This window comes from Oenanthe melanoleuca, chromosome 5 (assembly GCF_029582105.1).
Source record: "Oenanthe melanoleuca isolate GR-GAL-2019-014 chromosome 5, OMel1.0, whole genome shotgun sequence".
In the NCBI taxonomy this organism is placed as follows: Eukaryota; Metazoa; Chordata; class Aves; order Passeriformes; family Muscicapidae; genus Oenanthe; species Oenanthe melanoleuca.
The window spans coordinates 19302635-19409826 of NC_079339.1; the positions used below are offsets into that span (position 1 = coordinate 19302635).

A 107192-nucleotide genomic window follows, 5' to 3' on the forward strand; every position below is an offset into this window, starting at 1 on the left:
ATCAGTTTTCTCACAGCTGTTTTTTTACCATGATTTCATGTCTGTATCACCCAGGGGGACTCAGCTGTGAGTTCTGAGCCTGCAGATGAGTCACAGCACTGTGTGCAAGAATTGGGTTTGATCTCATGAACTAAATTGTCCAGTCATTGAATCTGAAAATTAAACCCTGCCTCTGGGCTGGTGAATTTGCCTGCACCCAGACCTGGGTGATACATACAGCTGGAGTACTGACTGATGTGACTCTCTCTTGGTTGAGCCAGCCTAGAGTATCTCCCTAAAGTAATGCAGGTATTTTTTTCCCCTTGAGAAGTAAAAAAGGCAATAATAAATTTAGTTTTCTACAATACCTGGAGAACTGTAATATTTTATACTCCAGGGAAAGAACAAACAGTTCTAGCTAATTTTGTCCATTCAAGGGTCCCTGGGACAGAAGTTCTTGGGAATTAAGGATTTGATGGGAAGAATTATTAGTTTTTTTCCCCACAGCACAGCCTGTATTCACTGGAGCACGTGTTGCAGAGGAGTGGTCTCTTCCTAAAGGGCTTCCAGCTGCAAGGCAAGGCTCTGGTCTGTAACTGCTCCCTTCTGGGTGTGTGCAATTTTAGTAAGTTTAGTAAGTTTCCTATCCTTTCCCAGATTAGAAATGCAGGACTTAGCTCTAAGGGAATGCAGTAGAGAGGTGACATCAAGTGTGTTCATGGATGTAAACTGTATGAGAGAGGAAAGCTCTGTGCCCCAGCCAGTCTCTGGCTAAGACCTGCAGAACTTCACAGAACAGGATTTCCAAACAGTCACCTGTAATTAGTATTTTGACACAAAATACTTTTTGCTGCAATTTGGGAGTAGTGATTGGTCTGTGTTATTGGGGAAAGTTTCTGAACTGATCACTGGATTTGATGGGTAATCCTTGCTTTAACAGACTTAGGCAAGTCAGGTTCTTTGCATCTTCCAGTTTTGTACATTTATTTCTGTTGGTGAAACCAATAATTCTGTGATAGTGAGAACAGGGTAGAAGCACTGGGGATACACTATGGGATGACTAGCAGTGCTGGCCTGGCTCTGCACCCTGCTCATTGCCAGTCTGTTGTCTCTTGCAGTGACCTAACAAAGTGCATGTAATGTAGAATCAACACCTTTCCTATTTGGCACCATCTCTACTTGCTAAGGACCTGTCATCATTTTGTTGTTAGGGTTTTTTAAGAAATGGAGCCAAACCATGTGGTTATCACTCGGCTTTGTACTCTTCCGTGTCAGTTTTCAACCACCTTTCAGATGACAGTATTCCTTCCTCCCTGGCCTCTCAGCTGAAGCAGCTGAACTGCCTTTTCAGTTTGGATTGCTGATACTTGAGACTCTTCAAATGGGACTGCAAATTAGAGGGTAAGGCCACTGCTGACAGATGTGATCCATAAGGCCCGTGCCAACAGATACTCTGTGTGCTCTGTAAGTCTGTGGACAGTTGCCTGCATTACAGCTGGAAAGTGAGCAGCCTCACACTGCTGTAAATCTGGGTTAAAACTGGAAAGTGAGTGGCCTAGCACTTGGAAAGAAGGCATTGCACATTAGCAGCTCATCTAGGGCAATTTTCTCTGCCTTCTGCTGCAAAACAATCCCTATAAAATTTGATAGGCAGCTCAAACTGTTCATGAGATTATGAATGTGTTGTTGGGACAAAAAGAGGCTTTTTCAGTGTTTCCCAGCCAAGAGCATTTGGCCTAAGCATCATACCAAGCTTTTACCATTGTCTTTATTAAAGGTCTCATTAAGATGTAACGACCATTCATTGATGCTCACAAAACTCCTTGGAGAAAATTCTGTGTAAGAATCAATGGAACTGCATCTGGTTTTATTAAGCAAATAAAAGCATGCAACAAAACATTTTCCATGAGGTATTTGCAGCCCCAATGGCATAACAGAGTCAGTTCTGACAAGAAAGGAGGAGCAAGCCAGCACAGACAAAAGCAAGACATTTAATAGCTCTTATAAATGCAAAAAAGTAAACAAGCCTTTCCTCCCCACTCTCCTTTTGAATGTCAGTCCCTTAGCATGGTGTGGTCATGCTGAAGCTGAACAAGGAGGCAGAGGCCAGCACCAGCATGGGCTCCCAGCTCTCCCTTTGGGCTGCTGGAGGTGACCCCCCCTCTGCAAGTGACTGTGCAAGCACGGAGGGGAAGGCAGCAAGGGAAAACTCACACGTGCTGGAGCTCATTGGTAAACTGCAGCTGCCAGAAATGTGTCCTGTGAGACAAGGTATGTGAAACAGCAACCTCAAATGTGCCTGCTTCAGTGCCATGGCTGCTTTCGTCCAGCAGAGGAAGCCACCTTCAGCAGCAAGTAGTTGTTGAGATCTATAACTGGGAGCCACTGCTGGCAGGAGAGCAGTTTCTGCACATCTGTGGGGCCTCAGGCCATCCTGGTGACTTCTGGCAGTTTAGCCTTGTAAGGAAAATTAATCCACAAAGACCAGAGGTTTATGTCCAAAGAGGAGACAGAGGAGTCCTTTTTGCTTTATTCGAATAAAGGGAGAGGCCATGGGTGACTTCTGGCAGTTTAGCCTTTAGAGTGAAATATCAAGGGCCAGCTCTGAACTGCAGTGATGCCAAGTACCAACAAAGCAGCTGTAGCACATTTCATCAGTTTAATGCTCTGTACTCATCACAAAGTCTCTCTACACCCCAGGCTATTGCATCTGCAATGTTGCTGTGACACAACCTATAAACTCTGCCTAACCATTCTCAGCCTGCTATGTTTTCTTGTTTCCCTTCCACAGCCTAAATCCCACTTGAGCACTGTCCTCTGCACTGCCTGCCTTTAACCACTGGGTGCCAGGGGCCTCCCAGCAGGAAGCCACTCTCACACTGGATCATTCTCCTGCCTCAGGAGGAGAACCACCAGCCTTGAACCACTTCAACCAGCTGTGCATGGGCTCAGTTTACATTTGTGGTGAGGGCAGGTGTGTGAAACAGCCAGTGGCAGATCAAGGCAGCCTCAGGCACCTGGGGACTTCAAGGAATTGCATTGTTCTCTGCTCCTGGAGTTCAGGATGCCTGCAGAGAGTGAGGTAAGGAGAGCTGTAAGGTCACTGCTGTGACCCAAAACTGCAGCAAAGCCCCATCAGCTCGTTTCATATGAGAATAGCTCACAGAAACAGAACAGTCACCATTAGTTTAAGTTACATCTCAATAAGGCAAAAGGATTCATATCCCATTATCAAGGAAATACTGGAGTCATTCAGGCTCCTTTTGTTGAGATTGCTGCCTTTTATTGGTTTGAAATGACACTTTTGGAGGGCTTATTTCTGCCTTACTGGCCATGATTGTCTTTTCATTCTGTGTTAATATGCTGCCTAGTTCAAAGAATTCCAGATTTAGGTGCTAAGAAATAGCAATAAAATAAAAAAGCCACAGTTTATTTCAACTATGCCTTGATCACACATGTAATTGCAACAGAAAACAGTTTCAACAGCAGTTTTCAACAAAAAGTAGTTTCTTTCTCTATTTTATATGGCTTAAAACTCAGAAAAGAGGAGGTACAACACAAACACTCAGAAAAGCCTCTATTAATGTCTCAAAACAGAAGAGCAGAACTGTAAAAACTAACAAACTGGAATAGAAATGATTTCTCTTTCTCTAGAGAGGTAGAGCTTTAGCTCTACCTCTCCACAACCATATGCTTAAATTACCAAGGCATCATAAGGGTAAATATCAAGATAAATGCTTTGAAAATGTCCTTCCCTGTATTATTAACATCACTGTGGACTATTAAAATTAAAAGGCTCTTTAAAACGTAATTGACTTTTTCATTATTTATCTGCTGCTGCTGCTGCTGTTCACTTCCACACGTGTAAGCAGTAAATCCCCAGAGGGTTGTTTCATATCTGTATAAATATATATTAAATGCTTTGCCTCTGGCATTTTAGAACTAGCACAAATGCAGCTGTGTTTGTGCATCTGTAATTTCAGGAGCCAGCCTCTCAAAGAAGTTTCCACTTGGCAGCTTATATTGTCTTCTCTGGAGTTTTACAAAATATCCGGTGTTAGTAACAAGGGTGTGTGAGGCAGCGTCAGAAGAGCTGAAATTATCTAATTACATTAAGACTTCAGACTGTGTTTATGTGAAACATTATGCCACAAGTAAATTGAATCCAACTAGCTGTCTGCTGGGCTCTTACCAATAGGATAAGAGTGATATGCAAAATAGTACAAACTAATTACTTTCTTTTAAAGGAAGCTCTTTAAGCAGATTATGTGAAAGACACCAAAACAGACTTCATCCCCAATGCCTATCATCTGTTGCATATTAAATGCAGCACATGTGACAGAAATTAATACTTTCTCTAGAAAAAAAACCTTTAACCATTTTGTGTGCATTCATTGTGACTCAGACAGGGTGAAGCATGGGACAGGTGCTGTTTGGAGGTGAAAACAAACAAAACATTGCAGTTCTGTGGGTCATGCAGTCATGCTGTGCTGTGGCCAGCAGCTCTGTGTCTCCAGGGGATGCAGAGCAGCAGTTGTGACCCTGAGAGCACAGGAGGTGCAAACCAAGCTGTGCTGTGGCAGGAGGGAGCTGTCTGTGGTGTGATTCTCAGGCTCAGCATGAGAGCTTTGGCAGGTCTGGTCTGTCATAGATGAGAGCAGAAAGTTCTGGTGTTTACATAGTGCATGTCCTGTTGGCTGTTACTAATTTAATGAGGGTTTTTCCTTAATTCAGAACATTTTATGGCTGTTTTATGTTTTTCTCCCCTCAGTAAACTGCACAGTAGAGCTTGCAAAACCTCCAGCCCCTTAGGACATGCTGTATTTAATCCTGGAATCCCAAAGTATGTAGTTCAATGAATTAGCTCAGTCTTTTACTGTGCTGAAAAGAGCACCTAAGCATTGCTGTGCTTGTTGTTCTGTTTCCTCCTGACTGATAGATCCTGCAAACAATCCAACTTCATTCCTTGTCCCCACAATGACTGCATTGTACACAGATCAACTGATGTGTGATGCACGGTGCCTCATCGTACCAGAGACTGAATCAAAGGGCTACTGAAGAGTGCCACAGCTTCAAAAAAATGATGTAGCTGAACCTAGAATCTGTTTTGTTTTGATAGATGTTGTTTAAACCAGGCTTCTCAGTGTATTTTCTGTTTAAAACCTCTTTTGATATGGCTATAAAATTACCTTAGTTGAAGAGTAAACCAAAGGATCATGACTCTAATATTAACCTTGGGAAGTAATGCCCTGGCTAATAGCCACTGATGTTGCTCTGTCACTGGGGTGCTTAGTTGTTTTTACCCAAGCTGTGCAACCCCATTCTGACAGGTTGTATCAGCAGAAGAGGCACTGCCTGGGGAACCAGAGCTGCAGGCATAGTTTGACTGGTTGAGTGTTCCTGTGACAACAATATATTTGCTGAGGGTTTGTGTCAGCTCAGGAAGAGAATCTGTGCATGCAACAGAGAGGCTGGACATTGATAGCTGACTTTATAGTTTCAGCTTGTCCACATACAATACAAACCTGTGGTTATAAAAGGCATATAATATATAAAATGTAAATAGAGTGGTGAAAATCAGGCCTTAAAGGTTTCTCCACTCTCTCCTGTAACTCTGTGCCAGTGCTACACAGGAGCACTGCTGCCTGAATCCTCCTGTTGCAGCATCTTGCCAACATACAGTGATGTAATGTTATGCAACTTCATTATGCAGTGACACAAATACCATGGAGCTGAAGCACTACTTTCAAGAAAAATTTCTTCCAGCAGTAAAAGCAATGTTTAAATCAACATAAACACAGGGTTTTGATAGTGAGGCAGTTTTGGGTCATCAACTGTTCTGAATCAGCATGTCTTGAAATGAAGCAGAATGAATTCTCATACCTTCAGCTACAAACTGTCAGAGTTCAGAGAAGTATAGATGCTTTACACCTCAGGAAATGTGCCCAAAAGTAGGAGCAATGTGGAAACAGCAGAACCATGTGTCAGAGCCTGTTGTGCCTTTTCTCTGCATTGTGGCTGTAGTGTGCAGTGAAGTGACAAAAGTGTGGGACAGAACTCAGCCATTGCAGCAGTCCTGCCAGCAATGCTTGTGATGTGGCTCCACTGGTGCTTTAGTTTGGATCAGTGTAGGTGTAGAAGAAGGGATTACAAGCAGCCTTTCACTTTTTATCAGCGCTGATTTTGAGTGCAGGGGTTAGATTCTGTTGAGTGAAATTAAACTGAAAAATGTTGTCTAGAAGTGTCCAACATGCTCAGATCTCATTAGGCATCCACTCCAGGGGATCCAAATGAAGGTGATTTCAATTGAAAAAAAAAACCTGGAATATGCACAGTGTGCATGTCAGATCCTCAGCAGCAGCTGTTAGTGTAGAGCATCTGTTCTACAGATTCTTGGTCTGCTTGACCTTACCATGCAGATGTAACTTGATCTAATTTTTAAGAGGAGATGAGAGAACCTACTGAAAATCAGGCTCCTAATTTTTAATTTCATTTTCCCCATAAATGAAATTGACCATATGAAATTCTTACTTCTCCATAGACTACAATCATTAGTGAATTAGTGCTTACATAATTTCACTGAAAGCATTTTGTCATTTCTGTAAATGTGCTGGTAATGGCAAGGAAAATTGCTAGTTTATTCTATAATATTCTAAAATATTTCACAATTTATACAAGTGGTAAATATCTCAATTGTTGCTGAAAATGGACTCCCTCCAAGAGTGGAATGTTCCAGCTGAATCAGCACACAAAATTACAACTATAGAAAGATGGGGGGTAAAATGGGAAATTGCATAAAGAATCCCGTGTCCTAGGTAAAAATCAGGATATTGCAATCTAACTTGGATTTGGATTAGCATTTCCCTCTGCTTTTATTATAAAAGTGGATGTGATTTTTAAGTAGTCAGGATCCTCCCAGCTACATTTCATTGGGAAATAGTCTGGAAATGCTCTAATTCCATAAACTGAGGCAGAAGTCCTAGAGAAAACATGTTTTCTACAGTAGAACATAAAGAGTCACAACACTCTTGAGAATGTTCCTGTCTGCATTTCTAAAAGGAAAGGCATTTAAGATACTGTTTAATGTAAGGACTTCAATCGATAAGTAAATGTTAAACAGTGTTTGGAGAAAGTTGGATGTTAATTAATTACAGCTGCATTTTCAACAGTTCTTACTAGAACTTTTTCTTAAGCAGATGCAAACAGGAAGCATAACTCTTTCAGTATCACCACTGATTCAGATTTGATTCAACTAGGAAAGAAAAGTCTGTAGTAACAAAAATTTTAAAACCCTATTTCCTTCCTGGAACAGGAAGTGTAAAAATAGGAATAGTCTACTTCCAAATCCTGCAAAAAGAGGTGAAAATATCTCACTTATTTCCAAAAAAAAATAAAAAATAAAGCACTTTACATTGTTTTTGAAAAAACAAGTACAGTGACCTTACCAGCTTCATCTATGAATATGCAGCATATTAAAAGAACTGACAGAAAGCACACAAGCACACAGAAATCCTAGCTACCTGATCCATAGAGCCTAGACAATGGAATACTTGCAGATTTCTGACTGTTGGAAGAGAGCAGTATCATTATTCCACTCAAAATCCCAGTCAAACTGGCTGTGATTATGTGTAATTTAATTTTTTTTTTTTTAAATCACAACATTTTATTAATTAGATGTCAGGTGCTTTCTTTATTGAGCAAATTGACAAACACTAGTAGTATGTATAATTCTCTGAGACTCCCACTTTCGTGGTTTTTTTTTTTTTTTTTTCACCCCTTAAATACCATTTGGCTTGTTAATTACAAAAGTTTGAGGAAACAGTTTTTCTACCACCCAGGTTTGGGCTTGGATATTAATTCTCATCTAGAAACTTCCTGTCCCAATTCTCTCTTTGTCTTGGTCAGCTTAAAACCACAGTAAGCCTCAAATACTACACAGTTCCAGACCTAGTCATCTTGAAGCAGGAGCCTCAGAGTCTAAAAATCTCCTTCTGCTGGAGTCATGGAGTCACTGTTTGAACAACCATTCCCATTTCTCAAGATAAGGAGGCAGCAGAGGAGGTTTAATATTTCTGAGGTCTGATGCACAGTCAGCTACTTCACTAAAGAAGCAGTTGTGTTTGGGGGCACTTGAACAGACAAACCTCTCTCAAAATGCTGAGGCCAACTCTCCTCCCATCTTAGAGCAGGGAGGTTTCTTCCAGAATACTTTCTTGGGAGCATCCAGCCTTCTGCAAATACGATTTACATGATTAGCTGGAAGCGAGTCAACACCCCCAGACCAGGGCACAGGATACAGGAGGATTTCAGTATGAGCTGGGTTTCCTGGAGGGAAGTCCAGCTAAAGAGGAGTCTTGCATTCTCCCCAGTCTATTGTTCAGTCTGACTTGGACCCTGGCCTTTTCTGTTTATTTGCTCAGACAGCCCATCTCCCTGCATACCAATCTGTGTGTGTACAGTAAACACTGGAAGCTCATTGTAGTGGTAATAATGCATTGCAGTTACAAGAATCCAAACCTTCCTGGGTCAGCTGCTGACCTTGCTTCTTTCTGCCCTCTTGTCCCTGCTGGCAGCTCGTGCAAGAAGGTAGGTGCAGGCAGTGTGTATCCTGTGCATATCCTGAGCACTGCACTTTCATCACATGAGAAAAATACCTGTATGTCAGCAAAATATCTTTTTCAAGGTCCCTGGAGGCAACAGAAATTTTGTTGCTTAGAATTCTCTATTCATAAGAGAGGAAAGCTTTTATTTGGTTAATTTTGTGACCACTGTGAGTAGAGAAGGGGGCAATATGGCATCACATTTGAATTGACTAGTTTGAATTGACTTCATTACCTTTGCAGTTCAGGCTGTGGCTGTGTGTTTGGCAGTAACTTAACTCCTGTTAACACTGTTCTTTCTCTTTACCTCCTATCAGGAACAGATGCCATGGAGTTTGCTCCAGCAAGACATCTGTCCTTCACAGACTTTGGAAAACACAGACATGAAAATAAATTCAAAGGTACCTGCATTGTAGAGGAAAACTGTTTGAACTGCAGGGAGTACCTCATGCTAGCTTCAGCTTAGCTAATACAGGTTAGAATAGTGGTGGAGATGACTGAGAGAAGTAGTCTTTCCATATGCTTTTCCTGTTCCTGTGGTCCACCTAAGGCAGCTATGTTTGGCTGCTGTCAGAGACACAAATCTGAGCTGAAGGGACCCATTCTGGCCCTCAATATGTTACATTGCCTAGTAACCAAATGCAAGCTGGCTGGGATTCCTGCTAGCCTACCTGAGCCAGACTTAGGCAATCAGACACATTTCCTATTTCCAGTTGCTTGTAACAATTGTATAATCAGACTAAGAAAGCCTCTCTTAGAGCTAAAACTACTTGTTTTTAAACAGGCTGATAATTCCTGGTGGTAATGGATCTGTCAGACAACGTGTAGGTGCCCTTGCTTTTGCAGCTCCCTTCCCAATTCCCCTGCCTAGTCCTGAACATCACCTCTGCCTCCCTGAGCAGCCCTCTGTGCTGGGTGCAGCCTAATGCAGAGTCCCTTAATGAAGCACATTCCCCAGCTGCAGGAGAACACCACAGTGTCACTGTCGCTCTGTGCCTTTGTACCTTGCTGGGCAGAGCTCCTGGCCAGGGGTGGGACACAGTGCCAGCCAGGCTCTGCTGCACTGGGCTGCCACCAGAGCTGCTTGTCTCCACTGCTCAGGACTGTGCCTTTCCTTAGCCATGGCCAGGCAGGTGCACTTTCTGTAGCAAGGCAAGGATGGGAGAGAGGCTGCCTGCTCAGGGCATGGTGTGCATAGATCCAGTGAATAATAATCCAGAGTAAATTACTGTTTCCTTGGAATGCTTTTGCCATTTTGATTTCATGTTTCAGCAAGGTGTGAAAATAGTGGGAAAGGAAGGGAAGGGGGGAGGGAGAGAGCAAGTCAAGGAGAAGAGGCAAGCTGGTTTATTTGCTGAGTTTTATTGGTTGCAAAGCCCATGTGTTGTCCCTGTGTCTGTTCTAGTGAGTTGGCACCACACACACAAAAATCTCATATTTCCTTTAAATGGTTGAAATTCCAGTCTGGCCTGGCAGAAGGGTAAATTCCACATAAAGAGCAGTCTCCATGGAGAGTTTTTGAAAATAAATCAAAAACCTGAGAGACTGAGAAAAATTCTGAAAACTGGCAATGTGTCAAACTGATTTACCCAGCTTCATATTGGCACAGTTGGGGTATGACTGCCCCCACAAAAACACAGAGCCTTAGACACAGATTCCACAGCTGGTGTTCCAAAACCTGTGTTAGCTCACTGGAGAAGTGTGTCTACACACAGCCATGTGGCCACCATAAAGTGTAGCTCATATCCATATGAACATGTGCATATGGGATTCTTGAGTTAAATGCATTTATTCTGGCAATCACGAGCTGAATTCCACAGGTGCACAGACCCTTCTGGCTTGCAAAGACTCATCCTGTGGAGAAGGTCAATGGACAGTCTGCATCTTCCTTTATGCAGTGCTTTTAGCATCTTGGATCCTTCCTCCTGCTTTATGGTATGGTCTGGTACAAAGGCTCTCTGTGATAACCATAGATAATTTGGGATCAGAAGCATCTGATAACATGGAGGAATTCTATGAAGCTCTCCTTCACTTTACCATCCAGGTATCTCCCACAAGCTGTGCATATTATAGATATTTGAATCTTGCTCTGTATATTGAAATGCAGTTGACATTTCAAATGCCTCTACTTGTCCACCAAGGATTCTCATCCTCCCTAGATTAATCCTACACTGTATCCATCACTTCCATGCCAGAAGTCACTGACACTCCTCTGTGAGACAAGTGTTTAGTCAAGAAAGAGGCATGTAGTTACTGAGCTGTGACTCACTCATTCTGCCAGTACTTCTCTGTGCAGATAAACTCAGAATGGCCAAAGGTTCTCTTCTCCCCCACACAGCCTCCAGCCATCTTCCCCACAGCACAGCCCCATTCCTGGGCAGACAAAATGAGATCTTTTAGCCAGTAAAGGCATCTTCCAGTGTGGTCAGCTGGCTATGTCTGGAAAAGATGACCTGGTGATCACAGTGGAAGTCAAGAGCAGATGAGTAAATAAGCACCAAGCTGTAAACATGTACGTTCTGTCCATGGCATTCTGTCATTCCTCCATCTATCAAGAAGGCAGGGTCACCTTGGGGAGGTGAGGAAAAGTTGTCAGCAGCTGTGCCAAACCAGCAACATAAGCCACAAAATAACAAGTAAGAATCTTGCTCCTAGAGGACAAGGCATGTCTGCCCATCATCCCACCAACTGTGGGATGGCTGAGGGTTCAAGTCTTTCACATTCTCTCTGAATATAAATACAGGCAGAGCTACTCTGATCCCTTTTGGTACATCACATGATTTCCCTATGGCCCCTGACCAAAATGATTCTTGTGCCAGTCAGCTCAGGAGGTGAACATGTCCTTCTGCCATGTGCACACAGATTTGTTTTCAGCTGGCTCTGGGAGCTACATCAAAATGACAGTGCCTAATGCATTTAGGGATTTTAAGGAGGAAAGCCTGGTTTTTTTCCTCATTAAGAGAAGTCTACCCCCAGCAGTGACTTTCACTGCATTGGGGTCTGCTTCTGCCCTGCAGAGCAGAGCATGGTCTACAAATGAGGTGTAGAAAGTGAAAAAAAGACAAACTGAAAACCAAGAGATGAATCACACCAAGTCAAGGATGAGTATAGGAAGACACCTTAGAAACCTCCTGTAATCAGAACAGAATCATTTGGCATCCATTCACCAGCATTCACTCATTTCACCCTAAGAACCATGTCAAAAACATTATAACCCAAAGCTGGTGCCAGCAGACAGCTGATACATGAAATATCAAACTCTCTGCAGCTGGTAACTGAGCCGTTGGCCAGCTTGCCAAAATTACCCAAATTACCCCCTGTGGTGAGCTCTTTACTGGCACAGCCTACAGATGCACAGGGCTGGCTCACAGCAGGCAGCACACATGGCAGAGAAGCTTGCAGCTCTGCTTCCAGGCCTGTCCTTGCACTAAGGGAGCACAGTGAGGTTCTCCTGCACTCTTAGGCTGGTGTGTTGGTGGGACTCACACAACACTGGATCCAGGTGTCTCTTTCAGATGCCAGCACCAGCACAGTGTCAGGCCAAGCTCCCTGTGAGCAGTGAGGGCAGTGTCATCTCTGTAACCCAGCTCATCCTCCTGGTCCAATTCACTGTGCAGTCACAGAGATACTGATGGCACGAGGGAGGGGCAGTGCTGGGCAGAGCTAACAGCCAAAGACAGATTGCTTTTTTCAGTGGCAATCACAGCTGACTTTGGTGAAACTAAGATATAAGAAAATGCAGTAACATGCAGACAGGAGAGGAACTGTGGTGATAAGCAGAGAAGGACAAGCCAAGAGAGGGAAGGAAAGTAAAAGGTACTCTTTCAACGTGAGAGGTGAGTGCAATGACATTTGTAGCACTGTTCTGCATAAATATGAGTGAAGATTATAGTTTTGAAAGCTGGAGGAAAAGATATCACAGTAATTTTGATATGAAGTGACTGAAGTAAGGCTGAGATATATTGCTCTGTGGGTAAAAAAGGACTTTATTTGAAAGAAGACACCCAGAAAATATCTGGAAAATTTAGACATTGCCTTAAAATGAGAACGTAGAGAAAGAATAGTCTGACTTAAAAACAATGCCTAAATAAATGTGTGTATGTGTATTTAAAGTTAGTATAGTAAGCTCAAAAAGGAAGAGAAGGGACTGAGGTAGAGAAGGCAACCATGCACTGGTAATTTAATTGTGAAATTAAAGTCAAGATGAATAGAAGTGACCAAAAGAAAAAAGTCCTCCTGGAGGAAGCCAAAGGATAACACACTGATGAAGCAATTAAGGAGGAAAAGGAAATTGTAAGATGGAAAATGAAAGGGAAAAGGACTGCCATGTGTTTCAAAGATTGCTGACATGTCAGAGAAGATGGGAACTGCTCTGAGGATTCACTGAAACATGGTAGTTAGAAACTGTGACACACCACTCTGATGTGGGAGGTACAGAAACCAGATTAGAGAGGGTTTAGGTGGATGTATAGGATTCCAAGTAATGAATTTAAAGATTCAGTTTACTGATCTCAGGGATGAAAGGCAAGAGGGAGATGGAGTAGATGGAGATGCTGGAGAGACAAATGAAGTCAGGAGCAGGATGGAAAGACTTAAAGCAGGAGGATAGAAAGAATGGTTTGTTATTCTTGCTTGTGACCTTTGGAAATTTATATTATGATTTCTAGCAGGGGTCAGTGTAAGGAATACTGGTTGCCACTGCCTTTGTCTGGCTCTGATTTGTGATGTGACTGTAAAGCATCAAACACAAACACACTTGAGTTATTTAGATCCCTGCCCGTGGGCTATTTTGTTTGTCTTCCCCTCGAAGTTTGTCACTGGCATGACAAACAGGGCTCTGCTGAGGAGAAAGCTTTAGAAACACAGAAATTAAAGATGGAAAATTCCTCTGTAAAAGATCAACTAGCCCACTGTGCTTGGTAGGCCAAGGGATAAACACTGTGTTGTGCTTATTAAAAATACCACAAGAATCTCCCACAGCAACTGCTCCACCAGGCAGTGGATCTTACAGCCAAGCCATTGTGACAGTACTCATCCTAATCTTTTTGCTTTGTTTCATCCTAGTTTTTCCCTCCTCACAATAATAAGCTCTCACTTCTGTAAACCAAAATAATTGTTCTCCCACAGCTGCATCTATTTTTTTGTAGCATTGTGTCCTACACACCGTGCACAGCTGTATTTAGTTCTCTCAACTCACATGACAGGGTCTCTAAATCAATCCTTATCACTTCTGCTTTTTAAAAAAAATAATTCACTTGTGTTTACTGATGTCTTTTTGATGAGAAGATAGTCAGGACTGAATGCAGTATTCCAAAGAGTTTCTACTACACTTCCAGTAACAGAGGCTTTTGTTACAGTTTCTGTTTATGAACTCTAGTATCCCATTGTTTTCTTGTTTCTGTTTTTTTTTCCCCTCCCATCATCTCAAATTATGGGTCTGTCTAATTTACTGTCTGCTCTCCTGCTATTTTAGGTCTCTCTCAGCATTACAGCTTCTGAGAATTTGTCTTCTCAGTGAATAGCTGTGACTTGAATTTTTTTTTGACAGATGTAGTAGTACAGCTGCATGTTTCCCTGTGGAACTACATTTTGTTTCCTGAATATAATTTGTGCCAGAACTTTGATTTGTAAAATTAATAGAATAGTGTACCCTCAACCCCACAGCTTAGAGCTCTTCCCTTCCCCTTCCATCCCCAAGCTTGAAATCATAAAAATGAACATTAAATGGCAGCTTATAGAAAAATATTTTTTATTCTATTTGAAAGAGTTGTTTAAGCTTCATGGCATCACTGATACATGAAATTCTCTCACTACAGTCCCAAGAGAAAGATTAATTGCTCTGTTAAACAATTTCCAGTGTCATTGAGGATTACCAGACATGTCCTCCTTGCTGATATGTGATAGAAGGTTGCTGCTCCCAGCTTATCCCCATTTGTCTGCCACATACTCCTTGCCAGAATCTGCAAGGCAACTTCAAATGTAACTATTGCCTAATCCTTTGTTTCCAAAATCATCCTCTTTAGTTGAAGTAGTTTTTTTTTTGCTGGCCCCTCCTCCCCACCACACATTGGACAGATGCAGTAACTACCTGCTATTCTTGTAGATGGAAAGGGCAAGAGATGCTCGTGGATAGGATAAGAATAAAATGTAGATTGGTGACTTAGCCTGTTTTAGCTGCCAGAATTGGTAATGCTCCTCAGAAATGATGACTCCTCATAGCCTGCACTGTGTGTCTTTCCCCAGGACTCGTTTCTGGGAAGAACACGGTGCTGCAGACCTGCTGGATCACACAGCCAAAGCAAAGGTGATACACTGCAGCCTCATCCCACCATCAAGTGCATTATAAGCAAACCAATGAAAGGTCACATCTGTTAGTCACAACTCCTGTGGTTAGGCTCTTATTGAGCAGCAGGCTGTGTGAGAGCAGGGCGTGTGTGTGCTCAGTCTCGCTATAGAGCGTGCTAGAGAGGATGTGTGGTGTTAAGGCAGAGTGGCAAAAACAAAATTAAGGCTGTAGCTATTTTTCTCATAGCTGTTCACGATAGAAATGTCCGTGGCAACATTGTTGATGCTGTCAGTTTGGCTGCTTTTCAGTTCTCTGAGAGGCCATAGAAGAGCCTGCTCCTCTCACAGAAAGCACACAGCAGTGCATTTGCACCACACATTGTCTTTGGGGCAGAGAGCAGACACCTGTGAATTAGCACTTGTCTGTGTAAGGCAAGGAGCTTTCTTCAAAAATTGTATTCTTGTCTTCTTGCTCAAACCACAGCTAAAAGGGGAAAAGGAGAAACTCAATGTAATTTTTATCATCTGTCAACCTGAACACAAGCTTTTCTCTTCAGATCCCTTTTACTGCTACTTTATTCTACCTGGGCAAGCTGTAGGGCAGGATTTACCTTATGTAACTTTTAAAGCTAGGTGTGTTTTGCATAGACTCAGGTAAAATTAATCCTACCTAAGTTTTTTATCTCTTTCTGCTGGGCTAATATTTCTAGTTGTCGTGTCTGCCCTTGCCATATATTGAAGTCTTCCCAGTACCTGTGCTCCTGCATAACATAACAGGGGCCCTCACTCTCAGAGACAAAGACTATTTTCTTTCCACAGAATCCTCACTTCTTCCTAATGAGGAAATTAAAGAGGACCTCCCCTTTCCTTCTGGTGTGTTGGCAGGGGTCTTTTCAGATCTTTCCTTCCTCTTCTCTCACAAATTAGAGTCCAGCCATACATCAGGATGGTCATAGTTAAGTCTGTGTTTGTGACAGTGATGTCTCTCAGTGGCAGTCCTGAAGCTAGAACCACATGGGTATGGAAACCAGCTTTTCCTTCATAAACCTTATGCAGGAATATGTTCCACACCTGAAATGTATTGTCAAATTTTGATTCATAATCATGTGAGTTAAAATTTAGGGGAAGATGCTAGCTTGTGGGATGGTGTTTTGGTTTGTTTAGACAACCTGGGAATTTCTCTTAAATGGAGCATACCACCTGAACAAATATGTCAGGTCACCAGACTCTTCACATGAAAATTCCTTAGGATTTTTGCTGGCCCATGAAGTACAGTAAGTCACATCCTTGCTTTGCAATTGATCTACCCACAGTGATGGTCACTTCCCAGCTATACCATGAGTTGAGATCACCAACCAAACTCCACTTCAGCAGTGCTGTCTCCAAAAACTAAGTGACTGTTGTCTTGAAAAGCAGGTGCAGAATGAATGACAATATGCACTTTTAATTACTAGTAGACTAACCTATTTTATGTTCTGGGTAGGTATCAACTGTCATCATATGACACACGACTCTGGGGCAGAAAATATGTTTTTGTATGTGTTCATACAGCTTGCAGTAGTCTTGTCTGCAATCCTTAGGTAATGATTTTGTGTTCATAACAGTAAATCCTAAAATAGACAGCAGGTAAGGTTCACACTACCTCAGTGAGTCTTTGCTTTAAACATCTGGAGATAGAAAAAAAAGAGACATGAGAATACAAACACATATGACAGCTGTTCTTATCTAAGCTAGCTATGGATATCGACACAACTTAAAAGTGTTAAAGTTTAACCGTTTTAACTGTTAAAGTGTTAAAGGATTCCAGCGTGAACTAATGGAGTATCACTAGCTTTTTTCATTCTGAGATCAGATACAACGCAGTTTTAAAGTTATGATTTGAATTCTCTTGACAATGAGTGCATCAGGTTACCAAGCTTCACCATGTACGGTGCATGATTCACGAAAGGCTCTAAAACAGTTAGGAAAATCACACATTTTACCAATCTGGTCTGTCTCCTTTAAGCACTTAAAGTCTCAAGTGTTTTCAATTAATGAGTAGCTCTCAAAAGTCAGTACAACTATTTGACTTACATGTTCCATGCGATTGCTCCCTGATTGCAACTAATTGCAGCTTTTAATCTCTTTAAGGACCCCGAATTACAAGTGGTTTATTTCAGCAGTTTCCTGTCTGATATCTGCTATAGGCTGTGACAACAGGACAGAGCAAGCTGCAGGGCGCTGCAGCTCGCACCACGAGATCAGAATAACACAAGCCCTGACTCTGAGGGGCGCATCCCCTCCGGAGCCCCGGGACCCGCGGCTGTGGCCGCCCCGCCAGGCCAGCGGGGAGCCGGCGGAGCTCCAGCATCTCCGGGAGCGCCCCGGCACGGGCCTCCCGAGCTCCTCCATCCCTTCCACCGCCTTTCTGCTTAAGGTCGGGAGAATTCTCGCTTCCTGGCTCGGCGGGCAGGGAGGGGAGCCGGGGAAGGCAGGGGAGGCAGGCGCGGTGCCCCGCTCCGCCCGGCCCGGCCCGGCCGCCGCTCGTCTCGGCGGGGAGGAGCCAGCCCGGGGCAGGCTGCAGCAGCCGGGGCTGGCCGGCCGCCAGCAAGAGTAAAACCCTGGCCGGTGGGTGGCAAATTTCGCCAGATCGCGGCGAGGAGGCAGCGCGTCCGTCCGTCCGTGTGTCCGTGCGTGCGGCGGGCGCGGAGCCGCAGTACAGCCCGGCCCGGGTGAGTGCTAAGCTCGGGCTCGGGCAGCTCGGGCGGCTCGGGCAGCTCGGCCGGGGCTCGGGCGGCTCGGGCAGGGGCCGGCCGTGCCGCTGGCGGGGATGGTGCCGGGAGCCGCGGACCGGAGCGGGCCGGGCCGGCTCCCCGCGCCTCCGGAGCGCAGCGCGGGCATGAGACCGGGGTAAGTTCTCCATTTAAAAATATTAAAAATAGACCCTCCGGCTCCATAGCGCTGCCGAGTGAGTCATTTCCAAAGCAAATGTCTCAGTCTAACCCTTCCCCCCAGGAGATGCAATAATTCTGAAACCGGGACGGAGGGAAAGAGATCCTTCTCCCGTCCTTCTCTAAATAAATTGAATTAGGACGTAGAGGAGACAAAAGCCATAAGAGTAGCTGGCCACCTGTTTAACAAAGTGAAGCGCAGCTCCATCCCTTTCTCTCTTCCCTTGTACCTCTCCCATGCCGATGCCACCCATCTTTCACTCGGAACCTCTCTGCCCTAGGAATATTGACAGTGCTTTCGTGGTCACGATCTATTTTCCAGTTCCTTCCACTGCCAAACACATTCAGTGCCACTGTCTTCTCCACGGGACATCAGCCACAGCCACGCATCATTCCAGCAGTGACCCCAGTCAATGCAGCTCCTGGCTGTCTATGCTGACAAGAGCAGTCCAAAACACAGCTATTTTTTCCTGCCTTTTCCAGTCATATGACGATTTGTTCATGTAAGTGAGCTGTCTTGACTGGAGGGATATTTCGTTTGTCAAAAACAAGTGCTGAGCGTATTTATAGGCACTGCTGCAATTTTGTGGTGTGAAAGATCTCGGTTATGCAGAGCTCGTCGGTACCTGGATCAGCGTGCAAGACCTGTTTGCATCTCACATATAGTGCTGTGTGTGTGCATATTTAATGTATATAGCCACAGATCATATTTCATGGTGAGGTAGCATGCACAGAACACAGGAGCCGATGAGCAGGTTATTTCTTTGTCTTAAACAGATGCCACACTCCAGCTGTGCAGCATAGCTCTAAATCAGAGGAGATAAGATACTGTGGTCTACTACTGAACTGACTTTCCTGAAAACCCCCTAGCTGCAAGTAAAATCCTATCCTCTTACCTCTGTGAAGAACTTTGTTAGCATTTTGACAAAAAAATTACTTACAGTTGAAAATCTGTGAAGCAAATTATGTCAGCTGTTCTACATCCATGACAAGGATGTTAGGTTTGAGAACATGATCTGTGGTAGCAACCCAAAATTTAATGGCCTGTCTGTGTAGGTAAGTGGAGAATTGTGATGTAAAAGCACTTACATTCTTTTTTTGCTGCTCAGATTAAACCTCTCCTATTAAAGCTGTTTATACCTTTTACAGCCAAGAGAGACCATTGTGATTGATTGACCTGTCACGTAGGGTGAAGAGTGCTAAGAAATTCCTGCACAAGGCATGCAACTTTTCTCTTAGCTGTAACATAGAAGAGATTCATGAACTTAGGGGTGCTACCAAAACACAAGAAAAAGTAGAGTTCAGATCCCAAGTAAATGCAAATTTCACAGTAATCTAGGATGAGGTATGCTCTTGATGCACAATTCATTGGCATTCAGAAAGGCATTCTTGCTACGATACAACATCTGAGGGAGCAAAGTTCTTGGGTTTGGGTAAAAAAACCATGCATTTTGATGATTTCCTAGCTTGGAAGAAACTTTTCCAGGGATGGATTATTCTTGATTTTCCGTGAGGGAGGTGTTCTCTGTCTGAAGTAGCTGTCATATCAGGTACAGTGTGTTGCACTGGGTTCTGCAGGGATGGCACTGGCAAGCTGGCAGTGACAAGGATGGGCAGGGAAGTACAAGAGCTCTCAAGCCCTTTTTGGGAGTCTTTTTTGATAGGTCAGCTTAATAGTAATATTTCATTTTGGCAGTTTTACAGCACAGTTAAGGTGACAGTTTCACATTTGTCTTTCGCCTTCAAGATAAAATTCTTTGTAATAATTGCATGCAGTGTGTTTATGGGTTGTCTGATATCACCTGAAACTCTGATAAGACTTTCAACGTTCACTTTCAAAGTTCAGCTGGAACACAGGTAGTGTTTACTGAGTCCTTGCTCCCTTTTGGAAGAATTTCAATTCCTTAAACTTCCAGCAACCAAAGACAGAATAGGTGAGATATTTAACCTTTTCTTTGATGTAGCTTCTGTTGGAGGAATGGGACTTGCATGTATCTACAGGGATTTAAAAGTAGCAGACACATAAGTACTAGAATTTTATCCTTTTTGTAACTCATATTCAGTGAGTTCAGTTTTCATGTGACTTTTTTAGGCGCCTGTAGTGTTTGTGGATTTTTTTGCCCATAATGTATGGCCTTTTGTACTCATTGTTTCAGCTGATGTGAGTTCAAGCATAAATATACACTGACTAAATATGTGCTGGGTTCCAGGGCCTATTCAGTAGGGCATAACAACCTGTTTTTACTGCACAAGATGAGTTTAAGTGCAGCTCAGAAGATGGGCTGAGGATTTTAGCAAAACCCCAGTTACACTACAGCTGGCTGAGGATGGGCTGTGATGTATAAGCAGCTATTTAACTGCCACGTTTTAAGCCTCAGGGTTAAAAAAAGTGTGGCATACTTAGGTTTTTAATAATAATAACAGGAAAGTGAAAACAAAAACTAACAAAAAGGAATAAGAATGAAATGCAAGAAAGCACAAAGATAATAGATTGTCATTCTAGTTGCAGTAAAGTTCTTAAATAATTTTGGTTGCTGACTTACTATTTGATTTTTGGTTAAGTGTATCTTGCATGCTTTCTGATTAACATTCCTAGAAGATTAAGCATGTCATTTCATTTAGACTGATAATGACCTTTTTGCTTCTGAAATTACATTTTTCTCTCAGTCCATGCTTTTTCCTGGCATACAATCATAGAAACATAGAATGTTTTGGGTGAGAAGGGACCTTAAAGATCATCTAGTTCCAAGCCCCAGGTATGGGCAAGGACACCTTCCACTGGACCAGGTTGCTCAGAGCCCTCTGCAACCTGGCCTTGAACAATTCCAGCTCCTTTAGGCAACCTGTTCAGTGTTTCATCACCCTCACAGTACAAAGTTTCTTCCTAATGCCTAATCTAAACCTATTTTCTTTAAAGCCATCCATCCCCCTTCACCTATCACTGCATGCCCTTGAGCACAGTTCCTCTCCAGCTCTCTTGTAAGGCCCCCTTCAGGTACTGGAAGCTGCTCTAAGGTCTCCCTGGAGCCATGTCTTCCCAGGCTGGGCACCCCCAACTCTCTCACCCTGTCCATGTAGGAATGGTACTGCACTCCTCTGATCACCTTCATGGCCCTCCTCTGGGCTCCTTCCAACAGGTCCATGTCCTCGTTGTGCTGGGGGCTCCAGAGCTGGATGCAGCACTCCAGGTGGGGTCTCAGGAGAGCAGAGTAGAGGGAGAATCAGCCCTTTTAACCTGCTGGCCATGCTGCTTTGGGTGCAGCCCAGGATGATTGTCTTTCTGCACATTGCTGGGTTCACCAGCACCCCCAAATCCCTCTCCTCAGGGCTGCTCTCAATCCATTCTTGGCCCAGCCTGTATTTGTACCTGGGATTGCCTTGACCCAGGTACAGAACTGTGCAGTTTGCCTTGTTCAACTTCATGTTCAGGTTTGTCCTCAAACCTGTCCCATTCCCTGGATGGCATCCCTTCCCTCCTGTGTGTCTATTGCACCACACATCAGTGAACCTGCTGGGGATGTCACTGCTCAGTGCCACTGTCCTTGTCACTGACAGTGGTGTTAAATGAGCCTATCCCAGAACTGACCACTGCTTTCCACATGGATAAGGAGCCATTCACTGCAACTCCTTGAGTGTGACCTTTAAGAAAGCATCCTTTGGCTTGTCTGTTCCTCTCTTGTGAGTTCCCTTAGGAATTTGTTTGTGAATTTCACCACATTTGACCAAGGAGGGAATGGTCTAAAAGGTCAAATGGTCTAAATGGTCAAAGTTTCTCTGAGATTTGTTAAAATATTTTTAGAGCCCATGCTGAAGGAATGGCTCTTTGTGGATGTTATCGCTTCCCACGTAGGTGAAATTCAGAAGGGAGAGCAGTTAGTAGTAAGTTAGTTTCTGGGTTTGAAAACATATTTGTCAGTTCAGTCTAAAGGCTAGGTGAAATTCAGAAGGGAGAGCAGTTAGTAGTAAGTTAGTTTCTGGGTTTGAAAACATATTTGTCAGTTCAGTCTAAAGGCCTTTTGTACAGAAAGGGTTTGATAGCTTACTCATACTTGTGTCATTCAAGTGACACATTCCTGGGCTGTTTTTCTCCAGAAGGGGTGCATTTACTAGGGCATCTGTTGAATGCAGGAATACTGCCAGTGGAAGGAAATAACAGTGTGTATTTCCTCTTCCTTGTTTTCATATGTGTTCCCATTTAGCTGTATTTCTTGAAAATCACCTGCTAATTAAGTGAGTTTAAGACTGGTAGGTCTGGGAGCAACATGAGCTACTGAACTGGGGGCCTGAGATCCTTGGAATACTGCTTTGCTATTAAATCTGGTTTCTGGAGTGTTAAAAGCTTTGCTGTAGAATTGGAGACAAAGCAGTGGTGATTTTACATCTGCTGTGTGTTGGTGGGTGGAACTCAAAAGACAGATGCAGGTAAGTTTGGTGTTTAAAAGAATCTGCTGGCTGCTATGGACTAGGACAGCACTGCAGTGATCATTTTTGAAAGGATGGTTGCTCCAGCTGTTATGGATGCAATTTTATGGAATGCCTAAAATAGCCTAAAGCTTTCACTTGGTCAGAAAATGATGATAGATCTTATCTTTCCCCCTTCTTATCCATTCCTTCTCCCTATTGGATTGATTTCTTATTGTACCAAAGAGGTAAGTGTATTTTTTTGTTCTCAAACCACTCCATCAGTTTTATTTTTCTGGGCCTGCATGACACTTTTGCTTCTTGCCTTTCTAGCTAGTTTTTGGTGTTGTAATTGCTTTTGAGGGGATAGTGTATTTCAACCAGATTAAATCATCTGTTTGTGCATCTAATTCAAATTTGTCTCTACCTTCATTCTGGTCAGCTAAGTGATTCTAATGAGCTGTTCTCCTCTTATTCTCCTCAAGCATGTCAGAGTGTTTTGCAAACATATCATGCCTTTTAATAGCCATTAAAGTTTTCTTCATTTTTTTTAAGTATGCGAGTCGTACGAATTAAAAATTTGTTTTGAATAACATAGGACATCTGTGGTAGAAAACAAAATAACTTTGTTATTAGATGCTACTCCTATATAAGAGGATATTAATTTTTCTGTGTGTTCTTTACTGTGAGCTCATCTCTGTAGTTCACATTGAACTAGCTTGCTCTGGGTTATTATTGATTTCTTGCATTTTTTAATGAGTAGTTGTGCTATCTTCTATGTGGATGTGAAGTTGCAGTCTTACTTTGAACTGACTGTAAACTCCAACGGGGCTGCAGGGGTCTCTCAACTTCAGAGAAGGTCCTCAGGCCACGGTGGGATATACACAAAGGTTTTTTCCCCTCCTCATATATTTCCTCTCACTCTTAAGCAGAGTTTCACTTTGAGTTTCAGGTTTGATTTAACCTCAGAAACTCAGAGCACAACTGAGTGGATACCACTGAATTTCTTTATAAATGGTTCTGTTATCACAGCCAAGTTAGATCTGTTGGTGAAGTTGTTTGAGATGTATGGAATAAAGGCATGGTGTGGGTCAGATTGGAAAAGGGAATATGCAAAAGATGGGGATGGAAAACACGGATACTGCTGTGTGTGTTGTGGAGATGGGTGTGTGCTGGGAAAAGGGAGGTGAGATCTTGTTTTGGGTAGCAGTGTTCTGTGGCAGTAAAACGATTGATTATATGATTGCATACCAGAGTGTGAACTTTGTATCAAGAGAGCTGTTTTCTCTTATTCTGTTGATGTCACTTTGATAACATATTTAAGCTCAGTAGTAAAAATCCGGACATTTTAATTACAGATATGTGAGGCTAGTAGAACACCTCTGGGCTACTTGTGGAACATCAAGTTGCTGCCTTTGTGGTGGTGAAGCCAGGAAAAAAACCAGAGACACCTTTTGGTATTCAGTCAGCTTAGGGAGAGGTAAGGAGAGGTAGATCAGATCCATCCTTTTCTCTCCAACACCATCAAATAATTTGGAAGGTTCATTAAAGCAGCTTAGAGGGATATTTTTGTTTGGGGAGTAGGATCCTGGCTTGCAAGGTTGAAGACCAGGCTAAGTTACTTCACTGGCTTAGCAACTTTTATTTCCTCAGCCAGAAAATTGAGCTAATTATTTTTACTCTTATTAGTATGCCTCCAAGAGCTCTTGATGAAAGGAGTGATTTGCAGGACTGAGTGTGCCATCTGCCTGGGGCTGAGCCTCCCTGGGATCCCTCAGGGCTTTCCCATGGTGCAGGGAGGGCTGGCAGGCTGCAGATGTGGGCAGGCAGACAGGCAGCCCTGGCAGCAGCTGGCAGTGCCCAGGCTGGGTGTGATGGGGTTGCAGGTAATGTGCGTTGGCTGCCTGGAGGTCCTGCATTTCCCAGCTGGCATGAACCTGCACACACAGCTTGAGCAATCACCATGGTACAGCATTCTTTTGGCTGTGCCCAGTGGGAATGGAGCATTGTCCTTGTGAGGAGTAGGGCATAGCTCCTGAGCCTGCTATGGCCTGTGATCCCTCATCATAACCTCACTACAGTTTCCCCTTGCCAAATTTCTGAGACGATTTTTGGGATTTCAGAGACAAGTACCATTAATTTATGGGTGGAAGAAACTGTCTTTTAAAGTTTGCAACTTGAGAGTCAATCCTGTTGACAAGACTGAAAGACCTGAAGGCTGGACTTGCACTCCTCCACCTGCCTTCCTGAGCTGGGAATGTCTCCTAGCATGGGCTGTGCTCCTGGTGCTAGCATGAGCACACCTGCAGATGCACCTTTCCTTATGTCAGGAGCTGCTCACTAGACAGTGTCACCACTTTTCCATGCTGCTTCAGGACTCAATTCAAACCTTAGTAAGATCAATAGTTAGATTCCTGTAGTTTTTGTGGGCTGTGGATTAAGCACTAAACTTTTCATGGGTCAGATAGACAGAGGTGTGAAGGTGGGAAAGGGTGAGGGTGTAGGAAGGACCATGCCTTGAATTGGACCCTAGACTGCTCCAACATTTTTGACACTCTTGCTTTTGATAGCTTCTGAGGTGTATCTAAGACACAGCTTCTGATTATTGTTGACCAGAAATAACTTCTGTTAGTTATTGAGTGAATCTCAATTTGATCAGCTTCTCTCCTGAAAAGTAGGAGAGATGATGATCAAACCTTGTTTAATTTTAAGAAAATGAGCAATTGGAAGCTATAAGATGAGCTGAATGTGCTGTTAATTTAGCAGTGGCAAGTACTCTGTTAGAATATAAATGAAGTTCATGCGTGTGCCATGTGTAATTATGATGACCTACAAGACTCCAAGTTACAGGCTGTGGGCTGCTTTTCCACTTCTGATGGCTGCATAGCAGGTAAATGAGGGATTTTTGTCAAAAGTAGCATCTTCAGATCTTGCCAGTTGAACTCATATCAAGGGTTTTGCCAATAACATACTTCCTTAAAGATTTATTGGGCTGGAAGAAGAACCAGCTAACAAGAATCTGGTTAGAGCTCTGCATACTTTTTGTGTCTGAGGCAGGATGGGACTGCTCATTAAGCATTGTAGGCTTAGTACAGTGGGACATTTTTCTAAAGATTATGCTGCTTCTGATTACAGCATATTGAGGTGCATGTTGCAGTGTCCAATTTGTGTGTTTTATGATCATAGGTCATTAATGTCACAATTGCATGAAGCATATAAAAAAGAAATATAAGCAGGTTTGTATTTTTCTTTATGAAGGGGCTATTTTTAACACTAAAAATAATTATATGGTACAACATCAGTCATGTCAGGATAATCCATCATTCTATATTGCTCTGCTTCATTCTCCACTATTTCTCTCCCTCCTCTTTTAAAGTTACTTTTGGACTTGTGGCTTTTTGGTGTGAATTTGTTGTGAAGTAATGTTGGTGAAAGTTTTCTTCTCAGAAGCAAAAACTGTTGTAGATTTTTCTGACATGTCACTTCCATTAGCAGCTGTTGCTCTGAGTTTTGCAGAGAAGACATCAGAGGAATTTTAAAAGGTCTGTTCTGTTAAATCTCAGTTGCCATGGGTCTTTTGTTTGTTTGGCCCGAGATTATAATGAAGATTCATAATTTGGAGAAATTGCTGCCAATTTTTAATTTGAGTTATTCTTTCTTTAGTAGAGAGAGATATTGAAGTAGGGGTAGCTCTTGATCTTGCTTTTCCTCCAGACAGTCAGATGTATTATGGTCTGTTGGGAGGGAGAGGTCGATTCATGAAATCATTTTATAATGATTTCTCTGTTGTTTTTCATGCCTAACAGCAAACAAATAATAAAAATTTCCTAGCTTCATGACTGTAATGTTTTTATAAATGTCTGTATCTATGTGTGTTGGAAAAGGATTTGTCTCTTGATGCTCAATTCTTTTCTTTGAAGATTGAGATTAATCCTCAAAGTGTTTACTCAGATGTGATGAATTACAAGTGGATGAAATTACATTGTTGTCAGATTGACTCATTGTCCTGCTGTGCTGCCTCAGTTGGGAACACTGACTTTCATCTCTGCAGAGTTAGCTCCCTTGAAGATCTGAGTTTTACACAGATGACATGTCTGCCCTGTTAGAGGTCTGGAGGGTTTTGGTAGCTGGACTTTGAGATGATAATCAAGGACAAGGAAAACAAAAGGACCAGGGTGGGGGGGTGGGTAGGACATCTGGAAGGGAAGGAAGAACAATACCTATCTCTCTGACTTAGTCATGACAAATGTCTTGCCTAAAAGGTGTGCAGGGTCTAAGCAAGATGAGAGTGGGGAATGTTTTAGGGGATATCAGCTGGCAAACAGTTTGAAATCCCCTGATGCCATGGAATGCTCCATCCCAGCTGCTGAAGCACGTGTCAGTGAAAGATTATCTGGTGTGGCTGTATGTCTTATGCAGTCACTGCACTTCAGTCTCTGACTCTTAATGTCTTTTAGAATTGATGGAGGGAGAGAATGTTGCTTGGTGCCTGGAACATGTTGCATCCTGGTGTCTCCCATCATTCTGTGTAAAAGGGGAAAAGTAATTGCTTCTCTGTAAAGCTTTTTCTAGCTCTGTGGTTGCTGATAGGACTGTGATTATTAGAAGTTAAGGTTTATTTTGTAGCCTTCTAAACCACTTTAATCCTAGCAAGAAGAAAATGCAGATGTGAAGGGGCTTATACTGAAAACCTCTAGGAGAACAGTGTCTGTTTCTGAACATTTCTGCATAATTCTGTGAGAGTTTTCACAGCAAAATGAAAAGGAAGATTGTTCCTTGCTCAGCATTTTGCTAAATGCTGTTCATTCCCAATAGCTCAAATAACCTGAATACCATGAGGACTTCTTACTAACCTATAACTATGTTAATGCCTTTCTTGCCACAGGGGTAGTTTCTCCCAGTAAAAAACCAAAAAATTGCACACTGCAGAATGCACACCACAGATACCGCCAAGAAACTGCTGCTGCAACCTCCCTGTGAAAATGAAGCATTATTTACAAGGCTTCCTTGCTTTGGGGGAAACTTTCAGTGGAAGCTGGTTGCTTAGGAAAATCTGGTGTGATGGAAGTGTTTGACTGGTTCAGGTATTTTGTTGTACTTCAGGTAGGATCTGCAGAGTACATGTGACAAAAGTCAGTTTTTAGTAAATGCTCTGATCCTTTGGGCTTTATGGAACTCTGGAAACAGTTTAAATGGGCTGTGGGTGTGGGGGGAGAATGGTTCTTCTCACAGACTGGCATTTCCAGTTCTGGTAACATGAGGGTCAGTTGTGTTTGGATACCATTTAGGCTTAGTCTACCTTCAGAGTAAGAGTTTGGTGTGCCTGCCATTTAATAGTTACTGGGTTTAGATAAGATAGGAGAGATATGTGTCTTTGAGTCCTGAAGAAATAAAAATAAGACTCTGACTCAAGTCCTAAAGCTGAAGATCTTGCTTGAAATTCCTAATGAGATTCTAAAGTGAGGTTGACTTGACAGTAACATACATTTCAGGCTGGGTTGGGGGAGGAAGAGGGGTGTCTTATCTGCTTTTTGCAGGCAAGAGCTTGTTTTTATCTGACCCTGCTGACTTTTAACAGAGATTAAGGAAAACAACATGTATGTTTCAATGAGCTTGAGCACATTCCCTAGGTAAGAAGTGCTCAGGAAGTTAATCATGGTGCCTAGTGTAATGCCATGGTTTTGCTGTGTGGAATCAATCTTGTAAATCCACAGCCCAGTCTCAGAAGAGACCTTCCTGATTGTGGTTGTTTGGGCCAAAGAATTTCCTACCCAAACTTAAATTTATATATGTTAAGGCACAGAGGTTGTTATATTGTTTTACATTTCTGAATTTAAGCTTTCCTCTTGCAAATTAATGTAATTCAAATGAATATAAATGCATCCTATAAATGATTTCATTGTTGGGGAGAAAGGTGCTTGCATGCCTTTGTGGCACCTGGAAGAGTGGTGAGAGAAGGCTTGTGGGTTAGCACATCTTAACCACTGCTTTCTCTAGCCCTGTTAGATGGCTGCTAGAAATAATGCTTATATTGCATTTTGTACTTCTGAAAGTGAAAGATGTCTCTGTCTGTGGCAGGGGGGTTGGAACCAGATGGTCTCTAAGGTCTCTTCCAACCCAAATCATTTTGTGTTTCTATGTGTAAAGATTGTTAAGTGAGAAGTTTTACAGTGCTGCTGGGAGGAGTGAGCTGTCACTCATTCAGCTCCTCATGCTGTTAGAACTTGATGACAAACATTGGCAGAGCTCTTGTTTTGCAGCAGAAACAGCTGCTGTACTTGGGCTTTGCCTCGTGGCCACCCTTTGGTCTGCTATGAGGAGAACCTGCCTCGGCTCTCCAAGGTGCTGTAGCTTTTTCCTCTGGTGATTTCTGATGTGGTTACAGTTGTCAATGGAGAAATTGCTGGCAGACTGAAAATGTGTGGGCAATGTCAAATGAACTGTTGTTGCAAAGTGCAGACAAAAGATCCTGCTGATGTGATTGTACTAGTTTGCATTTAGTCTTGATGCCTAAAAGTTATGACTTTTTTTTTATTTTAATTGTAACAGAGCAGCCAAAGAATCAACAGATTGCTGCCCTTTCAAGCAACAACAGTTAAGGCTAAGCTTATGTCACAAAAGACTGTCTGGGCTTTGTCATCTCTGCAGACAGCCAGGAGTTGTCTAAAGGCAGGAAAAAGTTGCACTTACAGCCATGTTCCAGTTCCACAGAGGTCTCTGCAAACTGTGTTTAGTTTGGGAGGGTATAATAACCATATTTATTTCTCAGATAGCACCAAGAATGATAGAACTGTGTGTTTTAGTGCCTGAAAGATGGAGTGTTTTCTCCATTAGCTTCCTTGTTGGCAGGGCATGTGGTGTCTGTGGCACAGCAAGGCTGCAAAGGCTTCATGGTGATTGATCAGGACCTGCCAAGGCTGTGCAGAACTGGGGTGAGCTCAGTGTACAATGGTGATGGCCAGGTGGTAAGAAAGCTGTTTTCTTACATCTAAGAGTTAATTATAGTTTGGGAAGTGGAAAGATTTCCTGGAGCTGAACACTAGTCAAATTAGTGCAAATACATAGCATTTTTTGTCTGACCATATCTTGTTTCACCTCGTGCTGAAGATGTAGTAGAAAAGAGATTGTGCTTTACATCTTTCATGTGCAGTTGTTACACAACTTTTGTTTGTTTCTTTTCCCCTCTGCTCTCCTGTGTCCCTCATCTCATTCTCTAAACTGCCAACTACATCTATTGCTTGTATTCATCTGAAGTGGGAGGATTTCAAAGTAGAGAAGCTTTGCCAAAGTTTTTTTGTGGCTTTTATTCAAGCTCACTTCTTCTATTTCTGTGGTTTACTTGGGGCTACATAGTCATCTACATGGAGATGATGATCAGAGTGGAAAATACGGGCATTTCGTAACTGGCCTAGCAATTACTTCTCGTGCTGTAGAAAAACCAGAAACATAAAAGCCCTGCTTATGATCAAAATATCTGGATGTCAGAACTCTTTTGAAGAAGCTCCTTATTATATCCTTTTTGTAGTGAACTGATAGCAAGTGGGTTTATTCTCTTGCACAACACTTCTCAAAAAAAAAAAAAAAAAAGCACCGTGTAAGTCTATTCGTATTTTTTTCCATTGTTCATCTTTTGTAGCTCTCTAGTGAAATAGTTTTCTCTTCCCCAGTTGCTACTATTTTATGTACAGGCTACGGGGCTAACTGTATTTAAAGGCATTTATAAAGTGCCTCTGGCAGACGAGTTGAGGCATCTCTGTTCTTGCATCTCTGCTAATTAAAGTCAAAAGGGACCCGTGCTTGCATTTCTGACTCGCTCTGTTGGGTCGTTGTTTATGGGGCAAGATGGGAAATGGGGCTGTTGAAGAACTCTGGAATCCAGAGTCTTCCCAAAGCTCTGTTGATGGCACAGGATATTTTCATCCCTCCCTTCCCTGCCTTACTCGTTTCTTGTCTCTTTGCATTGCAGGAGTGCTTCAGCTCCTCCGTCATGCAGCGCGTGTCACAGCCCGACACGGTGTGGGACTGCTAGCCCAGGGCTGCCTCTGCTCTGGCTGAGTCCTTGGGCTTGAAGACTCCTGGGCATTGCTGAGAGTGGAGAGAGGAGCCTTTCTGATGGTGCTGCCCTGCTGCAGCTGACCCTATGAAAGGAGGGCTCACCGCAGCCGTGTCCTTGGCGCTGCAGCTGCACAGGATGGGCTCGTTCAGGCGGCCTCGCCCTCGCTTCATGAGCTCCCCTGTGCTCAGCGACCTGCCTCGCTTCCAGGCAGCCCGGCAGGCCATGCAGCTCAGCTCCAACTCTGCCTGGAACAGGTCAGCAGGACCCCCTGGCCCAGCTCTGGCCCCGCAGCAGCTCCTCGGAGAGGGGCGTGTGTGCCTTACCTTGTGCTTCACGCCGTTCATGGCTAAGCTCATCTGTTTATAAGCATGCACGGATTTTTGGCATGTCCAGGCTTTGCTGGCATTGAAAGCATCTGTGGAATTGAAAAATTTAGACCTGCTAGTGCTCACTTGGTTTTGGGCAATGTTGTTCAGCCATACTGTCTCGAAGTAAAGCAGAATTGCTTTTCGTTAACAGTTCCATCTTTTAAATACCATTTAGGAAAACACATTCCTAGTACTGTAATAAATGTTTATTAATTAACAAAGGCATGTATTTGCACATTATGAAGCTTTTATCACAGTCAAGTTCCTCTGACAACTAGTAAGCTTGTGGCTTCAATCAGCATTTCCTATTGATAGCTAAATCCTGTCTGCTGTGCCTGACATGCAGCAATGGCACTGGAAAAACAATGTGAAAGGTGAAGAGTGAGATGTGCTCTGTTTTGGTCTGATGTAATGGTCTGCTGCTGCCAGAAGTGGGTATTCCCACCTTCCCTTCTGACACCTGGCACCAGCTCTGTGCTCTGCAGACTGTTCTTGCTTGCTGACCTATCTCAGTTTACCAATGTCACACGAAAGCAGCCTGGTAAAAACATTGCAGTTTTGTGCCATGCTAGGGAGTGAGGTCTGGGAAGCATGCAGATGCCTTAACTGCCCACAGAAGGGAATGCCTGTTAAGGGAATGACACATGCCCTTGTTAGCCATGGCAAGCTTTAGACCTGCTAAACCTTCTTGTCTGCTGGTCATAAAGTGACTTCCTCTGTGCTGGTGAGAGAATTAGAAGATACTCCAGTAGCATCTTACAAGCATTAGCAGGGCTTAAACTCTGATCTGATGAGGTGGTTCTGGCTGCAGAACATCTTCCAGCATGGCCAGATGCTGCAGAATAGGTGATTCCTGGTAGGATCACTGGATAATACAATGTGATGTGTTTGGCAGATGTTACCAAAAATCTCTGTGTCCTCATACCAAGGAGCCTGCAAAGGTCCCCCAAACAGTTGTGTTCAAGAAATACCTAGAAATGAGTAGTGTCCCTATGACAGCTTTCCCTTGCTTACCCTAAGCAGAACTTGAGGCTGGTTTTGCTCTGTCTCCCAGGGAAGATGTAGGTAATTAGAGTAACAATTTCAAGGTGAGAAAGAGTGGAAGTGTTTGAGGGTAATCAACTTCACCTGGTTGTAATCTCTGCTTTTGGTGCCTTGCTCACACTGTTACTCATGGATGTTGTCCTGTCTCATTTCTTTTTTTTGGCAGTGTGCAAACAGCAGTGATAAATGTGTTCAAAGGGGGAGGCTTGCAGAACAATGAACTTTACACCCTCAATGAAAATATCAGGTAGGTTGCTGAAATGCAGAAATGGATTTTTGTTGCTGCTTGTTTGGTGTTTGCTGGGGTCTGTTGCCTTCAGAACCACAGTTAGAAGATATTGGTGGGAGAAGAAGGGAAGAAAGCAAACCTAAGCACAGCTTTGGGGTTTCTGGCTAACTTCTTTCTTGCTATTGAGTGACATGAATGGCACGGGGTATTTGGATAATTTTTCTCCAGCTTGTGTGGATACATAGTTTTGATAAGGACAGGTTGTGTGTTGACTTGGATTGTAAGGCCTTTTTTTCTTCCTAGGAGCTATGCCTCTTTTGGATATGTTTTATACTTAATCATATTGGCATCTCTTTTCTGAAACCAAACTTCTCAGAACTGTGGAGCAGTTAAAGCAAACCACAAAGTTTAATTTAAAAGCTTAATATTCACATGATAATTGCAGAGCAAAACCTGAAAATATGAACCATAAAGATTAAAAAAACCCTGAAAGCCTAGCTATCATTTTTTGTCACTGATACTAGTGATGGTTAAAAATAACATTTTCTTTTAAAAGCAAGTTTCATGATTATCTGTGGTTTCATTCTGATTAGTTGGAAAGTTTGATTAGATAGGACTGTAGAGTAGATAAAGAACTATTTTTTCTTGCCTTGGTTCCAAGTGCTTCTGAGAGGAGTATTGTCAGGGCTCATGGATGTAGGTTCCTCCTTCTCTTTTTACCACTGTATCTTTATTTATTTTTCAAGAGTGCTGTCATACCATGTCTCTACTTCTTCTTTTATATGCCCTCTCCTCATTCCTATTGCATTATTTTGAGCTCCAAAAGATTCAAATGGCAATTTGAGCTAAGTATGTACTAAACAGCAGTTTAAACTACCCCTTTCCCCACTTTCAAAATAAAGGCAGCTATCAGGGCAGGGGACTCTATCCAATTTGGTCTAGTCCCAAACCCAAAAAGTTTAATAAAATTCCTTTTGAGAGTTGAGCAAGGGCAGCATCTTTTGCTTTAATGATATTTTAGTGTGTTCAGGTCAGAAGTCTTCAAGTTAGGTTTAAGTACTTGGAGCAGTCTAAATTCTCCGTGGGATGAGTATTTGTGGATATGAAAATAAAAACAGATGTCATAAGGCTTGGGAAATACCTAAAGCCCCAGCCTGTTAGGAGACTTGGGGAGTGGCTTTGGGCTTTGTGACTCGCCTCTTGCCTGTGGCAGCATCCTGCTTTTCCCCTGAAGAGCAAGCAGGTGCTCCTGCCACCCTTCCAGGGAGGCAGCACACTGGGCAGCACTGCTGGGAGGTCTGGGCTTGGCCTCAGTGGCTGGACCGTGCTCTCTTCATGCTGAAAACCAGGCAAAGAGCAGGACTTTCCCTATGGGCTGTGAGTGCTTTGAGAGCAGTGCTGATGGTGGGAGGGGAAATGCCCTTTTCCACAGATATGCACTGCCAGCCTGCACTGGAAGCACTCACCTTGAATTACATGATTAATGCTCCTGCAGGTGCCCTGAGCATTGGTTACATCTCCAAATGTCACTCTTTAAATAGACCATTCCCCATCCCACTGGCTCATCAATGCCCATCTAAGGACAAAGGACAGGCCTCTGCAGGTGTGTGTGTGTATGAGCACCTGCAGCCTCACACCTGTGGCTGTTGTGGAGCTCCCAGCCTGGGGTGAGCTCTGTGCACAAGGTGGATCTCCAGCTTGGCACTGCAGAAAAGCCAGAGCCCTGAGACTGACAGCTCTTTTGTGCCATCAAGTCAAGCTGGTGCATTTTCCTTGCCCATAGTTCTCCACTCAGCTCCTGGATTGTGGTTTGCAAATGCAGTAAGGGGCTCTCAGGTTCTGCACAATGCTTTGTTATTTGGCAGAGGGAAATGGGACAGTTTTAAAGGAGGGTGGTAATGGCAGGACCAGAAGATGAGCAGGTGGTAACATTTGGTTCTGCATTGCTTCCACCAAGTTTTTATCTTGCTGTGATTTGATACCATCTCACTAGCTAATTTTTTTTTTTAACTGCTCTGAAAGCCAGTTATCACAGCAAGAGGAAATGTAAGAAATGCCTTCTATAAATGGAATTTCTGTAAGTGGGAGGTGGCCAGGCCATGCTTAGGATGAGACCTCTCCCTTGATTTTTTTAAGGTGCAAGCCTCTGGTTGCTGGTCTTACCTGCATGAAGCCAAATCCTGCTGGGCTTGTCAGGTGGAGAGCCTGCTGGATTGGGCTGCAGCCAGTGGAAAAGCTTCTGAATAATGGGCCCCCAAAGACTTACCTGATTTATTGATCTCATAGACATGTGCTTTGATTTGGGTGGGTGAATATTAAGCACTCAGAGAGAGAAAAAGTAAAGGCATATTGGCATGCAAGTAAATGTAGAGGCATTGTAAAACTGCTAGAGAGGAAGGCTGTCAAATTTAACTTTGAGCAGAGAGGAGGTGGTGACATAGTTTGTTGGTAAAAACCTAGCCTAAGGACTGGATGGTTGCTGATTCAAATGTTTTCAAGCACTCTTGACTATACTTCACACTGGTAAAAAGCAAAACTCTTAGAACAGAAAAAAAATGCAGTGTTTGGCATTGGGCAACATTTAAATTATAGGCAGAATTTACTGCTACAGAATTTATTCTCAATCACTGGAAGCTTAAAGTACAAATTCACTCAACTTGCTGAAAACAAAGTTGTTTTTTCAATGCTGCCTCTGATGTAAAACAATCCTGATTTTAATGTATTTTTTTTAAAATACAAATCTGTATTAGAATTTGAAACTTTTATCACAGCCTGATTTAAAAGCCAACAATTTTAATTAGAAATGCTTCTTTAGAGTGGCTTTTGCCTGTATATATTTAAAACACTTTTTGTTAAATGTCTAGAATTTCTTCCTTGGAAAATATGCCTTCTTTTTTATTGTTTGAAATGTGGTAGTTAAAATGTGGCTGCAGCTTCTGCTTTGTTTCTCCTCTCCTTATCCTCACCTTCTTCTTCCAAGAGAAAAGGAAGTACAACATTAGGGAGATATGCTATCTTCAGTGACATGAAAGGCATCTTTGTTTGAACAAAAAAGAAGAAAAAAATTATGAGTTTAAATAACTCCAAATTTTCTCCCCAGATTTCTGTTCATTCAGGGGGGTAATTTGGTTTTTGCTTGTTTTGGATGTATGGTTTATAATTAGAAGACTTTAGAGAAACTGTTTAATTCCTTTATAATTTGAGAATAGCCTTTATAAATATATACAGCCTTTGTATATATACTTATATAACTGTAAGAGAAATGTAAGTGTGGCCAAAAGGACCCTTCCCATGCATTCCTGTATCTTTGGTGTGGGTGGTGTAGCTGTAAGAAATGACCAGCAGTGGCTGCTACTTCATGGCTCCATTCCTTCTGTCTGCAGACGGCTGCTGAAGAGTGAACTCGGATCCTTCATCACAGATTACTTTCAGGTATTGAAATTTGACTTGCTTGCTTTATTTTGAGGTTTGCTCCCTTCAGCTTTTAAGCCTGTGAAAAAATTCCATTTTACATGCATGTAACCTACAAGTTTTGTTTTTGTTTTGCTGAGGAAGATGGTGGAGGTACTGGACTTTTTAAATGGGGGCCATATAGCCCTGGGAGTAATTATTTTTAATCATGTGAGTGCAGAATTAAGGATAATCTTCCTTTGCACTTAAGAAAGGCTGCTAGTAGCCTGCCAAGATCAACAAGGAATTCACTTGAAGTTTTTGAAGAAGATGGGATGCCTTTTCTTGAGTGTAGAGAATTCCAAAGTAGGTTTTCTGCAACAGGGGCCAGTAAAGGGAAAGAGGAGAGACAATGACAACTGCCTGGGGGCAAAGAGAAGGAAGTTTCTGTCAGCAGGAAATCAACCTAGGCTGTTGCCTTCTAGTCCTACAAATATAAATGTAGCTTCTGAAAAAGGAAAATGTGGAAGATGATGGAAGACTTGAACAATTACAAATGTGAATAAGTGTTGCTGCATTTTATTGGTACTGGCCAGATAGAGGTTCACATGTTCACAAGAAAGCCTGCTGGATGATTTTTATAAGGCACTGATGGCTTTCAGTGTTTTAATTTGTTCAGTGTAGTGTTGATTAAAGAAAAAAAAAGACTGCTGGAAACAAGAGGGTTTTCTTCCCTCTGAGTAAGAGAGAGAGAAAAGTTCTGTACTTTCTGAAGCAGCTGGTGCTGCTGTGTGCGTGCTAACAGCTTGAAAGAGAAAAAAATAAGACTAGTGTTGTTTCCTATCAGATTATGTGATTTATTAGATTACATGACTTTAAAAAATCCCCCTGCTGTGCTATCAAGTGAGAAGAAAACTCCTGCCCCAGGGGTAGTTACATTTCACTTCCTCAGCCCCTCTCTGCACAAGTTGTTTACTGCAGAGGCAGCTGCTGGCACATGGCAGGATGTTTCCTAGACCCTGAGTGGGGTGGCAGCCACCAGCACTCATTTAATTTCTGGGGTATTTTTGCTCAGTGTCAAAAGGAATCACTTGGCATCTGTCAAACTTTGCCTGAGGAAAAACTCTTGGTGCTGGCAAGCTGTGAGACAAACTGTGAGATAAAGGCTATTGTTGGAAATGAGATTTTTTTTCCCTCTGTGAGCTAAGATGCAGACTTATTTCTGATTCTAGACTAACAGCATATGGCCATGATAAAAGTTACCACTCCCTCCTGAATGTCTTTCCTCAAAATCCTTGGGCCATGGAGTGGGGAAAGACTGTTCACATGCTAAAGAAGGGCTGACAACATTATTTCATTTGTCTGTGGGTTCTGTTTCACTGCTGATGTTGGCTGATTTATGGCAGTACTGCTGCCATCAAGATGAGCAGAGTTGAATCAAGCTGCTGATTTGGCTGAAAAATAACCTTGGAAGAAAAAAACCTGAAGTTTCCAAGTACTTCCTTTGACGTGTTTTGGTCATCACCTCTGACATGGGGGAGGTGCTGGGAGTGGGTCACCAGGATGCAGAGTGGAGTGGAAGTGCATCTTTTGGCAGTGACTTCCTCTGACATCTGTTAAAGCCCACTGAAAGCTGTCCCAAGAACCAAGTTTTCTGTCCCCTTGCATTGAAGTGGCCCCTGAAGAATACACTCTCTGTGTAGCCACGCAGTTTTAAATATCCTAGCAGCAATTAGAGCAACTAACTGGATAATGTAATATTTAAATGTGATAAACTGACTTAAATGCTTTCCATTTCTTATGCCATGGCACGTATAAGTGGAGCCACTAAGAGGAACTTTTAAATCACATTTGTTTTAAGAGTTTGGGATTTTACATTATGTAAATTTTATACACTCACCCATGCACATTTTTTATAACCACTGAATAATCAAGACTAAAATGGAACAGAGCTTTTATAGTGAGACAAAGCTACCTTTGTGATCAACTTGACTTGATTACTCACAAGTCCTTTTCATCAGCACTCATGCAAATTAACAGTTTTTAGCTCCTGAAATTGCTAAAGGAATGTTTAGGAAATGGTTTATGCGGTCTTTTTCTGCTACCAAGCCATCATCATACCAGGCTTAATGAGTCTGTTTTGTCTTTGAAAGAGAAATATAATTCCTGTAAGAGCTGCAGTGCAAACTCAGATGTTTCATTCTGGAGGAAAGTTGTGTTTATAAATCTGCTGCTTTAGCAATCCTACTGTATATACAACCCCTCTCCTTGGATTGAAGCCTGAGTGTAGATGCCAGATAGTTGGGACTTGTATTTACTGCAGATCTGCCTCAAAGCACTGCTTCATGCTCCAGGTTTTCAGTACTGACTTTGCCCATGAACTGATTTGAGAAGGGGCTCTTTGTACCTGCCTCTCTGCTCAAGAGCCCAGCAGGGCACTGTTTGCTGTCACTGCTGGGTTAGTTTGCTGGGGGTCAGCTGAACTGCAATAGGTGGAAATCCTATGACCATGGAAGGTAAGAGGATTTGGAGGAACAGCAGTCGGTGGTTGTGACTTCTCTGGTGTAGCTGTGTGGTTTTTCAGATGGGCAACCTTCATTTTACTACTGTCTGGCCCCCATGTTGATGGAAAAGAATTTTAAATATAAAATTAGCAAGTGTTGATAAATTGATGCAGTATCTGCCTGATTCTGCAAACAGCCTGAAACAAAACCTTTGGAAGGGGTGAACTGTGTCTTTTCACTCTGTGTGGGCTTGTTAATCTTGAAACTCATGGGGGGCAAAATGGAAATGCATTTATGTGTATTAACTCCAAACTGTCTCCTCCCAAGGCAGAGACCTGGTCCCTTCCCAGGCAGTGTAACCTCTCCCAGAACCCCTAGGCTGCAAATGCAGAAAGTCAAATGCCCAGAGCTGATGCCTGATGTCCACTCCCCGCACTGGCAGAGCTGGTAGGTGAGGAATGGCAATGGGCTGTGTTTCCTCATCTCATCCAGTGGGAGCTTTGATGTCCTAGAACCCGAGCAGGCTGTTACATAATTTCCAGCCTGCTGCAGTGGAGAGGTGGCAGGTCCTGGCTCGGGTTAGACCGAGCTGTCTGTGTGCAAAGCTGCGGAGCTGCAGCGAGCAGGAGCACACGGTGCTGAGGTGTCAAAGCAAAGTCCAAGCAGCAGGATGATAATAAATAGCTCAAAAGTGAGCGGTGTCAGCAGTGAGGCAAGCCTGGATGCAAACCACGACTGATTTTATCTTCTGCCTTTAGAGCAGTCAGAGGTGGTGCTGGTGAACCTTCCTGTGGTCAGTCCCTCTCGCTGTAGCTCCCCAGCTGTGCAAGGTGCCTGCAGTGATAGGGCAAACCTGCACTCCTGTGGCTCCATAAAGCTTCTGTTTAGGTCCCCCTGGTGTTTTCCTGGAATCCAGCCTGGGGAGATGACCCCAGCATCTCTCATGATGCTTGCTCGCTCCTTTGAAAGGCTGCTTTGTAAAACCTAGCTAACACTGAAAAACCATGTGGCTGCTTAGCCAAAGAGAAAAACACAGGGTGTGTGATGCATCCTTCTGTGATGCCAGGTTTCTGTGTCTACCTGTTTCACAGCAAGGCAAGAAAATAATTGTGTAGACTCTTGGATTGATGGTTACTGCTGGATACAGGCAGCAGTAGCTTTTCTCTGGCCAAGTGCTGTCTTGTACCTGCTGCACAGGGAGCAGAATTCACACTTGTGTGACTGCAGAGCTCAGCTCTGTCTCTGCAATACTCTTGTGGGTCAAGCTGGTCTTTATTATTGCATGTGTCTCTTTGTTGGCTGGGAACCTCTGTTCATGCAGTCTGCTAATTGTTCCTGCTTCATCTGGTACTTCCTAGAGCAGCTTTTATGGAGCAGCTCCAGAGACTCCATAGCAGCTGCCCAGGTTCCATATCATGGATGGAGTCCCCTGGCAGCTCAGCGCTGCTGTCAAGCAGAGAACCTGGTCCTGGTGGGTACACCTCCTTTCATGGACCACAGATGTGTGGGAATCCTTCCAAAGGGAGCCTGGCTGCTCCCCCTCAAGGTGTGCTATGGGCTGGCTGAGCAGGGTCCCACCTGGAGCAGTGACTAACCAGGCAAAGCCAGGGACCCTGGCTGTGGGATTTTCCCTGGCTGGTTGTGGTCTGGGTCAGAGCACTGCTGCCTGCTTGGTCTGCTCTCCCTCTTACTCTCCCTGCCTCACTTCCATCTCTTCAAGTGGGCTTTCTCATTCATCTGTGAACAAACCTGGCTCTAGGAAGAGTCATTTTAGGATGTGATTTCATGTTTCTCTTCCAGTTTCTCCTCTCTGTAGGATCGAAGTGATCTCTCTGCTTCTGTCAGTATTTCCCCTCTTGTTAGAGAAAAAAGGATGGGGGTGGGAGGGTGCTCTAGGTATGAGATGCTGCAGCTCACACAAATTTGTGTTTTTTAAAAAGCTGCCAAGAATTAGGTAGGTGTTTGTGTGCAGCTGGCAATAACTTTGTAGAAAATACTTGCCAAGTAAGTTCAGGTGATGCTTTTTTTCTCAAATTAACATCAGATTATCCACAAAGCAGTGGCTGTAGAGCCTGTAAAAGTGTGGTTTAGCACTAGAACACAAAGCCTCAGCTGCCTATAAAAGGGGGCTGCATTTAAGAAACACTGTAGTGATCTGTAGAAAATTTGATTTTTTTTTTTATCCAGCAAAATGAGGTCAATTATTTTGAGTATGTTCTGGATCAGTTTACTTCTGTTTCAAGCTTATGTTGTTTGATGAACTAATATTAATTTGTTTATTTGAAGGTGGCTTTTAAAAGGCATTCCTGGCCACATTTGGCTTGGAGACATGAAGGGAAAGCAGAATTTATCCATAATTAAATGGGTGTTCGTGTAAACATTTTCCCTCCGTGATAATGATTTATTTGTTATTAACAGAATTCTTTTACCTTGCTGTACTGCAGACATGGCTTTCAGACAAGATGTGAAGTTACCTGTGATGGCTTGAGCCTCCTTGGTGTTTTCTGTGGAGCTCCTGCCAAAGCTGTTTGGGTGTTTTTCACCCTTCTGCTTGCATGTAGCACCCGGAGCAGAGCAAGCTGTGCTGGTGGCATGGCTGTCACCCCAAAATCCTTCCTGTTGGCTCTGTCTGGAGGCTGGCACCACACCCATGCTGCTGGCTGAGTGCTGCTGGCAGGCAGCATCTGATTTTCCTCAGGCACAGTCCCAGGGGTACCATTTTGCCCAGGGCACAGGAGGGACCCCCATTGGGAATGCCCAGCTCCTGCACTGGCAGGGAGAAGGTGCTGGCACTGCAGGCACTGCTGCTTTGAGAGAGAGGAGCTCCAGCTGTTGTGCCTGGGACAGCTTTCATCTTCTGGAAAGATGGTGGGACTGGAATTACTCCATTGGGCACGAATGGAGAAACTTGCCTCAATTTCTCTAACAGGGAAGGGAAAGAGGAAAATATCTGTGCCAGAAAAAAGGAAGGAATTATCAGGGAAGTGTGTATGTGTTTCATAAGATGGTGTCTGACTGCCTTCAAATTTTTTTTTACTCCCAGTGATTTGAGCATGACTTATTTTAAAGAGTAGCAAACACAGACATGTTGTGGGAGGATCTTCACTGATGAACAAATGAAAAGTGATTATTTTTGCTTTGAATCCTGTCTTTAAAAACTTAGGGCATTTAAAAATTTTACTTGAGAGTTTTCTCTTAGCTGCCCTTCTTAGTGGTGTATCTGAGTCAGCTGTATTGGTTTTCTGCACTGAGAAAAGGGGTCAGCCTGTGGGATTTCACAAGGTCACTTCTCTCTCTGCAAAACATCTCCAGATTTCTCAACTGCATGTATGTGTGCTGAAGTGGGGACTTTGTTTCTCTGCACAGCAAAGCAAAGAGTAAAGGCAGGTTTGCACCCCTCACAATGATCATGGTGTCCCAGCAACAGGGTGAGGAAAACACCCTGGGGTACCAGGAAAGGCTCGTTGGGGGAAGGAAGGGAATTGCTGCTCCCCCAAACTCCCAGTTCAGCTGAAACTGCAAAGAGGTGGAAGGTGGTGGCTGAACTTTTTCTAATAAATGTACCCTTCAAGCTTACTTGGTGTGAGTCTATCTGGTCTTGCTTTAAATAGAAGATTTATTTTTCCTCTTAGCTCTGTGCTTCTGGCAAGCAGGGATGCAGCAGCAAAATGAGGCTTGTGAAGGTCTGATCCAGACCTCCACTGCAGCTGCACTGAGTAGCTTGTAGTGATTTGTCAGCAGACCTGTAGGGTTGGTTAATGACAATTTACCTGTCTGCCTTGCTCTGAGGGATTAATGTTTGGATTGAATCAATTCCTAAGCCTGTGGCTTCTTGCAGGAAAGAAGAGGAGGTAACACTTCCAAATATTTTTAGGATGGGGAGAAGGGAAATTAAGTGTGGTTGATTTTATTTAAAGTCCCTTCCACAGGAAAAGGGAAAATCTGAGAGGATAAGTGAAAAGTCTGCAGTAACTGCATAACTACTATATGGACCTAATTTCTTTTTTAAGGAAACCTTTACAGTGAGATTATGCAATCTCTTTAGCACATGGAATAGCTATAAAACATTCATAGGAGCATTATCAATTTGTTACCACAGAGTAATGATTACTATATCTATTTTGCAATAGATAGAGCTGTGCTGCCCATTAGCATGCACAAATGTGTTCTTTGGTTGCTGACATAGCTGCAAAAGGAAAAAAAGAAAATCCCTGGAAGTAAAAAAATCAATAAAACTAACTTTTAGTTAATTGTCTCCAGAGTGGGAAACATACGTAAAATGAAATGTGTCTATGGCAGATAGAGAAAGAATTCCTATTTCTTGAGACAAACATAACAAAATAAACATCACACACATGTGTGTATATATATATGTACTTTTTTATTACTAAGTAGTTTAAAATAACACAGTTTTAAAGACCATCTGTAAATTTTCCCTGTAGTATATGAGAAATAATTGCCTTGAGCTACAGGTTGAAAAATAAAAAAATTAAGAACTTTTATTAATAAACTGAAGGCATTTGAAGAATTAAAGTGCCATATCACTCCAACATTATCTGTTGTTCAAGCAGGAAAATATTTATAGTGTAAGTGGGTTTCACTTTTTTCCCCTTATGGTTTTTAGAGATTTCTTTCTCCCTCCTTTTTCACACTGTTGGGTTTTTCCTGGAAAGTTTTGTTGTTGTCCAGAGCATGGTATATGTAGTCATTTATTTCTGTTGAACAAATCTAAAATTTGAATGGACATTCTAGCAATTTAATATTTCCCTCCAAAGCCCATATTTCTGCTACAGGCTCTTCATAAAGCACTCACTTTCCACTTGTTGCTGATATTGGGAAATGTAGGTTTTTTGCCATTTTGTGAACATATTTATCCAGCTTGCTAATTCCTGTTGTCGTTGCCCGGGTGAAAATTATCTCCCAGCTTGAGAATGTCACAGAGCAATGTTTCTTCCTTTTTCTACCCAGCTTTGTGTCAGCTTCTTGCTGAAGGGAGGATGCAGAGGTGTGCTGCTCTCTTGGCTTGGAGTGCTTCCACAGTTCCTGTGTCTGTGTCAGGCCTGAGCCAGGCTGGTGTGGGGTTCCAGGGGACAGGTTGAGGATCCAGGGCAGGATGCTCTATGGCAGCTCATCAGGAGGTGGTGTCCAGGCAGTGGGGTAACAGCAGTGTCCTCTGGGAGTGGAAAGAGATGTGCCTTTGCTCCTTGGCTGATGGAAGGTTCTGAAGTGCAACCTTGACCTGGTTCCCCATGAAAAACAAAAACTGTGTGATGAACAGTGGAGGAGTCATCTCTGGCTATTGTGGGCTACCCTGATACTGAATCTTTTCAGAGAAGCAGAAGCCCTTTTCTCTATCAGTATGATCTCTGTACCTTTTTTAGGATGCAGAAATAGTGTATGTGGTGATTGCAGTGCCTTTCTCTGGAATTCTCAACACTTCTCAGAATAACTGTGCTGTCTGGAGAGCAAAAAGATAGGTGTTGTTTTTGCACCATTCTTCCTTTGGGGAAGTGGGAACAAAAAGCTTATCAGGTATTTGAATGTCCTGAACTTCAGAAGCATCTGTCTGGTCCATGATCTGTCTGGTCCATGAGAATTAAGTTTGTCTAGAAAGACCAGGTCCTGCCAGTTCTTCTGCAGCTTGACACTGCATACTGAGATGATCCAGCTTCTCAATACAAAAAGAATGGCCTCATGGAAAGACAATAGGTAGGAAGAGAGAAGTAGATGTTAGGGAGCTGAACTTGACCTACTGTGCAGACAAGCAATGAGCAAGTGGGACATTTTCCTAGTATTTGACTCTTTGATTGCCTCCATCATGTAATTGAGTTATAGCATATGTGGGTGCACCATTATGGTAAGAACCATTTTATTTTATTGACTCCCTCCTTGTGATCCTTCCCATTTCTTGGAGATGTTTCAACTACTGTGTCTGTTGCATTCTCATGTCTAGCTAGGAATGTCTAGCACTCACACTGAGACCAGTGCTGGAAGAAGGTACTACAACATGACTAATCTTAAGATAAATGCATGCAAAGTGGATAGCATCTGACAAAAATGTATTCTTCATGTTCATTATAAATAAATAAAAGTCAAATGCATGTCTCTCTTTTCTCTTGGCAGAACCAGCTCCTTGCAAAAGGTTTGCTGTTTCTGGAGGAGAAGGTCAAGCTGTGTGAAGGTAAGTATAGTAGGAAACCTATTTTGGAAGGGAGTTATGCTTTGATGTTTGGCCAGACAAGATGATTTTCATGTCTGGAAAGCATACAGCCCTTTCTGGTGCTATCCTGGGGTGTCACACAACCCCTTGGGAGCCCTTGTGAGGCTGAAGAGAGGATGGGCTGTTCAAAAAGCCACAGAGCCATGGTGCTCCCACCAGCCTAAACTGCATCACAAGAGCAGGAATGGGGGTCTTGTGTGGCAGCTGAACCTGGGCTCATAGCAGTTCTGGTCTGGACATAGATCCTGTTGCAAAACTGCTTGGAACTGCCTTTAATTTCTCAGTGTGATTTGCAGCTTGATGTAAGCACAATTTTGATTTCTCTGTCATGCTTTTGAGAGCTGAGCTATCAAGCTTTGCGTAAATTGAAAGAAAAGAACAGTCTTTTGGGTGAGAATGAAATCCTTCAGGAAAGAAGTTGATTCCAGCTGGAGTTGTGTTCAGAGTGCTGCTGCAGAGCCTGTGGGCCAGGGCAGGTGTGGTGTGGCCACTGAGTGCTGCACATGTGGGGAGCTGGTCACGTTCAGTAACTGCTTGCCCAAGCAAAGCCAGCACGTTTTTATTCAAAACCAAGCTGCTCTTTGGTTTGACCCAGTTTTCTGGGCTGCAGGGAAGATCTCTTGCTAATCACCAGTGCCTTGTATGTGGGTCATTAAATGCCAATAGACGCTTTATAATCTCACTTCATTGCTGGTCCTGGATTCCTGTGCTCCACTCTTCACCAAGTGACTTCACCCAGCTGGCAGGCTGTAGGATTTGGGCCCCAGAGGAGTTAAGGGGTTTGCCAGCCTCCTGCTTGGGCTGTGCTTCTTCAGCATTGGCTCTGTGAGGGAGGAGAAAAAGGAGACTCCTGCATTTTCCAACATATACGTCCCTTGTCACTGCCAGCTCATCAGAATGGATGCTGCACAGCTTGCCAGAGACTTGGGTTTCTGTATTCACATCAAACTATTCCAGTATCTGCTTCAGCATTATGAAAATTTGGTTTGTAGCAAGCTGAGAGCTGCCCAAGAGTGTTTTGCAGATACTCAGGTAGTTTGGGTCAGATGAAGTTTCCCAGGCAGACAGCAAAACACCTTCTGTGCCTCATTTTTCTGTCCCAGGCTCGAAGTGACACTGGAGCCACTTTGCTGTGCAGGCTGGCATCGCTGCAGGAGATGATTCACGGGCACCTTTCTTTTATAATGTGTGGGCTTGTTGCAGGTCTTGTGGTCACAGCAATGAAGATTTCTTGTACATGCTTCTTGGTTAGTTCTGTCTTCCTGGAAAACTTGTACTGCCCCTGCACCCAGACAGAGTGGCTGCAGGGCATGGCAATGTTTTATCTCTGTCTATTTTTCAATCACAACCTCTTTAACATTATTTTTCTTTTTACAATCTCTCAGAATCTCTTCCAGTGCCTGCACGATTTATGGTTTCTTGAAGAAACAAACCATTCCTGCTTCCCTTTCAAAAGGAGAAGTGATCTCTGACATTTCATTCTGTCTCCAGACAGCAAAGCATTGCAGTCCTGGGTAGGAGGCAGAGGAGGGAAAAATTTGAACATTCAATTAATGCTTCCTGTTGTCTTTTTTACTTACACTTGGCTGTTTGTGGGGGTGCTGGGTAGTTTTTTGTCTGCCTGCTGTTCCAGTTTTGAAGCCAGAGTCATACCTGACACAGTGAAGCATCTCTTTGAACCTTTCTGTGGTTGTTAGTGGGCTGGCTCTCTGCTCAAAGGGAAATGTCTGCAGGATCTAGTCCTGCTGGCTCTCTGCTCTCTGCCTGTGTCCTAAGCAGCACAACCCCTGGGCAAGCACAGGGCAAGTCTGTGTGGAAGTCTGCAGATGAGGAAAGCACTCCAGTACTGAGTGATAAGGCTCCTTTCAGCTGCAATTTTAATATTTTCCAGTTCTTCTTGTAGGGCCTTTAGTGACCTTGAGGCTGAGCCTTCAAACCTGTCTTGAGTGACCATCTTCCATTACTGCTCCTTGAGTCTAGACTGCTGCTGAGCTCCAGCTGAGGCTTTGTGGGAGCTATTCTGGAAAATTCTTTTGTCAGAAACTTGTGGTTTTAAACCTGAGTCTGTATTTGCACCTGAGATTTCCAGGGATGTATCTAAAACATGAAATAAACCTTTAGCTTGCAAACCTTTAGCTGAAAAACTTAGAGGCTTTGGGCCCAGATGCTGAGGAGTGCACAGCTCTGAAGTCAAGTCTAGGAGCATAACTTGATCACAATTGTATTTCTGTTATGGGAATCCCAAGATACATAGCTTAGTCTGTGTTCACTTTAAGTACCCAGTTCCATTTGAGGGTGTTTATTTGAATTAGAGTCATATAAGGGTTGGCCACAAGTAGGTTTTGTTTGGGAACTTTCACAAGTGCCTCATTTGCCATTAGTGCCTTTGTTGGGAATCCTGACAGGTGCCTGAGTGCTGCTTGGTACTGGGGGGTGCTGGAAGGGGCTCAGTCTTCTGATTCTCTCCCTGACTCAGTTACAAGATGGTGTTGGATGATCAGCTGATGTTGACTGTGACCTGCTGGTTCTCAGATTCAGCTGGTTTTTTGTGGTCTCTCAGCTGCTGTGAGCTGTGCAATTGCACAATCCTGTGCTGTGGACTTAAAGCCTCTGGGTGAAGAGGGGCTTCACTCTTTTGTTGGAATTGGTCCCATGTTTTTCACAGAACAAACGATGGTCACAGCCTTGTGTCTCTGTCAGTTAAGGGTGATGGGTGGTGATGGGATGATGTCCAGTTTTGGGCAGAAACTGCAGCAGTGAAGTCTCTCTTACTTGGGGAATTAGAGAGTACTTGGAAAATCTAACTTGCTTTTATTGTTGCTGTCTGTAAAGCTCTTGCTCCCAATCTCTGTTTTCATAGGTGAGGATCGCATTGATGTCCTGTCTGAAATCTGGGATCACTATTTTACAGAGACTCTTCCTACACTCCAGGCAATATTCTACCCAGTCCAGGTAATCCTAATTACAGTTCACTCAGCTGAAGCAATGTAACTGCAATGCCTGCTAATGGCAAGTGATAATTTCTCTGCCAGCAGCACTGTTTGGCCAGTGGCTAAATACATGTCAAAACCTTTAAACTCAATCTTGGAGGAAGTAGAGTTTATCCAATTATTAACTGTAAGAAGGACTGCTAAAATCTACTGGACAAGCATGGTGTTTTGGGCTGAATTTATTCCCAATTGTCTATTCTCTGGGCTATTTGTATTTAGAGTTCCTTCTCTTTTAAGTAGCTGGGACTGTCGGTGCAGTGACAACACTGGCAATTTGTCTTAGAGGTATAAATCTGAAGACTAGATCAGAAGAAAATGTGTTTAACTCACCCTAATGGTTTCTGAAGGGCTTAGGTCCCATTTGTGCTTTTGGAAAATCTCAGTTGGGTGATAAAGGGACATGTGAGTCTATGGGTAGAGGAAGAATGAACACTATGTAAAACCTTTTTATAATGGGTATTTTGAAAGCTTAGTATCCCATCAGAAGTGTTAAGCTGTATCATTTTTTTTTTACATGTAGTTTTAGTCAGGGTTTCCATATGAGGAGTCTAATTGCCTCCCCAGCCTATTTTGAACTTTTCTGCCATCAGAGGAAAAGAAAAATGTACCTCATGTGGAGAATGACGTTCTTGGAAATGCTAGCCTCCTCCCCTTGACTTTTGCCTCTTCTGGAAGACATTATTTCCAGAGCCTTTTAAAATTATTTTTCCCTTGTATTGTTTGAAAGGCAGCAGGTAAAGCTCAAAGCTTGCCCTTTTCCTCTAATCCTATTAAAGCTGGCATTTCCTAAAAGAGAAAGGCCTTGTGCAAAGACAGACACTAACCTTTCTACTGTGTTTATTTTTGTTCTTTCCTTGCTGCAGATGCTTGAAGGTAGGTGTTTGACAGGTAAAACTGTGCAACTATAATACCCTCCCTTTCTCTCCTTTTGCAGCTAACTCTCAGTGAGGGAGTGACCTATTTAAGCAGGGTTTGTCTGCCCTGCAGCTACCTGTGTAATGTGAAGACAGTTGAGCTGTATCATACCCAGTAATGCTAATAATTCTGACACTTAACAGAAAAATCAACTGCCCTGCTATTACATGTCTCTGATGAGAAATGGGACAGAAGTTACAACACTCTGGGTGCAGCTTTTGGAAGTTACTTGGTCATAGGGGTGAAAGGATGACTATGGGATGTTGAGATTCTTTGAAAGCATATTTTTTTTGCTGTAGTTGTGTTGTCACACTATCTGAGTCACTCCAAATATATCAGCAAAGCTGTAAAGTTTGGGAAGTATTTCCACTTTCTGGATGAGGAAGTGAAAGATAAACAGACAGGCTATTTAAAGCTTTGTAGGCACCTAAATACTACATAAATATATGGATTAAGCTGCCTAAATGCATCCAAGAATTTAACTCAAAGTAAGCTGCACTAGACCACCACAGAGAGAGTTGCTGGTGCAGCAAGAAATAGAAATTGCTCTTCTGCCAGGCTGGTGTCCTAATAATAAGATTGGGTTTTTCCTAGAAATAGGGAACTGTGTGTAACCATTGATACAGTGTGTCACAACATGTGAGGAGAGCTCATCCAGCCAGTGCCTTCCATCAAGCTGCAGTTCTTTGTACACTGCTCTGGTAGATGGGAAAGTCAGTTTGTTTGTGATTCCCCATCCTTTCCTGCAAATACCAGCAGGATTATTTAGTTGTGCTGTTATGTGATCCCAGCAATTGCCCATTCAGAATGAAACTGAGTCAGCCACATGTGAGTGTATGTTACCTAAGGTAGAACTCACACCAGCCTCATATCTCAGCCAAGTTTAACCCCAAGGCTCACAGCTTGTGCAGAAATATGACCTTTAAGCAGACAAGTTGGTTAAATTGCTGTACAGAGGGAAACTATGTAAACAGGTCACTGGCTTTCCTATAGCTGCAGCTGTTGATGTGACTATTGGTGTGGAAAAAAGAATAGCAAGTCTTGTTTTGCTTGGCACGGAAACATATTTGCATTTTGAAATGGGGTATGAAGTTAATGGGACTAAACTGCATAATATAAATAAAAAGTTTGCAGCTGCTGAAATATAGTTTCAAGATAGCCACTGGTCTTTCCTGCATGTTTTTTCCCTACAAAGTGATGGTTTAAAACCCCAAACTGCTTTTATTATGGCCAAACTGCCCTCCATACTATTGGTTTTAATTCATTTTTATATATTGATAATGCTGTTAGTTATGACACGCAAGCTGTTATGAATTAATGATTAACTGTTGTTAATTTCTTCCAGCTAAATATTTGCTATGTTGAGTATATTATGGAGATCATAAAATGATTCCCAAGCAGACCATGGGGCAGGGATTAGCATACTGAGAAGAACAAGGCAAACTTTTCAGGCTGAAAAATGCTGGGCAGGGCTGGGGGGAAAATTTCTGTTATTGAGTTGCAGTGGGGCAAGAGAAAGTCATACAGATATTGAACATAGGAGAGGGAAAGGTGATAATACCAGAATGCAAATGGAGTTAGACTGTGTTTAAATATGCTGAGAAATATTATATCATCTGTTAAGCCTGCTCACTTGTGTTGATGTAAAATAGGAATGCCTTGCAGAGGATACTAAAGCTGTTGTTTTTTGAAAATATGTTTGGTTCAAGCAGTCTTGCTAGCTTTGCTCCAGCCTAAATTGTAAAATCTGTAATGGACTAACTTGTAGTCCTTGTCATATCAGCAAAGGTCTAAGGTGCAGATGTTGAGCAAAAAGAGGGTACAATGTAGGTCAGAGATAGGTTTAATTAAGAAATATTCTGAAAACAACGTCATTCCCTACCAAACCTTCTCTGCTTTCTCAGCTCCAAGTACCAGAAGCATAAGCTACATCCAGCCTGGGCATTTTTTGTGAACAAATTGGATGGCAAGTGGGTTTTATGAATACATACATAGTCATTTGGTGAACTACAGGCTCATTTCTGGCTTCACTCCAAACCTAGTGGTGCCACAGATAAGGTGATACCTGCTTCAGAATTTGTGTGAGATTGAGAGGGAAGAAATTAAAGAGTATCATGAGTCCTCAACACAAATGGCTGGGGGGGTGTTTTGCCACAGCAGCCATGGGCAGAATAGACTCTCCTGTCTGTGTGCCCATGTACTGGTACAATGCTCACACATCCTTTATCTACACTTGGATTTTGCCTTCTTTGTTTTACAGGGTCAGGAGTTGACTATCCGTCAGATTGCTCTTCTTGGCTTCAGAGACTTGGTCTTGCTAAAAGTAAAGTTGGAAGAAATTCTTCCCCTGGTCCAGACAAGGGTTCCAGCTTCCATTGTCCAGATGCTGTTAATTCTGCAGGTGGGGAGCACTTCTTCATCTGACTCACTTGGGTATCTTGACCTCCTTGAAATCATACAAACACTGGTGGAAAAGAGGGGAGAGTAGAGTGTGATGAAGGGGGTGTGATATGTGCTTGTTTGGAAGTGGTCAGTGTTAAAATGAGAGCTGAATTTGGATGCCCTGAGCTTTCCTGGGGACATGGAAAGATACTGCCTTGAAAGAGATGGATTTTTGAATTTTTTATTTTTTTTTGGTACCTCTCTTCCTCATCTAGGCACAGTGTCAGGACTATTTTTTCACACAAATTTTCATCTTCTAGCTTGTCTGAATATCTCTTTGTGCCCTAGTTTTCCTGAGTTCTCAGCTTTGTAAGGAAGGGGCAAGTCACAGCAGATAATGGAATTTGTATGAGCTCTGGAATCTGAGTGTGGCTCTGGCTGCTTGACACCAGCTCCTTGGCTGGCTGGGATGCTGAGTAGTGCCCATTAGAGGAGAAATACCTTTTGGCAACAGGCAAAATGAAAGGCCATCTTTCAAAGGCCTCTCCCAAGAGATCTAGAGCATCTGTGATAGCTATCCTCTTTATCCAGATCTCAACAGAATACTTTCCAAACATGCCAAATGCAGCCAGTTTTGTTTTTCCTCATACTGCCCAGCCTGACAGTCCTGAAAAATGCCATCTTACATGTTTGAGTTGATAGAGTCATAGAGTGGTTTTTGTTGGAGGGGATCCTAAAGATCATCTACTTCCAACCTCCCTGCCATGAGCAGGGACATATTCCACTAGACCAGGCTGTTCAGAGCCCCATCCAGCCTTCCTCTGAACTGCGTGCAGGACTTTTCATTTGATCTTGTTGATTATCATGAGCTTTGCACAGGCCCAGCTCTCGAGCCTTTCAAAGTCCCTCTGGGTGCATCCCTTTCTTCCAACACACCACACAGCCTGGTGGCTTTTATTTCTTCTCCTACATAATGAGTATCTGAGAATGACACTTTATGAACCAAAATTGTAAAGTGGCTAAGCTGGTACTTCTGTATGAGTTCTCACTGTTCTGATGTCCCAGTGACCCAGACTGGAATAGCAAGTGATATTAAAGTGCTACTTCAATTTCCCTGAAATGTTTTTTTAATATAAGAACCTTGAGAGCAAAGAGCATCTCAAAGGAACACACTTGAGGAAAAAAGCTTGTTGAGGCTTTGCAGGAAGTTAAGTCTGAACGGTTTCTGAAATTACTGTTAAATTGGTTGGTGTTATCTACCATCTTCACAGCTGTAAGCTGAACCACAGAGGGTGCTTTGCCTGCAGTCCTGCCTAGGAGAAGAGCAGTGCTTTGCCCAAGGCGTGTTAAGGCTTTTCTACAAAGAGGTGTTTTCTGGTGGAACCACCCTGGCATAATTACATTGCTGTGGTACACTGTGCACATCCTCAGTGTGAGCACACCTTGTACCTTCCTGTCACTTGCTCTATAAAAAGAACTCTCTGCTCAATGTCCATAGGGTGTGACTGTAACTTGAATATGGAAATTGGCCTGAAAACACCCAAACCTCCATCAGCCCCAAAAGCTTTACTCACACAGTTGGGGTATTCCAGTACAGAGGGAATTGACAAACCCCAGGCTTTATTAAAAAATCTTTTAAGGGTAATGTTGACTTTTTGTGTTTGATTTTCAGAGTGTCCATGAACCTACTGGCCCCACTGAGGGCTACCTACAGCTGGAAGAACTGGTCAAGCAGGTGGTGTCACCATTCTTGGGTTTGTGTGAGGATCACAGCTCCTCTGGTAGCACCTGCTTGCTTGGTAAGACATGCACATTGTACTGAAGCTATTATTGGGGTTCACAGGTTGGGTAATGGGAGGCATTTGTGCTGGAAAAGGAAACAGTGCATGACCCCATGAGAGACAGAAAACAAAGGCTAAAACACCCTTGAGAAGGCCCTGATTATTGTTTCTGAATAGTGAACTATTAGTGCCCCATCAACGCAACACAAAGTCTCCCTCTCTCTGGACATGGTGTGGCTTTTAAAACCCCTTTGTCCATGCCTGGTGTACTGCTTTCACAGCAGTGAGAGTTTCTACCTGGTCCTTTGCTGCCTGCTCTCTGTCCCTGCTTGCTAGCCTGCTTCAGCTGCTGCATCAACCAGTGATTGCAAACAGCAGAACTGTTGCATATTAATTTTGCATATTAATTCTGAGGGATATCAGGGATTTTGCATGAAGTCTTCCTTCCATCTGAGGATTCTGGTTTTTTAAAAAAACCCTCAAAATAAAATTCTGTGTTCAAAGTATGGATAAACATGTCTAGGTGAGAGAAGAGGCACCTCACTTGAGGAAGAGCGTTCTTATTCTGAGAAACTTCTTCACATGATGCAGGAGCTCTGCTTACACGTGTGGCCAGCCAGAAGAGATTGGCTAGCTAGTGGGCATAGTGTTACTGATTTGATAGTCAAGAAGATTTAAATGGAACAAGTGAAGACAGCTCCAGTCTCCCTCTGTTTTTACTAGCTTTAGCTTTTGCTTCCATGCAGAATTGTAGCAAGCTGGAGACCCACAGCCTGCCTTGTACTACACTTTAGCAGCATATGGGAAAAGATGATCTTGTGGTAGGAGAACTTATCAGAACTCAGACAATCTGTGCCTGTAATAATCTCATGGCATTGCTTTAGGAAAACTGGCTCAGGATTTTTGTTTTTGTGGTTGCTGGGCAATCAGATATCTTCTTGCAAGTGAATGTGGTTGTGCAGTTCAGTGTGGATTTGCAGATCTGATCCTAAGGGTCAATCTAGACCAAAATCTCCTGTAAAAGTTGGACTTTGAGAAATTTGATTGCTTTGCTGTTTAGGGATGCTGCTGGGATAGTTTGAAAGGTAGCTGCCTGACCTGTACTGAAGTTTCTAACCATCCTGGATTTCTGCCAGCTGAACAAGGCATTTGTGCCATTAAAAAAAAAGAGAACCTACACAAGCTGGACTTGTAAAGTTTACATGCCTTAAGATAATTGAACATACTTTGATTTTTAGCTGTCATTTATTTGTGTGTATTTCCAAGGTGGCCTTTTACCCTTGCTCCACCCTGTGCTGAGCATGAGGAAAGAAGGAACTTGTGTTTACAGCACAAGACAGGGACTGCAAAACAGCACTTTTCTACAAATAATCTTGGTATTTTCAAAGTGCTGCTGTGGAGGTGGCTTCTTTTCCTTAACTTTCACTTGTAATCAGGCTTCTTTCTTTTCCTCTCTCCCTCTTTCAGTCACCTTTTTGCTTTCTCAGAACCAGTTTCTTCTCTCACTGGGCAGCCTGTAATGGTGGTGATGCCCAGCAGATTCCCCATGGTAGCTTTTGGGAAGGGTGCTGTTGGGCTTTGGGTGTGCTTGCATTCTACACAGCAGCTCTGGAGGCCAGACTGCCCTCTGGACTGGAGCCTTCAGGGTAGATGAGTGTTGGGAAACGGGACTGAAGGTGTCTGCTCCCAGCTGTGAGTATACATAAGGCTTCAGCCTGCAAGGCTGCTGTACATCAAACTGATTTAAAGTCAGAGGGGTGTGAAAGGAGACAGGACTGCTCAGAGGGGAATTGTAGATGGCAGCATTCCCACCTGCTCTCTGTTAGCACCCTTTCTGCTTTGCCTGTGTAAATCAGCCATAACCTGTGTAGTAAGGATGGAGTGTGCCAAAGGGATCCAGCTGGCTAAGAAACAGGGTTTATATTGGGGATAGCAGAGAAGATAAAACAGCCACACATCACTGCTGATCTGAGGTTGCTTGCACAAAAGTCCCAGAAAAACTCCTCCCAGTTTATATTCCTGGTCATAAGGTACCAAAATAAAAATAAAATTCCTAGTTAAGCTATGCATGACAACTCCCTTAAGAGACTGTCTTTTGTGGCCAAGAAAGTGAAGGGGGAAAAGTAAAGCAATAAATGCATGTTCAGAGTTTAGCCTAATTTAACATTATTTTTTTCTCAAGAGTCATATCCCAGTGCCCTTTAACACCACAGCTTGCTGTGGCTTGAGCTGCCATAAAGAGTGTGTTTGCTGTAACAGCCTCAGAAGTGATTGTTGCACACTCTTAAGCCTGAAATGAACCATTTTGAATTGATGCATTACTGGCAGTAGCAGGGTGGAGTGCTGGCTGCTCACCTGCAACAGTTTATTTGCTACTTTTCTTCCTAATACAAACTTCCAAAAACCCTTATAACCTTCAGTGAGGAGTGCTTTGCTTTGCATTTTGTTACTGTTATGCTCTGCAGTCTTGGTTGGAAGCCTTTCATATGGCTTATAGGCTTCTGACTTTATGAAATGAGGCACTGCACTGCAGTGAAGTTTGTGAGAAACACAGAGACATATATATGGAGAATGGCTCCATCAGCAGGGATAGACCCCCAGGAGGTGTCCAAGATCACCTGGAACATTGCAGAGGGGTGGAAGCCAGCAGGTGAACAGTAACAGAGTCTGATTCAACCTGCTGGAGTGGGATTATAGTGACCCCTGCCTTCGTTCAAGCTTTCAGTGTCAGAATTGAAATGTGCTCCATGATACTGCACTGGGGACTGTCTTGGGTCTGTGCTTCAGACCGGGCATTGTTCCTCCTTAATGTCTCTGCTGAGCAGACTGTACAGCCCACTCCCATCCGTGCTTGTCACTGCCTTTCCTCTGCAGCACCAATGCTCCTTTCCCCTGTGCCCCTTGGCCCCAGCTGTGCACTGTTCCTGTGCACTGCTGGGTGCTTTCTGTGTCCAGCCTCCAAACCAGACGTGTTGCAGAGTGGATGAAATGTCCTTTTCATGGCATGACCTTTAAAAAATATGGTGGGATAATGCCAACAGAGTGGCCTGTTCCTAGGCAGATGGAGAGACAGTGCAATGTAAGCATCAGGGATTTCACATTGATAACAGCTAATGGCACTTCCCGAGAGAAATTTTTCAGAGAAGGGGATGGCAATTCAGATCCCCACTAAATGTTTCTTTTGGGGACTTGTGCTGCTTTAATGTCACTTCTTTTCGTGAACCTGCATGTGAGAGTACCTACTTGGTCTTCACCCTTGATGCAGGTGAGGACTCTCAGGATGCTAAGGAGAGCCCACCGGTGCCATTTCGGCTGACACCCCTCGCGGGCAGCAGCAGGATGGGAGGTGCCTCCTCTCCGGGCACTGTAGCTGCACACGAGTTCTCTCCGAGGCCAGCCTGGCGGTGTGGGCAGCTCTGTGTGCTGCTGGCCATCGCTGCTCCCCCTTTGTCTTGCAGAGAGGCGCTACTCCAGAGCCCGAGCCAAGGCGCTGACGCCGCTGACGGAGCAGGAGGGCGAGGCCTACCTGGAGAAGTGCGGCAGCGTCCGCCGGCACACGGTGGCCAACGCCCACTCGGACATCCAGCTGCTGGCCATGGCCTCCATGATGCACACAGCCATGGTGGTGGAGGAGGCAGACACTGCTGACAAGTGCCTGCTGCTGCAGCCCAGCTGCTTCGGCCACAGGCAGTGCTCCAGCGAGCCCAGCATCGCCGACGGCCCCGAGGCGGAGGCCGGCAGGCAGGACCCTGCCCAGCTCAGCTGCACCTCTGTCAGCTAGGGAGCCTGCCTGAGCCTGCACAGCTGCTTGCCCTCAGCTGCACAAAGGGCTGTGCCATCCCTGCCTGGGACAAGGAGAAAAATACCAGTTTAGCTCATGTCATTGAAATGGGCTCGTGGGTTCTTCTGGTTGAGAATGCTCTCTGGATGGGTTCTGGTGGCTGAGAATGCTCTCTGGATGGGTTCCTCTGCCTGAGAATGCTCTCTGGATGGGTTCCTCTGCCTGAGAATGCTCTCTGGATGGGCTCCTCTGGCTGAGAATGCTCTCTGGATGGGCTCCTCTGGCTGAGAATGCTCTCTGGATGGGCTCCTCTGGCTGAGAATGCTCTCTGGATGGGCTCCTCTGGCTGAGAATGCTCTCTGGATGGGCTCCTCTGGCTGAGAACGCTCTCTGGATGGGTTCTTGTGCCTGAGAACGATCTCTGGATGGGTTCCTGTGGCTGAGAGTGCTCTCTGGATGGGTTCCTGTGCCTGAGAATGCTCTCTGGATGGGATCCTGTGCCTGAGAATGCTCTCTGGATGGGTTCCTCTGCCAGTCTGGCATCATTGTTGATGGAGGTACCAGGCTGCTCCCAAATGACCACTGAGGGCTGCAAAGGTTTTGCTGTTGAACAGCACATTCTGCCTTCTGTAAGCTTTCTCCCTCTACTAGTATAAATCTTTTGGCATCAGGTTTCCTTCTTTTTCTTTGGTATGATACAAAATGAGTTCTTTCTGCTTTTCTCCATCTTTCCCAGTTGTGCTGCTTTATTCTTTGTCCCTGCAATGGAGGCCTCTGTGCTCAGTGTTCTCTTTGCTTCTGGTGCTAGCATGGTGAATGCTGAGCACTTCATTTCTCTTCTAAAGTTGAACTCAGGTATGAAATCATTTGCATCCTGCAGAAATATCTGCTGAGCTGGATTGTGAGAGAAGATCCTTCACTTTGCTTCCTATGGGCATGGATGAAAAGTCCAAATCAGAATTAAATCAGACTTATTTTTCCCAGGCCCAGAGAGAACCAAGTATATGTGGAGTCTGAGCTGAGTACTTCATATGTATTTTATTTGATTCCAGTCATATCTTGGGGGTTCTGGTGTAAATTGGGTGCAAAGTATACTGAGCATCCTGGCATTTGGCATCAATTTGCTCTCAGAATTTCAGTGGTGATACGGCTGTGATAAAGAGAAAATCAAATGGGAAGGAGATGCTGCACTTGTGTGGGAGATGCAAAGGTGCTTCTCAGCACTGAGCCGTCGTGACTGCAGATCAGGAGGTGATGATCAGGATCTCATCCTGGGTCTACCCCGGTGCTTTTAGCACTTGTGGATTTCATGAGACCAAGAATAATCAGCAGGGTGTGGAAAGAGCCTGTCTCAGTGTATTCATGAAGTGCTCCTGACCTCCAGTGGTGTCTGACTCAGTGCAGTATTGCTTTTAAGATGAAGTGAGAGCTCTTTGCAATCTTTGGGTGTGTTTTGTTGTGAAGGTGAGGAGTGGTCCAGTCTGCAGGTGTCTGTGTCAGGCACTGCAGTCTGCAGTGTCTGCTTTGTAGCATCACTTGGTACTCCAATGCTGCTTCTGTGGGACAGATTCAATTTGTTTGAGCTGTCCCCAGGATACTCTACTGAGGTCTTGCTAAGCAGATTTGCAAGTGTAATTACAGGCTTAGAGGTGAGCTGCAGTGCTGCCTTAAATGTCAAATCCCATTAAAAATATGGACACAGCACAACTACCACTTGAATCTACTCCAAGTGGTACTGTAAATAAGTGTGTCTTGACAAGGAAACAGAGGATTAGGGTGAGCCTTCGGGATGTTTTTTTGCATGCTATGACATTAACTGCAGAATTTGCCCTGCTTCTGTTGGGCCTTAAACATCTGCTCCACTGGCTGCACTGGAAGTACAGCTCTGACCTGCCAGGATTTGGCATTAGTAGCACGTGCAGCAAAAGGAGAGCAGGTTATTATTTGGCAACAAAGCACCAGAAATACCAGCTATGAGCACAAGCCATGCTGCCTTGATAAATGAGGGTGTTGCTTTGTCTACTGTGGTTTGCAGTGTTGGGAGAGATACTTAGAGCCTCCTTTTCCCTCCTGTCACCAGAGCCCTTGGCCTTTGGGGAAAGCTGAGTGTTTGGGTCCCCAGCTGTGCATTGCATGCCAGGAAAAGATGTTCAGTTGTGCTGGCTGCCTCCTCCTCAGGGCACCCCCAGTCCAGCAGAGGCCAGGAAGATGTGCCTTTAAGCAGTGTTCCCTTCAGATGGATTATAGGATAAGTTGCTCTCCTGCTCATAAATTGGACTGACCAGGCCAGGCTACTGTCACCTGCCCCCACGGACAGCCATGGATTGTGGTGGAGTGAAGAATCTCTGTAGTGTCAGCCAAGCCATGCTGGTGTCAGCCTGGCACAGATGATGGTGTCCTGCTCACAGTTGATTCCTTTGGCCCCTTGCTCATTTAAAGCCTTCTCTTAGCCACACTGAGGTGTGTGCAGCATTTCAGTTCACTTTTATGAATGCTTTTCTTCTTTCTGCTTCTCCTGTAACCCATTTGCCTTCTGTAAATACCCAAACCATTTTGATTAGAGAGCAGCACCCTCTTTTATTGTGAAAATTAGAATGATTTATTTATTTCCTGACTTATTCTTGGATCATCTCTAGGACTAAGAGAAGTTAGTCCTGGTTTTAACTTGAATTTCTTTTATTTTACACATATGTATGATTTTAATTATTTTGGTTTTTTGTATCTGTTACTTTGCAAAAATTTGCACCGAGCCCTCTGAATCATGCACTTGCCCCATTGTTTTGTTTTTACAGAGAATTAAAGCTGGTGGCTTTACTTTGTAAACGGAAGTAAACACGAGTGTTCTGTAAACCACACCGAGTGTATGGTCGTGACCACCGCACTCACAGCCACGTGAGGCTGCACAAAGCCTCTCAAGTGCTTTTCTTGTACAGGCTGGGAGTGGCTGGAAATCTGTGCTGTGGTGGCAGTGTGTTGCTGACCATGTCACACAGCTGTGACAGGGTCACAGGGTGGGTCCTTTCTTCCCTCGTGGTCACCGACTTGAGAAAACCTCCTGGAGGAGCTGTCAAAATGGGAAGAAGGAATTTCTCTCACCAACTCCTGAAGTCTGTTACCTTCTACTTCGATAATGACCTAGACTGGGTCACTTTTCATCACACTGAATCTGTTTTCCCTTTTCACTCTGTCTCCTTCTTAAGGTAAGTGATTTATTCTGTGTCCATGCAATTCTGTCATAAACTTATTGATGGGGCTATTCTTAGTACCACTGGCCTTTTTCCTGATATTCCCCATAGCCAAGCATGTATTTTTATTGGCAGAAAGCAGAGCTGCTTCTGACCCTAGCCTTGTTGACAACAACTTTTTTTTTTTCCTTTTTTTTTTTTTTTTCAGTCAGAAGACATGCAGTGTATATATATTTCTCTCTCTATATATATAATCTTGCTGCTGGCACTGATGACAGTAGGATGAACGCTGCAGGGTTTGGATTGCCTTTTCCTTTAAGCCCAAATGGCAATGGGTTCACCTGAAAGGCCTTTTGGCACTTGCCACTGAGTCAGCAGATGGGAAATGCTTGGCTCTTAGAGGCAGCCTGTGTCCCCCAGAAAGGAGAAACTGCAGGTCTAGTGAGGGACAAACTGTGGTATTTATGGTGTGCTTACTTATGTGAACTTCTTAATTTTGCTGTAGTCTCAGAGTAGCAAACTTCCCTAACTGGATTCCCTGTTCCTTCCCCATCTGGCTCCTTCCCCATGCCAGCACCAGGACTCCTGGGCCTGGCAGAGTGCACCTCCCTTGCCCTGAAGGAAAGTTTTGTGTTAGAAAAAGCCACCAAATGGTATCTGAGCTCCTGTCCCTGGCTGCCCCTTCCTCCCTGGGACAGGTCTGCACAGAGCCAGCACCACTTCCCACTCAGGGAAGCAGGTGAGAAAGCAAGACCCACCCTGGCATGGATTCCCCACAGGGCCCAGGGAGTTTCCCAGGGTACCTGAGCTGGAAATTCAGCCCACAATCAACATTCTCTGAAGAAAAGTCACTGCAAATTTTCCTGTTAATTAGAAGTGTGAAGAGCAGGGTATTTGGTATTTCCCTGAGCAAAGAGGAGGTAATTAGTCATCCTATTCATATTTCAAATATGGAAGGTGAATCTGACAGGACAGCAGTAGGTTAAATGGGATATTCTTGCTTGTCCACACGTTTAGAGAGTGCTTTCTCTTCCCCCTGCTATCCCAACAGCTCCAGGTAAGGGTACCAAGCATTCAGCTACATAAACAAAAGCTTTAAAACAGAGTTAGCAGCTTTGCTGCAAAGGTGCAGCTCATTCTCATCAATGTGGTGCCCAAAACTGCATGCTGTAAAATAACTGCCACTTGCCACCTGAGAATTGGCTGCCTTTTATTCATTACTTGCATCTGAAGGATAGCTGGAGTACCCTTGTTAGTTATTTCCACCTGGGAGAATAAGTGCTATATAATCAATTGTTGTGCCAGTTTACATCTCTCCTCTGTGTAAGTTCATCCCTTCCAGGGGGCTGATCCTGTCCCAAGCACTTCTTCAGCTCTTGTGAAAGTGTCCTAAGTCCACAAGGAGTGGCACCTCAGACGTTTGAGTAGTTTGGGTGCATTTCTGTTAATCAAGTGATGAAAAGAAGTGACAACTGCAGTGCATAAGTAAGTGAACTGAAAATTGTAATTATTTATCAACAGCTGTGCATGGCAAACACACTCCTGGGGCCACAAATATTGGCTTGTGTGTAGGTGAGCCACCTGTATGGGAGAGAGCAGTAGAGAAGAGGTATATGCAGGTAAAGGAAATAGCTGACTAGATTAATCTTCTCTAGATTAATCTTCACCTGAACAATTGGTATAACAGAAGGTAGAGGCTTCATTATAGTTTGGTTACCAAGCTTTGCAGTGAGAAAAAGAAAAGCAAACTCCTTAAACAAAAAGACAATGGCTTGAAGGGTCCCACCTACCCTAAACTCCTGCCATAGCACAGAGCAGACTTGCAGTAGCTATGGATTGCAAGAGTATTCATGAAGTTGCTGTTTGAAGTGTCTCTCATTTGGCTTCAAAGCTAATTCCCACTTATGCCAAGAGCTAGTTGATAATTCTTGTGGCATAATTATTATAGACAGTGCAGGAACAACCTCTGTTACATTGGAAAATAGATTGGAGCCAGAATATCATTCTTTCTGACCTTAAAATTTATGAAGACAGCTGTATTGGCTCACACAGGACTTATTGTGGTTGTTGGGTTTTGGTTGGGGTTTTTTTCTGTTTTTTTTTTTTTATTTATTTTTACTTTTACTTTCTTTTTTTAGACTTTTTTTTTTTTTTAACCTGAAAGAGTGAATTCTGTTAGAATTGCTTGGTCTTCTCAAAGACAGGCTAATTACAAGATGCTCAGTCTTCAAGTCAGTACTGCAACAGGACTACCTAGAAGGTGACAGAATTTATTCATATTAAATGTCAGTAAGAAACCTAAGACTCTGTGCCATGAATCATCTGCCCTGCAGACCTCTGAAACCGATTTACACCTGTCACTGGTAAGCCAGCCCTGTTTTTCACAGGGGGATTTTAATCCCCTTCACACTAAAGGCTTATTGACTAACATGTCAGTGGTTCTTGAACTTATTCACCCTTGTCCCCTGTATTTCTGTCTCATGGCTTCTCTATGACAAGTGCTAAACTTGTCTTTCTTCAGGCACATCTCAGGGCAATGGATTGTGATTTGCTGTGTGGTTGGATATAAGAGATGAGAGGGTGGGAGAGGCTGTTCTGCAGGAGGGAACTGACAGTATGTGTGAAAAGTGCCTCTGAAGTGATATATCCACTGCATCTACAAAAAAACCTCTAATATTTGGGTTTTTTTGGTGGGAATGGGAGAGAAGTTTTGATGTGCATTCAGAACTTTGAACCTCAGAGAAGTTTGAGAGAATGCAGAGGAATTCTTGTGATTTTTTCCCCCATCCTGTTGTTTTTTTCAGAAGACAGTGGTGGATGGTGATTACAGGCTGAGTTTCATAGTGCAGATGGAGCTCCTCTGGGCTGCTCCATTCAGCCTGTCACTGAATGTCATCAGCCTCTCTTCCCTGAAAGCCCTGCAGCAGACTGGAGGGATGCTGCCCACTGGATGCACAGTCCTGGTGAAATTCAGTGGCCCATCCTCGACAGCACAGTGTTAAGGAACCTTTCCTGTGTGACCTTCCAGGAGCTGCTCTGGCAGTCACACTGCCACCCCCTGAGCTGTGGGAAGCCCAGAGCTGAGCTGGTAAGGAAACCTTTTCTCTGGCTGTGGGTGTGGGGTGTGCAGGGAGCCAAGAGGGACACCCATGGGGTCACCAGAGCCACCCACTGGGAAGGGGCTTTGTGCAGCAGTGACAGGCTGGAGTGGTGGGAGTGTGACTGCCAGAGTGACTCCTGAATGGCCACACAGGAAAGTTTCCTTAACAGCTTCAGGGAAAAGGGGCTGTCACCATCTAGTCATTCCCCCCTGTCAGTGGCCTGTAGTCTTTGAAAAATCCTGCTCTTTGAAATCAAAGTAAATGAGACCTGAGAGCATTTGCCATGAGCCTCCTGCTCGCTTAGTGAAATGTATGAGCTGGTGTGAACAAGGCACCCACGCTTGTCAGGCAAACAAAAAAGCTCATTTTGAAAAGCTTATTCCTATGGCTTATTTCTTACCCAATGCTTAATCTAATCCACTGCTTGTTTGCATCAACATAGCTGTGTTCCTTTGCCTGGGATTTACAGTGTGGAGAGGAAGTTGTTCAGGATGTGGACCTCTCTCGTCTTTTTTCTTTTTTTCCCCTGACTAATTGTCGTGGTTAACTGATTGACTCACAGAGCCAGTGATGCCTTCAGAGGGCAGCAGCAGCCTCTCTGCACTCCTCCTCTGGCTTGGCAGTGCTTACAGAGGCTCAGCTCAGTATGAAATACAGTGAGGGTCTGTTCAGCAGCAGACACTGCTGTTTGGAGGGACTGTGGAGAGACCAGCGGAGCAGAGCTTGGCCTTTGAGGGAGTGACTATTTGCTTTGCAGATGTGTTCTTCATACATTGCCTGTTTGGGATTGCTCATATTGTGGAAGCTTCTAATAGGCTTTTGAGAGTCTTAGAGGAAAGCCAGTCTGTCCCTGTGTCTTACCCTCCAAGCCTGCTCCCCTTGCCCACTGCCTGGGACAGTGGCACTCCTTGGCTCCATCCCTGCTGTGTGCACTGGGTGCTCTGGGGCCTCTGGCTCAGGTGTTACTGCAGAAAATGTGGGTTTGGGAGGAGGAGGAGAGCAGAACCCATGGGCCAAGCCCTGAAAGTCTTTCTTGCAGTGAGGGGTCCAAAACTGAGCACAGGATTAGAGATATGGCTCAAAGGAACTATGAGTAAGAACGATTCCATGGGAGAAAGGGTAAAAGCATGGGTAAACCTTTCTCATTTTGGGAAGGACACCTGATGGTGTTGGATGCACAGTTCTGGCTCAAAAAACTGGGGACATTTGGACTGGACTGGGGCAATTTTTGTTAGAATTAATTTTCCTTATCTTTATATAGATACATTATTATGTATTATACATTATTTACAATATACATTTGTATATATTTAATACAGTACAGCAATATAATACTACATTTAATAATTTAAAACACATCTTTTTATGTATATAATATACTTTTTAATTTTTGTATTGGGCTTTTTATCTTTATACTAACTTTATTTATCTGAGACTATTACAACTGGACTTAGAATATACAGGAACCAGAAATAGGCAGAGGTTAAGATATGGCTCCTTGGCATCCACATCTTGGGTTTCCACTGCAGTTTGGAAGCAGCCAAGGAGCCAAGAAGTCCAGTGTGGCTGTTCATTGCTGTACTGGGTGTTTGGTGGTCTGACCTCCCTTTTCCCAACATTGCTGACTTGCCTTTCAGGATAATTGTTTCTACCCTATAAAGTCTAAATCCCTTCCATTCCCAGAGGATCCAAAGCACACACTGTACAGATCACCGAGATGGACTTAAAATATTCAGTCCCTGCATTTTATCTAGAAGGATGAGTACAGGCACATGCCTGTATAAAGGACTTCTGGATGAAGAAACTCAAGTTCAGGGAGTTGTTTCTAGAAGGTGAATCACACTGGAGGCACTTGCTTAGGCAAGTCTAAACTCCACACCGTGAATTTTATCACATCTGGGTGTGATACTGAAACTAGGAACACTTGCATGTGTCACTTTTCCCTGGCAGTACCTTCTCTCCTTAACACTCTGTTAACAAAGGCCAAGGTCATACCTGGCTGAAACTATTCCTTTATTAAAGGCAGCAACAGAAACAAAGTTCAATCTTGGAGAAAAACAAGTCCATGCAGGCAGGAATACCAGAATGGAAATACAAATGCTAACTCAAGCATACTGTTGTAGGATTTAACAGGCCAAACTCCTGGAATTCACACCTTCACCTGACACCTGCTGTGTGAGCACACTGCTGAAGGCAGAAGGAAAACCCAGCAAGTTACTAATACTGGTCTGTAGCAGGAGTCAGGACTCTGCACATCAGGTGAGACACGGAAAGGTTTGTGTTGTTGCCTTTTTTTTTTTTCCCCTGTCTGGGTGTCAGTCATCAGCTGAGTTCCATGGAAATGAGGTTCTGTCTGGGAGGGCTAAGAAATGAATCCATTCTGCCCCAGGCCAACACTTGTCAAGTCTAGCCAAGTCAAGTCAAACCTGCTGGTACCTCAGTGACAAACTCAGCTGGAATCTCCAGGACCAGGGGTAGACCAGGGCTTTTCCCTGCTCCATCAGTGGGTGACTGGCTGCAGTAACCATCCCCCCTGGCATTGCAGAGCAGCTCCTGGAGCCAATAGAGCTGACTGTGCCAAAGGAGCAGCATGAAACCACTGAACTTGGGCTGCATGGCCTCAGAGATCAGTCAGAGCACAAACCAAAAGGAAGAGAAGGCTCACTGGTTGAGGCTGGGACTGCAGCTAATAAAGAGATTATTTTCCTGTTGCACAATCTCCTCCTTGCACACAAAGTTTCCTATTCCATTGGAGAGGAAAACCCACAGCCAAAATGCAACTTTCAGAGCTGTGAAATGCAAGTGCTTGTTTCAGTGGAACAGCCATGTTCAAAGAGCATGATCACCAGAAGATGACAGTGAAGCAGAGCCCCAGCACTTGAGTAGAAAGATTATCTTCATGATGCTGTAGCTCAGTCTTTATTTGCTCTGCATTCAGCATGCACTAGCAAGGTAAATTATTTTTTAGGTTTTTGTGTTTTTTGTTTTTTTTTTTTAAACAGGAATAATTGGTCTTTTAGAAGGGTTGAGAAGTGGTGGCAACAGGTCCATGAGTGAGGAGAGATTCAAGATATGACTACTACTTCAGAATCTTTCTGCTTCTGTGCTGACAAGAAGAAATGAAAAAAAAGAGAGGACAGGAGGAACAAAGGTAGTTCTGGCTGGGGGTTGGCTTTTTTTAATGCTGTTGTGAACTGGAAAGGACTGCTGAACAAGCATGAACTCTTCATCCATTCTGAGCCCTGACAAGCTTAAAATAACTTAAAACATGTATCTGCTTGTGTGCTCAGAGACATATTTATCAAGGTGTTTAGGTTTAATTGTAAAAACTTAAAACCAACAAAGGAAAAAGACCTGAAGGCCACAGCTCCTGACATTTGGAATTTCAAGGTCACCAAGACTGTCAGGTCCTGTGAGGGTGTGATGGCACAAAGGTTGACTCAGTCAAGCTCTCCCAGACTGGACCAAGGCTCAGTGGTGGCAAATTATGAGTGTGAGACTGGTGCCAGGGAAGTGTTTCCTTTGGTAAGTTTTTGTGCTAGCTCAAAAATTTCCTATTTGACTGGTATGAGATTCTTTGGGTTTTGGTTTGGTTTTTTTTAATCCAAGATGAGTAACAGGCAGAATTCATCAGCCCTCTTACTCATTTCCTCCAGGCAGGCCTTAGATTCCCTCCTCACCATTTTTGGTCCATTAACCTCCCCCTGTATTGCCTTGTATTTGCTGCATATACCAATACCACACTTGACCCTTTTCAGGGCTAATTCAGGAAGTTTTGCTGACTTCTGTAAATGCTGTCTTGGAACAGGCTAAATAGTCTCAGCTCCTAAATGACAGACAGCACAGAAGAGCTGAAGTTTAGCACAGTGTAGTAAGGAATGGCACAGGGAGTTTCTCTTTCCAGCCAGAACAGCTAGAGTGTTGGGCTCGTGCTTTTTGGGGATGAGGAAGGCAGCAAAGCAACTGGTTTGGTACCAGTTAAAGATTTTAGCTAAAACAAACCACATTCTTCTTGTGAAGTCACTGCAATAAACTGGTATTTGTTCAGGAAAATAGCCAGAGTATCCTGGTCCATACCCTTTTTTTCCAGAAATGTACAGGTACATTTACATTTGTATTTACTCAGGTGTGAACATGTTCCTATATTGCTGCTCTTCTGTTTCTGTATGTGGACTTTCCATTCCTGGGGGGCAGCTGCAAATGCCAGCTTTTCCTGCTTAAAAAAAGGTCATTATTACTCCATCTCATCAAAAGAAGATTTTAGTGCACTTAAAATACAGAACACTAGAAATGGATTAACACAACAGATAACCAATGTCTGAGCAGGCTTTCCTATCCATTACTCATGGAAGCTATTAGGACCAACCTGGATGAAAGACAGTCATAATTAACTTGACATTAACAGCACATTACTGCAATACCTCTAACTTTACTCAGAAGAATCTTAAGGTTTTGAATATCCCTTCCTGCACATCCAATTAAAAACAGATCCAGGCTGAGATAAATCAGAGATTGCAATAAAGTACTTCTCTTACTGACAGAGCAACTCCCTCTGGTTTCTGATCTCAGTCTCCTGCAACAAAGTTTCATCCCATAGTTGCTTTTATGACAAATAAGCAAGCAGATGTGGCCAGAGAGGTGATAGTGTGCAGCTTTTTTGAGAGTTACATCTTGAATTACAGGATTATTGTGAGAACACTTAGTTTATTATCTATTATATGAGCTGTATCTTCTAGTAATGAATAAAACTATCAACACCCTTTATAAATGCTAGAGGGTTTTTATCTTGAAATATATTCTTTGCCTTCTTGGTCCTGTATGATGCCAGCCACCTCTGAAACCCACAAGACAAACTAGCACAGCAGTCCTGTATCAGTTAATATTTTAGAATAGCCATATGAATAAAGAGGCAACATGCAGTGCACAGTTTAATTAGTTTATTTTTTGAAGTTCTGTCAGAAACATAGCTGTGCATTAATTACAAAATATATTAAACTATCAATCAATTCACCCAAGGGAACAGGAATACTTTCATTTGTTCCAATGCAAACCAATACAAACCTTTAACATTGAGACAGAATAAACTTTTGCATCCATCAGCAATGTATTTGGTCTGCTGCCATCTCTAAATAAGAATAGAAAGGTCACCCTGATTTCACTTCATAAGCAAGTTTAATCCCTTGATAGCAAACATGACCAGACATAGCATGAGACCGCTTAAAAAACAACTCTATACATCTCACATTATCTGAGCTCCCACATATACATTACATACCAACATTTTTAGCAAAATAATTTTCCCTGCCCTGCAGGGGAAGACATTCAGAGGCAAAGAGATAACATGTTCATAATATATTATAATTGGGAAATTTGTGCCATAGCAGCTTTGCAAATACACATACAAAGAGAACAGAAATTTGGAAGATAAAAGAAGCTAAGCCACTTTTTAAACCACCTTGAGATCTAGTAATGCTGCAAAGCAGAGTTACAGAATGAAACCCCATTGGTGAACAAGTTACACAGGACGTGGATTAATTAAAATATTTCTCTGATTTAGAGACAACTCAATGCTGCAGACCTTTCTTCTTCCATTTAAATAGTTCTAGCAATTATACCTCAATCCACCATGGTAAAACAAGTTCTCAAAAGAAGAGATTTGAAGAAAGGGGAAAGAGGAAAATGGAACAAGTACATGAATAAATATTTTGTTAACATTTATAATCGTTTTATGACTGTAAGATTTAACTGATACCTAGATTTTAGCTCTGACAGTCTCTCATGTGATACTCTGACATTACAGTAATTTGACATCACACAGAGTTCTAGTTGCCAATATAAAAATACAAAACCAGTAGAATAGCAGCAATGAATAAAGCATCCATATTACTGTGGCCAATACAGAATTATACATGCAGTAGCCTTCTATTCCCTATTGGCTTGTGCTATTGTACAATTTTAACCTGAATCATTTAAACCCTGCCACCACAGGGAGTTTCCTCCTCAGAGGCAGAAGTACATCATATCTAGCAGACAAGGCTCAAAGCAAAAATTCCATTCAGAATGCAAATCTTCAAAAGCAAAGAAAGTGTTAATGCATTTAGTGGGTCTTGAGCATAAATGATTTGAACAGAGAATAAGGACATTTTTTTTATTGCTAGGCTTGAGGAACAACCTGGAACAGGAAGAAGCTCTCAAATGACAAGTGTTTTATCTGACTGCCTCCCCCTCCTTCCCCTCCTGCTCCCCAAAAAACAAGAAGGGGAACAAAAGAGAATGGCAGTTTTTGAGCATATTGAGAAAACATGAATAGGTAACACAGCCTGAAAATGGAGAACTCCTGTACAGTGCCTTCTGTGCAGATGGCTCTGTGCAATGCCATGGACATTGACAGCTCTTGGTTAAGAATGGCTTCACTGGGAATGCTCCATCTGAAGACATTCCAGAACAATTCAGCTGATAGGATGAGGCTATTCATTATGAAATCTATTTTTGGTTTTAAAGCTGAGATCTTTCCCTATTTTCAGAAACATATGCTCACCTATCCCCTAATGACAGAGAATATACTAAAGTCACCAACAACTAACTGCATTTACCATTAACCAGGAAGTTCATGTTTCAGTAGTGACAATACTCCACTGAACACAGTCCCTCCTCTTCCATCTGATAGGTTCTACTTGCAGAAGAAATTTTACTAATCTGGCTATGTTGAACAAAGTGGAAGGTTGGGTCCTGGATCTTTTTACCTCTCATGCAGGCAAGCAGAGTCCCTCTCAAACCACTAAAGCATTTCTTTAGTCTTGTTTATATTAAGCAATGTGCCCTTTCCCCACTGGTATTGCTTTGATGAGGCCAAATAGTTGGAACACTCTTCACTATCTCATAAGCTGCAGTGTCTCTAGTCTTTAGGTTGTTTCACTAGCTTGCATAAATGATACACATAAGCCCATGCACTGTTTAGTTTTCTTCAGTATCTGAACATGTACTTAGGTTATGGGGTGAACAAAACTTTTTTCTTCCCTCCTAAAGACAAGATTCAGAATTTTATCAGCACCATGAAAGATAAAAATTTTAGCACCAGTGAACTTGAACTATTCAGCTTTGACTGGTCAAAACTAACATGGCATACAATCAGTCAGTACAGAAAACAGCAATACACACATCATTAGGAACCTCATGAATCTTTGACACAGTGAATCTAGTGTTTGATAAATGAGTAACAATGGCAGCCAGATTTTGTTCCTAAAAGCAAACAGGATTACAATTTTTCCTCACACTGCTGAATTAATAGGCTTTCCTTACCATCCAAATTGCTGAGTTGGCCCAGTTCCTACTGTATAAAAGGACAGGAAATACCCCAAGCAGCTGGATGCTGGTATGGCCAGCTGCCATGGAGAATTCACAGGGGATGACTTGGTACATCACCCACAACACCAAGAGATCACTTGAACAGATGCAGGTCACAAGTTCAGCTTTGGCACAAATTCGGGTTTCAACAGCAGTTAAACAAGTTCTGCATCACCCTCTCTGTTTAGTACATCCCTTTGCTCATGTGTGCACTCAGAACCTGAAACGTGTCCAGCACTAGCAGATCCCACCAGCACAAAGGGATTTCATTCAAATGCTGAACTTTTATATCTCTTGATGATTGTGGTTGACATTCTGGGCCTAGACCACACACTTACAGAAAAGATTTTTTAAAATAAAGAGAATTAGGGAGGCACCTTCAGACCACATTACAAATTCTGCTCAGAGTCATTTAGCCTTCTCCACAACACTACCTCATACCTTTTGGAAACACCAACATCAACTCTGCATCAACATACAACTTCCTGAAGAAGGAAAGGGTCAAAGCATGCCTGAACCCTTGGTGACCTGAACAAAGTCTTAACCCTGACTTCAAACTTCAAGAGACACATAGCCAATGCAAAATTCTAGATAAGTTAATACAGAAATTCTCTCAACTTTCCCAAGCTCTGTGAAAAAACAAATGAAAAAAATCCCTCATCTTTATTAATTTTGCTCCTTCCTTGCAACAGCATCTATTCCAAGGCACTGAGGTGAAAAGACTTACTGGTCTCCTCGACATGACTGAAGTTTTACCAATCTGAGATGCACAGGTTCTGCAATAGGACTTTCTTGTAGGCAGTAAAGTTTTGATTAACACTTCATTTAGTTAGCCTGCTACAGAAGTAGCTTATTTTCAGAGAGAACCTTACCAAATATTTAAACATATGAGCTCATATAGGAGAAAAAACATACCAGCAACAACAGAGTTCCGTTCAGGTGAAGATCACCAACTGTGGTCCTTTACAGTCACAGCACCTGTGATGCTCAGACATGAGAAAGGCCCTGTGCTGTGGGAGGATGGCAGGCTACACGGCTCCGTCGGTGCTGCGGGGCTGGAACCCCTCTCTGCGGGCGCTGTTCAGGTCCAGGCGCGTCAGCACCTCGCAGCGCACCAGCAGCGTGTCGTCCTTGACGAAGGCTCTCTGCTTCAAGCTCTGCAGGTGCATGAAAGTCACGTAACCAAAACCTTTGGGATTGCGGTGGATTGTCGGTCTCTGGAAGGCCAGCAGCTCTGGCTTGGCTTCCATCACCTCTTCGTGGTTCTGCCTTTCTGGGCCTTCTGATTGATCCAAAATAGAAAGTCGTATGGTGCCTTGGAAAGGCCAGGGCAGGTGGCTGTCATACTCCCCTTGCATAGTGTGGACAAACAGAGAGATAAAATTAGCGCAGCGCTGAGCGTTTGGTAACTGGATATGCAGGCGCAAGCACAGCTTGTAGCCAGGCCTCCCTGTATAGAAGCCAGGACTGTGCATCACCACGGGTCTCTCTTCTTCCTGGGCTCTCTGCAGCCCGCTGAAGTTCTCAATCTTCCAGATATAAATACCATTGCATTGCTGCGCCTCCATTTCGGTAATCTTTCCCTCCAAGCTTCGGATGGTACGCTTGAGTTCTGCCATGTGAGTGTTCTGAGTCTCCATTTTAGCAATGAGTTCCCTGATTTGGTGATCTTGTCTTACCAGACGACCTTCCAACTGCTGAATGGTTTCCTTGAAGTTTTCAACTTCTGGATTGCAGTCATATGCAGCATGTGACACGTGTGAGAAGAGAGCAGGCTCAAAAGGTAGGCCATTGATGAAGGGTACAGGATTTGCAGCAGTAACACTGATATTCTGGAAACTCTGAGCCATCATCCTCATGTGAACCTGAGTGAACTCCTGCATGTGTCGTGCCAGTTCATTCCTTTGCATCTAGGATTTAAGAGATACGGCATTAGGAGCACATCAAACATCTGCAATCACATTTTAAATGTGACTCTGTTACATAAGAAAAACTGCAGTGTGAATCAAGGACAAAGGTGTGACAAAATAGCACTTTACCAATGGAGAGCTCCACATTTAAGATCACTGTTAGGAAAAATTGAAAAAGAAGTTCAAATACCAGTGGGCAAACCGCAGAATCATTTAGGTTGGAAAAGACTTTTAAGATCTTTGTGTCTTTGCCCTGATGTTGATACAGCTGGGGTTCAACAAAAGTGTAGATATGGGGTGATTTTAGCATTGAATTGTTAACCTGGGAACTTAAGACAGAACTGACACAAATGACTGCAATATAAATCAGATATGTGCATTATTGTTTTTGTTGGCTTGGGACTTTGGGATGTCACAGACATGTTCCTGTTAGTATATTTATCATTAGTAATAGCATATTGTATAGTTGCATAATTCTATATAACAATTAATAAGGGAATCTTTGATTGTATTTTTACAGAAGCTGCAGCATCTCCAGGAAAACAATAAAATTTAATTCTCCAGAAAATGCTGGGAACAACTTTTTCCTAAAGGCCAAGACCCACACTTCAAATGAAGGCAATTTTGAGTAAAAGAAATGAAGTATTTCAGTAGTACATGCAGTGAGAAATAGGAACAGTATATTTCAAACTGTGCACCTGAAAGTAAAAGCAAGATATGTAGAAGTACGGAGTATTTTATACTGAAAACATTCTTGTCAAATATGCCAAAGGCAAGCACTGTGTATTCAGGGTCACCTTCTTGTAAATGAGCATTCATGATAAAAAAAAATCAGGTTTTGAAACCATCGTTAATTACAGTGTACACTTTCAGTAACACTGTTCAACTCAAGACAAAGATGTGGTGAAGCTGTTCACGATAAATATATTTAGAATTTTTCTGTGTTCTAAATCAGCACTGTACTTCCTTCATTGATTTGCTAAAATGCTCCATAATATCAAATGGTATATGAAAACAAATGTGGAAATGAAAGAGAAAGACCCATTTTTACTAAGTGGTATTAAAAACCACTAGTATCTAGGTTAATAATTTTAGAATTTAATAAAATCAATTTTCTTCATGGAACTCCAGGAGTCATAAGCATATTAAGCCACAACTTTGGAAGAATGCTAGAAGCTACTTTACTGACACGAAAGCTGAAAAAACATGAAATAATAAAAGTAAGGTCATCAAGAAAATTGTTCCCAGGACTTTTTAAATTTGAGAAAGCAACTTTGAAATGAAATGTATCAACATGCACTGTTTCATAATTAAGATACCTCAAAACAAAAAACCCACAACCACAAATCACTGAGGATTTTGGGCTGGTGAATGAGACAAAAATAGGAAAATACATTACAAAAGCAAGAGACAAAATCATGCAGAAGGTCTGCAATTCAGAAGGTACTGATAAAAGGCTTACCTTTTCAGGACACCCAAAGGCACTGTAAAAACATGGCACTGGGGCAGTAGGACAATCATTGTCATAATGGTTAGGCATCTAAAACAAATCAGATTCGATATTACTTCTCCATCAAGAGTATTCTCTTATCCAGAAAGGATACAGCTGGGTGGATTTTGAACAGGTAGCTAAGTCAGATCAGTTTCTTAAGGGACTACAGAAGTTTTGAACAAAAATGTTAGCTGATGATAAAAATTATATATCCCACTAGTATGTAGTCTAACAATTAATTGACTTTGTTCTTACATTCGGCCTCAGAAAACATTCAGGTTTCCTTGCTAGACCAAACACCTTTTGTTTCTAGCCTATTCTCCAGCCAGATCATGTTCAATTCCTTCCCTTCTGAAGGACTAATTGCACATACTTATTGTGTCTCTCTTTATTATCATCTTCCTCAAAAGGTTCAAGTTACTTCAATTTTTTCGGTGGTGCATGTTTTCCAGATCCAGATCAGTCATCTCACTGCTCTGGATCCTCCCTCTGCACCCTCCCTCAAAAGCACAAGTTCAGCTGATGCCTTATGAGCCCTAAACAGAGCAAAGGATAATTCAGTGCTTCACAGGCAGAATCCCTGTTTATATAACCCCAAGTGTTTGCCTTGTTTAAATATCACAGTGAAGCACAAGGCTAATAAATGTCAGCTATTACTATGAATGCTTAGCGTTTTCTGTTTCCCACTTCTGCAGTTCATTATTCTACCTAACAACAGACTTTTTCCTGTCATTACTAAGCTCAATTTTGTTTTTCAGAGTATTTGTGCAATTTTACAAGATCATTCTTTATTTCAATCCAGGCCATCAACATAGTTGCCGTCTCAAATTAGACAAATCAATATTTATGATTTTCCTGCCAATGAAGTTATTATAGAACAGAAGAAATACTAATGGCTATTACAACAGTAATGGACAAGCAAAATTCCAACCAGCATCCCAGTTTGACAGAGAATTTACTTATAGCTACTTTCCAACAGTGGCTTTCCAAGTACAAAAACTCTCTCTCTCTGCCCAAATCAAAACCTCCTCTTGTAATGTCAGCCATAACCACTGGCAGTTGTTGGTATTTTTTCAACTCCATTCAAGATCAAGGCAACATGGCCCCTGTCAAGAACAGTACAGCTGAACAATGTGATGTGCAGCCAAATTCTACAGAGGTTTGCCAGACTGCAACTACAAGCTGGAGCAGCATTTAAGGGAGTATCACACCTGCACTGGACATTTCCAGAGAGGCAGGTAGTGATTTAGCAGCTAGTAACAAACTGTATCTCTGAGTTTAATTTCAGGTTAAAGAAGTGATGTAAATATGAAACATCTGACTTGACATAAACAGAGAAGAAGGGAGTCTCTTACCTGCTCTCTGATGAGCACTGTGTTGCAATATTCACAATATACATTGGCAAGTGGGCAGGTTTGGTCATGAAGCTTAAGTGATCAAAGAGAAAAAAGAAAGGGGAGAAAGCATCAGTAAAGTTACCCAATATAAGACAGGGCTAATCACCCTTGATCAGATTAGATATTTATTTTTATATCTAATTTTGCATTTAGCTGTATGCAACAGTGAAATAAAGACAATCCCTTTACCCTGAACAGTATAGTTTCTATTACTGGACTTATACAAGACATTTTCCTGGACTTATATAAGAGATTCATAAAGTTGCAGAGATTTTATTTCCTAAAGCTGTTATGCTCCAAATAAATCTGATTTTAACCATAAGTTTCTAAAATTCACATTCAATTGTAGTGGAACTATTTGAAAGCACTTTCTGTGTTTGTTTTTTATTTGTATTTTTGGACTATGTGAGGTATGTTTGATTGACAATTCACAATATTAATATCCAAGGACATTTAATAGCATTGAGATAAAACACATCCATATAGAGATAAAGAAATGGTAACAGCAAAAGGAAAGTATTATCTTCAGAATCACCTGAGTGAAAAATGCAGAGCCAGGAGAAGAATTCAGAAATTATCTTGGTCTTGTGTGGTAGCAGATATCCTCAAAAGGATTTATCTCCTGATACATCCTCTCTCCCAGGCACAAAAACTGCATATGTAAATTCTACTTTTTGTATTCTATGGGCAATAGATACTGGCCTGTCTGATGATAAGGTCAGAAATCAGTGGTTCTTACACAAGTCCACAAGTCTCTTCACACCACATGATTCCAAATAAATTTACATTTAAGGACAATCTCTCCCTAACTTTTGCTTGGTCCAGGCTCATGTCCTGAGTTTGTAGTTTCTCAGCTGTGCAGCAGCACAAAGAGCTCTTCAAGATCAAAACCTTTCAGTTGTGGGCTTTTTTTGTTTTTAACTGCTGTTCCCCTTCCAAGCAAACCCATGTGAATGCAGGTTGACAAACTTGAGATTCCTGCTAAGTACCTCTTTATCTTCATAGGCCATAGATGTGGCACAGTTTGGGCAACACACTTGACGCCTTGGACACTCTTGGGTCATGTGCTCCTTCAGATGGTTCTTTGGGAAAGCTCCTTGGCACTGAGGGCATTCCACAGTGGAAAAATCACACTGCAGCTGGTGGTCCTGCAGAAAGGCAGAAGAGGGATTTGGTACCTCAAACAAGAACTGTCATCCATTTTCAAGAGAAAGCACAGTGCAAGAAAAATGAATCACAATCTTTCCTTCATGAAAGGAAATATTTATACACTTATGCTGACTACCAAAAGCCTGTTATTGTCCCATTACTAAGGTCAGGGTTTCATTCAGAGCTTTAAGAAAGCTCTCAGTAAAAAATTTAGTTTTATATTTATCCTTTTAACTGCATATATTATTTTCCATAACAAATAATGGTTTATTGTTTAAACTAATATATGTAGCTACTTTGAGAGACTATTAAACTGACTTTAAGAAACTTGTGTGAAGCATGGACATAGTGATCAAAAGACAAACATGAATGATCCTCAGCAGAAAGCTGCATTAGTACAATTGTCATGCCCTGTGATGTTCACTTGAGAATCACTTAACTACAATTAAATACTCATTAAAAACTAGTATGTGTAGCTATAGTCTTGAAAGAAAAATGCACTGAGTCAACATAAATAAGTACCAGGTATGACCATCTATTTGAGTTATTCTGAATTTTTACTTGCCTATGAAAACAAGGTTCTGTATTTTCAAAACTACTTCTCACCTCTAAGTGCCTGAGCTCCATCTTCATGCTGCAGCCCTTGTTGGGACACTTGACCATTAATGAAAGGATTTCCCGTTTGGCAAAGTTGTCAGGAAAAAGTTGATTTTCAAGAAGAATTTCATTGTCTACAGGACATTTGTGACCTGCATCTCTACAATGCAGAAAAGCAAGGAAAGATATCCCAATATTACCAAGAGATTTCCAAGCACTTAATTTAAAATATTTTTACACCAGCAAGACATTAGTGGCCAAATAATTACACCGTAAGATCTTTGAAAACAATAGTATTTATGTAGCAATGACCGGAAAATATGAAATGTATTTCAGAAAAATTGAAAACACACAGTTTCACTGGAGGTGGCATGACTAGGGTTGCAGCACTTTTCAAGCTCAAACACATTTTATTTGTACAAATGCCATGTTGAGTACTCTGGAAACAAACTTGAGGAATATGTAAAGACACTAAGGACTTACAGTCCTGTTTCTGTAAGTACTTCACATAGCTCAAACATCAAAGAATATTTCACATACTACTTCCAAACAATTACTTAAGCTTTCTTAGACCTCCTCTGATTTCTTTCTCATTTTATAAACACCCAAGGTGATCACAGCTAAGAAAAAATGCAGAATTGTCTTTTTTTCCCTGATTGATTTCATCTGTTTGGCATTACATTACACACTGCTCAGTTTGCTGGTTTTGTTTTACAACCATGTGTTCAGTTGGCCATCCTTTAATTTCATTACACATCAAGCAGTGTGAAAATCTCCAGATACAAAAATTATTAGTAACTATGAAAACTACACTGGATTTGGAACCAGGTGTTGTATCTGAGGCCATTTTAACAGCAAACAGACTGGAAGTCAGTGTTAACTGGTGAAGGTTTGGAATCTGATGAAACATGCAACCTGCACAAGGTAACTAACAGCCAATTCATCAGGTTCTGACTACCTGCATGTATATACAAAAACCATTAGAAAGGGAGTAGAAAAGGGGATCACCTCTACCAAATTTTCCAGCTCATTCTGAAAGCAGTAGACCAACATATTGATTCACAATTAAGTAATGCAGTTAAAGAGGCATGAGGGATCAAAGCTCCTGTGTGCTAATGGAAACAGCAATAAAATGGAAAAATACATGGGGTGGAAAAATGTCAGACAGCACTTGTGGTGCAAGGATCAAAGGCCAGATCATTGTCACTGCCTGCAAGCACGAGGGGAAGTAGAACCTAGTGGGCTGTGGAGACTGGGAAGGAATTTATGTTCTTTGCTGGAAAAGGAAATAATTGCTCAGCAACTCCATCAGCAATGCTGCTAGAGGAAGTGGAGGTAAAGCTGCCACTTCAAAGAGGCAATGAACTTCCTTTCACAAGTTTTGCTTGCAGAGCAAGCTCACCACATGCCTGAGAATCATACTGCTAAACAAGTGGAAGAAAGAAAACACCTAGCTTGTCTTGTTTCAGAGCTATGACTAGTGTGGTCTTTGTCAGAAGCCAGAAATGTTTCCTCACTTCACAAGCTACAGGAAATCAGTTTTCACAGGTGTAACTTGGTTACAAACACTGTTTAGTGGAGTCTAAAGATAGCTCAATAGACCTACTGATAAGACAGCAGCTTCATTTCTACAAAGGAAAGCTAATCATGAATAAAAGCAACCAACAACAGAATAATTTGAAATAATGATTACTAAATCATAAAAATTAAATAACTAGCAAATAAAGAGCAAAATAAGAATGATATACAATTTTTCCACAGTAGGAAGTGTAGTAAGGAAAAACCAGTAGGATATTAAACAGGCTTCAAATACTATTTACAAGGATCAGGATTGTGTTTGAAACACTGCTAAGATCCATCTACAAAGATGTTGCTATACATTTCCTGTGACAGAATTGACTTTATGCACCTCAGTTCTCACTTACATTACAGTGAATGCTTTCCTATGCTGGAATTGTTTATCACATTGCACTCTGCCACTCACAACAGTACCTGTGAAGCAATGTCCATCTGCTACTAAGTGTAATGAATATTCCTATAATTTCCCTTGAGATTAAGATACAGGTGTCAAGAGTAAAGCCAGAATAATTTTGGAAGAAAAGCCTGCTCTGTGATTTTAACAAGTGAACGGTTTAGCCAAGAAGCTGAGACACTTGGCAGAGACTTTAAGTGCAGTCATGGCAGCTGCTGGATGAACTGCCAGCACCCAAAGATTTCCCTGCTGCCCCTTCTTACCTCACAACTCTGCTTTTCCAATAAACAGAAGACTGGAGTGAAATTGAATTAGCTACAGCACATGAAGTTAGTTCTTCTAGAATTTCCAGTAAGGTGTTTTGTTGACAAGTAACATTCATAAACTCATTTGTAGTTACTTAGGTAGATAAGCTTCTCCTCTTCCATGACTTATAGCACTTCCAAGCATTTCAGACAGCTTTATTTAAAAAGCTGCCAAGACTTTCTGGGAGGCAAACATTTACTGTGATCAAATATCATCTAATCATGTCCTTCACACTGTAAGATCGAAGAGTCCAGTTTTTAAAAGGTTTTCCAATTTTTTTTTCTACTTGCAGCCACAACTTCTTCAACACAAATAACTACAATTGTTTGTGAGTCATAAGAAGAAATTACTCCAAAAATGTTTGTCCATCCTTCATAATTTAAAATCCTTAATCTCTCTGCTCACTTGAGTTAAGATGGTGATATGAGGAATAAAGAGAAGCAATTTTTCCTGATCAAATGAAGGCTGTGACAATCACTTAGTGAAAAAAACAGTACTTAGAGAATGTAAATTATCACTTTCCATTTTCATTTCAGTTCTGAAGAAGCTTCTTGATACCTCAATCAATCTGGTACTGTAGACAGTACATACTGCAAATCGATACCGTGCTGTAGACACTACATAATCCAAATCAGTAGCTTGATCCATGGATACCAATTACACATGCAGTTCAGCCCTTCAGGGATTCAGAGAGGTCTGGCACTTCAAGCTGTCCTCCCTGCCTTCACAAGCATTCACTCAAACTGTCCTCCAAAGACAGAGTTCAGTGGGGAACGAGGAAAAACTTTTACTAGCAATGAAACATCTGAAATATTACACTGATGATCTACAGTCTCAAAAGAAAAAAATGCCTTCCACCTTGTTTAGTATTCACTGAAACAGTCATCACCATTCATAGAAATGGAGTAAAATACAGAAAGGGTATAAAGAAAGCAGAAGCTTCTGGTTATGGTCCTTTCTATGGAGAAATTGTTCCTGAGAATTTATGTAGCAGAAACTATGGAGAAGCCCACAAAACACTGTATTTAGAGAACATAATTGCTGGTATACTATTCATTTAGTGAACTACAAATGATGGATAGGGAAGAAAAAGAAATGGAATAGAACTATGGACAAACCAATGAAGAAAGCACTGTCCATTTTGCATGCTATAAAATAAATGTCAGGGAAAAAACAGTAGCACTGAAGACAGTTTAATGATCTTTACACAAAAGTGTGCAAAGTAAGGTTGAAAATTAGCCAATTTTACATATAAGTCATAAAGAATTGCATATATAAATTCCTACCAAAGTGACCTTTGAGCTAAGTGAGCAATTGCTAAGAAAAAAATTTGGCTTATGCTGAAAAGGAAAAAATCCTACAGCACAATATCTATCAATGTAATCCAATACTCACCCATGTGAGACATTGATGACTTCATTCCAGGTTTAAGGCAAGTGCTCTCTACAAGGTACTCTCTGCCCTTTCTTGCTCTCAATAATCCATTTTTATAAGCCCAGTATGCTCTTGCCTTTGTATCTTATTCTCAGTCCCTCATATGCCACCTAGTTTCCTCTCTCAATGCTATTCCCTCATCACATTCTCTCTTCCAGCTCAAGGAGGAAGCAGCTAATTTCAAGTGGAGAACTGAAAGCATGAATTGCCTTATCTGCACCAAGAAATCAGGTTGTCTGTAGTTTCCTGGAGTTTTCAAGAGAAACAGTAATAGGCAAGAGACAGGTAATTTTCTAATCCTGAGTGGGAAATGAAATTTATTTGGAGGATTTGTCTACATTTCTTTTTTTAATTATTATTTGAAGCTTAATAAATTTTTTAGATTCATAACCCAGGTAAATTTGTAAAAACGGCAAACTATCTAAAGCTCATAAATCTTCCAAACTTGTGACATTCTGGCCATTTATAGCACCTTTAATGAATAATAAATTTCCCGAGTTCTATCAGCACTCACTGGTAATGCACTCAGTTTAGATTGACCAAAAGCAGGTTTCCGCTCCCTCCGCGAGTTTACCTGATGGATTTGACAATGCAGCCCTTGCAGAAGCGGTGGCCGCAGGGGGTCTGCACCGCCTCCCGGAGCGCCATCAGGCAGATGGGACACTCGTACTTGCTCTCCAGGGGCGGGTCGAACTCCACGTCGTAGCCCTGCGTCTCGTCGGCGAAGGAGCCGCCGGCGGAGCCGCTGGCGCTGGCCGTGCTGCAGCTCTCCTCCTTGGCCATGGCCGCGCAGCAGCCGCTGTCCCCGTCGCGGGCTCCGCAGCTGCTGTCGCTGTGCAGCAGGCTCATGGCAGCCGGGCCGGGCACACCGCAGCGCTGCAACGGGGAAACGTGCCTTAGTTAAAGGGCCTCAACGCCCTCCCTCCCAGGCAAGGATTCTTTCCGAACAGAAATACCGCAACACAGTTACAGATTTGGTTCTACTCAAAATCACAGCTTTTGTTTTGTCCCCATCACCTTTTCTCGCTCATCCTGTGATATGTAGGAAAGGACACCGCACCCTGTCAGCACAGTTCAAACATACCCATCCTTTCTGTAATCTCTTTCATATGGCTATCTGATTTCTGCAAAAAGAGGAATCCTCTTTGTCCTTGCCATGTCTACTGAAGAGGTTTCTTTACCCCTTCCATATTTAATCACTTCTAAGACTTTCAAACAGATTCGGCTGTACAGAATCAAGTTTTCTTGGAGGACAACAGCTCAATTCCATATGTTCCCTGCAGTGTATATATGTTATTTAGCATTCTCTGAATCAAGCAATTCAGAATATAGATTTCACATCAACTTAGCTGCAGGACTACAAATAAAATATAAGTCCAAATACCTAAACCAAGCAACTGATGTGCTGTAACGAAATTCAAATATACAGCACTGCTGATAACATTTTAGAACTGCCATAGGACTTTAAATTGAGTAAGAAGCAACACATGAGATAAGGATAATAATTCCACAGCTCAAAAGCTATCTACAAATTACTAGTACTCAAACAGAGCTCTTGCTCTCCTTTCCCTCTCCCAGGCAGGCTGGCAGGGAGGACAAGGGACATGATTGTAAGAACAGAAGATAAAAGTCGCCTTTCCCTGAAGAGTGGTGGATGGCATACTAAAGCCTGCTTTTACAACACTCCTCCAAAGCAGGGTGAACTCACATGAAAAGTGAAAATGAAAAAAGCGCTGGTATCCCCAAACAGACTGCTAGTGTTCCTACACAGAATGAGAGAACCTTAAAAAAAGGTCTTAACAATGAATACAAATTCTAAAGACCAAGAAACCTTCCTCTCCCCTGATTTTTTTAAATTGTTACAATCATTTTCTTAGAATGCTACTGTGGTTAGTTTTCTATAAATGACATTTCTTTGAAAAACAGAGATTATCACCAGGTGCAAGGCAGTATGAGCAGTCTGAGGGTTATGGAGCCAGGCATGCAAAACAAGCCAAATAAGCCCAGATTTGATAATCTTTTGCAAAGCAGTATAGGCAAAAATCTCTTGCAGTATTCACCTAATGAATTCACTGCAATACCATTATGGCATTTAAAATATATTAAGGATGGAAATCCAATCAAAACACAAATTGTAAGAACTGTTTATCTGCATCACTACTGTGGATGCTGGAGAATGAATAGGATTACCTTGACCATGAACTCACAAACGTGAGAGTTTTCTTGCTTATATCAGAATTTAAATATCACGACTCATTTTTACATAATGGACAGGAGGAGGACAAACAGGTAGTTTTATTTGGGTCCTTATTTTATAACACCTTTAGATTGCATCATCAGAAATACTAATCACACAAGGCCTCAACTAGAATTTATGGGAAATATGTTTTGAACACATGCAAAATCACAGAAATGTGCTTTAGGCCATCTACATGATGGCATCTCCCTGGCAATACTGCCCATGATAACACACTATGAGCTATTTTTTCCAGCTATCCAGATAAAAAAAAAGAGGCAGATCTATCTAAAGAAAAACAAAGTTACCATATTTTGGTTAGATATAGTTAGAATAATGTAACCAAAACTTTTATTCTGTTGTATAAATATATGACTTTCCATCTTGTTGGGGTAAGCAGGGGTATGGGAAGTATCTGAAGAGCAGCATTCTTGACATTTCCAAAATACTATGAACGTACAGAGCCTCAAGGCACAGGCTGACAGTTCTGAGTTGTACTGAACTGGCCAGCAGTGCTCACTTTCTGCAGAAATAACTCCAGAGCAGAGCTGTCTGGAACTGCACCCAAAGAATGCTGCTCACTTCCACTCCTGTTTTCCACCCCAATGCATTGTCCTATATGTTATACACACAACAAGCTTTATAGCTGAGGCTCCTAAACACAACAGCAATACAAACTGAACACCAAGCATGCTCTCAGCAGCTGCTCCAGCCATAGTCCAGACACGATCCCACAAAGGCACCACTTCCCCCAGTGACTTAGAATGGATACAGAGGAATCAATGCTTAAAAAGATGTTCTGTGACAGAGATTTTTTGTTTTTAGCCTGCCACCAGTAGATCTATTCTCTCTGGAGAAGAAACCCAGCTTGTTTCCACTGTTAAACTAACAACTGCTGCAGAGGATGTTTAGTCCATGGGCCACATTTCATGAAAAATCATAGGAACAAAATTGGGTCAATGGAGTGGGAATGTTGATACGCAGAATATTAGAACAAGTCCTAGCCAGCCTAGGACTGAAAAATTCACATTACCCTAAGCCACAGAGGTATATTTAGTGAGACCAAGAAAGGGAAGAGGAATATACGTCCCTTTAGCAATGTCACAAAGGAATTCAGGAAGCCGCAAGAAGAAATAAGCAACAGCTTTACTCAAATTCAGCTGTCACATTAATTGCAAAGTGCGTGACTCTTCTCTTGAGCTATTCCTAGGAAAAAAATCCCATACAGTTTAAAATTCTGTTCTTATAAAGAAGAAGCCAGGATGTGACCCAGTATAATCTCACCAGCTGAGCACTTTGTAGATTTAAGTGCTATGCAAGCAGTGTCTCTTTGACCGTTTGAATTGTTTCTACAGATATAGCAGGTATGTAGATTCAGTTTACAGAAACAAAACTCCCATACCAGAGTCAGTTTAATGAATGAGTCACTGCAATCAGTCAACATCCTAGTATGACAAAAAGCCCCCATTATTCAGTGATCTACTCCACTCCTGCATGGAGCTTTTTATCTGCATATGACCAAGTGGTTCACAAAAAAAGAAGTGCAAGTAGCTTTTTAAATTGGGAAATTCAGGCACAAAGAGACAACTTAAAGTGATTAAGAGTCAGCTTTTAAACTTTGTTGGTATTTTATCTAAGATAGGATTCCTCCTACTACTCTTATCCATTTCATCTTATCTGTGAGCAAAATCGTCCTTCCTCCACACATATTTTAGGTGTGGGGCAAGGCACAATTTTCCAAATCAAAATCCACACTGCTGTTACTCAAACACTTAACCAAGGTCTTATTACTCCACCATAGTTTAAACTAATTTCTCTATACGTTGTAACTCCTGTAGTAGGAATTAGATCTGTTTCTTGTGGAAGTTACCTTAACCTCCAAGAGTAGAATGTAGCTTTATTCTTTTTGGACAGAGCAGTGCTAGGAAAAAAACAGCTACAGAAAAGAGTACTTTGAATGGTAATGACTTTTCCCCAGTGAAGGTGGAGCAGACAATCTGTGAGCTTACAGGTTTTTTTTTGTTTTTTTTTAGCAGTGTTTCACCCTCTCCTGGGGAATTAAAAAAATGCTTAGGCTGGAAAAGGATGGATTTTAACTCACAAACTAGGATATACCCTAAAATTCAAATCAAGCTGCTATCCTTTCTTTTTTATTATGAAACAGGTTTCCAGTGAAATAAAAACTAAGATCTCCTAAAACCCATCAGTTTTTCTTTTTATTTATAATAGTTGCTGTTCTTAATTCCTCTATGCTGAACAAAATTGAGTCAAATGCAAGTACATATCCAAATATTAATTTATAATATCCTGTGTACACCACAGCCTTGAGAACTTATCCTTTTTTTACATGGAGTAGTAGTTTAAAATTTTAAACTCTTTTCTAGACTGCCCTCTGTACCTTTTTTGTTTCCACAACATCCAGTTTTCAGACCCGGGAAGAACTGCAATTAAACTGGACCATTACATGGCAATTCTTGCTTTTACCAGTATGAAGTTACTAAGGCAGAGAAGGTCTTAAACTACATTTGTTAATGTACCTGAATTGCTCTTTTCTAGAGCTAGGAAGTGCTGCCAGACCTGCTGACTCTGGAGATCATGGGCTTTAGCCTGGACACAGAGGTATCCAGGCCTTGGGCTGACAAAAGTTGATTTCCCTCTCCAAGGCAACAGCAGTGTTGTTGGCCAATGGAAAGGAAGGTGCTTTCCATGCCAAATAGTAATGGACAGGACTGTCTGATCATCACCTGTGCTGCAGAAGTCTGGGAATGCCCTAAGGATGAAACTTTCAGGCCCCAGAAAAGACAGTTAAAGGACAGAGAAAAGACAGAAAAGGAGTCCCAATCCACTCTCCCAACTTTAAACCATAATGACACCTTTCTTCACTAAGCAACCTGTGCTCAGTTGCTATTTACACTGCTACATTACAAAGTGATTAGGCTGATGTGAGATAGCACGGTCAGACCAGAAGAGCAAACTCCTGCAAGAATAATGTACCTTATGATCAACAAAAACTACTTCAAAACAGAATTTAAACTGCCCATATATTAAATCATTGCATGCAACAAAGCTCTGATTTTTTCAACTCCCATAATATAACAAAGTTTAGGTAGGAATTCTATAGATTTTCAAGTATCAAACTCCTCTAAAAATAAAAAAAAAAATCACTGGTATCAGAAAACATCTTTAGATTGCCTGTAAAATCCCACTATCATTAAGAGTATTAGGGAAGAAGTAAAAGTAGGCATTGTATACTATTTACACTGAAATATGAAATCATATTTTCAAGCATTTGGCAAACTTAATGTATATGGTGCAGAGAAGTATCAGCTGTTATAAGAGAAAATTTTAATTATAAATCAGGAAGTGCTTAATAATATTAATTTCCACATGACCTTTCCTGGAAAATTGCCACTGACTACCCATATAAATAAGGAATCAATAAAGAAGACTATTCCAAATCCTTTTTCTTACTCAATGGTCACAAATACAATTAATTTCCTTGCAGCCTGGCCAGCACACACCCACCAGGGGAAATGCCTTTAGCACTGCATCAACAGAAAAACTGGCTAAACTTTTCTCTTTTCTTCACCTGCCATATATATGTATGCATAGATTTCTGGGTCATGAAACTGACAGACCAGTGGAGTGACTTTGGATAATTTGTGTATGGAGTAATACTTGCAACACTTATTCCCAGGCACATTAATCAATGGTCTACTGATAAGCAGCATGTGTATCCACTATGAGGTTTGCAGCTATCATCACCATGGTCTCATCCAGGCAGAACACATGAAATTATGCTAATGCCTTTTAATTAATACCTATAAAACACTTTCATGCAAAGCTATCAAATGGCTAGACAAGCAATAGGAGATTCAGGCTGAACTTAAAACTGCAAAAACTAAATTTTCCTTTCTTGTGAAAGTCTGCAAGCATGTTGCTTATTTTGTTGAGATACAAACTTTCTTTTTTGCTAATAGCAGTAACTTTTAAGACATCCAAGTCTTTTGGATAACCACCCTACTCACACCATTTTAAACATGTGAACCTGAAGACTTGAAAGAAGAATTTCTATTTGAGGCAAACACAACATTCAGAGCTCATTAGACTATCAAGAGCTCCTGACTAGAGCAGAGCAGCCCTTGGGGGGTTTCTGAAGCTTTCCAGGTGATTTCTCTTTATTTGTAAAGAATGTTGTCAGGCTTTAATCACCTAAGTATTTTCATGCTTGAATGTTACTTAGGAGATTAGATGATGGCACACTTCACAGTTACATTCATATTTTATCCTATTTAAGTATGTCAAAACAAATTTAATTTTAGTGAGCAATGGAAGCATACTATACTGTGTTAAAGACCAAGATAGACTATGGGTTTTTCCATAACCAAAAAAAAAAAAAAAACAAACCAAAAAACCCAAGCCAAAATTCCCTGAAACTTTCTTCAGCTTGTTAACTTTTAGAGAGAATTTACTGGGAACTGTTCAGAATAACAAATGCAAGGAAAGCACTGTTAGTGAGAAGAACAGTACTATTTAACTCTATACTTTGGTAGTGGCTCTGGCTTCTGTTCTCCCTTTGAGAACACATTGAAATATGCATTATGCCTTTCTATATAGGAAATGTAAGATGCTGCCCGAATGCAGACAAAGAAAACACCCAGAAAGCACTTCAAAAACAGGCAGGGAGAGCTATGGTTGTGAACAAATGTGATTTCTGCAAGGCACAGTCTCCAGGCTATATTTAATTACCATCCATCTCTACAGGCATGAGGCTCATATGTGGCATTAGTAAAATGATGTGAGACTCTGGGAAAGCAAACACTGAATTAAACACACATTCTGAAACAACTAAAATGTTTCTCCTTTTCACTCCACCTTACATTTACTTCTGTTTTCTTTTTGACATGCTTTGTACCCGTAATATTTTATGGCCAGTTTTCACAGTCTGGATCCAAAACTTTTTTTTTAACCTGTGCTTAGCTAATCTGTGCTCCTGTGATACAGAACTTATTCTTCTTGATATAGTAAACTCATGGAAGTTCAATGGGTGAGAATGTATGTTCACCTCAAATATTTTTTCATGCTGAAGTTCTATCAGCATAGATAGATCAGCTATTGTCTGTCTTGTCTTTCTAAATACAGTAGCAGTTTTCTAAGAAAGCAGTACTGCAGTGTTGCAATACTACAAAACTTTAAAAGCCATTTATGTCTTGATAAGTTCTGATCCAGTGGTCTGACAGCCTCATGAATCTTCCTCACTGGGAAAAGCTGAAGGTAATGTGGAATATGCAGAAGAATGATGTCCAGAGTGATACCATGAAAATAATCCAAGTGCTTTTATCAGCATATTTCTGTGACTTTTTTTCCCTTCTTCTACTACAAGGACAAGTTTTTATGACCTTTTCATTCTACAGGAAGACAAAGCAGTTTGCTTACAAGTCTTTTAACAGCTTCACCCGAAGCTTCAAATCAAGACTTTATTAATCACTCACAGTGGTATCTGAGACACCACAAAATCCACAGAGCTGAGGGGCAGCGCTGCAGAACGTGTCAGAGGGAAACATGGGGGAATACTTTCGGCAAGCTTTAACGACTAGGTCTAAGGGATATAATTAGAACATTTTCCTCCCACCTACAGCTGAGATTTCCGTTTAAGTACGAAAAGACTCAACGTGACCTATCTGAGCCAGACGAGATTGATGGAAATTACTACTGAATTCATAATTTATTACTCGCGTTAATAAAGTTACTCTAAATATTAAATACCGCTAGTCTCTACTAGAAAATAAGAGCTATCAGGTTCAGAAACAGTAACCTATAATGCAAATTACTCTTTAGCGCGTTCCCCAAGAATTTACTGAGTGTCTCTATTTCAAGAGGGAAAGGCAGAGCCCAGGTTCAGCTAATGTGCCCGAGACAAGGCGGAGCACAGCTCAGGAGCCGCCGCTGCTCACGCTCGTCCGCTGTCCGACCGCACCGCCGGGGCAGCGGCGGGACAGAGTCACCCGGGACAGAGTCACCCGGGACAGAGTTACCCGGGACAGAGTTACCCGGGACAGAGGCACCCGGGACAGAGTCACTCGGGATAGAGGCACCCGGGACAGAGTTACCCGGGACAGAGGCACCCGGGACAGAGTCACTCGGGACGGAGGCACTCGGGACAGAGGCACCCGGGACAGAGGCACCCGGGACAGAGTCACTCGGGATAGAGGCACCCGGGACAGAGGCACCCGGGACAGAGGCACTCGGGACAGAGGCACCCGGGACAGAGGCACTCGGGACAGAGGCACCCGGGACAGAGGCACTCGGGACAGAGGCACCCGGGACGGAGGCACTCGGGACAGAGGCACCCGGGACAGAGGCCCCGGGACAGAGGCACCCGGGACAGAGGCACTCGGGACAGAGGCACTCGGGACAGAGGCACTCGGGTCAGAGGCACCCGGGCAGGTTCCCGACAGGAGCCCGGCCCGGCCGAGCCCAGCCCCGCGGTTTCAATTCCGAAGCAGCGCAGGCCGGCGCGCCCGGCCCCACCAGCGCCCTGCCGCAGCGCAGCCCGCTCTGCCCGGCCCGGCCGTGCGCCCGGCCCCAGCTCGGTGGAAGGAGCCCAAGGGCTCCGCCGGGACGGGCAGGCGGCGGCTCCGCTCCCCAGCCGGCAGCCCCGGCCCGGGGGAAAACGCCCCGTGCCGCCACACGCCTGCACCGGCCCGAGCCCGGCCTACCGAGCCCGTCGCGTCCCCCGGCCGCCCCCCGCGCCCCGCCGGACTCACCGCGACCCGCGGCCGCTCCCCGCCCGCCGCCGCTTCCGCTTCTGCTCGGGAAGCGCCGGAGCAGCGGCTCGGAGCCAGCGCGGCCCCGGGGCGCCGCGGCCGCTGCAGCGCCCTCTGCCGCCGCGGAGGGGCAGCGCCGCCGGGCGGGGCGCAGAGCCGGGGCTGCGGGGTCACTGTCACCGCTCCCCGACACACAGAACTGTCCCCATCGGGGGCTGAGGGGTCACTGTCACCGCTCCCCAACACACAGAACTGTCCCCATCCCGGGGCTGCGGGGTCACTGTCACCGCTCCCCGACACACAGAACTGTCCCCATCCCGGGGCTGCGGGGTCACTGTCACCGCTCCCCGACACACACAGAACTGTCCCCATCGGGAGCTGCGGGGTCACTGTCACCGCTCCCCGGCACACAGAACAGTCCCCATCGGGAGCTGCGGGGTCACTGTCACCGCTCCCCGACACACAGAACTGTCCCCATCGGGGGCTGCGGTGTCACTGTCACCGCTCCCCGGCACACACAGAACTGTCCCCATCCCGGGGCTGCGGTGTCACTGTCACCGCTCCCCGGCACACACAGAACTGTCCCCACCGGGGGCTGCGGGGTCACTGTCACCGCTCCCCGACACACAGAACTGTCCCCATCGGGAGCTGCGGGGTCACTGTCACCGCTCCCCGGGCACACACAGAACTGTCCCCATCCCGGGGCTGCGGGGTCACTGTCACCGCTCCCCGGCACACACAGAACTGTCCCCACCGGGGGCTGCGGTGTCACTGTCACCGCTCCCCGGCACACAGAGCTGTCCCCGCCGGTGGCTGAGCGCTCCTGCCGGGGCGGTGCTCGCTCCCCGCTGCCGATGCTTTTCTGCAGAGCCATTAGGATGCGCTGCGAACACGGGGCGCTGAAACCGGGGCCGGTGGGGACGGTGGTGTTTTGGGGAGTCGCCAAAAAGCCAACTCTCGATGTTTCCAAACGTTTGTTAGGAGCAATTTCCCGTCCCCGCCTCGGCTGTCCCGTGGGGACTCCCGCTGGCACCGGAGCCGGGTGCGCTGCTTCCCGCAGGGCGAGCGCCGAGAGGAACCTCTCCCGCGGCTCGGACAGCCGGCACTTTTAGGGACGTGAAATACCGGGACAGTGTGAAAACACCTTCATTTCCTTAGGCATGACGAACGAGGGGAATTTGGTTGGTTGCATTAGGGAGTTTTCCTGGCAGGAATCTCTGACTAACACACGTTTAAATACAAAAAACTGTTCCCAGTGTTTGGGGATGGGGGGCGGGTGTAAGCTAGGGGGAGGGGGTGCTGGTGGCCACAGTTTTCCAGTGATTTTCAGTGTTACTGTCTGCATGCCATGCTCCCTGGGAGCTGGAAATCTGTGGATTGTTCCATGGCTACAGTGCCTGTCTCCCTCTGCAGGGTGCTGCTCCTGGAGCCAAGGCCATGCCAGACGTCTCCAAGCACTGCTTGTGTCCAAAACATACCTACATTTTTTTTGTTAGGACCTGCCAGAAACTAAAGAATTAGGGGAGAGAAAGAGCTGGGCCATCATATAGGGCTCCAAAGAATCACAATTAAAAAATAACAACATTAAGGACAAATAAATAAATAAATAGAAACTTTGTGGACCTGCTGCTGGACAACTGGCCAAATTTCAGAGCTACTCTTTTTCTCCTGCCAAGTGAACATACAGTATGCTGCTTTCATGAGCTGTAAAACAAGGAAATTTATCATTGCACAGCTTTGTAAAACAGATACCCTTAGATGGAGGGTTTTCTATGTCTGAAAAATACTATTTTTTGTAGTCTGCAAGGTGTCAAGGGGGCATTGATGTCCAACCTATTTTAACTGAGAATTCAAGGAACTTATCTGGAGTTTTCATTCAAAGAATAAATTAATTCTTTTATTCAGAGGGGTTTCCAAATCTGTAAGGCTTAGGCTCACTATCACGTATTAATGTCCATGCTGTAACAGAAACAAATGCCAAAAATGCTTTTCTCCACTCGGTGGTGCCAGCTGCACAGGAAAAACATTTTCCAGTACTGGATCTGTGCAGCTCAAACTTCAGCAATTGTGCTCTTATGGACACAAAACACGCCCAAAGCTGTAGCAATTTGAGATCAATTAAAATCTTTAGCTGCCTGCTGTATCCCTACGAGACAATATTTTTCCAAGGTGATTTCCTGTGTACTTGGAAGAAAAGCACTTGACTGGGTTTGTGTGTGCCCATGTGGTTCCTTTGATAAGGAAGCTGATGCCTGCTCAGTGTGGTTTTGCACGGGAACCCAGGCGCCTGGGGGGCAGCCAGCTACCCCGGTGAAGTCTGAATGAGCACCCCAGAGGGAGAGATCTGCTCAACTTCTCAAAGAGCCTCAAATTCCTCCATGCTAACAATGCACATTGTCAGGGAACCGTGCCTGCCATTTCAAGATAAGAGAGGAAATCAGTCTGTGACTGCAGAGAGTGATTTTGATTGATATCTGGCACTGCAGCTCGAGCTGATTTTTTTTATTTAAAGGTCTCTCCAAGTGCTAGGGAGTGAATAGTAAAAATTGGTAGGTTGTTAGGAAGTTCAGGCAAAACAGCAGAGTAGTGAGCTCAGGCTCTAGCCATCTAATGTTCTCAGATGTCTAGAAATGCCTCAGCCATTACATCCTTGTCCCACACTGCCTTGGCCTGGAATGACATCTAGGGTTTCTGTTCTACTCTATCCTGACACTCCCATTCAGATCTTTCTTCTGACTGGGATTTATTTCATATTAGGGTTTCGTATGTCTCAGAATCTGAGCAAGGATATCAGCATTTGTCCCTAAACCCTTTTACTTTCTCCATGCATTGCATATTCCATAAACATTTTGTTTCCTTTCTCCATACATTACTTGGTTCCACCTGAGTCTTTACACTGGTTTGCTGCTGCTGTTAGTCTCCTGTGTGGCACAAAGACTCAGGACTAAAACCACTTCTCCAGGACATCACCTAACAAGAACAGCTTGAGTCAGAATGGCTGGAAAAGGACCTGAGGGTGATGGTTGACAGACAGCTCAAAATGAGCCAGCAATGCCCAGGTGGCCAAGAAGGCCAGTGGTGTCCTGGCCTGTTTCAGCAATAGTGTGGCCACCAGCACCAGGACAGTGATTGTTGCTCTGTTCTGGGCACTGGGGAGGCTGCATCTCGAATCCTGTGTTCAGTTTGGGACCTCTCACTACAAGAAAGACATTGAAGTGCTGGGGCAATGACACTGGTGAAAGGTCTAGAAAGCAGGACTTGTGAGCAGCAGCTGAGGGAGCTGGGGTTGCTCAGCCTGGAGAAAAGGAGGCTCAGAGGAGACCTTATTGCTCTCTACAATTGCCTTCCTTTCAAGGACATTGTACCAAGGTGGGGTAAGCTATCTCCCAAGTAACAAGTGATAGGACAAGAGGAAATGGCCTCAAGTTGCACAAGGAGAGGTTTAGATTGAATATTAGGAAAAATTTCTTCACGAAAAGGGTTGAAGAGTATCGGAACAGGTTGGCCACAGGAGCTCTTGAGTCACCATCCCAAGGAGATATTTAAAAAATATGCAGATGTGTCACTTAGGGAAAAGCTGTCTTAGGTTTGTGGTTAGACCTAATGATCTTCAGAGCCTTTTCCAACCTAGAGGCTTCTATGATTCTAAGAACTGAAAGTGTTTTAAGATCAGAGTAAATAAAAGACTGAGTCCCCTCACCTGTTTTTGCTGTAGCAAATATCTAATACTACAAATTTTGCTGATTCTTCTTCTGGCTGACATCAGATACTGTCAGATAAGATGTGCATTACTCCTCAGGGAAAAGTGTGCAAGTAAGAAACAGGTTTTGAGTTCTGCAGGACCACAAAGTCTCCAGAAAAAGGGAGATGCCTGGGTGTTTATGTAGTTTTTCTGCTATTTTCTGCAAATTCTTACTTCTGGAGCATCAACTTAGATTCGCATTTGAATGGATGTGATGGATCACTAGAATTTTTGCACAATGTTGTGTGTGGAGACTGAAAACTTTCAGGGTGCTGTTATATGACAGCATCTTTCCACTTTGTGTCAGTTTTTGAGACAGTTGCTTTGTGGAAACTAGGCATAGGTTTTCTTCTTGGGCTTTCAGGAAAAAATACTCTACTGGCCACTGTTTGTGGTCAACTATGGCCCATACCTGGTATAATACCTACCAGTTGCTCAATAACTATGTAACTAACTTTTGTATTGTTGATTTGTCCAGCCTGCCCAGGGCCTTCAAGACCCCAGATACAGATTCCTAAAGAAGTAATATCCATGAAAATTAAATACTGGTATCAGAAGCATGGACATTTTGTGATCCCTGTTGCCATTGACCCAAACTGCAGAAGGTTGGCTGGGGAAGTGAGACATTGGCCTTCAGCAAAATGGCTTTGATGTGGAACATCACTGTGACCAAGACTAGGCTCTCCTCTCAGAGAGTTAACACTGAAGAAATCAGCTATGAAACTATAAAGAAGAAAGCTAAATGCAAACTTTGTGTTAAAAAACACACTGCAGGTGCTCCTCAGAGAGAGCCTGCATACTTATCTCAGGGCCCAGGAGCCTCACACAAGGCGACCTTGTTTACATGAATTTTGTGGTTAAGCCTCATAAATTGCCAGGTGGCACCTGGATTTGAGAGTTCTGTATTGTGTTCAGTTCAAATAAACAGTGGTTAGCACCAGTGCTGTACGGGGAACTCAGAGGGAGAGGGATAAGTGAGATAAACAGCACTGCAGTGTCTTTAAAAGGCAGAGGGAACACAGAAAGAGTGAGGGCATGCATGAGAGACAGCAAACAAGCTTGACATTTGAAGAAACTGGGCAGACATAGCAGCAGCTCTACAAACTGACAGCAAGCTGAAGGTAGGCTAGCAGCATTAATGACAGAATCCCAGATGCTTGTAGGACATCCCAGTGTTGGTTCCTTGGTTTAATGGGCAGGTCAATGATTTTATATGTGCTTCCTCACTTCAGACGTTGTTCTGTTCATTTCAGTGAGCCTTTTTATAAAGCAAAGTCTTCCTTGGTGTGAACAAAAGTATTGCAATCTTGCTCGTCTTCAGAAATCAATGAAATACTGTGATCTGGGGGGAAAAAAACCACTTCTTTTCCCTTTTCAGGAGAAAAAGAGGCAATACTGAACACAACTGTTTAAGTTGATTAAATAACCATTGCTGGAGATTCATGCCTGGGGTTCCCTCTGTAAGAATCTGAGTGGGATAGGCAAGGTTGAAAAAAGATTGTTCAGCATGACCCCCAACTAGAATAGCAGAACACAGGCACATTTTGCATGAGTAGCAGGAAATGCTCCTAGAACTGGGAATATTTCTTGCTCTCCCAAGAGAGCTGCTGTAATCTCCACTGCCTGGGAGCTAGACAATTCAAAAGCATTTGATGAGCTGCCTGTTGGCAACAATTAACTACTGCAGAAGGTGAAGCTCTGATAACCTGGGAGGGCGTCTATGTCATTCATTTCTTGTAGGACATGTTCAGTGAAAGAGGAAAAGAAAAAACTGCTTGAACTTTCCTTTAGCATGGGCAAACCCTGTCTGATTCATTTGAGCTGGTGATTAGTAGGAAGAGTCAGGTCATGGCCCTGGAGCTGAGTATGGCACTGCAGTGGCACTTACTCAAAGGGTCAGAAGAGCAGAGAAAGTATTAAGTATTTTGCATTAAATGTACCCTGTGCTGGCTGTTTTTTACAATGACTTTGATATCGTCCTGAAGAGGCATTACTCATGGTTTAAGAGATTCTGAAGGTGCTGCTGGTGATGGTGAAATTGCACAAAGTTGCATAGGGTGTTATGTAGAAGAGAAGGATCTGTGGGCAGTATAGGGCAGCTAGGTATTCAATTAGGTGGTAGGAACACAGAACTGTTCAGGGAAATGGGTTACTGCTCAGAGCATAAATTTCACCAGGTCTGCCACAAGAAGCAGACAAGAAAGTGAGACAGCAGTAATGCTCTGAGTACATCTGTGCACAGCTGCACCTCACAGATCTGGGAGCAGCAGAATGCAAGCATGCTCCTTGCCAGGCTGGATCAGCAATGGGCAGCAGGGGACTGCAGAGCAGACACAGATATTTAGGAGTACAGGCAGCTGGACAGAGCAGTGTGGGCAGATGGGGACAGTGGTATGGGCAGCTTGTTCTCAGTGGGATGGAGTGAAGAGAAGCTGGGATGAAAACTAACCTAAATTTTACTTGCCAAGCCTAATGAATGATTTTAAAGTAAAACTTAGCTCTTCAGGAAAGAGCTGATGACGTATATCATACTGCATGTGGAACTTAATTAATGCATGCAGTCCTTTCCCAACAGAACCTGAAGGGCTGCACTGAAATGATGCTTTATTGAAATGTCATAGATTAAATAATCTCAGAAACCCTGGGCACCACCACTTTGGACCATGACTTGGATGGTCACCTTCTGAAAAGACACTGAACTGAGATTTCTAGCAAGTTATGTGCATTACTAAATGATGATAAAATCAATAAAAGAAATCACAGCTATGCAATTTCTAGCTCTAGTATAGTCTAGAATTTTTAGTTCTTAAGGTACAGTCTTCCTCATTTTTATTACTCACACCAACCAGAGCAGTAAAACCAAAATAAGTCAGAAAACATAACAGATTTTTCTCTATATTGTTTGTTTACATTGTGCACTTCTCATAGACAGGTTATGAAAAATAGGTTTAATCACTCTTGTTTTTATACCGTTTCATTTTCTGGATCTGATGCAGTAGCAAAAAGTTTCCATGTTTGAGGTGAAAGTCTTGTATTTATTTTTATACATACCATATTTCCATGGAAACCACATTGATATTACCTTTGGCTGCACCTCTATGAAAGCTAAAATTAGGGTCAAATTTACACAGACATTTTCAGATTTTCAGTACCAGCAATCCTTAAAGGGAGATCTCAGCAAGGTACTTAAATGAACAGCTAAAGTACAATGTATGGATATTCTCTCATGATCACTTTCATGATTACTTTTGGTAAGCTCCATCAAGCAAAAGAAAGAAAGGGCAGATTTGGGTGTTTACTACAGGATGACTAAGGCTTCATTTAAGGTGAACAGGCAATCAATTAGACATGTGATACCTCAGGATCAAAATCAAAATAAACTTGGGAATTAATCTCATATATTGAGTGGGCAGTGTTTTCTGGGCCTGTCAGTTCAGTAGATGTCTTGGATGAGTAATGACTTTCAAAGCATTTCTTAGTTAAAGAGATTAGAACTGTTCTACTAAAAATCATGTCATTATTACTAATTTTGGAAAATAAGCTGACATACATCTTTCTGTTTCTTAGGTGATCTGGTTGCTGTGAGATTGCAGATGCCAGTAGCATCAAAAATGGACCTACCTGAAGAACTTCAGCATACATATACAAAATTTTCTGAATGGAAATTCAAGCTCTTTAAATTGCCATCATTTGAAAAAACACCCTCTGATGACAGCCAGCACATAAACAAAGATCAGGCAGAAGAGGCTGTTTCTTCAAACAAAGAATTCACTCTGCATAAAGATGAAGCAGTGCCAGGAGGAGAAAAGATGGAGTTAATGGGCAATAGGCAGGCACTTGAGGAAGATGCCCATGCCATGAAAACACAAGACGATAGAGCTCATCAGGACAATCTGAAGCAGCTCTGCCGCATCTGTGGAGTTTCATTTAAAACTGATTGCTACAAGAAAACTTACCCAGTGCATGGGCCAGTGGATGATGAAACTCTGAGGCTTCTGAGAAAGAAAGAAAAAACAGCAACCTCTTGGCCAGATCTTATTGCTAAGGTTTTCAAGATTGATGTGCGAGGGGATGTCGATACTATCCATCCCACTCAGTTTTGTCACAACTGCTGGAGTATTATACACAGCAAATACAGTAATACTCTGTGTGAAGTATATTTTCCTAGGAACAGCACAATGGAGTGGCAGCCCCATTCCCCAAACTGTGATGTGTGCCATACTACCAGAAGAGGAGTCAAGAGAAAAAGCCAGCCCCCAAGTGTACAACCTGGCAAACGTGTCAAAACCACCGGGGAACGTGCTCAGCTAAACAGAAGTGCAAAGAACCAAGCACAGATAAACAACAAGAATTTAATGAAAGAGATTGTCAATTGCAAGGATATACATCTCAGCACCAAGCTGCTTGCAGTTGATTACCCACCAGATTTCATTAAATCCATTTCTTGCCAGATTTGTGATCATATTTTGGCAGATCCAGTGGAAACAACATGCAGACACTTGTTTTGCAGAACCTGCATCCTTAAATGTATCAGGGTTATGGGCAGCTATTGCCCCTCCTGCTGGTACCCTTGCTTTCCTACTGATCTGGTAACCCCAGTGAAATCCTTCCTGAACATCCTTGATAACCTGGGTATAAGATGCCCTGTAAAGGAATGTGATGAAGAGATCATGCATGGAAAGTATGGCCAACACCTCTCTGGCCACAAGGAGATGAAAGACAGAGAGCTCCACAGCTACATAAATAAAGGTGGCAGACCGAGGCAGCACCTGCTGTCTCTGACCAGGAGAGCTCAGAAACATCGTCTGAGGGAACTGAAACGCCAAGTCAAGGCTTTTGCTGAGAAAGAAGAGGGCGGTGATATAAAGGCTGTGTGCATGACTTTGTTCCTGCTGGCTTTGAGAGCAAAAAATGAACACAAACAAGCAGATGAACTGGAGGCTATAATGCGAGGGAGGGGATCTGGACTTCATCCTGCTGTCTGTCTGGCCATCCGAATCAACACGTTTCTCAGCTGCAGTCAGTATCATAAAATGTACAGAACAGTAAAAGCTGTCACTGGGAGGCAGATCTTCCAGCCTTTGCACGCTCTTCGCACTGCTGAGAAAGCCCTCCTACCAGGGTATCACCCATTTGAGTGGAATCCTCCCCTGAAAAATGTATCCACTAACACAGAAGTGGGAATTATAGATGGGCTATCAGGACTGCCACTCTCAATTGATGATTACCCAGTGGACACAATTGCAAAGAGATTCCGGTATGATGCAGCCTTGGTTTGTGCCTTAAAGGACATGGAGGAGGAGATCTTGGAAGGCATGAAAGCCAAAAACCTGGATGACTATTTGAATGGCCCCTTCACTGTGGTAATAAAAGAGTCCTGTGATGGAATGGGAGATGTCAGTGAGAAGCATGGAAGTGGCCCTGCTGTCCCAGAGAAGGCTGTTCGCTTTTCTTTCACAGTCATGAACATTTCTATAGCACATGGGAATGAAAGCAAGAGAATCTTTGAGGAAGTGAAGCCAAATTCAGAGCTGTGCTGTAAGCCCTTGTGCCTTATGCTGGCTGATGAATCAGATCATGAAACTCTGACAGCAATCCTGAGCCCCCTCATGGCAGAAAGAGAGGCTATGAAAAACAGTGAACTGCTGCTTGAAATGGGAGGCATCCTGAGAACATTTCGATTTGTCTTTAGGGGTACGGGATATGACGAGAAACTCGTGCGGGAAGTGGAAGGGCTGGAGGCCTCAGGCTCCACGTACATTTGCACCCTGTGTGATGCCACCCGCTTGGAGGCATCCCAGAATCTGGTCTTCCACTCCATAACCAGGAGCCACGCTGAAAACCTGGAGCGATATGAAATATGGAGATCCAACCCCTACCACGAGTCTGTCGATGAGCTCCGGGACAGAGTGAAGGGCGTTTCAGCCAAACCTTTTATTGAGACTGTTCCCTCCATAGATGCATTGCACTGCGACATTGGCAATGCAACGGAATTCTACAGGATCTTCCAGATGGAGATTGGTGAACTTTACAAGAATCCTGACGTGTCCAAGGAGGAGAGGAAGAGGTGGCAGTTGACTCTTGACAAACACCTCAGGAAGAAGATGAACCTGAAGCCTATGTTGAAGATGAGTGGAAATTTTGCAAGAAAGCTCATGTCCAAAGAGACTGTAGAGGCAGTATGTGAATTAATAGCGTGTGAGGAAAGGCACGAAGCCCTAAAAGAACTAATGGACCTTTATCTGAAGATGAAGCCGGTGTGGCGATCCTCATGCCCTGCCAAGGAGTGCCCAGAACTGCTGTGCCAGTACAGCTACAATTCACAGCGTTTTGCAGAGCTCTTGTCTACAAAGTTCAAGTACAGATATGAGGGCAAGATTACAAATTATTTCCACAAAACACTTGCTCACGTTCCTGAAATCATTGAAAGAGATGGGTCCATTGGGGCCTGGGCAAGCGAAGGGAATGAGTCTGGAAACAAACTGTTCAGGAGGTTCCGAAAAATGAACGCCAGGCAGTCCAAAGTCTATGAGATGGAGGATGTCTTGAAGCACCACTGGCTATACACCTCCAAGTACCTCCAGAAGTTCATGAATGCTCATAAAACATTAAAAAGCCAGAGCTTCACCATTGATTCAGAGGGTAGCTTAGGTGACTCCTTGCCACTGGAGGTCTTGGAAAGCAATGATTCAGAAGAACTCTAAATGTACGGCACCTTTAGTGTTGGGTTTGTGATGGTGTCTCCCTGCAAGGAGTCAGATTCTTCTCCAAACCTGTAGAGGTACAGAGAAGGCTGAAATTCACACTCTCTCTTCAGGTGCTGAGAGGAGTTCATTTAATAAACACCGTGTGTGTTGGGCGTTTCCAAGAGGCAATGCACTGGTGCCATTACCAATTGTTATATGAGATGAAAGCAGAAAAAAATTGCAAAGAAGGGTCTTTGTTTTGTTCTGGTTATATTGTTTCTAAGGGATAAAATCAAAGTAAACAAGGTTTAATAGCAAGTTTTAGTTGGGAGGGAATATGATTGTGGAGAGTTGTGACAGTTGCTGCAAAGGAGCATTGCTGTTTGTTTTGTTTGCATTTTGTTGAATTTTTTTTGGTTGCTATCTACTTTTTAAGAGGGCTTGATTATTTTCTTGATGGTTCTTTGGGTTTTATAAGTAAAGATTTGTCAGTAAGACAGCTGGATAATTGTTTTGGGATAAAGTTCAGTTATTTTTGTAGAGAATACTTACTAGAGATGCAAACTTTGATGTCACATAGTCTAGAAATATTACTATTTAACATACATATTGTAGTACTGCTTAGGAGCAAATGATGGTATCATCATTACAATTTGCTATATGAAGATATAGGAAAGGTAGCTGAAGTTTTTAAAATATATTTTTATCATAGCCTGATTACTCTGAAAGGCAAACTTGTGCTCCTAAATCAGGATTTACAGTACCTTGTGGTTATCTCATTATATAAAGTACATTCAAGCTCTGCTGTGTAGCTTATTGCTTCATGAGCATTTTAGACTTCTATGTAACTTCAGTATAAAGTACAATTTGCATTAGTACAGTTTTATTGAATGAATTCCTGGCCTTGCTGAAGTCACCAGTAAATCCTCATTAATGCCAGTGGGTGCACAGTTTCACCAGGTGAGTTTAGTCACAGCAGTCCCATTTCTCAGGAGATGGTTATTACCCTGATCAGATACATGCCAGTAGGATATTTCCCTGGCTGCTGCTGTACTCTGGCAGTATCCAATACTGTATTTTTTCTCACCTGGGATATACCACATGCACAGCCTCACTTTCCAAATCTGTAAAAGAGGGATAATATTTATTAACCTCAAAGATAGTTGCTTACATGACTAGTTAAAAAGCAATAAACTCTCTTGAAATTTCTGCATGCCATATTTTTCACTATTACAGCAGTGTTTAGTTGGCATTTGTCTTTCTGATGTGATATTTAGTATGTTCATAATTCACAAAATTATGACTTTAATTCACTGACATATTCATGAAGCATACCTGAGATGCCTCCAAATCATCCAGCCTTTCAGATATGCACCTGTGGCAAGGGTGTTACAGTGTTTGGAGTAACAGTTCTGAACAGATTAAATGCAGAAACAATCAAAGCACAGATATAAAAGAATCCACTTTGTTTTTTTTTTTTCATTTTGATGTGGCAGAAGTTGGTTTCTGAGTGCAAGTGAACAATGAATTTAAAAGAATTAATGGTCTGAGGTTTCTTTTGTAGTATCTTGTTCATGTTGTTTACTATATCTTTAAGGATCTGTCATTTACCATTTATGAACAATTAAAAAATAGAATTAAGAGCTAGTAATTAGTAAAAATATTGTTATTATAATTAAGACTTTCTTTTGGTTTCTACTAATTAAATCACTATTTTAAAAATAGTCTGTAATTTAGGATTTTAGTTTAACATGATTTCTTTAAATATAATTTAACATGATGTCAAAATCTGCAGCTGGAAATTATGTCTTTTTTCTAAGCAGCCATGAAGGTTGCAGCATTTTCTGTATGGTATATCATGTATATCTGCACTTACTGAGTGTTCACTTCTAGATTTTTTTTTTAATTTCTTTGAAAACAAGCTCCTATATAAGATAAAAACTAGTTTTACATAAGTATCATTCTTTACCAATAAATGCAGACCACAAATAGAGCTGTTTCCTAGGGAGTATAAATAGCAGGTATAAAAGAACATTCTCTAGCAGTTGTAGTTTTGCAGATATAGTTTTCATATTTGGCCAGCATATATTTCATTACACAAATACTTGCACACTTTTTTCTCTGTAAGTATATTTAGGACAGCTCTTTTACCTTATGTTGTATCCTTGAATGAATTAGGGGTTTGTTTAACAGTCTTGACTCATCTCATGGTGATTTTCACTCTATTTAAGTAGTATCTATAGTTTTCATTGCCTTTTGAGCAGGAGTGAATTTCAAGTTACCCAAAGTCATCCATAGCAATGCATTGTTACTGATTGTCACGGAGTGAGGGCCCAAACTTTGTTATTTTGCACGTGTAATTTCAGTGACTCCAACTGAAACATTGTCAAATTCCAAATTGGATTTCAAATTTAGCAGACTGACAATGTAGCAGCAAGTGATTGGCCTCCCTGTCTTTGAAAGGGCTGAGTAAGTTTGATCCTAGTACTATGATTTCTTAAGACAAGCCTTGCATCCTGGGGTAACTCATCAAAGTGAACAGAGTGGGGACACAGGAATGCAGTGCCATGTGGCAGTATTCTTTTGTGAGATATTTTAAACTGTAAAGTCACATTTCACTCTCTACCAGTTCTGAGCAGGATTGCAGACACAAACAGGTATTTCTTTTCCTTTTCTGTTTATTCAGGCTTGAATCTAGTTTAATCTTCTGTTTCCCCATTGTTGACATCTTTCTGTAAACCAGTTGAGAATTTTGAGCTCATTAGAACATACACTGTAAGGGTAGGTACCTGCAAGTGAAGCTTTTGTAGACAGAGCTGAAATAATGATGCTGCATGCACACAGCCATGAGGAAGGCAAACAAATCCTGACTGCAGACAGGTGCATCATTTGGTTATGCAGCCTGTTGTTAAGCTTTCTGACTTTGAAGAGGCTTTAGAAACATGGAGAGACTTCTATTCATTGTACTCTTTCAAACTTTCACATTCTCTTTTTTTACATTAATAACTGGTAAAAATCCTTAATTAATTCACAGTAAATAATTATCACCTTGTTCTGAAATTGTACTGACTAGTTTTCATACAGTCATATTATGTATTTTATTTTGTTTAGTTTTGCTTTATTTTGTTATATTCTAGGTTTTTGTGCTATGAATTGCCACGATTCTGCTATCACATGTCTTTCTTCCTCACAGGAAGAATTCTATTGTCTTTAAACAAATCAGCTTTGATTTTTGTCAGGTAGTTCAGAAACAAACTCTAGATAGTTACAGGATCCTAATTTCTGACTACACTGAGTTATTTGCTTTATTTTACTGCATGGCTTCATAACTTTACTTTTTCTTACTGTATTACTGTTTCCTATTTCATTAAACCAGTTTAAAATAAAGGTCTTATAAATATTGAAGTTTCTGACTTCTTATTTCTTACAGATTTTCAACTATGCACATAATTTCCTGGTGGTAGTCTTAATTTTCATTTAAATTGTGGATGCTTTTCACAGTTAGGTTGTTCTAATACCCAGAGGCAGCTGTGATTCCAGCCCTGTTTTGGAAGTCACTAAATTAACACAAATGAAGATTACTCTCTGAATCTCAGCAGTCCTTTCAGCATCCTTCCTCACAGGCAACTTTTTGACAGAACACAAAACTCATATAAAATCAGTTTTATTTAGTCTGTAAATGTCTTTTGGTTCATTTAAAACTAATATCCCAGATTTTATGTAAAATCAGTCTTGCACTGTTATCACTATGCTAATACATTAAAAGTCTTTTGCATCAAAGTTTAGCTCCTCACTAGAGGTTAAGCTGTAAAGATTAGTTCCAATCTACCTTTCAGTCCATTATTTGTAGCTTAGCTTTATTCTACTTCAGAAAAAACTTTCTGACTTCCTTACAATGATATCTACAGGTTAAGAGACTTACATAAACCAAGAGGTTTCAATGGAAATAATGACGAGCAAATTTAGCTACTTGATTTCCTGTGTAATCAGATAACCAGACATCTAATATCTGGACTTTATATCACCAACTTAGTTTTTTCATCTGACCTCAAGTAATAAATTTGTTGGATGGAAAAAAAAAAAGAGTCCATATAAAGCAGAAACCTAAGCCTCAGTTTTCTGGTAAATTAGGATTATATAATTCTATTATTCCTAAATCTGTAATAACTGACTGAATTTTACTTTCCTGAATTCTACTTCTGTGGGGATAAGATGAAGAATAATAAGGCCTGTCACAGCTCTTCAGAGTACAGCTTTAGGGGGCTGAGTATGATATAATTGTCAAGCAGCTGACCAGCTGCAACTACTAAGTGTTTCCTTAAGTGTTTAAGGAGCTTTTGTACTTTTTTCATCAAGCTTAATATTGCCCATGATACAAAAAGACATATTAGAGAGCATTTAATGAGCAGCTTTCCTAGCAGCATCAGGAGAGAGGTGCCTTTTTAACACTCTTCCCCTGGAGATGGGTATTCTGAGGAAGTGGACAAGTAACTACCACCTCTGCAAAGGAGGTCCTGCACATCTGTGGAATGGCCAGTGCCCTGTTCTTCCTGTTCATGCTTACATATTGAGAAACTGGAGAGTTTATAAGGTTATCATCTTGCTTTTTTCCAAAGTAAAAATGGGCTCCAGCTCCGCAGTTTTTGAAGCAGAGACAACAAATTGAAGTTTGATTTTCAAAGGCTCAAGCCTTTCCCCAAAGTTAGCCTTGTTTGAAATGGAATTGGGTAAGAAATCAAACATTGAGGGAGCTATAGCCACCAATCATGAAAATGAAGTAAGCCAATCCTTCTGTCTTTAATACATAGGTTCCAGCAGTAAATAACAAATTCCTTTTCAATCTGAATTCAATATTTTCCTTCTGCTTTGGGCTCCCACTTGCATTATTTCCCTTTCAATGGTCTATTGGTGCAATGAGTCACTCTGAACTACAACACATGCTTTAGTGCTACCAGTAAAGTTTGTGCTGTGCTTTTCCTGTAAATTAATCAGGTACTTCAAGGTCCAAGCACCTCTCAATAGTAGTGAAATCCATATATTCTTCTCATGGAAGCTGATAATAGCAGTAGAGTGTATCTGTATCTGGGAACCGTGATGCTGCTTACTGTGGTTACAAAACACACAGGTCAATTGAATGCAGATACAATAGAGATTTACTTCTGCACTTAAATCTATTTCATTTTAACTGTTAATTTTAACCTGCCTGAGCAAGAAACATCTTGTATTGATTAGCTGGTTTTGAAGACAATGAATGCTTTTGAAGTAGATGACTCAGGAATTAGGTACTTTCTGCAGTCTTGAATGCTATGTCAAGTGTCTTCTTTACAGGCTGAAGTTTGTATATCTCTTTATGTTCAAGTCCTTTCAAATATTTTCTCTTTTACTTACAACTTCTTTTTCCTGAAGTAGCTACAATCTCTGAGATGTGATTTAATGCTGCTTATACAGCCTTTCACTGTGAAGCTGGGACATGGTTTAACCAAGCACGTTTCCCCTCCTACTCAAATAAACCATACATTTAAAAAAACCACAGCTCACATATACAATATACAATATTCTTATGTTATGGGCCCAATGAGGTACAACATAAAGTCTGACTGTGGATTGCTTTTTTCATAGCAAAGTGTTAAATAAAGAACAACAGCTCAAGTAGGAGGTGGAGAGTGCCACAAGGTGTGCTTGGGCTTGCCATAGGCTGAGCATCTGTTCTCAGCTCCCAGGGATTCAGGGAGTCTCTGCAGCTCCAGGAGTTAGCTCTGGAAATTCAGAGTTGGTCCCACCACGCTGCAACCACACCAGGCTTTATCTCAGGCTACATGTCACTTCTGCTAGGCATTGAGCTTTCCCATTACAAAATATTTCATCCTATTATTTGTCTGTACCAGCAGACAAATTTGTCATACAACGTGCTATGTCCAAGGAACTCGAGATACTGACAGTAACTGAGAGAGGTAACAGGCAAAAACTCAGACTGGGTATTGCCAGGGAATTCAATAATTATAGGGAGCCCAATAATTCTGGGGAGTCCTCTGTTGCTGTAAGTGGCAAGGGGTGGAGTTTTGTTGTGTTAGTATATTGTCCCTTTTTGTTGGTGTTGAGATGATGTGGCTTTAATGTAGGCGAGGATCTTTTTGATCAATGTAAATAAGTGCACGATGAAGATCTATTTTAATGACAATTCAGCTCTCTAAGACCTATGACTAAACTACAAAAGGGGACATTGACTACTGAATTTCATCAGTTTGAAGGGACTTTTCATGAACACGATATTAACTTACTCCTTGGAAAAACATATAGCACTATATACTCTGAGCTTACATAAACTAAAATTAAAAAGGAAATGGGAAGCTGGCATTGAAATCTATGAATTTATATGCATATCAGGCTGTAGAGAGGGGAATGAGGGTGATATACTTCCCTTTTAGAAACTCAATCAATCTTCAAGCTCACTTGGCACATGAAAAGTTTGTAAATGGAAACTGTATGGTTGCCCTTTTCTTTGCTGTTGACTTGGGGTGGTAAGGTTTTAAGGGGAGTACTGTGCAGACAGGTCTGTGTTGACAGGAATGCTGTGCTCCACACACTGCTTTGTAAAGGAGTGGCTGCTCAGGGTCTGCACACAGTGATCAAATAGCTGACAGCTGCTCCTGTTTTTCTTTTTTATTCAGGGATCCAGCATGAGAGTTGGACTGTGAATACTGAGCTATTATTGTTGGCTCACAAATGTTGAGCTGCTGGTATTGATTTTCTGAAAAGATGTTTGGAGCGGTAGCAAAAATAAAAAATAAAGTCAAGAATGATGAGGCTTCACAAATAGCCAATAAAAGAATCCACAAAAATCTTAGTAAACTCTTGGGCTATTCAACCTTGACAATGTCCTTCTCAATCTGAATCCAATCTTCTCCTCATGTTTTGAGCAGCCAACTGCATTTGTTTCTACCCTCACAATGCTCCACTGGCTCAATGAATCACTCTGAGCTACAGTTTGCACTTCTAAGCTTTCACACTCTACACAGTCACCCTGGGAAAGCAGAGAAAGAAATGGGTAGTGGAGGACCTGGAGTAAACAATAAAGTCCTGTTGGTCAGAAGGAGTTTCTTCTGAAGTCAATGGGAGCTCACAGCATGGAGTGGCTGTGAAGCTAGACCTCTTACGGCCCTCCCAAGCATACATGCTGTCTGTTTGTAAACTTTAGAATTTACAGTGTTTGATTTGACCATGAATACATGAAAAAACCACAGTCAATTTTATTATAAACTTTATTACCTTTACTAAATTTTTAAAAATACAAACACAAAGCAGTTGATGATCACAGTAGTTTAAAAAAAGCAATTTAATTTTTACTGTGAGATTATATTCCACAAGTGTAGCCAAAACTGACATAAAATCATTCCATAACTCTCAAAATAAAGAAAATAATTATCCATAATTAGAGGCTCCATATGTAAGCTTTCCATAATGAAAGTCCTTGAAGAAAACTGACCCTCAGTATCTGAATATTTCATTATTTCCGACACAAGGGACTTAAACCATTACTTTTGTTTAAAACCAGAGTAATTAGTCTCATTTTATTTCATTACACCAACATAAAACTGGAGTAATGCAGCTATAAATTAGGTCAAATATTTCTAGAACTACTGACTAAGATAAAAAAATTAAAACAGGCAATATAATGTTAATTCACAGATGGTAACAGAACTGACTATATGGGATAATGTCTTACCCTACCAGCAGTTCCATTAAACTTACTGGGAGTAAGTTATAGCATAAAATTCTGCACACAGTTTACCAGTGTCAGGCTTTGTGTTTGTACAGTGCCCTCTAGGATGTGGTTCCTGTCTGGGTATTACAAAAATACACATAAGAGACAGAAAAAATTAATGTGCTTTGAAATTTAACAAAAACATTGACATAACTGAAATAAGAAAATCTCTTCAAGCTCCAACACGCCACTTTACTTCAACCATTGTTGCCTTTGCCGGTGATTTCATTTCCTCCCAGTGAACACAAATCAGCAGC

The 107192-nt window shown here is 42.5% G+C and overlaps 4 protein-coding genes across 5 annotated transcripts in view; 2 read left to right on the plus strand and 2 right to left on the minus strand.

The window, feature by feature from the left end:
- The first annotated feature begins 17386 nt into the window (after window positions 1-17386).
- Window positions 17387-71255, plus strand: PRR5L (proline rich 5 like). Of its 2 annotated transcripts, XR_008840578.1 has the most exons (11): window positions 17391-17575; window positions 18117-18297; window positions 30162-30505; window positions 31830-31910; window positions 35276-35324; window positions 43910-43967; window positions 46867-46958; window positions 50172-50312; window positions 51966-52092; window positions 64265-64400; window positions 71168-71255. XR_008840578.1 is itself a non-coding variant. In XM_056492196.1 (10 exons), exons 3-10 carry the CDS (start codon window positions 30336-30338, stop codon window positions 55853-55855), a joined length of 1041 nt encoding a protein of 346 aa, XP_056348171.1. In that variant the 5' UTR covers window positions 17387-17575; window positions 18117-18297; window positions 30162-30335; the 3' UTR covers window positions 55856-58688. The 2 variants fall into 2 exon arrangements, 1 of the variants encoding a protein (XP_056348171.1); XM_056492196.1 differs by lacking the exons at window positions 64265-64400; window positions 71168-71255 and adding an exon at window positions 55533-58688 and having other exon boundaries at window positions 17387-17575.
- Window positions 67064-88804, minus strand: TRAF6 (TNF receptor associated factor 6). Its single transcript, XM_056492195.1, has 7 exons — window positions 88746-88804; window positions 80317-80618; window positions 76040-76190; window positions 75274-75432; window positions 74243-74314; window positions 72858-72935; window positions 67064-71395 (listed from the first exon to the last, which is right to left on the minus strand). The coding sequence occupies exons 2-7, from the start codon at window positions 80589-80591 to the stop codon at window positions 70514-70516; spliced, it is 1617 nt and encodes a 538-aa protein (XP_056348170.1). The 5' UTR covers window positions 80592-80618; window positions 88746-88804; the 3' UTR covers window positions 67064-70513.
- A 7276-nt stretch (window positions 88805-96080) lies between these two features.
- Window positions 96081-99191, plus strand: RAG1 (recombination activating 1). The gene has a single exon (XM_056493747.1). It carries the CDS (start codon window positions 96081-96083, stop codon window positions 99189-99191), a length of 3111 nt encoding a protein of 1036 aa, XP_056349722.1.
- Window positions 99192-106181: 6990 nt separating this feature from the next.
- RAG2 (recombination activating 2) overlaps window positions 106182-107192 on the minus strand; it is a 2689-nt gene continuing 1678 nt past the window's right edge. The window contains 1 exon segment of the mRNA XM_056493303.1: window positions 106182-106194. Coding sequence (XP_056349278.1) covers window positions 106182-106194 — 13 coding nt within the window.

Excerpts from the sequence above, each read along its gene's own strand:
- PRR5L (XM_056492196.1), top strand. The coding sequence starts at position 30,336 with ATGAAAGGAGGGCTCACCGCAGCCGTGTCCTTGGCGCTGCAGCTGCAC. Across the intron at positions 50,313-51,965 it reads AGATGCTGTTAATTCTGCAG|AGTGTCCATGAACCTACTGG; the intron begins GTGGGGAGCACT and ends TTTGATTTTCAG. Across the intron at positions 52,093-55,532 it reads TGGTAGCACCTGCTTGCTTG|AGAGGCGCTACTCCAGAGCC; the intron begins GTAAGACATGCA and ends TTTGTCTTGCAG.
- RAG1 (XM_056493747.1), top strand. The coding sequence starts at position 96,081 with ATGCCAGTAGCATCAAAAATGGACCTACCTGAAGAACTTCAGCATACA.
- TRAF6 (XM_056492195.1), bottom strand. The coding sequence starts at position 80,591 with ATGAGCCTGCTGCACAGCGACAGCAGCTGCGGAGCCCGCGACGGGGAC. Across the intron at positions 75,433-76,039 it reads TGGAGCTCAGGCACTTAGAG|GACCACCAGCTGCAGTGTGA; the intron begins GTGAGAAGTAGT and ends GCCTTTCTGCAG. Across the intron at positions 71,396-72,857 it reads CCTTTGGGTGTCCTGAAAAG|ATGCAAAGGAATGAACTGGC; the intron begins GTAAGCCTTTTA and ends CTTAAATCCTAG.